This window comes from Schistosoma haematobium, chromosome 2 (genome assembly GCF_000699445.3).
Source record: "Schistosoma haematobium chromosome 2, whole genome shotgun sequence".
Taxonomy (NCBI): domain Eukaryota; kingdom Metazoa; phylum Platyhelminthes; class Trematoda; order Strigeidida; family Schistosomatidae; genus Schistosoma; species Schistosoma haematobium.
In genome coordinates this window covers 20,745,426-20,889,604 of record NC_067197.1, presented here as the reverse complement: position 1 = coordinate 20,889,604, position 144,179 = coordinate 20,745,426, and the positions used below count along the sequence as shown (strand labels likewise).

The 144,179-nt window shown below is 35.2% G+C and overlaps 4 protein-coding genes across 8 annotated transcripts; 2 read left to right on the top strand and 2 right to left on the bottom strand.

Moving 5' to 3' along the window:
• Positions 1-17,770: 17,770 nt before the first annotated feature.
• MS3_00006435 (uncharacterized protein) lies at positions 17,771-23,216 on the top strand (the record flags this gene model as incomplete). The annotated part of the gene is made up of 3 exons (XM_012941361.3): positions 17,771-20,770; positions 22,498-22,744; positions 22,879-23,216. The coding sequence occupies exons 1-3, from the start codon at positions 20,354-20,356 to the stop codon at positions 23,214-23,216; spliced, it is 1,002 nt and encodes a 333-aa protein (XP_012796815.2). The 5' UTR covers positions 17,771-20,353.
• PUS7_1 (multisubstrate pseudouridine synthase 7) lies at positions 22,776-39,598 on the bottom strand. 2 transcript variants are annotated; one of them, XM_051214581.1, is made up of 17 exons: positions 39,357-39,598; positions 39,217-39,316; positions 36,027-36,182; positions 35,902-35,989; positions 35,777-35,869; positions 35,610-35,742; positions 35,438-35,567; positions 35,323-35,400; positions 35,160-35,288; positions 34,987-35,115; positions 32,701-32,762; positions 32,519-32,664; positions 29,661-29,829; positions 28,992-29,174; positions 27,703-27,772; positions 26,871-27,070; positions 22,776-24,474 (listed from the first exon to the last, which is right to left on the bottom strand). In XM_051214581.1, exons 3-17 carry the CDS (start codon positions 36,167-36,169, stop codon positions 24,371-24,373), a joined length of 1,857 nt encoding a protein of 618 aa, XP_051067767.1. In that variant the 5' UTR covers positions 36,170-36,182; positions 39,217-39,316; positions 39,357-39,598; the 3' UTR covers positions 22,776-24,370. The 2 variants fall into 2 exon arrangements, with proteins under 2 accessions (XP_051067767.1, XP_051067766.1); XM_051214580.1 differs by having other exon boundaries at positions 22,776-32,664.
• Positions 39,599-91,653: 52,055 nt separating this feature from the next.
• On the bottom strand, positions 91,654-115,857 carry MARK2_1 (Map microtubule affinity-regulating kinase). Of its 2 annotated transcripts, XM_051214579.1 has the most exons (13): positions 115,769-115,857; positions 110,823-111,175; positions 110,670-110,784; positions 109,576-109,838; positions 109,244-109,465; positions 108,868-109,121; positions 107,629-107,930; positions 107,034-107,501; positions 105,501-105,792; positions 101,855-102,118; positions 101,555-101,614; positions 96,426-96,788; positions 91,654-95,432 (listed from the first exon to the last, which is right to left on the bottom strand). In XM_051214579.1, exons 2-13 carry the CDS (start codon positions 111,126-111,128, stop codon positions 94,841-94,843), a joined length of 3,501 nt encoding a protein of 1,166 aa, XP_051067765.1. In that variant the 5' UTR covers positions 111,129-111,175; positions 115,769-115,857; the 3' UTR covers positions 91,654-94,840. The 2 variants fall into 2 exon arrangements, with proteins under 2 accessions (XP_051067765.1, XP_051067764.1); XM_051214578.1 differs by lacking the exon at positions 101,555-101,614 and having other exon boundaries at positions 107,034-107,930; positions 109,576-110,784; positions 110,823-111,110.
• On the top strand, positions 114,481-142,792 carry IARS2_1 (Isoleucine--tRNA ligase, mitochondrial; the record flags this gene model as incomplete). 3 transcript variants are annotated; one of them, XM_035732257.1, is made up of 18 exons in its annotated part: positions 114,481-114,533; positions 115,041-115,071; positions 120,620-120,883; positions 120,918-121,080; positions 121,124-121,270; positions 121,311-121,398; positions 121,896-122,014; positions 122,055-122,224; positions 122,389-122,479; positions 123,089-123,234; positions 124,093-124,253; positions 125,245-125,347; positions 125,889-125,979; positions 126,568-126,700; positions 128,091-128,298; positions 129,906-130,219; positions 134,266-134,725; positions 135,111-135,398. In XM_035732257.1, the coding sequence occupies 18 exons, from the start codon at positions 114,481-114,483 to the stop codon at positions 135,396-135,398; spliced, it is 3,030 nt and encodes a 1,009-aa protein (XP_035588176.1). The 3 variants fall into 3 exon arrangements, with proteins under 3 accessions (XP_035588176.1, XP_051067763.1, XP_051067762.1); XM_051214577.1 differs by lacking the exons at positions 114,481-114,533; positions 115,041-115,071 and adding an exon at positions 115,972-116,034 and having other exon boundaries at positions 120,431-120,883; positions 120,918-121,270; positions 135,111-135,787; XM_051214576.1 differs by lacking the exons at positions 114,481-114,533; positions 115,041-115,071 and adding an exon at positions 131,641-131,828 and having other exon boundaries at positions 115,972-120,883; positions 120,918-121,270; positions 122,055-124,253; positions 126,568-126,953; positions 135,111-142,792.
• Positions 142,793-144,179: the final 1,387 nt, after the last annotated feature.

The window sequence follows — 144,179 nt, the reverse complement described above, 5'->3', positions numbered from 1 at the left end:
ACGACATTCCGAAAACCGCTATCATAACTCCTCTCGGACTTTACGAATTTTTGCGAATGCCCTCCGGTCTAAGAAACGCTGCACAAACCTTCCAAAGGATTATAGACGACGTTTTTCGAGGTCTCAACTTCGTACATGCGTATGCTGACGACTGTTTAATAGCAATTCCGAACAGAGAATCGCATCTGCAGCATCTGGATCTTGTCTTCGACCAACTACAAAAGCATGGCATTACTGTAAACATTCAGAACTGACTCATTAGACTTCCTAGGACATACTATAAATGCTCAAGGCATTCGGCCCCTTAGAACCAAATTGGCGGCCATTCCGGATTACCCAGAACCGACCACGATCAAGCAACTACGAACGTTTAATGGCCTGGTAAGTTTCTATAGACGATTCATACCGAAATGCGCGTTACTCATGGAACCTCTTACCGACCAACTTCGTGGAAATGCAAAATCTATCAAGTTGGTTGACATCGCACAGAAAGCATTCTCCACAGTTAAGGAACTTATCGCTAAAGCAACAATGCTTGCCCATCAGGACACTGAAGCACCCATTAGCATCGTAGTAGACGCATCCGACTCAGCAGTCAGAGGAGTCTTACAACAATGTGTTAACAACTCCTGGCAACCCTTGGCATTTTTCTCTAGACAGTTGCTAGACACCGAATCGAGGTACAGCACATTCGGTAGGGAACTCCTAGCTATGTATTGTGCTGTGCGGCATTTCCAACACTACATCGGTGGCCATGAATTCACCCTTTTACTGACCATAAGCCTCTTACTATCTAGTTAAGCTCCTCTTCAGACAAGTACTCACCACGTGAGTCTCGACAACTGGACTACATTTCGCAGTTTACTTCAGATATTCAACACATTTCTGGAGCAAACAATGTAGCCTCAGACGCGTTGTCTCGAATAACATCCTTGAATAGTTTCCAAGGAATCGACCTTCTAAATCTCGCCGAGCTTCAAAAAGAAGACACTGATCTTCAGCACGAGTTATCGTCTACAACCCTTAAACTACGCATCAAACAGATGGGAACAGGTAAGGAAACCTTACTGTGTGACAGATCTACAGGTAGGGATCGCACAATCGTGCCGAAACATTATCGACGCAGTGTCTTCAATACATTGCACAAACTTTCTCATCCAGGCGTTCGTGCAACCATCAAGCTTATAGCAGAACGGTTTAGCTGGCCTGGTATGAATAAAGACGTGAGGGAGTGGGCACGCTCCTGTGTAAGCTGCCAAAAATCTAAGGTTATCAGACACAATAAATGTCCCTTACACTCATCTGAAACTCCCGATGCTCATTTCGACCATGTTCATTTGGATTTGGTAGGACCTTTACCAGATTCAAATGGATACTCTTATCTCTTAACCTGCGTAGACCGTTTCGCTCGATGGCCAGAAGCAGTACCTATTAGGACATCACTGCTGAAACAGTGGCCCGCATCTTCGTAGAACGATGGGTAGTTAACTTCGGCTGCCCTTCAACGATCACTACAGACCGCGGACGTCAGTTTTGAATCTGAAATTTTCCGTCGTCTGACCACACTTTTAGGAACCACTCGCTTCCGAACGACTGCCTACCACCCACAAGCAAACGGGTTGGTAGAACGTTTTCACCGACAACTGAAAGCTTCACTATCAGCTGCGAACGTTTCACAGTGGACCGACGCTCTTCCACTCGTCTTACTAGGTATTCGCAATGCAGTGAAAGCTGACATTGGATACACTGCGGCTCAACTCGTTTATGGAATGACCCTTCGACTTCCAGGAGAATTCGTGGATCCTTCATCCTCTTCAATGAGTATGGATCTAACCTACTACACGAACAGGCTTACACACGCAATGCGTTCATTTAAACCTGCTTCCACTCGACCACAATCAACCGATGTTTTCGTTCAACCTGACTTACGATATAGTACACACGTTTTCGTTCGTCGAGACTCACATCGACGACCATTCGAATCAGCATACGAAGGACCTTTCAAAGTTCTTCAACGTGAATCTAAGTACTATATAGTCGATAAGAACGGAACCAGCGATAACATCAGCATCGATCACCTCAAAGCTGCGTATTTAGAAGGAAATCATACTCACGTCGGTTTTCCTTCGATAAAATATCACGACACGACTCCTACACTTATAATATTTCAACCGACAGCCAACACTTACGATGATACTTCGGCTGTATCAGAAAATAAACTTAAAACAACGCGTTCTGGAAGAAGAGTAAGATTTCTACAACATTTGAACGGTCATTTCACGTAAGATACTAGTTAGCATTTTATATCGTCTCGATTTTCCTTTGTATTATATATAATTAAAAAACAATTTTAATATGCTTATATATTTATATTTTTATTTCAAAAAAAGCAGAACAAAAAAGCCATATTATAAAAATCTTATTTTCACGCTATTACGTGTGCACGAGTTTTCTTCATTTTTTCTCCCGCTTTTTGTTTTTACAGGCGTACATTCGCATTTCGACATGCACTTACATTTTTTTCTTTTCCAGAACGGCTGGAAAATTACGATGAAGTTTACGAGGAACCGAAATTTTCATCGTACTTTTTTTTACTATATTGTACTTCATGGTTCCTTATAGTGAGGAAAGACGACCAGACGCTGCTAAACCTAGCGAGCTATCAGAAGAGTGTTTAACGATGACAAACTCGTTGGGTTTAAACTTTTGTCTGGCCACGTCTTAGAGTCATCACTACCGCATTAGAGGGGAGTGATCTGTAGCGGTAAATAAATCTCCAAAATAAATAGCTCTGTAAGTTTTCGACATTGGATACTGACCACATTAGCTTTGATGGATTCACCTAGTTGAATGCGCTCGGTCATGCATCCGCACCAGATCACGAGTGGGAACGCCGTGCTCAACAACCCCTGCAATCGCTAGCCAGATTAGATCAGACGATCCTCGATATATTGATAGCCTTGTAGCGTGGCGTCGAGTTGAGGTTAACTATGAACACCGCTACAAAGAAACACGTGCCAAATGAATCAGAAGGCGAAGGCCGAACGTAACCAAATAGATTCATAAAATCCCCGAGAAGTCAAATATCAGAAGGCAGTTAATGGACCAAGTCGAGATATATTCGCTGGCGATCTCGTGGCATCGAAAGGATACCGAGATCGTGCCAGGATACAAGCTTGGTTACAGAACGTAACCGAATTCGCGCGAAGTCAATCAAAGTGTAAGTATAAGAGTGGAAGCACGAAATAGCTGTCATTAGCACAGTCAAACAAAAGCACATTAAAACAAACACTGGTACAGTTGGTTATGATAATAATTGTTTTTATTAAACCAGTCGTGTTCTCGTGATAAATGTGAGTCACTACAGCCTATCAAATATATCTTCGAACCTCCTCACCTCTGTCTTTTGACTTCACTTGGCGGGTTCGCTTCATATTACGTTTTATTGGTTAAAGCGTTGTCAGACTCCGAATACCTGTGGAATCTTCATAATAAGCAGCGGCCTCAAAAATACGAGCAACTGTAAGGCTGTTGCTTCTGCAAAAGGCTATAGGGTATTATGGGCTGTTCGTAGGTCTTTTCAATAGTTGTCAGACATTCCATCTAGAGAGAGGGCGTTCCAAGAAAGTTCAAAAACCGAGATCAAATCGTCTACATTTGGGCTTTCACACCGAGTAGTGATTTAGTGAAATTCCCTACCGGAAAACTTAATACCAACACCTTTTGATATATTCAAAACGATCTTGAGCCTCTACAGTGTTACAAACTGCAAGACTTAATATAGGTCAACAGACCTCATCCTTATTAATGAAGAATGAAGTTATGTTTGTGAAGCTCTGATAGGATATGGCTCGTTCTTCTAAATTAGCGGTAATGACAGAAAATCCTGATACATTAGATTTTTTAATCGAAAGGCTAATAGCTGCATGAACTCTGTGCCACATCTTTGTTAGCTGATGACGAGTATTATTGTTTAAAGTAACTTGTCTCCATTGGCGCCGCCATTTAAAATCATGTCAAGAGGTGTTAGCCGGTTTCATAGTTCACGTTCTCCTGTTAGGAGGTAGGATTTATAGTCTTTCTTTAGTTTTCAGTGTGTCTAGATGGTCGTCTTTTAGTCAGAATCCCAAACGTGGGAAATTAGAAATGGACATGGATTTTGCTGCACCTGACTGGAAATCCTCAGAACTTCCGAAGTTTGAAAAGAAATTTTACCAAGAACACCCGTTGTCAGCCTCTAGATCTGAGGCAGAAGTAGAGGCATTCCGTAAAAAGTATAAGATGTCACTTTCTGGGAGGGATGTCCCTCGTCCTGTACTATCGTTCAATGAATTGAATGTTCCTGACTACATACTTAGTGTAATTGCCAAGAATGGTTGGCAGCTCCCCACTCCAATCCAGTCTCAAGGTTGGCCTATGGCACTTTCTGGTCGTGATGTAGTTGGGATCGCCCAAACGGGTTCAGGGAAAACAGCGTCATTTCTGCTCCCAGCTGTCATCCATATTATGGCACAACCGCGATTGCTGCGCAATGAAGGTCCAATATGTTTAATTCTTGTCCCCACTCGGGAACTTGCACAACAAGTTCTTACTGTAGCAAAAGAATTTGCGGAAGCTGCCAGCTTACGTGCGATGTGTTTTTATGGTGGCTCTGCAAAAGGCACTCAGCTTCGTGAAATGCAAAAAGGTGGTGAAATATGTATCGCAACTCCTGGTCGGCTCATTGATTTTATTCGGGTTCAGAGGTATGCCAAGTTTTCAAGTCCTAACCCGCTTTTAGAAATCTCTTGTCTAGAGTAACTTACTTAGTACTAGACGAGGCAGACAGGATGTTGGATATGGGCTTTGAGCCTCAGATTCGTAAGATCATAGGCCACACACGTCCTGACCGCCAAACCCTCATGTGGTCTGCAACATGGCCAAGAGAGGTGCAAACGCTGGCCAGAGAATTCCTCACTGATTATATCCAAGTAAATATTGGGTCAGTATCGCTTCACGCCAACCCAAACATCACTCAAATAGTTGAAATAATGGATGATTGGAGTAAAGAACAACGTCTGATTGAACTTTTGACGAGTTTTGGACGAGCACGTACACTAGTATTCGTTGAGACGAAAAGGCGGACGGATCAGCTCACAAATTCACTTAGGCGTCGTGGATTTTATGTGGAAGCGATGCACGGCGGAAAGCAGCAAAGAGATAGGGAGCTCACTCTTGCAAGTAGGTAAATTCATTGTATGATATTGTGTCCATAGACTTTAAAAGCGGAAGGATGAATATATTGGTGGCCACAGATGTTGCTTCCCGTGGTCTTGGTAAGTTCAGTACAAATCTAGCTAAGCTCTTAAGCTGTATCAAAATCAGACGGCTAAGTCAATTTTCTTTCTGCCATAGATATTGACAATATAGAGTACGTGGTGAACTTTGATTTTCCGAACCAGACTGAAGATTACATTCATCGCATAGGACGAACTGCGCGTAGTGATAAAACGGGAACCGCATTCACTTTTTTCACACACAAGAACGTAAGACAAGCTCGTGATTTGATTGACATACTGGACGAAGCCAATCAAGAGATAAGCGCAGAGCTCATCCAGCTGGCTGGGATGTCCAATTACCTCCGAAAGTCTAATACGCTCAAAAAAAGTGAGTTTTGCCTCGTTCTTATATCACTAGTAGGTTATTGATTGTTCAATATTAGTCAATAGAACCACAAAAAACATCCAGACATTCGATGCATTTACCTGACTGTCTGCTTATCTCTAGTCATTATAGTTTAGTGCTCAGACGTCCAGTTGGTCAGTCATTGATCTGTTATATCACGTAGTTGTGAGCAAAACCCTTTGGGAATGCTCCTCCAACTTGAGCACTGCGGGCTGACTCAGGGTGTATATTTGCACTGATGGCCCGTAAGTTCCCTTTATTAGCTATCTTGATGTCTTTGAGTTAACGCGGTAAGCGACACAATATCAGTGTATTTAGATGCTTCGTGATATTAGCAACGTTTTCCTAGCATCTGTTTTAATGTTATTCTCCTTTTTCAGTACCTATGTATTGAGTGAGTCACTCCAGTTTTTATTACGGTGACTCCCAGACTTACATTTCATACTGATCTGGGTGGCAGTTGTGTTACTGGGTGTAGTTTACTAGGTTAGTGTAAAGGTATTATCGCGTTTGTATTTAATTTTTACTATTTGTATTTTTGTCGACTATTTTGATTGCTAATTTTTGACAAGTGGTTGTTTCTAGTCGAGTGTTTCTCTTGTACTTGTTACTGATTATCATGATGGGAAACGAGTACATTTCTATTAACTTGAAATCCGGGATGCTGTTGGTAATACTAGCGCAATGAAGGAATGCTTTGTACACCCAGAAGCCACTGACGAACTGCCTTTTGCCTTAAGGAGATAACAGTTAATTTGCCATCACTAACAGTAGTTTGGTATCCGAAATCCTCAGGTTATGTAACAGAATTAATGCGTTTGCTTTTCCTACCAATCAGTACACTTCAATAACTCGTTTTTTTGTTTTTGCTATACAGTGTACTTGGTAAAGAACTTAACAGACAGAGATCTGATCATTCAGATTTGCGCAGTTATTTGTCTGTCAAAAAGCTAAACGTATGAAAACCTAGCATTAGTTCGATTAAAAAATAAAAGCGCACTAAAGTTGTATAATTTTAGCCGATTGTCGTGTAATTTGTAGTTTTTCAATGGTCTGCACCGAAAGCCGATGCAGATTTAATCTGTAGATACTTTTTTAACGAATCGTAAATTCGAAACAACCTTATCTTCTATAGATCCATCAGCCTTCCAACAAAAGCCACCTGGTCGTATCACTGGCTTTGGGAATTCATCTTCAAGCTTCCCAACACAAGATATTAGAACTGTCAACTCTGGAATTTCATATCAAAATGGTTCGTCTGCTATGAATAAAGTTAATTCAGCTGCCGAGAATTCTCACTTGCCAACTGGCCAGTTTCTCACAACGTTCAAATCTGCTACTAGCGACCAGTCCATTAGTGGTCGCAAACCCACTCTTAGTAGTCAGACAGCTACTTATGGAGGATTACCACAACCTATTCCTGTAAATGACACTCAGATTAAAGCTAGCTTTCCGAAGACTAATGTGCCTAGCTGTGTAAATCTCTCAATAAATGAGACAGGGAAATGGGATAGGCATGTCAGCGCAGAGAAAGTTAGTTCTATATTAACTGCACCGATTCCTGTCATTCAAAATTCAAATACAGTAACTGAAGCAAGTGAACAACAGTGGTCCACTAACCAATGGGGGACCGACAAAAATCAGGTCCATACTCATTGGAATCCATCAGTTCCTGACATTTTGTCAGCCAGTGGTTCGTTTGCTCAGCGTTCTGCTGGTCAAAATCCTAAACGGCCGACGCTCATGGATCCATCTGCATCTCATATCAGTTTAGTAAATCCCAGCAATGATATATCTCTACCAGGTATTAGACCTCGAGGTACCATGAACCAATTGAATGGGCCTTCGACAAATGTTGCCCAATATGTACAGCCATGGTCAGGTTTTGTTTCAAATCCCTATTCATATGCTGTGCCACTCCCTACTGCTACTGACATACCAGCCACACCTAATTGGGGTTCTGGATGGGCTCCAAGCTTTCACGGAGGTTATTAAATAACAATGTTTACCATTTCCTTATGTTTCCAAATTTATCAAGCTAAAAATCTTTCTTAAGAGGCTGTCGACTTTCTTATTCGGCAACCTCTAACAATATTGTTTTCTTTTCCGCATTCGTACTAAAGCAGTACGAATAAAAATGTAGCTTTCATTGAAGCCAAGAAAGCGTTATCAGTAATTTTACAGTTTTGATTTTTTTAGTAATTAGTGTGCAATATATTAACTGGTTTAGATAATATGAACCTATGGAGTCTTGCAAAGTCCTACTTTTATTTTAGCATCCCTGTAAGTTACTTTCACGGTATCAAATATTTTCGTTAAAATGGCCACCAATTGTCCGAGTACTGTTTTACTTGTCTCAGTACCTCAGATTATATCCGATTTCGTAATGACATTCAGATTAAACTCACGTTTCATCAATTCAGAAAAGACATCGTCTAAAGTTAAATGGAACATGAATAATGATTTATGTACGCTACTGAAATCTTTGTTCTCTAGTCAAACTAGTAAATTGTAACCAATCGCCTATGTGATCCAGCTATATACTGCTTTTAGTTTGGTAATTTATAAAAGGTTTCTCGCATGTATCAACCCAGGGTCATTTTCACTTCATGTTGCTTCTATTTTGGTAAATCCGAGAACTTATGTCGCTCAATATAATTTTCTCAAATCTCAAGCCTCTGTTCATTATGTTGCTTCTAATTTAGTACCCATTAAGGTTTCACTGATCCATCTTATTCCTGACTCTAATTTTTAGAAGCACTAGCAAAATTATATGACTTGGTTTGTGATACTGTTTGTCTTGGTACCTGAGTTATTACCCGCTAATTAGTCGATACAGTTTATTTTGAGATTTGAATGTTCAGATTAGACTGCAGTGTTCCATGGATTTAAGTTAATGGAGTATCATATTCGTTCTGTGAACCCAGTGTTACATTATTTCTGAGTACCCATTAGAGCATACTCTATGGTTGAATTATGAATATGGTTACTGTAGCACGTGTTCAGCCTTTGTTTGGGATCATTCATACAAAGAAAAATCAGATTACGTCGATGTATATAGTGTAGAAGGTGGCGAATAAGAAGTTAGTTTCCAGTTTTTGTGATTTTTCGCCGGTTTGCCATTGATTAAAGTGTCTTGGTTCACTGACTTTTCTCATTGTTTACAGCATAGAACAGATTACTTTTTATCCATTCTATGTTCGTAATATTGATAATTTGATCTGAATGTGTCTGTCAGATAGTGTCACATTTAGTGAAGAAACCACAAGTCTTTCCTGCGTATGTTATTGACAAAGTAAGATTTGTAGTAGCCAGTTAGTATTTGCCATTCCTTACCACGTTCGTGATTACACAAGGCTAACAAAACAGCAATTGTGCAAATTTGATTTAAATGTCATCGTAAGAATTAGTTCATTTTAGTGTTTTATTGTGGTCTAGTGAATGTTTATTTAGATTAAAGCTTTAAAACATTTACTCATCCTATTAAGGTATCCTAATAAAGTGGTCAAGTGTCTATGGAAAGGTAGGCGTTGGAATGAATTATCTTTATTTAATTTTGAAGTCGTTAATATCAAATCTACACATTTTGTGGGAGTGTGGACCCAGCTTCCTTTCACTTCCTAGCAGTCGGTAGTTTTTCAAATTAATGCCATGTCTCAATCTGATCATCATACTTCAACTAGGAGAGCACACTAGATGTGGTGACATATCTGAGTCACTTTAGTCACCGAAGGTTTATAAATTCACTCACTGATTTATGTGCTTCGTACTATACTATTCGACGGACACTAAGTAATTTAAACATAGTGTTTCTCAAATACTATCGAGTTTCTATAATTTGCTCATGACTTATTCGTAAAGCAGAATAAGGGAGGGTTATCCTTACAAGCATATTTCCGAGCAATCTGAGTTCGCAAACGTTCTAATCAACTTGGTGGCAGCATTGAAGTTTTATAGAACTATTTGAATGTGGTAAAGTACTTTAGTTGTGTTGGTTATGATTCGCGATGATTACATTTGTATTTTAAAATTCCGATTACATGTAAAAATCACGAAATATTGCTTTACTCGACATTATTTAACCCTTCAGTACTGTGAGAATGTCACTGTAAAAGATGTGTCGAAGTAATGTTTCGCTCCTGATGTGTGTGGGAGTGTCAGTTCGTACTCAGGCCTCCTTAGTCAATAGTAATTTAGTTTGTAAAGCGCTCTGAATTTTGATTTTCCAATTGTTTATGTTAGTATCTAAGGTTCTCATGCAACATAGTTCTATAGTGGTATAGAAATAAACAAATACGACCTACTGGTTGCGTGTTTTAGACCAAAACGAGTGTTGATTTTCATGAGTGGTTCGTTGATTTGTAACTAACTTCTACACTGGGAGTGACTACCGTTGTAATGGTTCAGTAAATGGTCTCTATCTTTACAGTCTACGATGGATGTCAACAGTTATTTCAGACATGTTTTTGGTCCAAGTATTGTGTAAGAGGTCAGCAATTAAATCTCAGTGAATTGCTATATTACGAATAAAGTGTTTAAAAGAGCGTTCTCAATTTTTTCAAGCTGTTTAGGTTTTCATCGGGAAAGGGGTTGAGTTTAAGATTGTTGTAAAAGTAAAGTTAGTGTCCTTGATGATTTGTTACCAGTCTTTGAGGTTGGTAACTTCAGACCTTCAACAGCACTCAAGATGGAGTTTGGTAAAAATCGTCAAGAGCACATTTAAAATTAGCGTCGCTCATGGATTCCCCGATATTCAGTAAAAACATGTATAAAAACTATCAATATGAAGATTTGAAGTTTAAAAGTTCCTAGTAAGGGACAGTCGTTCTCAATGACTACGTCCAAGGTGTGTCATTCGTAAATTTGACAGGTCAAGAAGATAAACTGTAAGGCTTCAAGTTAAGATCATGCAAATAAAAATATAAATAGGAAAAATGCTATGACCTTCCAAATTTACGTATAACACATTTCTACAACACTTAAGTCGTAATCAATTTATTAGTTCATTCTTTTAACGTATGACGTTTAGTTCACTTAACTTGTTTTAGCCATTATGATACAACACTTACGCCTGTTACTCCTCGTGAAGGAGCATAGGCCGCTCACCAGCATTCTCCATCCAACCCTGTCCTGGGCAATCCTTTCTAGCTCCGTCCAGTTGTAATTCATCCTTTTCATATCTGCTTCTATTATCCGACGCAATGTGTTCTTTGGCCTCCCTCTTTTTCGCTTCCCTTCAGGATTCCAAGTTAGGGCTTGCCTCGTGATGCAGTTTGACGATTTGCGTAATGTATGTCCTATCCATTTCCATCGTCTTTTCCTAATTTCTTCTTCAGCTGGAAGTTGGTTTGTTCTCTCCCACAGAATGCTATTGCTGATGGTATCCGGCCAATGGATGTTGAGTATCTTGCGTAGACAGCTATTTATAAATACTTGTACTTTCTTGATTGTGGTTGTTGTAGTTCTCCAAGTTTCGGCTCCATACAGTAGAACTGCCTTGAGATACAACACTGACGGATTTATAATTGTAGGACATGATCACGGTTTTACTAAACGGTTATTCACTTAAGTGTTCTTTGTTTCCGGGTTTTTTGTGGGGATTTTCAAACAAATGGAATCTTTGGCGCTGACAATACCACAAATTCGGAGAAGACAAACAAGGTTAGGTGTTCCAGGAAGATATCAAATCTTCACTTTGCACAAAATTTGAAGTCAATACAATAAACCTCCTCAATTGTGTTGTTCATCAGGACTGCTACAAAAAACTTCACGAATTCCCTTAATCGACCGGTCATGTAGATACGTTTGCTTCATTTGCATATAATTACTTGTCTTATTTAGTGCAAAGTTAGTAGACGAATGATGCATTACCAACATTAGTTCCTTCAAAATATGACTACAAACACCTGTTTACCGTGGATTGCTGATACCCTTCCAATGCACTAAAATGTTATGACTTTGTTTTATCAATGGTTTACTTCTGTAGAGTTAGTACCCTAAATTCAAGATATTTCCCACTAGGTTCGGAAATTACTGCCAAGTTGAGTTAACTAGCTTTCAGTTCTTGTTCGCCTAGCAAATTGCTTTTAATTGTTAAGTTTTGAACTGATACATTGTACAATGTTCCACAATTTGGCCTTGTCAATCTATTTCTCATTTTTAATGACATTCTTACTGGTAGGGAAGCTCGGAACAAGAATTTGGTGACGTATCAGTTTCAAAACAACACGATGGTGTTCTAGTGTCATACAGGACCTAACACCGCAAATTTGGAGTGTGGTTGTGAGTCGTCGTTGGTAACAAGGTGTTTGCTACTTCTATGAGCAGTATACTTAATCTTTCAGAAGTATGAAGAAGTTTCACTGGTACTTCGACAAAACCGGATATTAATTTGACGTTAAAATAATAGAGAAATGTAAAGAATATGTGTTTCGAAAGCAAGTTTGTAGCCCTTCTAACTAAGAGTGATATGTCTTTTGATGCTATAAATAAGAACTTAGGAGCGAGCTTGTAGAAGTACTTGTTGAGGCTATGTAATGTGCTCTATGTTTATTATCCAATGCTATCTCCGTAGTAAACAGGTTTAAAGCGACAACCAAAATAAATGATCATATTTAGAATATTATTAGGTGCACCGAGTCATTCGGTCCATAATTAAATACAAGTTAAATTTCTGAAGTTTTTATGGGTTGATAAATTTGTTGAATATATTGTGAATATATTAGTAGCAGCCAAACGATATGTTGGTAATGGATAAACACACACCTTGTTATGTAAACGTGACTATTTTTGTCTCGGTTCAGAATTTTCTTTGCTATTATCCATTTTGTTTATGCATCGGTCTAAATTTTTTTTCATCGCCAAGTATTATGTAAGCCTATTTAGTAAAAATTAAGTAGAAATGTCTTAATTTATTTCCTTTGCTTATCTGCTTTTTAGTTGTACAGTTTTCCGGGCTTATGTCTTTCTTGACAGTGAAATGTAATGCAATATTCGACAATTATGCTTTCTGTAGTCTGAAATATTAATACCAATACTGGAAATACCGGACCTATATACATATCTTATTCATTTAGTATAATACTAGACTGTTATCACTCTGCTGTTTGTTTTGGTTGAAGTTGAACATTAAAACCGTTGAGTGTGCTGGCTGAGTGGTCTAGAGGTCAAGCGTTCGCGCGAGATTGAAGGTCCTAGATCCGGATCCTGTGTGTGGGGTCCTGGATGTGCACTGTTGAGAAGTATCATACTAGGACGGAACAGCCGTCTCATACTCTCAGGTTTTCAATGGTGGTCTAACATTAATCGGTCCATGATTTCAATGTTTGTTTCCCATTGTCTCAATATCTAATTTCGGCAGTCATACAAGATTTTTGCTAAATACCTAAAAAAGCTATCTGTGCAGATTTGAAGATAACAATTGTATTATCTTTGGAAAAATTAGTCTCTTGCTTATATGGTATGCTACTTAGTTCCCATACACTTAGTACGAATTCTCTTACATTGTCTACTGCTAAGAAATTACGGTTTATTGCTTAATTAAAGCGACTCTTCTATTCACAACTTGTAAATATAATCGTTATTCGGCGATGGTAATAAATCGTTTATGATTGTACGTTTAGCTTTTCAGAATACATCCCATTTTGTGGAAGCATTTTCGTGTCGGTCTCTTTTATTCACTATATTTAACTAATCTGACATGTCCTTTCGGTTTATTCACGTTTTCATTCCCTGCTTTCGCAGCCGCCATTTAGCTTTTTGATCTTGAAATATGTATTTCAAAAATTGTTTTAACTTATAATTATTAGTATTATAGGTTTATGCGACAATGTTGATTGGACTGTACATCTTGACGATGTACACAGGCAAAATATGTCAATACGACAACTGGTGTATCTCCAAATTTTTGGAATTCCTAAACTCAAAATCATTTGTCATCTACAAACATATTTCTATTTGAAAGATTTATGAGTATCACGGAAAACTATTTGTTCTTGCTTGTTTATCTCGCAAAAACTTAAAACATAACAAACGTAACTAACTACCACCAGGAACAATCGTTTTACTATTTTGATTGATGCTTCTGACTTACTTACGCCTGTTACTCCCAATGGAGCATAGGCCGCTGACCAGCATTCTCCAACCCACTCTGTCCTGGGCCTTTTTTCTAGTTCCATCCAATTCTTGTTCATTTTTCTCATATCTATTTCCATTTCTCGGCGTAATGTGTTCTTTGGTCTTCCTCTTTTCCATTGGCCTTGAGGATTCCATGTGAGGGCTTGTCTTGTAACGCAGTCGGGTGCTTTCCTCAATGTGTGTCCTATCCACTTCCAGCGCTTCTTCCTGATTTCTTCCTCCGCTGGGATCTGGTTTGTTCTCTCCCACAGTACGTTGTTGCTAATAGTGTCCGACCAACGGATCCGAAGTATTTTGCGTAGACAACTGTTAATAAACACCTGTATTTTCTGGATGATGGCTTTCGTAGTTCTCCAGGTTTCTGCCCCATACAGTAGAACTGTATTGACAATTCTGACTTTGGTGTTAGTTGACATTTGCTTTGAGTTCCAGATGTCCCTCAGTTGTAAATATGCTGCTCTTGCTTTGCCGATCCGCGCCTTCACATCTGTATCAGATCCACCCTGTTCATCAATGATGCTGCCCAAATGCGTAAAGGTTTTTACATCTTCCAAATCTTCTCCGTCAATTGTGATTGGATTGGTGCATTCTGTGTTGTATCGGAGAATCCTGCTTTTCCCTTTGTGTATATTGAGACCTACTGCTGCTGAGGCTGCTGCCACACTTCGTCTTCTGCATGTTGTTGCGTTTGGGATAGAAGGGCCAGATCATCTGCGAAGTCTAGATCATCCAACTGCATCCTAGATGTCCATTGTATCCCGTGCTTCCCTTCAGACGTTGACGTCTTCATGATCCAGTCGATCACCAGGAGAAAGAGTGAGAGTAAGCAACCTTGCCTAACACCGGTCTTCACTTCGAATGACTTTGTCAACTGTCCTCCATGCACGATTTTGCAATGTAATCCATCATATGAACTCTGGATGATATTGACTATCTTCTGAGGCACGCCGTAGTGTCGAAGAAGTTTCCATAGTGTTGTTCTGTTCACGCTATCCAATGCCTTTTCGTAGTCAATGAAGTTGATGTAGAGTGATGAATTCCATTCAATTGATTGTTCCACAATGATCCGTCGAGTTGCGATTTGGTCTGTACACGATCTATCCTTACGGAATCCTGCCTGTTGGTCACGAAGTTGGGCATATACGCAGTCCTTCATCCTGTTTAACAATACCCTGTTGAAGACTTTTCCCGGTATTGAGAGAAGAGTGATGCCCCTGTAGTTATCACACTTGCTGAGATTGCCTTTCTTTGGTATTTTGATCAAAAGTTCTTCTTTCCAGTCTTTTGGTGCTTGTTCCTCATCCCAAATCTTATTGAAGAGAATGTGGAGTATCCTTGCAGTTACCGCTACGTCTGCTTTAAGTGCCTCTGCTGGAGTGTTGTCTGGTCCTGCTGCTTTTCCACTCTTGATTTGTCTGATGGCCATGTTGATTTCTTCAATTGTTGGTGGGCCAACATTGATTGGGAGGTCCGTGGGTGCTGCTTCGATGTTGCGTGGGTCCAGTGGAGCTGGTCGATCCAAGAGTTCTTTGAAGTGTTCTACCCACCTGTTTCGTTGCTCTTCAATGTTGGTGATTACCTCGCCTTCCTTGCTTTTCACTGGTCGTTCTGGTTTGCGGCGATTTCCAGAGAGTTTCTTTGTCGTGTCATTTAGTTGTCTCATGTTTCCTTCTCTTGCAGCCTATTCTGCCGTCGTTGCTAAATCTTCCACATATTTACGTTTGTCAGTTCTGATGCTCCTCTTCACTTGCTTGTTTACTTCTGTGTAATCAGCTTGTGCCTTGGCTTTTTGTGTTTTTGTTCGGCTGGTATTGATGGCTACCTTCTTGTTCCTCCTTTCTTGAATCTTATCCAGTGTATCAACAGTGATCCATTCCTTGTGGTGGTGCTTCTTGTAACCCAGGACCTCATGACATGTTGAAGTGATTGCCTCTTTGATCCCCTTCCAGTTGCTCTACACAGTAGTTCCTTCTCCATTGAGTAGATCATGAAAGGCCTGGAACTTGTTGCTGAGGTCTATCTTGAATTTGTTGAGTTTGTTAGCATCCTGAAGAAAGGCCGTATTGAACTTTTGTGATATTGTCCGCCCCATTGTCCAGTGCTTCTTGAGTTTCAATTTCATCTTGGCGACCAGCAAGTGATGATCTGATGCTATATCAGCTCCTCTCTTGGTTCTCACGTCCTCTCTAGTCCTCCTGAACGTTTTGTTGATGCAAATATGGTCGATTTGGTTTTGTGTAGTATGATCCGGTGAAGTCCATGTGGTTTTTGTTATGTTTGAAACTTCACGAGTTCATTTAAACTGCGAACGAGAACAATACTCAGTGACCTAACTATTGACGCGTCCCAGCCCCGCTATCTAGAAGAAGAAGTCCAGGCTTGGTATGGAATATATATTCCGCAACAGCCAGAAGCGAGCGAGCAAGCACAATTTAAAACATATGAGTTTGGAGATCTATCGTCCCCAACAGTTTTGTATATGCGTTTATGTGGGAATATGGTGCCGCCTATGACCAGTTTATTCAAGGCACATAGGTTTGCAAATCTCTCACCATTTTCGTTCCTTTCTCCCAGTCCGTGTCGTCCCATGATGTCTTCATATCCAGTGTTGTCCGTTCCAACCTTGGCATTGAAATCTCCCATCAGAATGGTCAGGTCCTTTGTTGGGCACTTCTCGACTATTGACTGCAGCCTATTGTAGAATTGATCTTTAGCGTCTTCATTGTAGTCGTTGGCAGGCGCATAGCATTGGATGATGTTCACTGAAATGCCCTCTTTCTTTGTTTTGAACGAGGCTTTGATGGTCCTTGGTCCATGAGATTCCCATCCTATAAGCGCATTTTGCGCTTGTTTGGACAGCATCAATGCAACTCCCTGTGTATGTGGGGCATTTTCTTCTTCTTGGCCGGAGTATAACAGGAGCTCTCCTGTAGTTAGTCGTTGTTGTCCAACTTGTGTCCAATGTGTTTCACTGATCCCAAGTACCTCTAGGTTGTATCTTCTCATTTCTGCAGCAATTTGGAAGGCTCTCCCGGTGTCCCGCATTGTACGAACATTCCATGTACCTAAATAAATGGTCGCTCTAGTTGTCAGAAGGGGCATCGGCCTCGTAACTTCCGAAGGAATTCGGCTCTCATCATGAGGCGTCATAGTTCTTCTAAATGAAGACCTTCTGATTCCCAGGGCAGAGTTTAAAAGGTTTGAATAATTTTTTCTGGTTAGCGTTTTTTAGCGAGTTAGTTTTCTACGGGATGGGGACGCTAACCCCATGCCCAACCCTCCTCCTTTATCCGGGCTTGGGACCGGCAGTAGCCCCCGGAGAGACTCCAGGCGGAGTTTGATGCTTCTTAACATAAATATTTTTCTCAATGAAATTTGGTTTGAATTAAGATCAATTGCAGCTTTACGGAATATCAGTGTATGATAGTTAAATGGATTTTTCACTCAGAATTTTAGTGTTATATGTATATATATTGGAGTGTGGTGTTTAGCGAAACATGTATCTTTTATTCACAATGCTAAATACGACTGACTCAGTCGATCGAGGGGTCTCATGACAGTGCTTGTCATCACATAGTGGATCACGAAATGCGTAAACATTCTGTGTAAAAATTTATGAGCAACTTTCATGATTATTGTCATCTTCTGCCGCTGTTATTCAAGGACACCTACTTCATTTTTACTTGAGTACGTTAGACGATCCTCTATAAGTTCATTTTACTGTCCCAGAATACCCAAATAACATAGTTCTGTTCGATGAAGATGCTGACCAAATACTGTCTTGTTATCTTGAACCACTGTAAAAAGCTTATTTGGGATGTTGCTGCTCTCCTTCTAAATACAAACTTGTTTGAGGAGTGGTCTGCGTGTACTTCGAGATAACGGTCAAAGTTGTTATTGTGTTGACCACATCTCTTATCTTGGACTTTTTATTAACCTGGATGAGTTAGTGTCTATCGAGATTGCAACAAGAATTTGGGAAACTCTCTCGACTCCGATGCATTGCTCGCGTATAGTGAAGCAATGCAGAGATGCAATTTATGGTCCTAGATAACATGGCGAATCGGTTGATGTGACTGAAGCGGGTGGGAAGTATGTTGCGTATTCCAAACTACCACCCACTACGGTGCCTAACGTCTAGAGTAGGGATCTGTTAGAAAAAAATTAAGTAGAGAATCCAAGATTCGCATTAGTCTATGTAATCATAGACTGAGTATTAGTAGGTAAAGACTACCTGTAATTGATAATACGTTAGTTAATACTTCCATTAATTTCATAACAGCTTGGGCCAATAAATATTTGTGCTAGACTGAGTTAATTTTGACCATTACTCAAGAAAAAAACATCCCAATTATTCTTGCTCGTTTTCAGTAGTTTTATGATATTGACCCACTGTTTAACCTGCTATTTATCTAACCGACCAAATTATCGATTCTTACTTAGTATTAATCACCGTGTAAATATTCAATAGGTCTGTGAATCATGAATGCAGAAAATGCTTTTGCAATACTCGTATTTTTCGGGAGCATATTGATGGTGCTTCAAAATTATTACTCCTAGGCACTTTCCAACAAAGAGAACCAGATTCTAAATATGATAAGTTCAAAAGTAATATATAAGGATCAAAGGTGTGTGTAGTGTAATCAAAACTCCCTTCTGAGTTTTGACGTTAAACAATATTTATTGGAAAAATCATTTGTATTCAATTTAGATTTTAAAAAAACATTTGTGCGGAAAGTTTATTTTCAAAATGGTTGATCTGCTATTATTATTGCCTGATCAGAAAATATATCTACCTCCTTCCTTCGTTCAGAATTGAAGTATGAAATCGTTCTAGGGATCCTATCCATTGATTATAGCCAAAATACAAACACACATTTTCAAAGGAGTGTAACAGTGGTTCTCAAGGTAATAACATTCAAGTTCTCTGAACATAATGATTTTCACACCTCATACAAATTGACAAGCGTAATCCCGTGAAGTAGTAAATACTGTGGTGCTACATTTTATCATTGCCAAATAAATGGTAAATCGAGAATTGGAAATATCGAGGTTGTATGTTCATGTTACAGGATTTTCAAGTAAGACTAGGGTACATGCTGCATTTATAACTAATTGCCATGATTCTGTGTTAACATTTGAATTGTCATTATGATGATACCCTTTAATTCTATTCGGGTCACCAGAAATTATCACTCACTTTCACGCTCAGGGGTGCCTAAAGCTGAGGAGATAAACTTATTTGTTATTTGTTTGGTTTTCGGTACATGCATTAACTATCTGTATGTAGATTTTTCTATGTACAGATAATTTCTACATTTTGTAAATAGCTGTTAATGCTATTCTCAATAATGATTGTCATAGAACCTGGCATAGTTGTTTTGGCCCCCCAAATGCCCCAGGAGTGAAGAGTCAGTTCTCCCGCAGAAACGCCTTCATATGATCGCGCGTATACAACCGCTGTCAGGGAAGTTCTACTCACTGCTTTCTCGCTACATTACAGTTGTTTAGAAGATTGAGAGGACGAGAAGCAAATCTCCAGCGCTTTAACCGGGTTGGTGGATCCGGTGAACTCACCTAGGGGAGTTGGAAAATTCTGATTCTAAATCAGTGGTGAGGGAACAAATGGAGTATGAACCTAGTGTTGATGACCGGCTACCATGGGACTGCATCTCCTCACGTTGCTCCACTTCCTTGTGGACTAGACCTTCGTAGAGTGACCACCTACTTTAGTTTGGATAACCGTGCAGTATGCCAGCCTTCATACAAATCGAGTGGTTTATTTGGTGCCACCTTTACCAATGTTTAAGTGCTTAAATAAATAAATGAAATAGGCTTTCTCTTTACCAATATGGTAAGGTTATAGGTTGGTTGTTATTTCAAGTCAATGTCGTTTTTACGGAAAAGCTATGAAAGTTTTTTTGTTCCTTTCGAATGATATAGAAATCTTTCCACTTTTTCATCAACGATCACTGCATTATACATAGAAAATATTTCCAATTTGACTTTCACTCTGACTTATCGTGATGTTGGTTGAACTAATGTCAAAGTAACTAACTTGAGGATTTCTCGGAAACGTTTTGTCAATCTATTACATCGATGACTGACCTGTTATTTATTTTTAAGTTTTGTGCATTTATCTAAACTAGTTCTTGTGATCGAAGATCACAACTGTAAAACTGTTGTTGGTGCTTATTTTCTGCTGACCAAATAAATAAATTTGGTTAAGTAAGTTATCGTGTATAATATCTTTGTGTTGTTCTATCTCAACCCTGATGCATAAAATACGTACTTACTATTTGCTCGTCAAACCAACATAGTGGTCACTCACTAGCGTTCTCTACAATAATAGGTTTGTCATTTGCTTGTTTTATGCTAATTAACATAATTCTGCATTTTAATTTGCAAATACGAATTTATAATTATGGAATACTTATAACTAACCAATCAAATTTTCTTTAATGTTTATTTGTGCCGTAACAATTTCGTTATAGTTTTATTAACATTTTCTTGTCTCAGTTTCACAGATTCATATCTGTATATCACTTGTGTCATGATGAAAATAACACAAGCATCACTAATTGTTATATACTTAATTCATTTACTCTTTACTGAAAGCCTACTGCGAACTGAACAACCAGAAGGTTATCGCATAGAACGGGTTGGATTACATGGAAGAAGAGTCAACTTTACATGGTACAGGAATGTAACAATCCAGAGCTGGGTTCAGGCAGCTGACAAGTGCTCTTTCTTAAATAGCCTGCTTCCTAAAGTTACTGACATGCGTTATTTCTACAAAACATTACAGTCGGATGATGTTATTTCACCAATAAGTAAAACGTCTGAGAATAAAACTCACAGCGGTGTCGTCTTTTACCTTGGAGATGTTCTAGAAGCTACAATGGACTATCCTAATATCGAAAGTGGCGAAAGAATGTGTCTGACAATTGAAAAAGTTCCGGGATCTCAGGTAAATCATAATCTTTTCTCTTAACTAATACTAAGAATATTCTCATGCGTAGTGAATTCAGCATTTTTTCATTACCTCAAGACTTATCATGTTATTCTTATTATAATCCGTTTTCACTCCTTCATAATTGATTTTAACAACGGAACTCCCAATGTATGTTTCCCATCTCCAGCCATTGGTAAACCAGTGCAGCTTAGCACAATTGTTACTGAATTTACGAACTGATACTACATTTCTATTTAGCCTCCTAACCTTTTTACAACTTGCTCTTACACCATCTATCATCGCACATCGAGGTAAGCAATGGTTAGACGTACTTAGTACAGATTTCAACCACTTTATCCGATGGAAATTCCCTACATCACCAGTCGATTCGCCATGCCTACCTAGTAATCCATTGCTAAGCTCAGCACTGGGGCATTCAGTGGTTCCAACATGCACATGTGGCTGTATACTAGGGACTTACGAATATCCATTTTTCGTAATGACTATGAATTAGAAAAAGCAGAGTGCTGCGCAGTATAGCTGTTCTCTGGATGCGAGACGGAAATCTTGTTCACACTAAAGGAGATGTAGGTTGGTAATGGCGGACCGGGTGTGCTAAGTTCGCGTCGAGATTTCGTCAAACAATCAGCTTCCAAAATTAAGCAGAATACACATTTTACTTCACTCCCTATAATTAATTCAAAGGTTGATGCAGGTTCTGTGTCAACATTTTGTATTTTGATGGAGAAAACGCATCCCAAATCTTTTCGGATTGTTTTAAACAGTCAAACTGGACTATCATCGATGTATTCCAAAAGAACAAGAAAATATCCTGGTAGAAGGTCGATTCCTGATAAATCAGACGATAAGAGCAGTATCTCTAAAGGTATGTCAACAACAAAGTTAGATAAAAATGAATGAAGCAGAAAACCCTAATAAACATCACTTGAAGTCATCAATCCCGATGACGGTTCAATATAAGCTCTGAATTGACCAATTGTGTTTGAGTAAAGAGTCTATACAAAGGTAATGTAATTGTTTCTATGCATTTCATCAACAGACATCGCCATGAAACGCTTTCTTATGGCCAAGAACAACGATAAGCTAGCAAAATACGAATATCTGATCTACATACCTACGTGCTGGTCTGAAACCAGTCTGGCTTTCTGGAGCTAACTCATCGCAATCCCTAATTAAGCGTCGGATAATTAGTAAGATTGGTCTTTTAGTCATATTATCACTCAAACTGATTCCTCTGTGGTTGTCACAAGAGGATTTCCGTCATTTCTTATAAACTGAAACAATCAGCGATTTAACCTAGTCACTAAATTGCATTTAATTTCGAAACTGTAGCTAATATCTCAGTCAATCTAACCACTAAAACTGGATCACCACAGGGTGATCATACTGATTATGAAAGAATTTCCCGGAATGCTTTTACTGTCATTTGACTTGACATTTGTTTGCACGAAGCTTCCGAAACGTATCGATCTCGTTCTCAGAAACACATACTTTCCTAGGACAGTTTTGTTCTATAATGTCGAGAAATTTATTGGTACATCTCTTCAATCAAGATTATTATCACAAACGAAATTTATGAAGAATGTGTGGTGAATTTTTTGTGGAATATAAGCAGCTACCTGGTCTGTATAACAGCAACCATATTTGTTACATATATTTCAATTGCATAATGATTATGATTTGAAGAGTTTGAGTAACTTTTTAACCCTTTCTTTTTTCAGTTACATCTAGCCGAATCATCTGCAGTGAAAAGTTGCTTAACTCATGCTAACCTACTTGTATGTAAATCCGAAGTGGACAGTAGTAGCGTGACAAATTACGATGATGATTCGTACCCACATATGTGTAATTTTGCGGACGATAAATGGTTTGGTCCATTGCCAAAATGGATTCTTGATTTAAAGCAAAAAGCTGAATTCAGACAAGATCATATATGCCTAACAAAACTTTTATTCTGTATTACAGCAGGTAAGTAAGCCTAATACCAACATATAGTTATTGAATGTTAGATCTTTGCTATGAACTCTAATACGTAAATTTTTTACAACAGTAGTTCAATCATCATGGTTCGTGTTTTACATTTAAATTTCTTATTCATGTAGTATGTTCTGGGCTAATCGTCGTCCTTTTCCTTACAAGTACAATAATTTTGGCTGTTCGGTACAAATGCCTAGTTCTAAAAATGAAAAGAAAACAGACTGGAACGGATGGAACCAACGTCTGGGCACAAAATTCAGAAATATCACAATGTCTTTTAGGTGAAACAGATGGAAGATTAGATATTCTAGCTGATTCAGCGTTTCGTCGTGATCCTAGTGGTTTCACAAAAGGAAGTTATAAAGAAGCACTAGTCAATAGCGGATATCAAAGAATTTCAAATGGACGAATTAAAGGCCTCCATACGTCGGGTAAACCTCGATCTGGAAGAATAACATGTTAGTGTACTAAACAGATATCAAGTGCTTTTAAACCTGAATGGATGAAACACTGTATAGTTGTTTATACCAAATTAAATTTTGATAAAATATTTATTCTTTTATAAGCGCTTGTACATATGGTTGTCCTGGCTATAATAAATCACCGAATAGGCCAAATGTGAGCCAAAAGTATTTAAAATTTCATACACCGTGTGTTGTAAGGTGCAAATTAATTGGGACGCACTCATTAGTCAAAAACAATTTGGCGCAAGGTGAAATAAATTTGACGGTTTTACAAAATTCTTGGTGATAATTGTAAGGTGATGATGAAACTAAAACATATTTCTGATTCGCAGACTGTGCTTTCTGAGCTGCATCGTTTAACTATTAACGCAGTACCTACATAACAGTAAAGGTTGATTCAACGAAGTATCACTACCAAAAAGATAAGCTTGTATTTCGCACCACAAATTCCCTTCAGAAATTAACTACCGATTTTCATAACTTACGCTTGTTACCCCTCGTGTAGGAACATAATACGCCCATCAGTATTCTCCATCGAACTCTGTTTTGGGCTATTCATCCTTTTGGTGCCTGCTTCCAATTCCCGACGTAGTGCTCTTCGGCCTTTTTCTCTTCCGTTTCTCTTGTATCGTGATGCAGTTTATGTATGTCCTACCCACCTCCAGCGTCTTTGCCTAATTTTCTATTCAGTTGGAAGTTTTGTTCTCTCCCACATGTTGTTGCTGACTTATCATAAACAGTTTCATAATTAGTACAAAGCTAGTGTGCAAACAGGAGAGTTATTAGTATATCACGCATTTAGTAGATGGAGAGTTTCGCCGACACGACACTCAACTTGTGAGCTTTCATCATTACTTTCATGTCTTGGGTTTTCAGGCCAGTAGGCGAAGGACTACGTAATTCTTAATAAGACACAGATAAAAAACAATGTCATAAAAAATTCCTACTCTTCTTCAATAGAATAATAACTTATGTCTGATTAATTTTCCTTGTTTTTAATTGACTCAAAGTGGTAAATTCTGTTTGGATAATTGTCCCAAGTAGAATATATATAGATCATATTAATTGAGAACTGTTAACAATAAGGGAAAGTACACATTTAACGGGGTGCGGTTTAGGTAACCAAGTTTCAGAAAGGAATATTCATAAAATGCTATTTCTTCTCTATAACAGTTTTCGTTAATTCGCGTATTGCCATTGTAGCGTAACTGGATTTCGGTAAATTGAACGTTAAGACGATAGCCTGCTGTTTTCCATCTAAAATAAATAGGATTTCATGAATACAGTGAGAACATCACTTCTTATACGTAGATATAAAATTAACATAAAATGTCTACAGAAACGTTATTAATAATAACCTGCACACACCTTTAAGAGACATTTTTACAAGAATTGCCATCGTCCTTAGATGTTGCTTCGAGAATGGATCAACTTATGTTAAGCGCGAGTAAGTTATGAATAAGTAGACGGCCTAACTCCAGGTTTTTAGATATTCGTTGCTAACTAGGATATGAAACAGATTTCTGGAATTTGCAGCCCAACGGTAAATCATGCGCATTTTCACGGGTTTCCTAAATGGATAATGGTAAATCTAAAGAATAATGTGGAGCATTATCAAGCTGAGACACATTGTTTATTTTGTGATACTGCACATTTGATGACAAGAAACCTCTCTTTTAAATTTATTTGGATAATCTTACTAAAAACTAGTTGCTTAACAAGCACATTAATAGCGAATAGTAAACATAAGGGATATTTCATTGTAAGATCTATCTCACGCTGAATAGTTTAATTCTTTAATAGCGTAATAACTAGCTATTAAGAGAAATAATACACAAATTCTCAACTACCTGAAATGTAGCATTATACAGTCTGCGAATGAATCTTGAGATGAGCGATATCTATTGAATGAGGGCTAATGGTGCCACCACTTTGGTGTCTAAAACCCAATGGGAGAAGTAAGATTCGAAACCATGAAAGTTGTGTAAGCGTAAATCAGTTACAGATGTAATACTGTGTTTTAAACATCCAGTTAAGAGTGGAAATAAACTGGATAAGTACGACACAACCCGCATATCAATTATTTGTAATTTTCGTTTTTGTTCATCTACGAAATACTTCGTTAGTAAACACCTTTAAATCAGAAGTTGGGGCCGCACAAAATGCACTGTTGATACAGTTACGCACAATATGACTGAAGATTAACAGTGAAATAAATATGTCGGCATAGACATACTATCTTTTACATTTTTAAGCGTACATTTCATTATTTATTTATTTATTTGAACACACAAATATTGGTACGAGAGGGCGCCAAATATATATATACGCCACACAAAACAATGAGAATGGGACGAAAGAAAAAAGAAGGTAAGGAGCGTAAAATAAAAAAAGAACAATAACGGACAGATTAGTATAAGGTAGTGTGATAATAATAATAATGAGCGAAACGGTAAGATACAACCAAAAGAAATCTTCCCGTTAAGGGAGATACAACCACTTTTTATGAAGAAAGTAAAAGAAGGTTACAGCAGGATCGCCACTGGTTTCTATCCTGAGCCATATCTGTTAATGTCTCTAGCCACTGTGTTGCATCATCTCTAGGACCCCAACCAGGGGGGCGTGAAGGGCCGACAGAAGCAAGACATTTGCAGCTTTCTTTCACACCACGACACCATGTCATACACTGACTACCTCTCCGCTTTTTCCAACCAGTCCCAGCCTCGGCAAATAATGCACGACGTGGAATTCTCTGGGACGACACTCGGAGAACATGTCCAAGCCACCGAAGTCGATGTTTCAAGATGGTGACACCAACCGCAGGATTAGAATCCTTCCAGTCTTGTAGAAGTACTTTGCACTTCGAAGGTGCAAAGCACATACCGTACCTACGGTCATCGATTGCCAACTGATTAAGTGCGGATTGCATAGCTTGGGCATTATCGCACAGTAAAACAATATCATCCGTATATTCAAGGCCGACAAGTCTTTCTCCAGACAACAGATCCAAACCACCATTACTTACATTCATCAGAGCTGTTTCCAGAATGTCATCGATGGCAAAGTTGAAGAGGAATGGTGAGATTGGGCAAACCTGTCCAACCTCACTGCTTGAATGGAACAATGGAGAGAGGTGGTTGTATGCCCTCACTCTGCCTGAGGTGTTTGTATATAGGGCTTTTAGGATGTTAATAAACTTCTCAGGCACACTCTTCTTCAATAGACAATCCTAGAGAACAGTCCTATCCAACGAATCGAAGGCAGCCCTGATGTCAAGAAACACTACGATTGTTGGCCTTTGATAAGTATGGCGGTGTTCTAACATTTGGTGGAGCGTGAAGATATGATCAATACATCCTCGATCGGAATGAAAATCAGCGTGCTCCTCTCGAGTCAATCTTTCTCGGGTTTTGAACAACCTGCGAAGTATGGCGGAAGCCAATAGTTTGGACGCAATCGGAAGTAGACTTATCCGCCGATAGTTGTTACAGGAACGACGTGAACCCTTTTTAAAGTAAGTGTGTAGGTAAGTAAAGTAAGTAAGTTTTGAACAACCTACGAAGTATGACGGAAGTCAAAGGCATTTCATATAACATGAGATATTGATAAAATGCATACGAATGAAAGTATTGAAAGAAATTTGGTTTAATTACCTTTATCTAAGCAGATATCATTATTTTGTGTCTCATTTTGTGAAGCAGGAGTTAAAATACTACTTGTAATTGTACCATTTAGTAACTGAAGATCAGACTTCACTAGAGGTATATCAGGGTTTGAATATTCATGAAATTCGTATTTAACGTTTTCCGGGACAACAATTAATTTCCGATAAGAACCAGGGAGTGCAAAATCTCTACAACAACAATGAAATTTCGCTAAAATACAGATTCTACATGTACATTGAGATGGAAGTAAAAAAAATTGACAGATGGAGCGGTCATTGCCAATAAATCGCAAATCATTATGGGGATCGAACTTTGGGTCCAACAAACCTGTCTTAGATTTGCTTTGACTGAATAATTATGAATGGTATAAAAAATTTAAAGCTTATTGCTATGCTGGAAAAAGAGGAAAACGAAGACATCACAGTTGCTAACATCCCCCCCCATTGTTTGCACTCCGACGAAATTAGAGACGATGGCATTAGTATTCATCCATCTCATAAATGATAGGTGAGTAAAATAGTTGCTGCAACTGAGTGGGTAGAAAACTTTTGATTCACATATATACGATATTCATTTGGTTTAATAAATAGTTGAGTGTGTTTAATCTTCATTATGTGTTATCACTTCAATGGTCTAGTTCGGAGATTTAATCTGTGGAACTTAAGATTACAAATACAATGACTTAAAAAGGGTTATACGAAATTAGAAAGGAGTATGTTATTGTGAGGACATCTCACTGATAATAATTATTTAATATCTAGTGTAAAAAGTATACAAAAATCAGGATTACACGAAAAAAATATTAGAGAATTAGACTTACTTAACTGAATGACTGAAATCTTTGACTGTCAAACAATCTTCTTTTAGTAATTCGGTATACCAATCAGCGCCTAAATCAATTATTGTGAATAAGCAAATAGTAATTGTATAATGATCGTGTAGAATTTGTACTTATATGAGAAAGCAATAAAGGTTTTAGTTGAATTACTTTATGTAATTCAAGAGTTGAAAGGAGTACCAAGGCAAAATTAAGCTTTTCTAAGTCTAAAAAATGTTTGGATCGAGAGGAGGGTATTGAATTTGCTATCACGTGTTCAGAGGAAGTTGTCGATTGAGTAGGTAAGTATAAAATAAGTTATTTTTTATATCGGTTACTAGCCTGACGGATACATCACTTTAAAATGAGCTACTGAGACAAGAAACTTATCAGATAACTCTTTCTCACTTGGTTCATTAATCGACATTGAAATAAAGAAATAAATTGACCACCAAAGATAAATCAGAAATACGGAAACTTACAGAACTTTATTTGGTGAAATGTTTTTATCATTATGACTGTCTGTCATACATTGATCATATTCCATCACGTTTCACTCAAAGGTCTTGTATTGAACTACATTTAAGGTAACGTAGTATCACCTATTTTTAACATGACGAAAACCCTTACGAATAAAAATTATACTTGTTTACCAAGTTAGTGCCTGTCTGAATTCAGTAGCTTAAAGAATAACGGGTTAGTATTCTAAAAGTCCTTCACTGGGCTTGAGTCTTAGCATTAACAGGTGCATCCAGATGACTAGTCCTAGATGGGGCAGGACGTACGTCCTGGATTCCACTGCTAACTACAAAGCGAGTATAATAATGTCAGGTTACATGCTGAAATCTCCCTATCATTTCCACAAGTTTGTATGTGCTCTTGTCCTTAAGTACCGCTAACTCAACGGATGAAGGACAACAAACAACGGACCCCACAAGAACAAAAAGCTTTAGAGCAACTCAGAACTAGAAAAGATATTGTCATAGTTCCAGCGGACAAAGAACGCACCATAGTGATTATGGACAAAAAAGAACACATCAAGAAAGCTGAGGAACTACTTGAGGAATCTTGACAACAGCCATCTCTATTATTCTCCAACAAAGGACAAGAACTATGTGTTTAAGCATATACACATCAAGGAGACTCAAATTTTGTAAGTAGTTCATTTTTAATGTCACATGTACTCGAATCATGTATTGGGCTTGATATAAAGGAATATTAGATCTAATATTCAAGCAAATATGTAAATGCAGAGTTGTACAATATAAAAAACAGATAAAAACTTCATTTACTATTATTTTTAGGATATTGTACAGCGTAACCAGGAACAGGAAGTACAACTGAATTTAAAGGGATTTTTTCATTTTCTCCAACTACTAGTGGATGTATGAATGATAATTTAGATGATGGGAGAGAATTCGCCGATGATATTGAGGAGTTGTCTGTTTCTAACACAGATTCGTCGAAGTTAATATCTAAAATGAAAATGTACCAAATATTGATTTATTTAGTATTTAAAAGAAATTTATTGAGGCATACAAATTTATTATTGCAACTAATTTACTAACTACTGGATTCGGTAGTTGATTATGAGCTACACTCTTTATGTATGAAGTCATCATAAGGATGACAGACATTTATTATTGCAATGTACATATCTTTGGTTGAAATCAATATAATCTATTATTTATCGCTGTTGACGGCGTCGAATAATCGCCTATAATAGATTGGTTGAATTTAAGAAATGAACGACTGAGTAGATAGTAATAAGGTTTTAGTAAAAGTTTAACTGTAGGAAAAGTGGGTAATATACATAGTAGATAAGTTCCAAACTAAATAATTATCATGCGCAAGTTGGTTTTCAAAATTGATTTCTTAACTGATATCTATGCATGATGAACACTGACCTTAAATAAATAGCTTCTAAAAATAAATATGTTATATGTTGACAAACAACATACCATCTTCATAATTATCTGTAGTTATTACATTCTGATCATTATAATAAAGATCACCAGGCTTAGCGAAAAAGTCACCAGGATTCTGACGAGTCATACGTAGACTTGCCACATGGTTCCATAAGAAAGATTGATAACTATGTACATAGAGTTGGCGAAGGTTTCGAGGAAGCTAAAAGTGGTTATTTTTCCGAGGAAGAATAAATATATGAAAGATGTATAGTAATTTATGATTAAAATTCATGAAGAATAGAAATTAAATTCATTATTTAGTCTTTTAATCCACAGATGTACACGAACCCATGTCTCCGAAAGTATTCCATATGACTTAGCCAACAAAGTATGTTTATTTCAATATTCTTTGGATAACTCTGCCAAGCTAATTATAGAACAGAACGTAAATGATGTGATTACTGTATGCTAAAAGTTATTTACAGTTGGCTTTAAAATGAAAGATACAGTTTAACAACAATAATAATTGGATTTTAATAAATTAAGTTAGGTTGTCGATCTCATCCATACATTTTATGTAAGACCTTAAATCAAAACAGAATAAGATATAGTATAGGCATTAATAATTAGATATCACATTTAATAATAATAATATAACTCATTTGTCAGATACAGATTTATGGACGAAGCTTTTGACTATACTACACAAAGGCTATGGTGATTACTATTGACGAAAATGTGCTCGCTCTGCACGCAATCAGTATTCACAATTATTTGGTTACACACAAATTTACTTTATACCGCGTCCTCTTTGTATTCCTCACTTTACGTGCATGTTTATTTTTTAACTAACTCAACAACTCGCCTCCATTGAAAGCTATATCCTGTCAAAATGGTCTCAAGTCGTTGAATGATCGAATTAATGAATGGTGCCACCAAATATGACAGATTTTGTAGTGCTAGCCGGAGATTTAATTACACGCTTCAGGAGTCTAGGCACAGAGGGGAGTCGCTTGGGCGACCAGTGAGGACCCGATGGTCGCATTTCAGATGATAATGACTATTTCTTACAACTTTGTGAAGATCACAACTTACTTTAAACCAATACCGACTTCCGGTACCGTCATCTCCAATTTGCTTAATGGAGTCCTCCTTCTGAAGACTAGGTGTAGCGAAGCCGCAAGCTATATGGTCAGCTATTTTAGAGGATCATGAAAACACAACCAACACTTGCCTACACTTATCGGGGGATTGGTAGATATCATTGAACCTAAATGAGTTTGATACTTGGTTGCAACGGAAGGGCTAAATGTTCGTTTTTTGTCCTTACACTCGCAAAAAACACCCCTTCCTAGTGAACGAAGTTAATAGAATGTCCCTAGTAGAGGCTTTAAATATAAGGGTGCATGAGAGTGTTCTGGAGGGAGAATGGATTCTCTTCACTTTCAACTATACCAGGGCATTTAAGGAATCAAGACTTCCAATCAAACTGTTGCGTAAAGCAGTATATAATGAATTTCGAAATGTATTCTTGTCTGTACTTCTTCCTACTTATAAAATTACACACTGGTTTTTGTATCTTTATACAGTAATATTATTTGTACCACACCATTCAGTGCGATCAATATTTCCCATGATATTACGTTGTGTTTCAACAAAAGAAATATCAAGATGGCAAAAGTTCTAGGTCACGGTCTAGTATAACTGGTGTTTACAATACTGTGAACAATGTGTACTATTATTATCGCCACTCCAACAATTACATTTTTAGCACCTTTTATATGCGTATATGCAAATAGAAAGAAAAACTTATTTGTTTCGCAAATTTAATACAAACTTTTTTGACTAATAGATTAAAACGTCATTAAAGTGTTGTGCGGTATGGACACTAATTAAGAAACAATTCATTTATTAGTATAAAAATCAAAATAGAGTAAAAAGATTAACTGATTACTACTAATTGATAGAATAGAATCAACTTTTCCTGAAACTTATTACATGATTGACTAAATGTAACTTATTTGCTAAGTAGAGGTGTACGAACTCTGAGTTGAGCAATATCCTGGTTGTGGCACTAATCGGTTACAACAGAAGAATTAGGTGGAGATAATCCTTGTTTACCCAAACAAATCACAACTTTAAGTAGAGTTACTATATTGAATGAGTATGCTATAGGAAGTAGTGCAGATAAATGGAAAACTTTAATTTAGATTGTCAGTTAACCTAAATCTTGCTACAAAATGTTAGTTGCTTGTGGTATTGACGGATAGAAAAGTCTTCCTGTATTATGCTAAATAATGAACCATTAGAATTTCCTTTCAGTGATTTGGTTTTCGTTATTTTGGAAACAAACAAGTTATAACGTTTTTAATGTAGAATCAAAGACCTACAGCAATTAAAACCTAATACATTTTAATTCTGTGGTTTTGTGTTTTTCAATCTTTCAGTCCAAACTGGATTAAAATAATTGCACATAAATGTGGCCTCATCAGAACAATTTTATGGATCCCTCATAAAATAATTTGATCCGTTTTTATAGGACGATAGAAAAGTGTGAAAGCTGTATTTTAAGGTCTTTCAGCATGAGACTACTTAGATGAGTGCTATATTGCACTACAAATTTATATGGAGGCTATACGTCGAACTAACTTCTTAATATTATGAGATAAACACATTCGGTGTTAATCTGTAGTTAGAAAATCTAGACTAGAAATAAATTTTAGTGGTAAAAGGGGTGACAGTGTTTAAAGAATTAGAATCTCAATCTAATACTGAAAGCCACATATCCTGGGACATAAATAACTGTTTATAAGATTAGTAGGTAATTGATTTTATAATTTAGCATAGATAAACAAAAGATCATAGTTTGATTAAAAAGTATCATTTAACTGTGTTCTACATAGACATACCATTTGGATGGCATCCAAAGTTTTGCCATACTTCGCAATACCTAACAGTAAAGTTTTTTCTATACCCAATGGACAATCGTCAGCACAACCCTTTGCATCACCGGATTGTAAGAATTTTTCTTTAACTTTTCTAAGAAAAGGTAAATCTAACATAATATTATGTAAAGTATAGCATACACTACCTGCATAAGTTGGTTTCAAGATAAGGTCAATAGCGTCTGCCCATTTCGAACGAATAAGATATCTAATAAATAAGGATTGTAACAATAATAATAATAGGAATAATTATTTATAAGCATATCATGTAAAATAATGAAGATGAATGCATAATTAAAGAAGAGAAAAAGTGTCCTGCGAGAGAGTGCAAACTATGATAAAGGGGAAGGGATAAAATTGGGACTAAGAATGAAAGAGTACTAATGTGGCCCAAGTTTGAATGAACTTTTTTGTACATATAAGTTAGGCTTCTTGAAATCGATTCCAATTGCTTCAGCTATACGGAGTAATTACTATTTTGAGCCGTTTAATAAATTACCAGGAACTTGATGTATAACTGAGAAAGCATTTTCAATCCTGATGTTACGCATACAATCAATTAGGCGAGAAATGATACTATCAATAAATTTTGTAACGCCTTTTCCTAATCATGACTGTACGTGTTTACGATCGCTTAGGGACCGATGCTATTAGCCTCACAGGGACAGTTAAATTGATAGGCGGGTATCGTATCCTTAATTTGCTGGGTTAGTATTGGCTTCGTTGGGAAAGTTACGTGTAATTCGGAGGTACTAACATATCGAATAACCAGATGCATTTAAACAACTTATAGAACCTTACTCGCTATATTACCTATGTAAGTGTAGAGTTTTCTTCTCAACTTTGGAAGTTCATGTCTTTCTTTTGGGTTCTGTAATGTATTTCCTTATGAAACTACTAAAGTATCCATTTTTTAGTAGCGACAACATTAGTTTGTCTAATTCCTCGTTTATATTATCCTCAGAGTAGTTTTTGAATTTTGCGACTTCGAGATTTAAATAGATTGATTTTATGATGCAAGGATGTGAATCTGTGGAAGTGAATATGTTGTTCCAAGATCTTTTTCTAAAAACATTTCTTTGCACCGAACTGTTAGTCATCTCTATTCAATTCAGTTACCTCTGTTACCAAGTATTCTACAGACGCTAATCCACTTAACTGATCCCGAAATCAGAACACAGCTAGGACAGGAACGTAATAATATTCTAAAGCAAACCAAACTGAATGGAGATAAATTACAGTAAGAAAAATATTGGTATATTTGTTACTGATACATAAGAATATTCTAGTCTTTTCCATTTATCTAGTGGTGCTGATCGACTAAAAATGGTCCAGCCAGCGTGCTCCAACATAATACTGAGTGGAACATGCTCTGAACCAATTTGTATCCTTTTAATACGAACCATTCAACCTTTGAGAGAGAAGGATGTCAAAAAATTCTACCTAATTATGGCACTTCACATGTGGAACTAATCTAAGGGTGTGCATTATTAAATGTTTCTAACAGTTTTCGTGAGTTGACCGTCTTATCACATATAATTAGCTTGTCATCTACGGCAGTAGCATTCTACTTCATTATGATTATCATGTAGTGGTCCATTTTTCAGTCCGATTAGAAAAATATAGGCGAATATTGGACCTAGGGGAGATCTCGTTGCTACTCCATCTATCTGTTTAGGGTCCGTTATTAAACAAAATGGATATTCGTTGTGCATTATAGCAGAAGTTTCTTCACATTATATTTGTATCGGCATCATTTTGAATTACTGGTAGATTAAATTATAATTGCTACTTAATCTCTTGATATCTACCATTCATATGCGTCGAAGAACAGTTAAACATTCTTTTTATATTTATGCCCGAAATTCACTAACATTACATAAAATAATAATTGCTTAACAGTGCAATTAATCGAATCTATTAAACATAAGAGATTGCGAAATGTTTCGCTAATTACCGCCATTAAACTTGGTGGCTATCTTATAGCCCTAAAAATGACAAAAGTTTGCGGTTATAATGGAACAAAAACTGACTACTGTCCAAAATCTTAAAATCACTGAGGATTTTTTATTTCACATCTTAGTTTACAAAAAAAGACAAATTATTGCGTGGCTAACGGCTAAGTCATTTTGGTTGCTATTCAGACGAGGACTGTCAGGGAAGTTAACAAGTCAATAAAGTTCACGTTACCAGTTACTGTTGAATAATCTTGTACCATTTCCCATCAACTACTAATGTTGGTGTTCAAATTGTGGACTTCTGATGTTATATATATATATATATATATATATATATATATATATATATATATATATATATATATATATATATATTTGAACGGCTGATTAATAACATTAGGTCTCAGAGAAATTTGGATAGAATTAAGTTAACAAATAGATATTTATGAGACAGAATGATTAGATATATCATACTTTCCAATTTCGAAACTTTTGGATTTGGAAGAATGTCCAAATCTTTGAAGACCGTAATAGTTCACAAAACCAGTGTTTTTCCAAGTCCCGACTGAAGTTTCAACGACGGATCTTGGTGCACACACCGATCTATAGACGAAAAAGCAATATTGCTGTGAAGTTGATAAACTAACCTTAGCACAACTACAAACTGATTTCCATCTAAATCTCCGAGAAACAGAGGAGAAGAAACGTATGAAAAATTGCCTAAACGTAAGCCATGAAGCCGTGCATTCAGCAATGATAGTGTTTTCGAATTTATACTATATGAAAATTGGTTATTTGAATAAATTTTACCCTTTCGCTGTAACAAATTGTGTGGTAATTGCTCGACGATCTTTCGTACCAGCAAATGAAAATATACTGGGTCCAACACTTTAAAATCAAAAGGGAGTAATAAGATAAAACATACTGTAGGAAACGACTGAGAACTTGGATAGCACTAAGTGTGTCTTTACCCTCCTTGTAAAGTACAAAATGGCAGTATGGTGCACTTTTAGACATACCATTGGCTTTTCTTTTAGAATGTCGTGAACCTTTGGCTGAAAACGATATCAATAATAATTGTGATTTTAGAAACTAACCTTCAGGATGGTCTTTTCGATGTACAACAATTATATTTTCATTGCCGTCTTTTGATGTCGTGCTTTCAAGTGATGGGAATAATGCACGTATTGCTTGGTGGATCTGTGTTCTGTCTGCTTTATAATCTGGGGCCTGATTTTTTAATGGTCTCAAATAACTGAGGTACTTTAATTTTTAATACTTCACTATCACCACGGCTCAAATTTTGAAGTCCAGACAAATGAACTTCAAGTTTCTTTTCCATATTAAAATCATAAGCCTAGTATATAAATAAGTGTTTCTAAAAGTTACTTCAGGAGTAGGATCCGGAATTGGTGCTAAATCAGTAAGCTTTGCATAATTTTGACCTCTAAATTCACGGACAATGAAGTCTTCCCATCTGTATGAATATATGTAGTGTTTAAAATCAAACATACCTATTTTTCAACGTTGCGTCAAAACCTTGAACTAAAGGTTGTACGAACGTAGTGATTCCAACTTCTCTGGGTTGAAGGATATCCACTTCATTGTCAGCATTATCAGTTTCCAGAGAACATAATTTAGGGCGCTTGGAGTCCATGAGTAGATCAAATCTAAAATAACAGCTTTAGTAATTAATGTTTTACAAAATAAGATTACAATAGTTGAGGAAAATATTTAAAATCTGTTTGAGTTTTATGAACATGTTGTTGATGAAGAGTTTGAAACTAAACACCAACATTGATTATCTAGTGGAGCGATTCGCTGACATTTTATTAAAACACGACTATATGTAAAACGTTTGATACATCTTAAGTTTTATAGAAAGACACACTATGAATAACTTGGAATATTCAGATTACATTGTTCTCCTGAATGAAATTAGTAAATCAGTCACACGCAGCGAAAAACCTGCCACATATGTGCATCGACTAAATTAGCCACCCCATATTAGCACTGTTAGGTGAGTTTATCAAGACAAGTCTTGGCACAGTAGTAGTACCAGCGACAGTATTGGAAAAAAGCTAGACATAAACGATGTTATTTGAAAACAATCAATTCGTGGAACGATAAGCTGACGAGTCATTTAAAACTCAGAATCTGAGGGAACAAAAAGAGTGAATATATCTGGGCCACTGTGACAGATTCTGAGTCATGTCTTCCAAAGTTTCTAAGAAATGGTTACGATAATAACGCATACGTCAACCGCGTAGCCTGGAATTACCAGCATTGCTACATACAACAGCTAATGACTTCATAGGCTAGCTATATATCTTTGTTTGGCCATCTCCAGTCTTGTCCCAACCTAGACCAACAGGCTTAGCACATCAAGGTAGGAAGTGGTTGATCAGACGCAATACATGTCTCAACAACCTCTGCATATAAGATTAAGTACTTTATCCATCAATTTCTCATTTTTACCCCAATACATTGCGGCTAATCTCGACACTGTTCACTCCATAGTCCCAATGTACCCCAACGATGCTTTGAAGGCACTAGTGATCTAATGCTAGTAATCCACGAATATCTTTTATTCTTAAAGGTCACGTCTCAAAGCCACAAGGTGGAATCGAGCAAACTGCTGAGCAGTAAACTCGTCTTTTAGTTGGTAGACGAACATCTCTACATCACAAGTGACAGAGGTTGGCAAAAATCGATTAAAGTTTCGTCAAACATCAATCTACTATGGATGATAAGACTTGCAATACAAATCAATTGATTAATGTACTCAAATACTCTGATCCCTATCATAAGTCTAAGCACTGTCGCAGGCAACTTCTTAAGCAACATTTTTTATTTAGCAAGAGAGAAACAAACCTCAAGCCTGTTTGTGTTGTTCCCCTAGGTGATAAGAAGACCAGTTTATATAAGGGTCTCCAACTAATAGAACTATGTCATCTGCATATATTTCCTGATAGATCGATCCCTGAAAAGCATTATCGGATGTGAATGCTGATCAAACAGTTTTCGAATACGAAACTAAATTTGTCTGTAGCGATGTGGTACGAGATCAGTCTCGTTAAAGGCACGGATACGTTATCGTTAAAGACAACGAGGATCTCACAACTATATAGGCTTTTATTTATCTCATTTTATTTAGTTATTTTATTCCAAATCCGTCTACATGAATTTTTATCTAGCAGTAACTAGCAGCTTGGAACATGAAAGTAACGTATTTATGATATACAGTTGTAAAAATAAAACGTTTGGTTTGCTAGTAGTTTTTGAATAAACAAGTCATTAATAAGCAGACAAGAATTCATGATGAGACTATAATATATGGGCGAACTTTGTGCGACGCTAAACTGACCTTGAGTGTCCACCTAATATTTGGGACCGAATGAGTGTTATAAACCTGTGTGAGGAATTAGATGGTTAAGGCTAGGAATTAGATTTAGGGTTTACATCATGAACTGACATAAGCTAAATGCTAAAACTCTATTTAGTTAAATGGATGAGTGAATTTTGTGCCAAAATCCAAGACCTGTTTTCTTATACCTGATTGGTTAGTACACAATTTATAGTCTCGCCAAATTCATAGTTAGGTACGTTGAACAAATTACTTAATTCACAACCACAACACTACTGCGAAGCCAAACAGTGCATAAAAGCGAACCAAATCATGCCTTATTGCAAACAAATCCGTAGACGCTGAAGATTTGATCACAAGCCCTCTGATTCTTATTTAAATTCACTGGCATAATCGTAGATTAAGTTACTTTATACCTTGATTACATTTCCAACTGTTTATGATCTAGAATGAAGCCAACGCACTGTCCGATATATAGCACTACACAACGAAAATGCTTATGCAACAAATGAATAACTGACTCTAGTACTTAATGACTTGACAGTGAGAAAACTCTACAGTCCACATAATAGTGTTGTGGTTGTAGCGATCGAAACTATTACGTGAAGTGAAATGCATTTCTCACAATATTGTTTCCTCACACGATGTCTATGCAGAGTAACGACATCTGTACTGCGTCAAGAGTATTCATCCACATATTAAAAGGATTTTCAGTAAATTGTATGTGAATAGTAAATAAATGTACCAACTACTTTGAAGAACAAGTTCGTTGTTAACTTCTGAAATGAACCAGTTAAACACTTAGTAAGCGGTTAGTTATTTATGATGTGTCATGAAGTGACCTCACGAATTGAGGTAAGGTTCTCAATGTACTAGGAGAACAGCTGTAAGTCGAGGTAACAAGACATTTTTGTAGCTGAACTCTTGAAGTTACCAGACATAGTAGAGGTTAAATATATGACAACGCAATTTATATGACGTGTGCATTTTTTGAAAATTTTACTAGGCTTATAGTGCTTTGTGTTAGCAAACGAAATTTACAGCTGGGAATACTGATTAAACTAACTTGGTACATATTAACATGCTGCATACAAACAATAGCTACATACAAACAAACGCCAGTGCAACAAAAACCAAGAATCATGCAGGCTGAATTCGCTAGTGTTCTAACCATTTTAATCAAGTAGTCCTTTCACAAAAATTTTTGAGTGGAATTGTATTTATACAGTTTTTCCAGACAACTATCCTAAGGCCTCTTTGTTTATTTACTCAATGCAAATTAACATGATTGAATGCTGACAGTTCATTTCTCTTTGAAGACCTATGTAAACACTTACAAACAGATAAATTTGTCTTCAGTCGGTCCGTTTACTGCTATTAGAGGGGCTATCACTTGTGTTAGTTATAATTGCCCAAGGACAGTAAAAGCTTCAAAATCTAGTGAAATGTAGTACTAGATTAATATAATATAATTTACAATTCTTTACGCATTCTTAAGTGCTAGACATATTATTTCCGAATACCAGAAGCACGCCGGAACGTACCGACTTACAAAAATAAACCGCGCAACCAAATCCTAAGTTCAGTTTCAGTTTGGAAACGACAGGAGGCTTGATGGGCTGTGTTAGTCCTGACAATGATAATCTCTCAGTTGATCCGACTTTCTTTTGAAAGAGTCGACGAGTGGAGCCTCGAATCACGTGCTGAGGTGATGAATCCCGCTCATTGATGATTCGAAGGGAAAGTCGATGGTCAACTGACAAGTAATTTGTCCTGGGTTTGTGAACATTTTGGAGTGTCCTCGTAAATTCTCTGTTTTGGAAAACAGGAAAAATGAGGGAATATCACGCACAAATTTATCACTAAGCAATTTGAAAACTGTAATCAAGTCGCCTCTAGTTCTTCGATATGACAAAGGGAATAGGTTTAACTTGACTATTCGAGCATCATACAGAAGCCTCGCTATTCCGAGAATCAGCTTAGTTGCTGCACCCTGAACCTTTTCCAGAAGCTCACTGTCTTTTTCTAAGCAGGGGCTGGTCGCTTGTATTCAGTACTCAAGTTTAGGACGTACGAACACTGTGTACAAAGTCAAACACGTTTTAGCGTCGACATGACTAAAAGCCCTACTTATTGACCATAACGTTCTAAAACCTCTGGCGGCTATTGCACGGCAGTGTGCAGTAGTCTTTAAGTCTTGACTAACGATAACTCCTAAGTCATTATATGTCTGGACAACAGGTAGCTCAGTGTTATTCATCGTGTATGTATCTGTACCTTGACGACCGATATGCATCATAACACACTTGGAAGTATTTATCGGTAAATGTCAGGTTTTAGATCACTCAGATAATTTCTTCATTTCATTTTGGAGTTCTAAGCTATCACCCTTACATCGTATCGTCCTCCATTTCTTGACATCGTCAGCATATTGCAGGACCGATGATGATAGGAGACGAGGAAGGTCATTCACATATAAGAGGAATAACACTGGTCCCAAGACTGTACCCTGAGGCACCCCACCAAGCACAGTTTCCCAGCTAGATAACTTTGAGTGCACCCGTACTCTTTGTTGGCACCCAACTAGGAAGTCTTTTATCCACATTAATAGATTGCCTCCAATTCCGACATTTATTAGCTTATATAACAGCCGGTTGTGCGGAACTTCGTCGAAAGCTTTGCTGAAATCGATGAAGGCTACGTCTACAGGTAACTTTTGGTCCTTAAGAACGCATCAGCTTTCACGAGCCACTAATTAGTTAGTGAGATAAGAATAACCTATTCTAAAACCATGCTGCTTCTCTGAAAGGATCCGGTCTTAAACATCTCCTTCCGAATAATCTTTTCTAAGATTTTAACAACTACACTAGTTAGGCTAACAGGTCGGTAATTCTCAGGCTTATTTTTCAAACCTGTTTTGAAGGCAGGACTTACTATGGCGTTTTTCCAGTCTTTTGGTAAACAACCCTGGATTACGGATAGATTGAAGCATATACTTAAAGGGTTCGTAAAGAAGTTAGATAATTCCTTTAGTATCGTGAGATGCAATTCATTGGTGTCCATCGATTTACCTAAGTCAAGCTTATTTAGCAGACCAAAGACACGCAGTCCAGTGTATGTGGGGGGATTTTTATGCACTGACGGGAAGAGTGCTTCTATGGTATATACATTGCTTAAGTAGTTCGAGAACACTTGAGCCTTACCAAAGTCGTCCTCCATTAATGATGCGGCATTACTGTCTCCCCATAGTGCAGGAATATTTCCCCTTCTTTTTATCCTTTGGTTTATATAGGAATACAAGCGTTTAGGACATTCTATGGATTTCTTAACAATTTTTTCTTCGTACAGCTTTCTAGACTTACGGAGGGTCGAGGCACAGGTATTCCGAACTCTTCGATACTGAGATTTTGTCTCATCAGTCCTCAGTAACCTAAACCTGTTCCACATTTTTCTTCTCTTACGGAGAAGGATGGAGACATCCCTACTGAACCATGGTGGAGAGTTTCTCGGTCCTCTCGGTATAGCCCAAGGGATGTGGGGTGCGGCGACTAACGCGTGCTCGTGATTGACAGTTATATGGAAGTCAAAAGCCAAAAGTGCGTGATCAATTTTACCTAGAGGTGGCATGTAATCAAGGTTTGCGACGTCATCCTCATAGTGAGACAATATAGGATCTAGTAAGGATGATTCAAAGTCCGGGTCGAACCCAGTAGCTTCTTTCACATGTGAAAGAAGCGACTAGGTACGACAAGTTAATGGCAAGTTAATGTAGGTCCTCCGTCTCTTTACGAAGTTGAAAAAGCCATAGGAAATCTGAAACGAGGGAGAGCGGCAGGCCCTGACAGGTTTACTCCTGAGATTTTTAAGGATGGTGGTCCAGTATTAGCAGTGAGATTAACTGAGGTCTTAGGCAGAATTTGGGAACCGGACGCAATCCCACCCGACTGGTCTCAATCACTGATTGTGCCAGTCTATAAGAAAGGAAAATAGTCCCCTTGTGACAATCACAGAGGAATCAGTTTGAATAATATAGTGTCTAAAATATTAGCTTCAATAATACTCCGACGCCTAACTAAAGCTCGTGAAGAGCAGACTAGAGAAAATCAGGATGGTTTTCGACCTGGACGTGGTTATATAGATCAGATATTCACACTACGTCAGGTTCTAGAACACAGACACACATTGAGACACCCCACAATGGTAGTATTTCTTGACCTCAAGGCAGCATTTGACTCTGTTGATCGTGAGGTTCTATGGCTGTGTTTGTCACTGAAAGGAGTACCAAAGAAGTACATTAACCTTATAAAGGCTCTCTACTCGAACACAACTGGTAGAGTGAGAGCTTATGGAGAACTGTCATCACAATGGATTACCTCAAGTGGTGTTCGTCAGGGCTGTCCACTCTCTCCATTCTTGTCCAACTTTGTCGTCGACGTACTTTTGGAGATAACACTTTCCTCGTCTAGATTTCCAGGGGTTGAACTTCTACCGGGAGGTTCACTTTTTGAATTAGAATATGGTGATGACGTAGTTTTATTTGGTGAAGACGCTGACAAAATGCAGAGTCTTATGACCACTCTAAGCAACAATGCAAGCATGTTCGAAATATTGCTCGTATATCCTGGGACCATCAAGTAACTAATCTAGTTGTTAGGGAACGGGTACTAGGTAAAGATGGCAAATCGACTGATGAAGTAGTGAAACTTCATCAGGTGAGATGGCTGGGACACGTGTTACGTATGCACAACCACCGACTGCCTCGACGTGCTATGTTCAGTGGTATAGGAGTAGGTTGGAAGAAAGCTAGGGGCGGCCAAACCAAAACATGGCACAAGTCCATGAAGTCACTGATAAGTGAACTGAGCCATGTTGATAGGTGTAGACTACCTGGTTGGGGATCGCGAGATGATAGCAACCGATGGTTAGAGACCTTGAATGACATGGCTCAAAATCGTTTGGGATGACGCAGGTGCATCCTCTCTTTGTGTTCTCCCAAATTTTGATCTCCTTATTCCTCATTGTCCCTTTTTTTTCTCTTCCCAAATTTATTTCACTGGATTATACTCTTTAAATAACATCTCCAAACCCTAATCTTTCCGATTACTGCTGATACTCTTACTACCTCTACCACTATGGAATTTGAATCGACAACTGCGTCTCTGTGCTAATGTGGTATGGCAACTCGAACTGATGTACGTACGTACGAAATTCTACGTTATTACTGACTGATTTACCATCATTCCCTAATACCATGCGTCTAACCTCACTATTACTTACGCGGTGATTCCAGCAGATGCGAGCAATATTCCTAAGGGATCTGTGGTCAAATTACACATAAAAGTTTGTTATTCCTAGTGAAACTGATGTAAATAATTCAGCTATGCAGTAAATTCGCTAATTGTTTACTGCTCCATTGTCTAATAATCCAATGATGTAACTTTAATTGTAGTATTTTTTAACTAAAATACAACTCAAATCCTACACTAAACTGCTAACAAAGCTTATTTTTTAAAATAAAAATACTTATAAAACTGTTGTTGGTTATGTCCATAACTAACCAATCAAATCGTTGCTTAAGCTCCCACCAAGTCAATCTGATCTGATGGGTCTATAGACTATCCCTGTTGTATGTAACCTGCCAACTGAAAGATATTATTATCCTGTTATATTAGTGACTCATAATTCTTATTCATTTCTATAAGACACGCAATACTGATCAGTATGTTTGTGCGTTCCACTCAATGACTATAAATCTTTAAACTATTCCACTAATCTAGTTCTTATTTTTAAGTTTAGAAACAGATAAAGTTTAAAGCTAAGTTGTCCTTGGTCTGACTATAGCTCTCATGTAGACTCTGTGGTCGCCAGTATCACGTTTACAGTTCTAGAACATCTGTAGGACAAATTAAATCCTACAACTGTTACTGACGTAAAGGTACATAAATTAACTTTCATCAAAAATGTTAACATTCTTGTAATCAGTAGAATAATTTATCTAGATTATTATGTACGTACGTACGAAGTTCTACGTTGTTATTGACTGACTGACTCTTTCGCACGTTGCACTAGGGCACATTAGACAACCACATCAACTAGTTCCTGCTCGAAGGAATTTTTTGACGATTCAGTTCGCAAATTTTCCCAGTCTACCATAGGTGCATTAAAGTCTTTTAGGGTCAGACATCGATCACTTTGTGACCAGGTATTGAGACTGCTTAGCAGGACCTCATTCACCTCACAGCTTGGACTGCGACAGACCAAACCAATCAGCAGCTCTTGTCCCTTGCATTTCAAGAGGCAACTAACTAATTCATACGTCCCGCTCTCATGGGATACACTGTCGATAATGGCAAATGGGATAGCATTCCTAATGAATAGAGCTATTCCCCCTCCTTTACGCTTTTGTATTCTGTCGACCCTTACTAATGTAAAACACTCGAAATCAAGTTCCATACTATCTATAGACTGTGTCAGCCAGGTTTTTGTGGCTGCGGTTATGTCTGGCTTCGTAGAGTCAATCTGTGCACCTAGTTCCGATCGCTTATTGAGTAAGCTTCGGGAATTAGTGTAACAGATCCGAAGCCTATTTAAGTGGCTTCGTGCTTCACCCAGAGTGGCTTCGGCATCATTCTCTGTCGAAGCCTTACAACCCGAAAATTTACAATTTTTATGTCTTTTTCTCCAGCGTCTAACCTAAGTTGCAGTTCTTTTTCGACTTCCCGTCTTTTTACACGGTCTGCCAACGGTAAGTCCTTACGGATAAAAACTCCTGAACACTTTAGTTTATGTTCGTTCTGTAAAATTAAGTCGCGTTCATTCGAAGATTTGAATACTACTTTAAGCAGTCTGGATCGTTTAGGCCTCAAGTTCGCTTGACTATCTAGTCTGTACACCTTTAGCAAGGTGACTCCAGGGATATTTTCAGGCATAAGTTGATTAAGTAGCTGTTTTATCAGCATAATGTCATGCTCAAAACGAGTTTTTTGTTCGGAGCTTTCACTCTCCTTGATTCTATGAAAAATAAGTGATCTGTCACTGTGATCATCCTTCGATATTTCGACTACTTTTATGGGGGCAGGATTCCCTTTTATATCGCTATGTTGTTTCTTCCTTACAACCTGTACCAATTCGTCAACGGTGCTAGGAGAAGCAACAGCAGTTCCGTCAAACCTACTGTTGGATTCTGGAGGGATGTCGACGACCTGAGATGTCAAGTCATGTTTCCCGCCAGAGACCGATAGGGCCTTGCGATTGCGGCTTCTAGGCGTTTCCTGCTGGGTGCCGTTTGGAAGAGGAGGAACAGAAGAACCTTCTTTTATTGAGTTTTTGTTTAAGACAGACCTCTTTGGAGACTGTTTTTCCTTCTTAGATCGGTGTGAGTCACCTATTTTCGAACTCACCTGAGTCCGCTTCATATCAATTTGCGTGTCGACAGAGCAAGAGCCGTTTGATGTGTCCTGATCACGCTTGCCAAAACGCTTTTTCGCAGCATTTACCAATGAGATGGCCTCGGTTATCAAGCTGTTTGCATCCGAACAGCACTGTTGACAAAGCCAAACGCAACCCTTTTCACTGAACCTTTTGAAAGCCACATGCGTTAAATTCGTGCAAACTTCGTGGTATCAGCCTTTGCACTCATCGCACTGCACGCCGCTTTCAACGGGATAACGACAACCCGGACGTTGGCAACTGTCCAGTCATTAGAAAGGGGTACTCTTTAAAAAAAGAGCGAGATGCAATAATGCTAAAAAAATGACCTATGACCAAAAAAGTGGAAAACTGTAGATTGTTAGAACCAAAAGTATTAACAGATACAATAGAAAACAAAGTACTCAAAAGTACCGACGACAAACTATTATAGAAACAGAAACGATACTCTAGTCGAATACTTTAACTGAAATAAATTCAATTAAAGTGAAAGCAGTAGTCTTGATACGTGATAAACGATTAAAACAATAGAATTTACTCAGCAAGGAAAAATACCACTGTCATTCTAATTAGAGTGCGCGATTTCCAGAATTGTAACACTAATTGTACCTAGGCTACAGATCATAGACGGCAAGCAGTATGTCATATCGATTGAACGCTATATTAGTTTCCTAAGCTATTCTGGTACCCCGAAAGCTAGAACTGCACAGAGACTTGAACACCAGAGAGAAGACGCAAGTATGAGGGAAAATACTTTACTCCGAGGTTCCCTTTATTACAGAAAATATAGGGTTTTTATAATATATCTAAATGTCATTGGGTCGCTGGAATATTCTGGAATGCTACCAAACATAGTAGCACTGTAGCAGCCAACCAATCAGAGCTTCCGCATGTGACGTTTCACTACCTTGATATTTCTGGCCAAGACTCCAAATGAACACTGATTGGACGAAACACTTCTTAATGTTTCTTGATGCTTGCTTGTCTTTTGCAAGTGATTTCTGGATCACCCCAACACGTCCATGTAATGAAATGATTTAAGAACAACCCATAAGACCCTGGAAACGACAGACGTGGAATTACTCGTGGTTTCGAAGTCGTTGCTTATTACGACTCCTAGGTCTTTATAGTCCATTAATTTAAGTAACACAACATCATAGTTACTTATTTGCATCACCATACTCTTGTTATAGTTAACTTATAATGGCCACTTATTAATCCATTCAACCAATGAATTTAGCTCTTCCTATAATATTAATCTATCTGACACCATTTATGGGTCCCCAAATCTTTGTATCATCTGCAAGGAGTAGGACAGATGAATTGCTACGATTGGCAAGTCATTTGCGTAAGGTTGATAAAAGAGGGCGGAGAACAGTTTCTTGAAGAACTCCACTTTTTACAGATTCCCAGGTTTAAAGAGCCCTGATTTTAAAGAAAGTAAAGAAGAAAATAAGTGAATAGAAATAAAGAAGACGCGAAATGTGCAAACGGTTTGATAAATGTGTTTGTGAACACGGAACAAGAAAAAAAGACTATGTACGTATCGTCAAATTAGTTAAAAAAATAAAATAGAAAATAATTAAGAAAAAATAACCCTAAGGTATGACGCTAGAATAAATGTTTGTGCAGTCATAGTTTGGAGTGATGCTATGAAAGTCTCAATTAAGTAAAAAGGATAACGAAATATCAGTATGCGCGAGTCATACATGCATAGTGAAGATAAAACGAGTCTAAGAAGTTAATTTAAATGTAACACAAGTTATTGTCTTAATGGCAGACTTCGTATTCTTGAGAATAATATTTATTTAGAAAGAAAAAGGAGAGAGAAAAGAAGTGGACACCTAGTGAAAAGGTTCAATTGTGATAATAATAATAATAATAATTGTGTAATGAGTATCAACCTCTGAAGTAAACCAACAATTTAGAAAAATAAAATAAATCCTTTAGTGCACTCGGATAATTACATGTGGATTTATGTAATAGTATACAAAGTGAAACCAGATATCAGTATAAACATTTGTGCAATAATAATTAAGAATAATGCTATGAAAGTCACAATTAATTTCAGAGGACAATCAAATATAAATTTCTATGTGTTATATTTATGTGGTGATGATAAAATGAATCTGAGAAGTTAATCTACTTAAGTGTACCGTGAGATAATTTGTTTTTAGTTATAGACTTTGGATGTTTAGGAATAATACATGTTTAGAAGGATAAGAAGAGATGGAAAGAATATCTTATGTGTCGAGGGACCAATAATGATATTATTAACAGTAATAATTATAGATGCGAACATAAGCAGACTTCATATATTAAGATGAACAGAAAGAAAATAAAGTAAAATAGACTTTAAAAGTTTCCAAGGTTACATTTTGCTTTTCGGTCAATTAGATGGATGACGAACCTTATTGGTATAAATCATTATTAAATACATTTATATTAAATAGGTGGCACAACCCACTTTTGGAAAGAAAATCATCAAGGAGACTTCTGAACCGGGTTGTAGTTTCATTGCAACGGAGATTCATTGGCAGTCTGTTCCACATGGTTGAGTAGCGAATAACAAAAATCTTCTGGCATAAGTTTGTGTAGGTTCTTAGGATCGCTAGAAGACTTTCCTTATTGTGTAGATTGTGGAATGATATCATAGAATGTCAAGGGGTGGATACCGAAGAGTAGGAAATTCCGTTGATAAGTCGGTAGGTAAAGAGAAGGTTTAATCTGATACATCTGATCTAGAGAGGTTCTAATTTGAGTTGTTGACATCTTTGGTGATAGTCTATGTTGTCAGAATACCCCAAAACAGCTTTGGTGAACCTTCTCTGAACACATTCAGTTTTAATCAGATCATTATTCCTACAATTAATACAAACTAAAATATCATATTCAAGATTGGGTAAGATACATTTTCTGTATAATAACAATGTCGATTCGATATTATTGAAGTTTATCATTATGAATTCACTGAGCTTTCTAGCTTTGGATACTTGAGATGTGATGTTCTCGGAAAAGTTCAAACTATTGTTATACCTCATACCTAAGTCGCGAACAGTGTTGAGAAGCTCCAGTTTATGTTTGTATTTGGCCAGATTCAGGTTGAGGCAGCGGTCAATGTGAATAAATCTACTTTTGTCAACATTATGTGACGAATTCCACGAAACAGTTCATTCGTACGACTTGTTTATTTCTTCTTGGATTACCGCTGAAATACAGCTTTCTTTCGTGGGAGAAGAGAATGAATAAACCACTTTTAGGTTATCGGTAGAAAGGAAAGGTTTACCATACTGAAAGAGGGAACACGCTTCATTAATAAAAAGGAGAAAGAGTAATGAGCCAACCACACTTCCTTGTATAACCCCACTGGTTACAATCACAGGTTGAGAATAGCAAGATCCAAAGCGAACGATTTTGCTACGTTCTGCTTAAAACGATTTTAGCCAAGATAAAAGGAGATTCTGTATGCCAAATAAAGAGTTCTAGAAGTTAGTGTGAGACACTGTCAAAAGTCTTACTAAAATCGAAGTAAAGAATTATCACTGACTGACCAACATCTCTTCTCTGAGTAATGTGATCAAAAATTCCAGATGCGATGTGAAACATGAGCGTTTAGTGACAGACCCGTGATGGGATGGACTAATCAGACTAGCCGAAAATAAAAATGGTAATAGCCGTTTCTTAATGATTTTTTCCATGATTCTTGATAGCACGGATGTCAAATTGATGGGCCTGTATTTAGCAATATCATTATGTGATCCAATTTTGGATCTAGGCGTGATAAGAGATGTTTTTCATAGAGATGGATAGGTCCTATATTCCATAGGTAGGTTGAAAAGTCTTAAACAAAATAATGGGAATTCTTTACTACCATATTTCACAAATGGTGAGAGAATCCCGCCAGATCCACCGTCATAAGACATTCTCAGGACATCTATGACCTGCGTGATGTTGGAGGGTATGAAATCAATTTTTAATAGGTGTCTAGATGTCAGCATTCGAAATGTAATGATAGAGCTTTCAGTTCCAGTTTTGTTGCATTGCGAGAAGTGCCTGCTGAATTGTTTGCAAACAATATCAGGGTCGTCAGCAATGCTTCCGTTAACTATGAAGAATTTAGTCGTGCCAAGGGATTTCGACTTCACACGTGATTTTAAAAAGCCAAAGTATTGATAATTCTGGGCTTTTATTACGTAATGCTTTATTTTGTATATTCATAAAATACTTGCGCCCAGATGAAGTATTTCTGTCGATTAAGTTTAGTCTACTCTGAAGTGCATGCACGTCACTGTGCTCGTAGTAGCGGTGTTTTAATTTCCTCAGCTTTCTTTTAAAAGTTTTAAAAGTATTCTGGCCCCTATTAGCGTTATAAGCCACACGGCCAATAACTGGAACAGTGCATTCAAGGCAGTATATCAGGTTGAGGTATAGATTGGAAAGCGCAATTTCAAGGTAAAAACTGAATGACAGTTTCATTCCGTTTCCAGGTTTGTTGATCAAAATGTTTGCTCTGGTACATCCCTGAAGCTTTCGAGTTCAATTGTATGGCGTTTAAAGAGTGAATAATACTCAATACAATTCTATGGTCACTCATAAAAAACTCATAACTGGTATGGACTGAGATAGAGTCTATGTTGATTGTGAACATTAAATCAAGTGTATTATTGCCCCTGGTTGGTTTTCGGACCTGTTGAACCCATCCACAAATTTCTAATGTTTCAACTAGCTTGTTATATCGACCTGGTAACAGAGTCGAACCCCATGTGATTTTTGGCGGATTAAAATCACCTCCGATGATTTTAAAAGTATGCGGTTGGTGCGAAGCAATAGAAAAGATGTTTGTTAGTAATCTGTCAAACTTAGTATCCGCATGAGGTGGTCTGTATCTGCATCCCACCTGTAGATAATTTTGAGATCCACAGTTTACAGTAACCCAAGTGGAGTCGTCTATAGCACCAAGAGATTTACCCTCAAATTTGCACGCCTGAATGTCTGAACGGACATAGATAATTATGCCGCATCCTAATCCATAACATCTATCGGTTCTAAAGAAAACGTAGTTATCTAGGAGTGATAGAATATAAATGAACTGCACCACGTCTCCATAATAAGTACAATGGTTGGATTTACAAGAAATAAAAGGGTTTTAATATGAATAACTTTACTGGACAGAGAGCGGGAATTGGATGAAAGAATGAGAAACTCAGTCATCACAGTGAATCAGGTTAGAGTATAAATCGCAATTGGTAGTTCCATGAATACTCGTACGATTGGCTAAGGTAAGAGTTGTGTTGTGAGGGGAAATAGATTCAACCACTTTGTCATCATTTAAAATATATTTGCAGCTGCCGGCAGAAAAGCCGGCGGAATTACAAAAAAAGTCTTCTCATTGCTATTGGATATAACATCTGATAAAGGCATAGTGTACATATTGGGAGCCGGACCAAGAAAGCTTTCAGGTCTATGTGTGCGACCATGTAGCCATTTACAATCCAGATTACTATTTATACCTGACGTATAGGTAACATGTTCCAGACGTTTATTTCCAAGGTTTGTGGTTAATTTCGGCTTCTTCATAATTTGGGGAGAATCGTGAGCTGTTAAAATACTTGCGATGGTTTGCGAGGTTCGAATATATCGACGTTATGCGTGTGGTCAGTCATATAAATGTTATGATTAGTTTTCCTGTTATCCGTTGCACAGTTACTGTAACTGGGTGTTGCACTAACAAGGATTTGGACTGTGTTATCCCATTCGTCATTAGCACAACTACTTCGGGTTGAATCTAGGTCGACATTCTTAAGAGGATGGACACCACCTACATCGGGATTACTTTCTTCTGGGTTTTGAACTTTATGAGATTCAGTAGAGTTTTTCGGTGGCGGCAAAGTTGTTAAGCTAGACGTCCTCTTAGAATCGGACTTAACTTTACAACCATTAGGATTATGATGCGTTTGGGAGTTTGACGTTGGTGGTCTGTAGCTATCTCTTCCTGCTTTTCGCTGGCATGGTGTTCTATCTGGAAGAATCTTAATATCCCTGAAAATCTGTTTTTGTCTCAATGAATTGGAGGAACTTAAAAACTCCCTGGCGTCTACAGATGAGGTGAATTTGAACAAGATCGATGTGTGCATACCAGGGTGACTTCTTTGTAATCTTTTGCATACACATGGTGCGTGTGTCATATTGCTGGCTCTAAGAAGGCCAGATTTGATATTTTTAAGGGCATGTGTATCCGGTATATTAAACACAATCGCGTTGCTAGATCGTCATATTCTTTCAAATACCTCTGGTGCAACACGATCTAGGGAATTATTTATGTCGTTCATTTGATCTATAGTCTCTGTGAGGTTGGGGGTTGATGAGATACCTAAGCGGATTGAGAATGTTTATGTCTACTTGCAACTTTTTTATAGCATCCATATGGTTGCAGGTGCGATCATCATCACTGTTTACCAATAGATTCTTCAACATGTCTGGAATGGAGACAACTGGTAAAAGCTTGTCTGCTTCCGGATGAACAGAGTAGCTCGCCTCGTTGAAACTGCCGGAAATCGTATCAGTAGTAGTGTTAGATTGTGTCGTTTTCCTACGTTTGGCTGGACGCCTAGAAGCAGGGGTCTTCATTTTCCTTTGCGGCGTGATAAGAAATTGACGTATAGCAGATGGGTTGAACAAAATGTTGGAAATAGAAATGGGTGGAAAAATCAATTCCGAGGGCCTAAGTTAGTCTAGAAATCAAAACCTGTTTTAACCAAGAGTGAATGTATCGTGAGGATTAGTGAATGTGTCAAAAATAATAGATGAGGATGGCAGGAAGACAGTAGTGGAGATGTAGTATTTATGTCAGTATCTGTTTGGAGGTAAAATAGAACATAAAAGAGCACGTTGTGTAAATTGTAACATATATATTACACGAAAGATAGCCTTATATGATAAAGTAGTTTAGAAATGTCGATAATTAGTAGCAAACAATCAAAGTGAGTACGGTATGTGATACATATATAAACTGAAAGTCCGCATTAATAAAAATTGAGAGGTGCAGAGATAAGTAGTTTAAAAGATTATTACCGTTTAAGATTATTATGTTACTTTATGAACAAATATATGAAACAGCTTATTGTATAAAAATACTGTCAAAAAAATATGACAGACTCACCAAATTGGACAGGTAATATCGGAAATTAAATGAGTTATGGTGTAGCGTGGCGTCGGGTCGAGATTAACTATGAACACCGCTACAGAGAAACACGTGCCAAACAAATCCATGAAATCCCCCGGAAGCCAAATATCAGAAGGCAGTTAATGGACCAAGTCGAGATATATTTGCTGGCGATCTCGTGGTATCGAAAGGATACCGAGATCGTGCCAGGATACAAGCTTGGTTACAGAACGTAACCGAATTCGCGCGAGACCACAGTCAAAGTGTAAGAATAATAATGGAAGCATAATATAGCTGCCATTAGCGCAGTTAAACAAAGAGCACATTAAACAAGCACAGGTACAGTTGGTTATAATAATAATAATAATTGTTTTCATCAAACCACTCGTGTTCTCGTGATAAAAGTGAGTCACTACAATAGTATCCAAATACGATTTAAATGACAGTTCATAAGATAATGAGTACAGTGCCTTAACACACACGATTATATATATTTCTTGACATTAGGTAGAGGTCTGAAAAGATCCTGTAAATACCTAAAGCACGTGGATTATAGCATCCAAACACGATATAACTATATATTTCTTAAGGAATAGAATACGGAAATGAACTTCAATTCTTCGTCGAATATGATCATATATGGTCTTAAAAATGGCAGAGCATGGTTTGATCGTATAGCCAAAATGAATATATGTAATTATATGATTATGAACTATTGTATGAATATAATCATAAATACCATGAACAAGTTAAACCCAGATCTTATCATATGGCATGAAATTCACAGTTTATATGTTAATAGTTCGGAATTGAGTTATTTTCCATGATTCCAAAAAATAATCCATCCAGCTCTGCGAGAATCCTAGAAAAAAGAAAACTGAAGGCCTCGGCCTGAAAGTAACATCCAGTCCACAGTACGTCCGTAGCGTACTCTCTCGTTCCATGGTGACAATCAGCAGTGTGACGTCTAGTACTTCTGAGGATTACACTTGGGCCATGAGAAGAGCGAAATACTCGACACAAAAAGCAAGCGGTTTCATAGAGTGATCATGATTACATGCTAAGTTATACCACTTAGATTCATTGTTTCCGTGTTTGTCATTACTGCCCTTCCCTTCGTGTTAAATACTGAATGTGAATTTTCTCAGTTTTCTTATTTTCAGCTTCAAGGATCGTGTAGTTAGAATCTATACCACTACTCTCCGACCAATTATTCGGTATTGACTGAAATCTGAATGTCCATCTGCTTGAATATGTTGACGAGGCACGTATGACTGACCCCATTGAAAGTCATAGAAAGATCGAGGTGTATTACATCCACCTTACCCATGTTACCGAGTGTGGTTGTTCGTCTATTCAGCGCGGTCAAAATATTAGTGAAGACGGAGCGACACTTACTGAAGCCGTGCTATTGGTGTGAAAACAAACTAACACACGTTGAGCAGTATAGCATCAGTTCAATTTTCTATGCAGTCAGGATAGTAGACATAATCCAGTGATATGGGATGGCATGACGGGATTGGCCAAGCCATAAGATCTTATGCTGAAATAGCATCAGCGTTTATACTGACTCATTATAACGTGATAGTCAGCAGAATGATTTCCAGGAACCATCAGAGGATACGATTGAGATGGTAAAATAATAACATTTATTGGTGAGATCAGGTCAAATCGTATGACTACACTTGAGCGGACCAGACACGGTGTCTCGAATAAGTGTTTCCGCGTGTTCGACAGCTAACGTAAGTCTTCTTGGTAATTTTGTTTGCTCCAGTGATCGTGTAGTTGGGAATCAGTATCACTACATTAATGTCCTGCCAAAATCAATTCAAGGTTGATTTGAAACCAAATTGACCAGAGTTAACATACCTAGACGGCTACCAAAAGACTTATAAGAATCCTTTGGGTATTGACAAACTAGAAAGTAGATCAAAAACGATGTAGTAGCAACTGATCAGGAACTCTATGGGGTAGTTCCTAAATGTCTGATTTCATCTCCAAGTCCCTCAGTGAAAATCCATGTACGGATCATTTGAGACTATTTTTTAATAAGTCACAGAATTAATGACTTTTGGGGGTATCGAAGGAAGTGTTATTGAGTTGGCATCCTTTGACAGTTGGGTTGGTATGAGCCTTTTTCACTTATCTGGAACCACTCTTCAGTTCAGAGAATAAATAAACAACCGGTCCTTTGTTTATTCCGAAGACTTGACTTACAATAAATCATGAAATTTGAGAAATACAGTTTTCTACCCGTTAGGGTATGATAAAAAATTATTTATTATAGAGTTCACAATCTTTACAGTAACCTATTAAGTTCTCGTAGTTATACAGCTCGACAGTGTTCGGTAGATCCTTCGTACTAAAAGTCATGTAATGAGTAATTTAGAACAAGGTTCACAACATATGTTCCCTAGAATTAACATTATCATGAAGCTAGTTACCACTCGTTGTGTTCCTTGGTGGTAATCGTGATAAGCAACAATTGTAGTAGACATGACCTACTTTTCAAGGCAGGAAATTCCTTAGTATGATTGAGATAGTCTTTGTCTGATTCTTAATAAGTCAAGAATATAAGCTATCCCCAAAATATCAAGAGTCCGTAAAAATAACTCCCATTTCACTGTTTAGTATTACACCAGACCGTTTAGCAGCCCTGACAAGAGGGCTCAATAAATATAGTTAGTAACTCCTTCCGTTATGAGGATCCAAAGTTCGAACTTTCGCATCAGTTTGACTTGACATTTTAAGTAAAGTGCATCCTATCCACTTCAACTATTTCTTAAAATTCCTCGTCAACTGCCAGACGGTTTGTTCTTTAACACAGTCGATTATTGTTATTGGTGTCAAAGCAATGGGCCCGCAGTATTGTGGTCAAACGGCTATTTATAAATATCTGTACATTTTTATCGGTTGCTACGGTAGCTCTCCGAGTTTCATTTTCGTATAATACAACATTTTTGATGCTAGTGCAGAAAAAATTGACTTCGTTGAATGGCTGTTCTTCGTGCTACAAGATATAATGTATTTGTAGGAATGTTTCTTTGTTTTGCCAAGTTGTTCATTTAAATCAGCATCAGATCCTCTTCTTTTATCAGTCATGCCACCCAGGCGTGTGAAGAATTCCATTCTCTACAGAGACTTGCCTTCAAGTGGCATTCAATTGGTGCTCGATATATTGTACTACAGAGCCTTATATTTCCCTTGTAAATGCTGAGGTTTACTGATTTGGTAGCCGTCGAAACGCTGCCAGTCTTCACCAGCACATGTTTTTGTGCATGAGCACACAAGGCGCATCAATGTAGAACTACAAAGGCGTAAAAAGTATATGTGTGCTGAAGGTCACAAATTCCAGTGAGAATATTACAGTTATTATGAGCGTAAAAAATGATACAATAGTCGCATGCTGTCCGAGTTATTAAGGTCTTTTTAAAAGCTAGGATGAAGCATGTGAATGTGTATTGGTACTAGACACCACGATGGTACTTGTGTTGATTTCCTCGGTAAATGCACCAATAAATGCGAGTTGCTTTCCACATCACTGCAATTTAATTGAATACCAGAAAATCCTAGTAGTCAAATTGATATTCCAATTCAGAATTCCTGAAATGGTGACATAAAACTCGATTTGTGTTTTTAAACGTGTTACATTTGTAGTTCGTAATAAGTGTGGAATAGTGTACAAAGAAATCGTCATTTAGTATAAATACCACTCTGAATAGAAAAATCTTACATTATTTCTTTTTGACATCATATTTTATACAATAAAACACAAATTCAGAGAACTTGTCTATACAGCTTTACCAGTAGAGCTAAGGCAACTATGTTTCATGTAAACGTCTTACAATAAACCATTAACGAAATTAACAACTATTTAGTGATTAAACATTTTGAATAAATTGTTACTTGAAAATATATTAGTCGCCAATGGTTTCCAAACTCAGATTATTATATCGATCGGACTACAATCAGTAACCATAAGCCTTTCCGCAGGGCTCAGACAAAGATCTAGTAACTTCATGAACTGATATCACATCTCTGTTAGTCCGAATGTAGTATTTTTTGAAGCCTACTTTTGTATTTACCGCTTCACTGACCGATTTTCCATCAGTATCTAGTATCTTAATAAATACATTACTTAATTACTCGGCATTCAGTGTTTCTTGTTCATGAAATAAAATATTATGCAACAGGAAATACTGCGTTACTTTATTCGTGAAATCATCCTTTTTACAATAGAATGTGAAGAGAAACAAATAGTCCATTGATTGTATTAAAACTCTTCTTTACATTTTAAGCTTTGTTCTTCCGTTATTCGAAAAAAATTATTATTCTACAAACACTGATTTTTTAGTAAATCCATACTAAGCTTAAAATCAGACACTGAATTTCATTTGTAGCAGACAAATAAGCCCTCTACATCAAAATTAATAATCAAAATGAAAAAAAAGGAACATAGGGCAATACAAAGTAGTAAATATCAAACCGAATAACCTTCCCTCTCTATAACATAAATACAAGCATATAGGAAAAAGGAAGTATGAAATAAGGTAAACAGTATCATTGATCTGTTGTAGACAGTAACAGACCATCATATATTCGACTACACTTCAAATAATTATTAATAGATAGTTACCAAAAAAATGGATTCAGTTAAAGATGAATTAAGTATCTTTTTTTAAAAAAAAAAGATAAAAAGATAAATAAATAGATACTTAAGTTTGTCAATAAAAAAATTCATTTCAATCTACATATTTAACATAGTTTTATTTGGATAAATAAGGTTAAAAAAAAAATAAAGGTCAACTGAAAATAGTGTCAATAAAATGACAGAATCACATGATATTTATTTTGTAATATTCTATTTTTAAAAAAAATGATAATTTAGAATTAAACGGTTTTTATTGTCCTCATAAATAAGATAATAATTTTTTTTACAGCTAGGTAAAAAATAAGGTTTAAATCTCATTACTGGTATTGTTCCAAGACAAAGGTATTCCATGATGATAGAAAGATGTGGATGAAATTAGTAATAGAATAAATGAATATGAGCATATTTGTCTATTATAAATATAAATTATAGGTGTGAGTAAGTAGTAAGAGACAATTGAGTAGTATGAAAATTTTCTATTTATCATTTATCAATACGATTAACTCAATAAGTTAGGATATATTAAGATAAATTTAGAACTTTTGAAAACTTCTGCTTGTTCAAGTTTTTATCAATAGTTATACAATACAAGTTATTCATTATCCAGTATTTCATCAACTAACATTATTTTATAATGAAAAGTATCTTCTTATCACATCACTATTAACTCTTGTTCCATCCACATAGCTGACATAAAAGTTGGTCGACAGTAGTTGAATGAATCTATATTTTTTCAAAGTAAACAACTGATGATGACTTAAATTTTATATGGACTTTGCTATGTCTTATATTTATCTATGGTAAAACACTAAAATGAAAATAAAGAGGCTAATAATTTGATTTGAATTTACTGACATTCAAATAATCACAATCTTTTGAATACAAATAAAATTTTCTGAAAATTGTGAGGTGTGTGTATGAAAAGTTTTGAACAAGAGTTTAAAAGAATTTCATTTATATTACTGTCCTGTTGGCAACCTAATCTATGTGAAATATAAATTCACTTGATATTGTTTCTTTGAATCTTCCCATTATTGATTAGGACCGTAATTGATCAGTCTCTTATTGGCATCTGTTCATAATGTGCGTATTACCTCGATATAGCCTTAATTCACAAGCATTATATACAAAGATGGATAGTGGCTAGCAGTGGAATCTAGGACACGCGATTCGTCCTGTTTGGGACTCGTCAGCTAGATGTACCTGCACCTCAGAGTTGGTGTTCAATTTGGGGCTCGAACTCAGTACCGTTCGCTTTAAACGCCATCCCGTTATCCACTTAGCTACTGAATCCTGATAGCCACTTGCTTGTGCAATGGGGTGAAGTTTAAATTCACTTGGTATTGTTAGTTTGGATCTTCCCATTATATATATATATTCATTTCAGTACAAAGATCGTTTCATTTAATCCGCTTTCTTTTCATTAAGAGGATATTTGTGTTATTTTATACAATGTTAACAAATAAGAAAACTATCAGTTATGATTGTGAAATAGACAATACACGTGGCAATAAACCAGCGGAAAACTCAATAAAAATGTTGAAGTAAAGACATAAATATAATTCACATATAGTTATCAGTAATGAAAACAAACAATGAACACTTATTTAGTTAAGAGAATGATTCTAGCATGTATACTGTCAAACGATCTAGAACACAAATATGATAATTAGAAGTATTTGAATTAATGTGTTAACTAAGAATTCAAAGAGTAGTGAAATTTAAAATAGGTAGAACTAGATGAGCACGATTGGACGTATAATGTTTGCAATTCATAATCAATGCATAATCAGCTACAAAGGAATAATCAGTTAGTACAAATACCACACCTAACAAATAAATATTTTTCTCAACCAAAGTTTATTTATTGATGCTCTTTACAAAAGAAAAAAAACGTACAAACATCTAAAAACATGCTTCACTCAATATAATAATAGATTTAAGATTGCTTAAGTTTTTCAAAAGATTTTTGCATTAAAAGTTTAACTTAAGATTATAATAATAATGGGAATCGTATGATATTAAATGAAATCCAATAGATGGTCATGAATGATTTAACATTCAGTTAAGATTATTTTAATCACAACCTAGAATCTAATTCAAGCAACTGACTTGATGAATAGATATATGTAGTGGATTTATTACAAAATTAAGAAAAATAGAGATGGATGTCTGGTCATATTAATCATAATACTTTAAAAACAGCAAAAAAATCTTATTTGTGATACAAGAAGCGAAAATACTGATTATGTAATGTTTATTTATTTAATAGAGATTAACAACTGAAGCATATTGACAAGGAGTATGTCATGTTAATTATGATTCCTAAAGTCTAACTCATATTTGTTAAATCGTAGAAGTATCGATTAGAGAATGGATAGCTGTGTAAACTTGAATCTAATCGATTAATATCAAGAGTATTCCATTGAAGAATTTTGTTAAAGAACATAGACAAGCAGTATCTTCTAGATTCTAAACTCCGAGTTATAGTCGAATATTAACTTAACAAAAATGTAATATACAGACTCATGTTATTTATCATAAACGAATGTAATCATTCAGTCATACCTCACGTACAGTTCTGGATAAGTATGGATTAACCTAAGTTGTCAACATAGCAACATAAAATCAACAAAATGATTAAGAAAAAGGTCAGAACAATATTGATCACAATAATGATCAGAATGATTAAACATTGAAGATATAGTTTGAAGAAGAACAAAAACAATAGAACAAACATAGTAGGTAAATTAATACTTTCTTATTATGATTTTAATCGGTTCATATCTGTCAAATAATAAGTTTTTAGACATGATATTCCTCAGGTTTTGTATGATACGGGTATTTTTTATTAAATAATTTGTTCAATTATTTCCAATTCAATATTTTTATCAGATTCATATTTTTAATTTCTTGTTATTTTTAACCAAATAATTTTGAATTTTGCTTAGTTTAAAAAAATAAATTTTCTTTAACTATTTTGTCAGCAATATCTTGTTTGCCTTCCTTTTCGAATTCATTGGACTCAAGTAACCGTGATCATTAGCTTGATAAATAAACAGTATTCACTAATCAATCTCAATATTTTTTATTCAGCCTAAGATTTCAACGAGCTTATTAAAAAGTGTCTTTAACTTGAGCACTAACGAAGTTGTAATTTCATAGGCAATATGTTATAACTCAAAGGGCTGCCGATTATAGGACACTGACTCATCGATCGGATCAAGGGATTCAGAATCTCTATAGACTATTCTGGTCCGTTGTCCCCGACTCAGCTAACGCGATCAAGAAGTCTGGGTGAGGCGTAGAAAGTGTATTCTACAGGCAAACAACAGACATCAGGTCTGGTCAGATCAATCAAGCACACAAGTCAAGCGTATTTATACAAATATTTACAATCGATATTGTCATGGTAAAATGTTTTTAAACATTAATCAATAAGTTCATCAATTGACCCCCATACAAATATTTCAACATTTAATCGATAAGTTGATCGATAAGATGAAATTACAGAATATGAGTTTTGGGGATCTATCGTCCCCAACACAATATCAGTTTCACATAGAGATACAAAATAATCTCGAAGAAAAAGATTAATGCTTCCAAAAGTATAAAGGAACAGTGTTTGAAATCACTGTGGCGTGTGCTACTGATGTCGACAGATATAAATAGTATGTATCACTAACCGAAAGTGGGATGTCTGTCATCAGAAGGTTGAGATAATCAAAGAGAAGAGAATGAGAGTAGACAGTGACTGGTATGGAAACGAAGGAACAACAAATTGTGAGAAAACTGATGGATACTTTCAACCGAAGTATTTACTGTATGTTTCTCAGATTCCACTGGAATATTCTGTAATGTTGTATTAAGATGCATTTGGTTGTCCACATTTATGTGTTCTCGTTTACTACATCACTAGTATATAAGTAAATGTATGATGTCTATTTACTTAATGGTCTGTACTTATTTCAGTAGCATACAAATTTCAATGAATCTTTCGAGAACTACAACAAGCATCATCAAAAACGTACAAATATCTATAAACTATTGTTTATGCAAGGTACTCAATATCAGTTGGCTGGATACCATCAGCAACAGCCTACAGTGGGAGAGAACGAATCCACTTCCAGCTGAAGAGGAAATTAGGAAAAGACGTTGGAAATCACTAAACTGCATCAAGAAGCAAGAGCTAACTGAGAATCCGGAAGCGAAACAATACCAATCCTAAAATGTCTAAAACTTTGACAAGAAAAACAAGAACTAAAATTCAAAATACTCAGTATGAAATTATATTATATTTTTATGATGGGCTTCAACATGACATAAAATATTTAGTTTTACAGCTAAGAGATTGATTATCTACCATAGAAATCATACAACTAAGAATCAAGTATTACAGTTTGTGTTGCAAATAAATTCTATTCTGCTGGAGTTTTGTTCTCTGAGCTGGATGGTTTAGTCGTGGAGCTTTCACCGTTCTTCTGGACGACCTCATCAGCACAAACTTCAGATAGAAGTGAAGTGTTCGAATTTCTCCATATGTGTTTCACAGCTTGTTCGAACACTTCACTTCTATCTGAAGTTTATACTGATGATGTCGTTCAGAAGAACGATGAAAGCTCCACAATCAAACCATCCAGCCCAGAGAATAAAACTCCACCAAAATCATCTACCTGAGCTACAAATCTTCTCCACCATCTCAATAAATTCTATACTATTTAGAAATAATTATAAGTTGAAAGTTTTAAACTAAATAATCAATATAAGTTCCTGTTGTGGATGAAATACACTACTTTGAAATATGAGAAAAAAATCTGATGAAAGCAATATGATTCACACGTGATCATATTTCGAACACAAAATGTGTTAAATATCAAATGAACAAAATATAACTATATTATTAATATCTACAAAAATGTTAAAAATTTGATATAAAATAATGAAAGCAACTATCTATTTATTTATGGATTAATTTTTGCCAAAAAAAAAAAATAAAGATCGAATGAACCATTCACAAATCGAAAAAGAAAATCAATATATTCACTTACGTTAAAATGATAAAAAAAAAACAACACAGAAAGTGTGAACTATTCCAAACCTTAGGTAAGATTAATTTTAGTTAATTTGAAAATTGAACAGTTGTTAAGTGAAAAAAAGCAAGTAACTCATTGATAGTTTTAGGAAATAGTTAATATCTGGATTAAGTTCATTTTGATTTATTTCTTTTATGATGTGTAAATTTAATGTATTTGCATTCCATTATTAATGTATTCCTGATTATAATGAAGTTCGAAACTCTTCAGTATAATTACTGTGAGATTACTTGTTATATTGACAAATTACCATGATCACTTGTTGTAAAACAAACGTTAGTTAGTAAACGTAGCCATCATGTTCCAGTTGATTGTTGAAAACACCATAAGGATCAACATTATTCTGATAATCTTCGTCTTCATATTACATTATCGAAATTAATTAAAGGGACTAATTGCTTTAAATATTATGTTATCGTTTATTAATTTTTAACATACTCAAGGTAGAATGAAAACAAGTAAATTTTATTGTTTTAACGAACCTTACAAATTTTCTCTATTTCAACTCTGTCTAGCCTTGAATGACAGTTGAAAAGAAAGATTATTGTAATCTTTTAAATGTAAAAGGGCGTGGTTGGTTATTGTTTTACTTACCAAGGAAAAGTTATTTAAGTGAAAACGTTACTAATATTAGTTTAGTGAAAGGCAAGAGGAAATAATCAATTTTAATCCTTTATAAAATGTTACTTAATCGGTTCCTCTGTAATGTCTTGTTCACAGATTTATTAGATCCAAGAAAAACATGTATGTCAATACACCACTTATGTGAAAATATTTTTCATCAATAATCTAAGTCAGTTAAATAAGTATGTTAAAAATAAATAACTAATGAACGTTTGATGTAATACTCATAATGATTCCAGTTCGATAATTTGAAGGGTTTCAGAGTAACACGACCATTTTTTTATATTACTTAATTTTCTGCGATTATCTAAAGTTATGTTAAATTTTAGTAAGAAGTTTCGGCATACTGAGATGTTACGTTCTGTAAACCCAATTAAAAATTTCTTTCCTAGGAACGGTTATTATCAATTCCTAGCTATGTAACATGAAAGACTGACGACGAGGAAAAAAATGTGATGGTCAGTTCAGACCAATATTAAGTTGTTTACCAAAGTTAGATTTTACCTGAAGTTAGTCTGTTTCTAAAGCTATCAATGATGACGTGTGAAAGAAGCACATAATGTTATCCACTTGACCACTTTAACACAGTGTCACGGTGATTTTAAAGATAGATTGTCAGATTAACAGTAAACAGGTTTTTACTTCAAAAATCAATTAAGTTTCGAATTCCACTCAAAATCAATCCTTAATCTTATATATCACGAGAGTTTACCAATTAAATCAACCATCTAAAAACGAGATAAAGCAAACACCATCATTTTCGGCTCAAGTTTTCAAAATGTAGGGTTTAAAACTTTTTTGAAATCACGTTTTAAATACGCTTGTTAGATTCCAAAAGAAGAATACATCAGAAAACATAGCATTATCTAGATAATAGACAATACTGTGGAGTGATGCAATTCAACTATAAAATAAGCCGTTAAAGGACTTATAAATTACATTCTTCGATGACTGTTGGAAACTGTTAGAACTATTTGTAGGTAAATGTTGTTCTACTCATGAATAATACAACTATAGTTTAACATATCACTTCTTCTGTTAAGTGTTAATTCATTTACTATTTTAATAACAGTAACTGTTTTATTCAATATCCTATTTTTGATTACAGTAAGTGAACTATCAGCGCGAATAAACATTATCGTAACAAATTCCCTTTTAATATCCACTTAATTTTAGTATTTAGAATGTGCATAATTTTAGTGAGTGATTAATGCAATTATTCTACATTCCAAATGTTTTATTTGTTTCAGTCTGTCATAATATCATAATACAGTTCTATACTGCTGACTTTAAATTAAAAATTCTGAGTACTGTGTCTTTTTGAAGTTGTACTATTTGATCATACTCTTTCAAAATGATAGTAATAAAAAGATGATTTTAACAGTGATTAATTGCCCGCAATTCTCATCCCCAAACGTTTTTGACTGGCTTCATTCGTATGTCATTTGTTTTCATCACATACTATATTTAATCCATTAATTTGAAAACTATTGATTCTCGTTTCCTCAAAAAGCACATCGGAAGGAAAATATACCAAGTAATATGATGGTTTGGTTTGAATTTAGCTGTAATTATCTTCACAATACATTGTGAAGATTTATCAGAACTCTTGAATATGGTGAGCTATTAGTAGGCATAACTAATCAGTTAAAATAAATCAAAATCAGGTAAGTTTCTTGTATTATTCTCAGACTTGAAAAACATGTGACCCGGAAGTGTGAGCAGACCTCTATCTAGACATTTATTTGTGATGAGCTACCAGCCAAACAAAACACATATATCCTCTTTACAAAACTCAACCTGACAACCGGTTCAGCCTTGTTTCTATTAAAAAGTATATCATATTTTGATACAAAATATTATTTTCCGATCATTCATATTAAATTATTTAGTTCATTTAAACTAAGTGATCCTGAATATAATTAGCAAACGTGATAAGTTTGTTTGTAAGCGAGGTTTCTGTTTACAATTGTATTTCAAATTGAATATATCAGTGCTTCATAAGCAAATATGGATGGTGACTAGGAGTGGAATCCAGGACGCACGTTTCGTCCTATTCGGGACTCGTCATTTATTATACCTGAATCTCGAAGTTGATGTTCATTCCGGGACTAAGCGGATAATGCAATAGCACTTGAAGCGAACGGTACTGGGTTTGAGTCCCTGGGTGAACATCAACTCTGGGATTCAGGCATAATAGCTGACGAGTCCTAGATAGGGCGAAACGTAAGTCCTGTATTCCATTCCTAGCCATTATCCATTTTTGCCTATAATGCTTGTGACTTGAGACAGTATCGAGGCAATCCGCACAAGATGCCCATATGCCAAGAATAGACTGACCAACTACAGTCCTAAATATTAACGGGAGGATTCAACCAAGCAATACAAAATCGATATCAATTCTTTGTTACAATGTAAAACTTACAGCTTACTAGTAAGAAACTATTTATCAATCAAGTAAACTGTTGAAGGGAAACTTTTAATAAAATAAAATATTATTCTAAATGCCAAATAACTGTCGAAGTAGGAAACAAAAAGCAATATAGATCTATGTACAAAAAAGAATTATTTTATAGCGAATTATTTGATTCGTCAGTATTAACGTTGATCTAATAATGTATTAATATGAATGATTACACGAACAATGGTCAAAATACATTTTTTCAAAGTTTCAGATAGATTTTATGATTTCTCTTGGATATCAAGACTTTTCCCTAGTATGCTTATTCAAAATGAATACCTGTTAAATGGAACATACAGTCATAGTTTTTATTAACTTTGTAAATATTGAGATTAGATTCGTCAGCCTGAATGAAATTCGGTTTATCAAATACTAAACTTTCCTCTTTTAAGCAACCGATGAAGTATTAGTATATGCGAATCAGTAGTCAGGAAATAACGAATCTCTATTCCACTCTACTATTATTAACAAACTTTCTCTATTATGATGGACAGTAATTGCACTAGATCTGGTTACTTACATCAGTCATATTGAAGAGGATTTAAGCATGGTTGAACTTTCGAAACTAGCCTACCGTAAGTTCTAGTTTATATTTTTATTGCATGATTATAAGACGCTTAGATTACTGTGTTTTTATTTCTCCTAATTACCAGGTTCCGTTTAACTCAAACAATTGTTATACGTGTTATTGCTCAAGATTTATCACTTATTACTTATTTCCCTATTACACCATTTACTAATTATGATTCAGTAGTGTATAAATTGCGATTTTTTATTTGTATTGGTGTGTGGTCATGTTATGACGAGATGAAAGGTCAAAATTTGATTGATTTATTCATTATGATTTTTATTCAACATTAATTTCGTTTAATTAAATTTGATGATCACTCAGTACAATATTTGTTTCGTCTTCCCCTATAACATTTTATTCTGTATAACATTTGATATTCTTGTATGAAATATTATTCATATATGTTATTTATTCTGATTATTAATCAAAAATGGGTGTACAACTCAATATATAAATGAGTGTATTTCCGGCTAGACTGGTCGGGATCGCTCGTGGTTCTGGATACCTGCGGAGTATACTTCCTCGTTTCAAACTTCGACTTCTCAATCTAGTTAGCGGGGCTGGGACTCATCATAGAGTTTTAGTTCCGTTCGCAGACTAGGTGAACTCGTAATCGCTTCAAACATAGCAAGTCAGGTGTTTAAGGTAATATTATTGTATGAGTTTTGAGTCATTAAATCAAAAAGTACGATAGGTAATATATCTGCTTGGTAAATTTATCTTCTGACTGGACACTGGGTTGGAAGAGGTTAAAAAACCACTAGGTGTTAGAGTTTTTGTCATTGTTCGTTGATAAAATAGGTCATCGTACTACAGGTATAAAGCTAATTATTGAATAATCGAACTAGATATTACAACTGCTGCCCTGATAAACGACCCGTTTACATGGGTCCTGATACAACTCAGGAGTCCATTCTTTCTAGAGATACAACAATGTCATAAACAAAGTATGTCACAAAAAACCAATCGTTAGCATCCTTTACTGTAAATCTAAAGTGTCTGGTTGCATATTGAAGGTGGTACTATAATATTTAAGTTAAAAACTGTTCTTACAACTAAAGAGTGGGAATTCAGTGTTTTGTCAATGAAATTGGATATCTAGACTATCTGTATATTCGAACATGGTCTCTGCTCTGTATTTGGAGCATGTGAAATTTGGTTCATAATAATTAATAACAGATGGTAAATTCGTCCTAAAGAAAATTTACGTAATATTGTAAACCAAACTTTTTCTTGAATAAAGAACAGAAAAATTTATATTGACTATATATTGAGATCTTCTTTGTCTTTACTTTTCCCAAACCAATTTTTATGCATATTAAAGATTTTATGTGTTCATAATCGAGATTGATTTTGTCTAACATAGTTAATACTAAATTACCTAATTATTTAGTAAGCTTTGGTTTATTTCATGACATTTGATCGGGTTTGTATAATCAAATCATGAGAACGTCGAATAAAACCAATTAGCTAGAGTATCGATTATTTCTCCATCCATTATGTAGTGCTTTGGTTTCACTAAGTGGTGATTACTTTTCAATATAGATTATAACTCATAAATTTTAAAATTATTTGACTTTTTATACGTAGACAGTATGATATTGATTCTGGAAATCTACTGATAACTTAATCCAGATCTTTGGCGAGAATGGGTTATTACTTAAAAGAATTTATGATTTCCTTTTGTTCATATTAAGGACTAAGATCGATCTGTCTCTGATGGTATATGAAGTCCTTGAGGGGACGCTTCAATATTTCCTAAATATTGGTTAGCATTTCCTGATCCCAGAGCCAACCACAAGGAAATACTAACTTTTACGAATAACAAAAAATATCATCATCGTCGAACAAGTTGGAGCCTGTCATGAGTTGGTAACTCAGTGAACAATTCATTTGTACTTAAAGCAACAGGTACTGAATTCAAGTCTAAGTGTCAACATCAACAATTTATGAAATTAAACCTATTTGACAAGTCCCTTGTAGAGCATGCTGTGTCTGAGTAGATTTTAGTAAGAGAAAATCACTTGTTGAGTTTATCCTGGAGATACGATTGGAATGAAATTTCAGGACATAGAGTCTTCTTATTAAGATGTTTGTATCATTTTAGAAACAGGCAGTTGAAAAAGGCTTGTTCTTAATCCTCGCAAATACATGGAAATCAATATCGTGTTTAAGCTTGTGTATACATTCCAAAGTTATTCCCTGAACGATTGTACATAATTCGGCTTAAGCATAAGGAGTGAAGTTATAGGAAGAATAATTAGGTTTTGCGGTAATACACTGAAAGTATACATAAATATGGAAGAAACTTTTAGACAAGCGTACTTTGTACAAACGATAAATCTCCACATGGATCTTCATAGTATTTGTCAGAAAAAGTACATTTATTACTCAAATCCTATCAACTCTAAGTCTATTTGTTTGAGATCAACTCAAAAGTCTCTTGCTCTTCGATTTCTTTTAAAGGAGTTTCTAAAGATTACTACCATTTGAAAGATAATAACCAATTATCGGTAATATCAGACTTCTTTGATTTTAATTATTTATCTTGTATCCCTTCTATTCAGCAATTTCTTGATAAGAAGAATAAAATTGTAGGTTACTAATTCATTAATCTAGTTGCTTTATAGATTTAAGAGACCCCATTTAGTGATATTTTTAGTTTATTTTGTAAATTTTAGATGGCATTTTTAACCTTTAAAATATTGCTGTTTCTGAGTTAATATCAACTAGCATTAAGTTCTGAATCATAGAACGTCACTTTCTTTGGTCTAGATATCACAGAACATATATAAGTGGTAGAAAAATGCGTTATAAGTTCCACAACTAGCTACAGATAGTATGTGATGAAAAGCACATTTCTATTAATAAAAACATAAACCTCCAGTACTTTTTGAAGTTTAATAGTTTCTTTTCTATCAATGTATAGATGGATTTTCCTGACTGATGGTTTTTTCTTCTTCATATCTATGAAAGATTCATTGACTTCTATTCCTGAGTTTCTAAAGATGTCATTTATTTTAAATTGTTAAAATCTGTATAAAATCTTCAAATCAAAATTGAGTTTTTCAAAGCTTCTTAACCTTCTCTACGACAAAACCTGTGAAATTCTGACATGATTGCTTGGGGGATCATATCTTTTATTTTTAGTCTGTTTACTGTTGTTGATACTAGTATTTTTTTTATTATTTTCACCTCATCGATTCCCTTCTTATTTGATGTGTAGTATGGAGAGTGACCAGTTGTTATTTGTCCAAGGATTTCGTTTGTTCATAACTGATTGTGAGATATAGAGTTGAAATTTAGCAGTTATATTTCTTCAGCTCAGTTCATTTAATGATATTATCATATTCACTACTTTTAAGTTATTTAGAGCTAATTAAATTTCATATACTTTAACAATGCTTTTAGGAGTATGTAAAATGTTTTGTCTATTATTTATCTGAGTAAATTTTGCTATAAAGTTTATTTTCGGGAGGTGTTAGAATGTCATACTTCTCTTTGCATCGTTTACTGTAGTAAACATAGTAAATATTCTTAGCTGCTAGATAATGGCTTGAGTTACGAGCAAATTTAATGGTTCGAATTCACAGCCTCGTTACCTAAAATTCGTCTATTAAATCGCTATAACTAAAGTCGACATTTTCAGGTCAATAGTTCACTAGTGATGAGACGGATGTAGTTTGCTTGTTTTATTTACTTCCAAAAACTGTACTTCATTGTTCAATATAAACTATGAATGAATAGCAATGAATAACTCACTACAATCCCAGATAATGTAGTTTAGTAATTAATATTCCATCTCTTTATACCTGATATGAAGTTTCACAAGCTACGAATTCTACAGTGGATTTTCAATCACGTAACCTAGTTAATGTTAATTAACTTACTTTAGTAAGTTTTAACCAAGCATACTCACTAAGAAAACTGAAATACCCTACATGATAGTCAGTAGCAATGTTAGCAAAAGTATATCATGTCAGTGATCAACAAAAGTAGACAGGTATCTAAGCAAACAACAACGAGCTGTCACATTTATCTGCTCTCAGAATTAGTGTAAAGGTAATTAATTCTACCTAGAAGTCGCTTGTAACCATAACTTGAGTTCATGGCTATCCAGGGGATGTTTTTCAGCTTTTATTTATCTTCCAAATATTTGAGTTTAAAAACGATAAATTTGGAAAAGGTGATTATTTGTAAATAATTAGTCTTACCGTTGTTTTCAGTTCAACAATAAAGATCTCTGGTAACTATTATTTCAAATTCAATCTAATAAAACGTTTTTTTCTTCTTGGGTTGTTCTTATATGTAAGGATCTTCAAAATATGCTAGTTACACAATCATATGTAATTATAATAATATGCTTATAATATTCCAGTGGGTAGGAAATTGAGCATTTGATGTTCTGCCTGCGGGTTTACAATTTATTTTAAACTATATAGTTAAATACTGGTGAAAGTTCTTACTACCAATAACATCTTAATAAGATCACAAGTCAAATTTTTGAGAGGAAAAATCACTTAAAGAAAAAAGATTTAATAACAAATCGTGCATAAAATTTACTCATGACTAAAGGTACTAGTGATTTTAATGAAGGTTTCTGTCGTAAGGTCCAACAAAAAATGTTATCCGTGGAAAGCAATATTATGGGATAACGAAGATAATTTCAGCAAGTTATGGCGTTTTGTTAAATAGGTTGAAGATGTTGGACTTGTTTACAGAGGTTGAACAACATAAAGACAATATGGATAGAGCCGAGTTATTTGATATTATTGAATGATGATTTAAGAGATTCAAGGCGTTGATAATGAAAACTCGATTGGTGTTTCTAGCTTGCTTAGAAGATAGATGCGAAAGCTTTTTGACACACCTGAAGTAGGAAGTGAATAGGTGTTTTCTTCTATTGAACGCAGAGAGTGTGGCAAAAAGTTGCTTTTATTGAACAAAGTTTGTAATAACAAATCTTTCCAATGTATGGGGTATTTTTACACTGATGTTTCCTCTTCCAAAATACGAGGGAAATTAAACAATCATCAGTGAGGAATATTTAACACAAGCCTGTGTTCGTTCTAATATATATTTCTCTCATTGTAAAACCTCAAGGATTATGTCTACCGGTAAGTACCTTTCAAGCAGATCATTGTGAAGCCGTGATCACTTTGTTAACTTGTCAGATGGTATCGATAAACATTACTAAATAATTTTGTTAAAGAGCATATAATTGAAAAAAGTGAGTTACCAGAAATACAAAGTACTTAAACATCTAATAAACTACTCAGAAATTTAAATCATACGTTATTATCATATGCTGTTCTCTTCATCAGAAATAAATAAATACATCACTCTTTGTATTATTTTTGTTGTGAAAGAGTAAAACGATGCATTTGATATTCAGACTTATCTCAAATTGTAAAATGAGAATTACACAATTATAATTGATAATGATACCAAGGCAAACGATTTTAAGTCCCCTAGCTAGTCAAATTTTGGATGAATTTATAAGAACAGGGTAATGCCGCACATTTTTACAATGTCAATAATAGGTATTCATGTTCAAAATCATATAAAAACCTATGGAAGACTTTAAATTATTCTCTGTGTATCAACTTCCTTGTAGTACCGATCCAATTTTGAAAAAACTTGTGCAATCTACTAATCTATGGCACATCAGCTAGATTTTTATTGAGTGGCTAGTTGTCTTCGTGCCCTATTCAATCCCATGTTAGTTAAAGACTACTAAATCTTACTAGTCTAATGTCATTTGATAAAGTAAAGGAGGTTCGTTCTTACCTCAGATTTAATAATAACTATGATTCCAAGAGTTAATTCATCGTCACAGTTAATGAATCGGATTATAGTGTTTATCTGTGATCCTTCACAAGTTGACTGATAATTCTCAGGAAACTGTTTTTTAGGCTCCCCATATACTTAGATATGTTAGCAATAATTTTAGTCTTGCGACGTTTAGACTCATATCTATAGTCACAACCTTTTATAAGATGAATTACAGAAAATTTACTATTCAAGCTGTTTGGGTTGGAGAAACACATATCAGTCCATACAGCATAAGGCTACCATACTGCTCCAACATATAGCTACAAAATAATTTATCAGTTTGAATGGGTCATACTGATGGATTACTACGGTTCATAGGTAGAAAATTCCTCCAAGTGGAGGTATAATAATGATAACAATAATACTATCGTTATTAATATTATCAGAACTTAAGGTTCAAAATAGTATGATGTAGTGCAGTAAAACGTTATTAATTACGGCCGAAATGGTAAAACCAGAATCATCAGACAAAGAAAAACTTACGCTCAATCTGTCAAAAAATAAACCACCCGCGAATTTCGTATTCTGATGTATAACATCTTAAAGACAGATTGAATCTGATACAGAAGTCTCTGAAATACAGTGATAATGAAATTGAGTGGTCTAGTAAATGCATGTAATTTCTAAAAAAATCTTGAGATATGACAAATAGACTAGGTTTAGGAATTTACTTATTGGTGATTGAAATCGAGCTAAATATTAGACAGTGAACACTTTAGGGAAGGAAAAAATGTTTGTGAAATAGTTTTTACCAAACGATTGACAGTGGAACATATTTGTGAAACATCTGACACCTGAGCCAACATCCTCAATGTCTAGGAAGATTCAATATTATCTTATTTCAATACTGTCCGTCTTTCTAACCAAGGGTTGAACCAATGGATTAACATTTAAAAATTGTATAAAATTTTATTTATTTATTTATTGATTTGAACACATAAATATTGGTACAGGGGGGCACCAGATATATATGCGCCACACAATAACAATGAGAATGGGAAGAGAAAAAGAATGTAAGGTACGTATAAGAAATAAAGAGAACAATAACGACCACAGATTATGGTATGGAAAAGCAATAATAATAATAATGGGCGAAACGGAAAGGTACATCCAGAAGAAATCTTTCAGTTAAGGAAGATACAACCACTTTTTATGAAGAAAGTAAAAGAAGGTTACAGCAGGATCGCCATTGGCTTCTATTCTGAGCCATATCTGATAATGTCTCTAGCCACTGTGTTGCACCATTTCTCGGACCCCAACCAGGGAGTCGTGAAGGACCGACAGAAGCCAGACATTTGCAGCTTTCTTTCACACCACGACACCATGTCATACACTGACTACCTCTCCGCTTTTTCCAACCAGTCCCAGCCTCGGCAAATAATGCACGACGTGGAATTCTCTGGGACGACATTCGGAGAACATGTCCAAGCCACCGAAGTCGATGTTTCAAGATGGTGACACCAACTGCATTGCCGTCTCCGCGTCCGAACACACGATGCCGAATCTCTGCATTACTAACATGGTGTTGCCACTGGATGTCAGCAATCCTTCGGAGACAACGATGATCAAACACAGAGAGTCGTCTAACATCCTCAACTCGGAGAGGCCAGGTTTCACAAGCATAGAACATTACTGCTCTCACCGACGCATTGTAGATCCGACCTTTTACGGCCAGACTGACATCACGAAGGCGCCAAAGATGGCCTAAATTGGCATAAGCCGCTCTGGCTTTCATTATACGTGTATTGATCTCATCACTCACGCCACCACCAGCACTTATACAGCTACCTAGATACACGAACTTTTCGGCTACTTCAATCTGCTCACCATCCAGGGTGAGTACAGGATTAGAATCCTTCCAGTCTTGTAGAAGTACTTTGCACTTCGAAGGTGCAAAGCACATACCGTACCTACGGTCATCGATTGCCAACTGATTAAGTGCGGATTGCATAGCTTGGGCATTATCGCACAGTAAAACAATATCATCCGTATATTCAAGGCCGACAAGTCTTTCTCCAGACAACAGATCCAAACCACCATTACTTACATTCATCAGAGCTGTTTCCAGAATGTCATCGATGGCAAAGTTGAAGAGGAATGGTGAGATTGGGCAAACCTGTCCAACCTCACTGCTTGAATGGAACAATGGAGAGAGGTGGTTGTATGCCCTCACTCTGCCTGAGGTGTTTGTATATAGGGCTTTTAGGATGTTAATAAACTTCTCAGGCACACTCTTCTTCAATAGACAATCCTAGAGAACAGTCCTATCCAACGAATCGAAGGCAGCCCTGATGTCAAGAAACACTACGATTGTTGGCCTTTGATAAGTATGGCGGTGTTCTAACATTTGGTGGAGCGTGAAGATATGATCAATACATCCTCGATCGGAATGAAAATCAGCGTGCTCCTCTCGAGTCAATCTTTCTCGGGTTTTGAACAACCTGCGAAGTATGGCGGAAGCCAATAGTTTGGACGCAATCGGAAGTAGAATTATCCTCCGATAGTTGTTACGAAAACGACGTGAACCCTTTTTAAAGATAGGGACAACTATCGACTAACTAAATGACGTTGGTACACTCTGTAGTTCCCAGACCTTTGTAAACAACGTCGTCAGTTCCTCAGTCAGAAAGTCACCACCATCTTTACAAAGAGCCGGAGGTAAGTCATCTGGGCCAGGTGATTTGTAGCGCTTCAAGAGTTGGAGTCTGATCGATGTTGCCTGAGCGACAGGCCAGTTGAACTGCCCTTCGAAGAATTCTGCCCATCGCCCAAGATGTCGATGGATGTTAGTGAATGGCATCCCGTCATCCCCGCAGATTGTTTCGCTCACACCAGACTTCTTGCTGCCAGTGGCTCGGATGGGTTGGAAGAGCTTTCGGTAGTTACCAGATGCAGCTGCTGCTTCCAGTTCATTAGCACGCTCCGACTACCGGGCTTCTCGGTCCTTACGCAAGCTTTACTCGATTTCATTACGTAACAGCTTTCGTTTGTCGTCAAACTCACGGTCACCCGGAGTAGACCGTAATCTAGAGGTTTTTTAACCAGTTCCGGTTCGTAAACTGTAAACCTAGTCTTTCATGCTTGTCTTATTCTCACTTACTCAATCATACAAGTGTAGTATGCAGTTAAGCAAAATTTAAGGTTGTAGCAGACATTCTTGATAGTATATGGATGTTCTGAATAGGTTGAGGCGAAGTGGCATAAAATAGACCAGTAACGTTTTTCAGTGGTTAGAAATAATCTTCAAACCGTGAAAGGTAAGTAACACTTCAGATGATTCAAATGCATGTCAATCTGGGAGAAAAATTGAGATTACTGATAGTTTATTCTAACTTTTAAATACAAGTTATGCAGCCGTTTGGCTTTTAGGCAGCTTAACTTAGTTGAAATTCAAGCTTATTCAAAAGAATGTAATTAGTATCGAGGATTAAAAAGATCGACCGTATGGTGACCAATTTGTGCATATTTTAGGCAACAGCTAAGCAAATAAATGAGGAGTAAAATCTATTAAATGGGTAAACTTGGAGAGAGTAAAGTATCCAAGCAAAATATCACGAGAAACAGACAAAAAGCCCGCTGAGTAGTATACAAAATGCTACATACCTTGACACCACTTTCAGAATTACAAACATATACAAAAGAATTTGTATGAAGTCGATCTTACAACCGATGGCATATAAGAAGGGTAATCTGGTAAATGATTATCGGGGTTTAACTGAAATTATCATTTTAATATTCATTCTTGTATACATATTCCAGTAAACAAAGCTATTCTATGTATCACAATCGATTCTTACTAATCATCCATTTCCTTAACATAGTACTTTATTTGTCAATATGGAAACATCAAACTTTTCAATTTAAATTTATGATTAGTTGTAAATCCTATTGTTGAGTGCTTTCTTTATCACATGGGAGTTGATACTGATCTAAACAATGTGGGGTATATCACTCCTGTTACTAAATATTTCAGATTGTCGTATCCAACCACGTGAAATTAAAGCAATATTTCCCCATTCTATCAGAAGAACTTGCTTACAGATAGACAAAATTATAATCAAAAAATTTCGATACTTGCGAAACAACTTCGCCCACATTAAAATGATATCATAGTATGACAAAGAATATAGACGAATAATAATAAAAAAAATAGTTTTTCAATCTGTAATAATCAAAGAAAATAATCTATGATGTATAGCTATTTTTTTTTACCTGAGAGAGCTAAAATCATGATGAAATTGTATTTGTTGTGAATGAGAATCACCTACATACAATTGTAACATGTGAATGATAAATTAGATATAGTGACCATTACATTTGTTAAGTTGAAAGAAATACCTATTACTTAAAGGCAGTTCTCACTTGTAAAGAATTGAATAATAATTTAAAAATAAGTGGTAAACTGTAAACTTTAAGAAAGAATATCGATATTGGTCGATTATAATTTCACCTATTTCTCGGATAAACTATTTAAAAACCATTGTTTCTACCCATTTATATGTTTTGTAATGGATGTGTTGTTCATCATCAATAAAAAATTATGATACATTCTAATGGTTGAAAATTACTATAAGAAAGTACGTTCATTTAATTCATTACGTTCTATACTTTTGTTAAATTTGGAAAGATTGTTTAATTTGAACCAACCTAATTACCATTGACGACTGGGGAGAACTAGACATTTATCTTTGTTCAACTTGAAGATATCATACACACTTCGATTACATGAGATTCTAAGTTTGATCTCTGATGTGGTTATCAATGAGCATTGATGGAAAGTCCAAAACTGGGACAAAGCATCTATCCAGTGTCCAACGCTTATCAACTTGTTGTCAGTCAGTAACGTTATTCTTTTTTTGAGATATACTGGGATAAGCATAATCAGATTTTGACTTTGACATATTAAAAACGTGTTAATTTGAATGGGCAGATATATCTAAGTTTGTTGATTTTATTATATGAAATCAGATTCAGACCATCATACCATCGATTACAAGCATAGTGAGTGCTTTGCCAGTTAAGTAGCAAGTACTAACATATAGCCGAATGTCATTGTCAGTCGAATCAAAAATTATTTGTAGTTATTTGAGCAACTAGTCATATTGCTTAGCGATTAAACTGTTAGTAATAAAAATAAACCTTTCTGTGTGACTGTCCATGATTTGATAGCCAACTAATAAAAATATTTCAATTGATATAAATAAACTATTGGCAAACGAAATTGTGATAGATTATAAAAAAAATCCACTAAATTCTCCTTGCTTAATCTCGAATTTTCAATAAATTGCAACTAGATACAAAATAAGTAAACATAATCATAAAAGTGACACGTTTCAGATCAAATAAGGTACAACGTTTATCATTTTTATGGTGGTTAAAGTAATTAGTAGTTTTGAATAATTTCTCTATCATATTTGCTTTGAGAAAATCGATTACAAACTTTTATCTTTATGAGGCTAAGCATAATAATAAAATCTAGACATGGTGTTAGTAAGAGGGGTTATAAAAGTTAGAAGCCTAAACTTAAGTAGAAATCATAAAATTGCAAATGGTGAAATATATGTTTATCTCATCTTGATATTTTTACTGTAGCCAATAAAATTGGTATTTGTCGTATATATTCTCAAATGCTTGTTTACTATCTATCTATCTATCTATCTATCTATCTATCTATCTATCTATCTATCTATCTATCTATCTATCTATCTATCTATCTATCTATCTATCTATCTATCTATCTATCTATCTATCTATCTATCTATCTATCTATCTATCTATCTATCTATCTATCTATCTATCTATCTATCTATCTATCTATCTATCTATCTATCTATCTATCTATCTATCTATCTATCTATCTATCTATCTATCTATCTATCTATCTATCTATCTATCTATCTATCTATCTATCTATCTATCTATCTATCTATCTATCTATCTATCTATCTATCTATCTATCTATCTATCTATCTATCTATCTATCTATCTATCTATCTATCTATCTATCTATCTATCTATCTATCTATCTATCTATCTATCTATCTATCTATCTATCTATCTATCTATCTATCTATCTATCTATCTATCTATCTATCTATCTATCTATCTATCTATCTATCTATCTATCTATCTATCTATCTATCTATCTATCTATCTATCTATCTATCTATCTATCTATCTATCTATCTATCTATCTATCTATCTATCTATCTATCTATCTATCTATCTATCTATCTATCTATCTATCTATCTATCTATCTATCTATCTATCTATCTATCTATCTATCTATCTATCTATCTATCTATCTATCTATCTATCTATCTATCTATCTATCTATCTATCTATCTATCTATCTATCTATCTATCTATCTATCTATCTATCTATCTATCTATCTATCTATCTATCTATCTATCTATCTATCTATCTATCTATCTATCTATCTATCTATCTATCTATCTATCTATCTATCTATCTATCTATCTATCTATCTATCTATCTATCTATCTATCTATCTATCTATCTATCTATCTATCTATCTATCTATCTATCTATCTATCTATCTATCTATCTATCTATCTATCTATCTATCTATCTATCTATCTATCTATCTATCTATCTATCTATCTATCTATCTATCTACCCATCTCTCTCTCTCTCTCTCTCTCTCTCTATATATATATATATATATATATATATATATATATATGCGCGATCGATCAATGCACAAAATCATGCTACATATATAATTTGGCATTTAATGAAATCGAGACACCAATAATACTATTTGATTGTAATGCATAACACAACTATTAATTTGAAAATAATTCACAACAAAAAAATCAATACATCACTAACTAATGCCGATAAATTTGAACAAATAATAATTGAATGTATTTATAGACTTAAAGCAGAATAAGCTTATATTTAACCACTTGAAACATGAAATTCACTTAAGTGATTAACACAAATATAATATTTGTGAAATTATTATTATTATTATTATTAGAAACTGAAATAAACTAAAGAATGAAATTGTTCAATGTGAAGAAAACTAAAGGTGAAATGAATAAATAAACCAGAATAATAATTATTATTATTATGTGATAATTAAGTAAGTTATTGGTGATAATGATTACGATCATCCTAAAAAGAACTTTCAATTGCCACATATTTTGTATAACCACCTATAATTTCTTAATTAGGCAGCTCATTAAGATGCATAAGCAGGTAGTGTTACTGAAAATTAAACGAATATCTTTCAACTAAATATAATTTGAATAGGATGGATAAAATATAAATCCGGTCAAAACTAAGATGTCATTAGTCATCAATCCAAACTATTAATTGTACACATAAACAGAGCACAAATCATATTATGTGCCAAAAAGGACTGGTAATTTAATGTAAGAATAAAAATGTAATGTAGTTAAAGACTTTCAAAGAGATATACGGTTATTCATATAGATTTGAATGTGATTTGACCAGAATGTCAAATAAAATAATGAAAATAAACAATACTTCATAGGTATTTTTGAGTTTCTATCTTTTGGAAATAAAAATAAGGTGCTTCACTTTATCTAACCTAAGTGTTCGCTTCTTAATTCGTGATTTATTATTTATTAAGTCAAAGCTTTTCGTTAGAGCCGACTTATATCAGCATTATATAACATGTTTACACTTGGTTATGGATATTATTACCATAATAATGACTACGCTAGATTTAGAAGTTACGATCGACGTTGACATGCGACGGCGATCCTTTTCATAAAGTAATAATTCTTGTACAAAGATTTCAGTAATTTACAATTGATGTTGATTCATCAGTTTTCTTTATCTTACATTTTTGGCCTTTCTGCGCTACATGTTATGTATCACGAAGTAGCATAAACAGTTAGACTAATAAAGGGGAAAATTCTTAGATAACACAAAAATTCAAATGAAGTGAAAACAATATAAACGATAATTAACACTTCTCAGTGAAAAATATTTTATAATTTTGAAAAAAAGTTAGGAATAATAAATAAAAGAAAGCATTTATGTACCTGGAATATATAGTAAAAATGGGGTTGGACAATATTAAAGATATAGGAATCTAACAGACTGCTTATATACAAATAATTATGGACTGTAAAGTAGGTATAGTTAAAGACTTCGAGTTCAGTATTTCATTGGAACTGTAGTTGAATAGAACAGCAAATAATTAAAGAGACATCGTAATTTAGTTATTAATAGCTTCTAGTAGTTCTCTTGGTATGGAAATGGATCAAATCCGAAGAAATTGATGGTTTATTATTTCTCTCGTTTACGTGAGATGTATGGTTTATTTAAAAAGTATTTGTGCCTGGGAAATTCGATTTTGAAATTTCAGATTCAGATTTGTGTAGTAAGGACAGAAGGCCTACGGCATATGTTATTCCTTTTCTAGTATGCTACTGTGAGTATCCAGTCTTCTCTTGAAAGAGTCAATTGAAGGTGCGGACACCACTGCTTCAGGCAGCAGGTTCCAAGTATTGATGACGCGGTGTGAAAACCTGTATGCCACGGGTATTTTGTTCGTTCTTGGCTTTTCTACCCGCCTGCTATGTCCTCTAAGGTGTCCCGATCTAGTGGGAAGAAAGAGAGAGAATAAGTTAGGTCCGAAATCATTTCTCAGTATTCTGTACATCAAAATTAGATCTCCTCTTAGTCTGCAATAGGACAGAGTAAAGAGGTCCAGGTTTTCAAGCCGCTCTTTGTATGTTAAACCCCGGAGTTCCGGAATTGCACGGATAGCTGCCCTCTGTACTTTTTCTAGTATGTCCGAGTCACATTTTAAACAGGGGCTTGCAGCATGAACGCAGTTCTCTAGCTTAGTTCTCACTAAGGATGTGTATACTGTGGTGAACATGGTAGTATCTAACTTAGTGAATGTCCTTTTTAAAGCCCAGAGGGTTCGAAACCCCTTGGCTGCGACCTCCCGTCAATGGACCGTCGTCTTAAGATCATTACTCACTGTCATCCCTAGATCCTTATGAGACCGGACTACGGGTAATGACACATCCCCTATGTTGTAATTATTAACCTTTGAATCCCCCAAGTGCATGTAGACACACTTTTCCGCGTTGATAGGCATCAGCCACTCTTTAGACCAGTTTATCATATTATTTAAGTCTGCCTGAAGAGTAAATGCGTCTTTGTCTCCAGTTATTACTCGCCAAATTTTTACATCGTCAGCGTATAATAACATTGGAAACTGTACTATACTTGTAAGATCATTAACGTACATTATAAAAAGTAAAGGACCTAGGACGGAACCTTGGGGTACTCCACTAAGTACTGGTCTCCAGATGGAGCACTTGGAATTAATTCTTTAATCCATTTTAAAAGAGGTCCGGCAATACCAAGGTTTTCCAACTTCAATAGCAGTCTATTAGTTAATTACAACACTGGTGAGGCTTACGGGTCTGCAATTCGATGGAACTTATCGTGGACCTGTTTTATGTATGGGAGTGACGATTGCGTCCTTCCAGTCCATAGGTAACACACCTTGGCCAAGTGACATACTGAATATCATAGTCAGTGGGGCCGCGATATATTGGGCAATATGTCTCAAGATTTTGGGGTGTAGTTCATCTGGTCCTGTTGACTTCTCCATGTTTAGGGTGCTAAGAGCTTTAAGCACATCGTTTTGGTCGAAGTCCACGGTGAGCAGCTGGTTTGTTGACTCTATATTTGGGTCTGGTTCTTTCTCTAGAGGAGGTTTCTGAGTGAAAACTGCCCCAAATAGTCAGCCATAGCCTCTTCTTTTTCTTGATCTTGCTCTATCATTTTAGATTCACTTCCTACTTTAATTAGGTTGGGGATCCAGTGATGCATCCTTGTTCTGTAGTATATGAACGAGAATATTCTCTTGGGCTGCTTGAGTACAGATTGTGCCAGCTGCATTTCATATTTTCTTTGAGCTTCCCGAATGTTTGTTATACACTCGTTTCTTATCGATCTGTAGCGTTCCATCGTACCTGCTGTGCCAAGACAGATGGCAACGTCCCAACATTTCTTCTTTTGTCTTAGTAACCATCCAATATCCCGGCTTATCCAGGGATGTCCGTGCTTCTTTTTCTTTGGGACAGTCCAGGGTATGTATGGTTGAAATACCTGATTGTATAACTGCCTGAATAGAGTCCATGCCTCTTGTACTGATGCCTTTGAGTCAATTTCCCAGTTTTCAGCCGATGCTGCGGAGTTAATTGCCTGCATATCTGCCTTCCATATGTTGGGACTGGCCGGCGCAACTGTTTGACAGGAAATCTCAGCCATGAATTTGAATAAGATGACTGCATGGTCACTTCTCCCAAGTGGTGGGAGAAAAGTCATTTGACCAACGTCATCACCGTATGTGAAGACTAAATCTAAAAGAGAGGAGGAGTTTCTTAAGTCGTATCTTGTGGGATCTCTAGTGTGTTGGAATAATGCTAATCCAATCGAGGTTTCTAACAGTTTGCAGTCGAATGACGATATCGATGACCCTACTTCTAAGTTAACCCAGTTTATATGTGGTGCATTGAAGTCGCCTACTACAAGGCTTTTACCGTTGTTACACCAGGACTTAAGTTTACTTAGGATAAAATCATCTGCTACACATTCTGGACTGCGATATACTACAACTAATTCAATATCTTGCCGTCTACGTTTCAGCTTACATCTCACCAGTTCACATGTCCCTGAAACATGTGCTACTGTCTCAGCTAATCTTATGGTTAGGGTACTTTTCGTGTACACAATAACCCCGCCTCCCCTTCGGTTTAATCTATCAGCCCTACTGGTTATGAAACCAGTCAACTGGATTTCACTATCTGATACTTCTGACGTCAACCAAGTTTCCGAGACAGTAATAACGTCCGGTTTTTCTTTATCCACCACTGACTTGAGCACCGCCATTTTATTTAGTAGGCTGCAAGCATTTGTGTAGCATACCTTTAAGTCTATGGAGAGCTTTCCCTTGCTACCCAGGGTGGCTTGGGGATCGTTTCGCTCCGAACTTTTACAATTTGAAAACCCTTAAGAACGAGGTTTCTTTCACCGTTTTGGCGGCGTTCATTTATTTCCGCTTCTGCAGCTCGTCTCTTAATACGATCTGCTAGGCTGAGATCCTCACGGACATATATTCCGGATCCTATCAGTTTACGTGAATTACTTAAAATCGGGTTCCTTTCTTCCACCGTGTTGAATGTAACCTTCAAGGGGCGGTTTTTCGGAGGACATTCGGAATCCACCTTTTTTCCTATTCTATAAAGCTTACAAGTACTGACTCCTGAAACTGTATCTGGGAGTATTTTACTTAATGATGTCTTAATATGATTGAGATCGTGTTCAAATCTCGCCTTTGGTTCTTTATCTGAAGATTCTCTTACCTTCTGAAAAATGACTGATCTCAGAGAGATCTGCCTTGTCACGCAGTGAGGATTTTTCTTCTGATAGCATCCCTTCCAATGCCTTGCTGACCAGCTGCGTTTTGCCCACAGCCTTTTTATTCTCATTTCTTTTTCTCCTTACTGAAGTCCATTTGTCACCAGTCAGGACAGCCACACCTGGACTACGTGGAACGGTAACAGTTTTATCCGGATCTTTTATTTCAACTAGAGGTGTATGACTGCCGATGTCAATATCAAGCGGCACTTCATTCCTCGTTAATGTCAACGGAAATTTCACGTTCCCGTCAACCACAGTCAGGTGTTTAACGGGTCCAGTAGCAGCACTTACTACACTGACACATTCTTCTCCGTCAGTGATCTTGTTACCATTGCTTCCGCCATCGTTTTTCTTACAGGCCAAAGCCAATAGGCCCATAGCCTCCTGAATTAGTACCTTTTTATCCGTACAGCAGAACATACAAAGCCAATGCGAGTTAGGCTTCGAGCACCTTTTGTAAGCCGTCGGACTTAGGCGTGTACATATTTTGTGGTACCACATTTTACAATCGTCACATTGCATTCCCTCCTCCACGGGGAACAAACAATTTGGTTGCCCACATTTGTGAGTCTTACCAACCATTGTAATTCGATTTAAAAGGTTTAAAAACACAAAATGATCACAATGTGAACACAAGTAAAAAAAGGTACCCAGGACAAAATTTAACAAAAAATTTCAAACTTTAACCAAAGTACTTTTAGTTAAAGTAGACCAAGAATGCTTTTTGGTGCAATAAGTACTGAACGATTAGATAGCCAATGATAGTAGAAACTTCGGCCTCATTGAAACTATACTTTACAATGTGAGGTCACTTACACACATACGTACAAACCCATACATGTATACATTTTCTCCATAACTAGGTTCTATAAATAAAAAGATAGCAGAACGTGTGAAAGTATTGATTTATGTTATGCAGTTTTAAAATGCTTTCATGCTTTATTGTTCCCCAAATTTAGGTTTTATATGGGCGGAGTTTCTAGTATTAGTTCAAATGTCACATAAGAACAATGAAAAGCGAACAAGTATGTAAATATATTCATGACCATATCGGTTAGGAAATTATTATTTTACAGATGTTTCGAATATTCTCGGTTACACTTGTGAATACCTAAAGTGAATAGTGGAAAACCTAATCTCTGAAGTGAGGTTAGTTCAGCAGAGGCAAAGATGTGCTATGGTGATTGTTACTTAGTATGAAGCCTATATCTTTCCGATTTCCTTTATTTCTATTTAAACTGAGTCTATAGATCAAGTAAAATAATTAGAGGAGTTACTGTTGCGGAATTTCATCGTACAGCTGTAATCATTGAGTACATACTTCTATATAACAATCGAATTGCTTTTAGTTGTTATAAGCTCATTATTCGAAACAGTAAAAGTCAACTAACACATTGGAATATACTAGTGTGAACTATTCTGCCCAGTCACCCGAATGGAGCTAAGTACACAAATTGTACCTTACGCGTGCCTGAAAAATGTGTTCGTGCCAATATGTAGACTGTTTGGTTAAAATAAAACAAGAAAAAAACGATGTATGACTACGATACAGATTATTTTATCAAATAGGATCATCAGCTCCCTTTTGAAAAATTTCCACACTTCTATTTAAAGTTTGTCTAAGCTATTTGAAACAAGTAAAAATAAATCATTTTGTGTAATTGGTAAATTATTAGCAATTAACAAAATCAGATTAATATTTACTGTCCGAAAATGTACATATATAAATTCCTTCATTATTTTAGATCTGAAAAATGTTCATTATAATTTCTATTATAATTTAATTTCACAGGTTGAAATCATGAGTCAATTGAAGCTAGACCACCATGGAAAACCTGGGGTGCGGGGTCGTGGATGCGCACTGCTGAGGAGTCCCATACTAGGACGAAATGGCCGTCCACTGCTTCCAAGTTTCCCATGATGGTCTAGCTTCAATTGACTCATGATTTCAACCTGTGAAATTTCTAAAAATCTCCACAAAACCCATTCCTATAATTTAATTATTTGTTAATTACATGAATGTCTTCTCGTAAATCAAAAGTTTATTTACATTACCTTATGAACTGTAAGCATTTTACTAAAAAATCTCATACTTTTCAATAATTATTTTACGAACGTATAAGGCATATAGAGATGAGTTTGTTTAGAGGATAATGTTTCTTTATTGTATTGTTTCGATTTATTTTTTTCTATAGTTGATGGAACTGCATAATTAACTATTAAGAAGTTGAGAGATTTGATATACAGTAAGCTGTCAGAGGTTATATTATATAGTAGTTAGAATATATCGATTAAAAAAATAATCACACAATTTTTCAATAATACCAAGTAAAATTATCTTTTACATAAAACCGATGGATTAATTATGCTTGAAATGAACTGTAATATTAATAATAATAATAATAATAATAATAATAATAATAATAATAATAATGGTGAAATAAACAATTAAACTACGAAAATTGAACTTGTGATAACAGTCAGTCCTTTTAGTGTAACTGATCAACAGTTACAGGAAAAATTCATGTTACATAACAGGAAGTGGTCAGCTAAATGTAATTACCTTATTGTATGATATGTTGGTAGAGTAATTGGTTGAATAAGTTTAGTGAAACTGATGGTAATAGTATGTGCAGCAGCTTAAGGTATGGTTAAAACCATTCTATTCACTTGTTAATTAAAAATACAGAAGTTCCCATGAAACTGTGACATTCGTACAAATGCCAGTAGCTGTAGTAAAAATTAAAAAAAAAATCGAAGTGAAGATTTCCCGAGTCTTGAGAAGATTTGATTGAAACAAGAATTGCGAGTTCTGTGCTGTTTTCTATCACAACGAACAGTGATAATCAGATCACTTATTGCTACCATCACTACCAAATAATGGTTACAGAAAGTCAAAAAGTAGCCAGATCAAGACATCACAGTTGATATCCATGGAAGTTTAAATCATTTATTGTTTCGTAAAGAAATTTATTCACTATATACTTGGATTCGATCTGAATTAATGGAAAAATTTGTTAAGATTTCAAAGATTTCTGTCTGCTTAGTCTTTGTTAAGCGATATTCTTTATTGAGTGTAAGTAATTTTGTTCAATTTCGAATAGAAATTTATTATCATCAATAATATGCTAAAACGGTATGTAAAAACAGGAAATTACAAGTGATTGGTGATTGAGTAGTAACTAATATTTGTCTAGTCTTTCGCGATGATTGAATTCTATCGATGAAATCGCAATGTAACCACTAGTCTAAATGACTCTTAATCGCGTGGATTGCGTTTATATGTTAAGTGGTTGGGATTAGTCTTCAAAACACCCTACTAACCTATATTTCATAGCAGTTGTTATTCGTCAACAAGGTTTACGTGGGACTGATGTTTCCTATGAGATTCGAACTCGCATCACAAAGCTTCAGAGTTGGCCTGTAATTCATTTCCTGTAAGACTGAAATAATTACAACTGATTGACCACTGAGATGGTGGAGAAGATTTGTAGCTCAGGTGGATGATGTTCGCCTACACGAACATCAATTAGCAGTCAAACGCCATGATATCTCCTCACTTATATCAATACACGTGGACAGCTGCGGACACTCATTCGTTTGGAAAAATGTGGAAATCTTAGACAGAGGAAACTCCAAAAACACCAGAGAATTTTTAGAAGACTGGCACTCAGGTTAATCAGCAATCAACAAGCATATTGAAATCAGTCCAATTTACCAACCAATCAGGAAAATCATGCACAAATGTGTGAACAAAAATCAAACCAATGGGAGACACAACCAAAACAAAGAAGTAAACAATGACAAATTTAAAGTCAATAAGAACCAATCAACATCGAGGTGTACAGAACAAGCTGTGAAACACATATGGAGAAATTCGAACACTTCTCTTCTATCTGAAGTTTGTGCTGATGATGTCGTTCAGAAGAACGATGAAAGCTCCACGACCAAACCATCCAGCTCAGAGAACGAAACTCCACCAAGATTGACCACTGAGTAGTAACTAATATATTATTTGTTTGGGTCTTAGTATTGATTGAATTTATTGATCACAGTTTGCTCTTGACTATTTTTAGTCACTTAAAGTCTAAATATAGGTATAATGTGTGTATATGTATGCATTAAAAAATATGATTTACTCTCGTAAATAAATAGGACAGGGAAAGTAATTACCGTCTGATCTTAATCAAAGTTGAAAGAAATAGGGAAAAAAGGTATGGTATTCATTGAATACAATGCTGAATGACAAACCCTATTTGCTCACTGGTACTTATTGATTTTCAATATTTTATTTATTAGTGTATCAGAAAATCGATTTGGTTTCTTATTATCAATCGATAAAAATCAGAATAAGTAACATCATTTATAATACTTTTGTGACTGTTTTATCAAATGATGCATTTAATTACTTTAATATTTAAAAAAATGAGAGGAACTATTTCAAGAACTGAACACATTATTGTGAATCATTTTTAACTCATTAACCACAGGTAACGTGCATATATGTCATGTATTTGTAAAACTGAAAAGAAAATGTCATTCAAGTTTATTTAGTTAGAAACGTTTGTTTACATGTATTCAATGAAAAAGAAAAAAAACCGAGACAACAATAAATACTTTGATCACGTTATCAAAATTGTATTACTATTGTAGAATGAAAATGAAACAATGTTGAAATCAATCCAACATACTGGAAATAATGTGTACATAACATTAATATAATTAATAAAGTTGATCATAATTAACGAAGGAATTTGAAACGTCTTATTGATTATTTTGGATAATAAAAAGAGAAGAAAGTAGATGCTATTGATTACCATTAAATGGCACCAGACGAATTAGTATGAATGAATCACTACAACTAGCTGCTTTGTTGTGAACAATTAACCATGTGGATAATAGTGAATTAACATGATTGGAGGTAACTGGTAGGAATTATTAGATATGTTTTGGGTTATATAAGACTTTGGATTTGAATTTACAACATTGGTCACTATCGTTCATTGACCGATTAGTGCAGTCAATCCAGTCTTACGGGTCATTCATACCTGAAATAACTGAATGGGAATGTCGATGATTAATTCACTAGGTGATCTGGTTTTAAATATGTGGGACGGTGAAAAGTCTAGGTCCAGGGATTCCAAATGACTGACTTTATATGTCTAAAATCAAAGTACATGGAATCACTTAGCTTGCTAGCTACATTGTAGAGATATTTTCTACAGCTTAACTGAAATGGAATTCATATGTGACATTTAAGTACTGTAAAAGTACAAGTAAATATTAATTTAAAATTGCAACTGAGTGATCAACAAAAATCTAGTCAGTTTTGATTTGCCTTGATTCTAACTACAAATTCTAAAGCTTTCTTCAGTGTAGAAAATATTTTGTAATGTTATTTAATGAACTAGTTATTAGACTCTGAATTATGTGGTACTTTATGTGTACTTCTGTTTAGGTTAAATAAAGATGTAAACTTCATCAACGTAAACACAGATTTTCATAATCAAAATGGAACGGCTTAAACTATGAAATGGATGTAGTTTTTCTGTGATTAATAACGTTTTGGTAAAGTAATTTCATAGATAAAAATCTAAAATATAACAACTGAGCAAATCTCTCTGGTTTTCACAAGCTTTCCAAATGATATCACTATTTGATGAAAACAATCTAGATGGTTGGAACGTAATCAATGAATTATTAAATCAAATGCATCACACATTAAGGTCATATCTAATTGGACTGGAGGTTTAGGGTTCAGTTACAAAAACTACTATTAGTAGAAACTATAGTAGACTAAACCAAATACTTCATTCATTCTAATTATTTGTCTTGCAATGAAAGCCAATTGCCGAATCATAAATAATCATCCAACTAAAAAGGAGTGGGAGCAATTTAAATTAAAGTTAGGGATTATCAATCTCGTAAAAAATGTCGAAATTTAGTTTGGGAAAATATGAACACAGCGAAATCGGTTTCGAACTCTGAAGTGGATGGTTGAACTATTACTGCACAACTTTCAGCATCATGAAATTTATTTTTTCGACAAGGCTGTAAATCAATTAACTTAATCTATTCTTAAAATATATGCCAGTATTTTCTCTGTAAAATACCTGGATATTCGTGATCATATTCGGAGAGTAGAGCGAAATTTTCAGACGCTCAGTCGGTGACAAATATGATAATGGAGGAATAGTTATATACTTTAGAACTATGGAAAACTGACTTTTATTTGGTACGTTATTCCGTTGCTGATACATAACATAGAGTTTTTAAAAGACTCAAGTAAAGACATGAAGATTTGCAAGTTTGAATTAAGTTTCTAATTTCTAGACTTTTATCAGCGGTGACTACTTTTACTCACATGCTTTATAGTAATTTATGGTAAATGCAGCCGACAACCTAGGTATTAACAATATTCGCACAGTAATTTACGAGCCGTACATTTGAAGATGTGAATGGATTCTAGGTGAATTAACTGCTAAATAACTTAAAATTGTTTATAATAGTGGAACAAGTTGACTAACGCTGTCTGGGAATATTTTATATCACCTAATAGTCTATTGAATGAACACATGCATATACACGATTAACTTAGTAAATACGAAGAATACTACTTCAGTATGTCACCTTATCTGTGTTATTGACATACTATTCTTAATTACGCGATTGATCAAGTACAGATTACGAACGGGTGATTTAACATCAAAAATTAGTAATTTAACGTCAGCTTATTGAAATGAAATACAAACGGTTTAAAGTCATCACTATGAAATTCCAATAAAGATGCAGAAATCCGGTTTTTGTTTAGATAGTTTATATCAACAAGATTTTACCAACAACGGAATATGATCTTCCTGTAACAAAAATTTGTTCTTTGTGATCAGAAGGATCACTGTAACGGATAAAGGCAATCGAACAAAATACAACAATGATACACATTATTTTGCGTAATCACCTTGTCAGCATTTAATTAGGAGGAATACATACATTTTCGTAATACATTAATAAGGTATATTCGTTTAAGTATACTGTGACATCCATATGAATGAAAGATATATTTCTAGCCATCATGCAACTTGACCATGTTTTTCCCACTCAGCTAAAATCAACGTTAGATGGATACAATAAGCAAGAGACGACCGATTAGTTTAAACTCACTCAATAGGATAAATAAAAAAGACTAATGACCAGAAGACACGAAGAAGACTTGTGTCGCTACTACAGAACTTAGACGTCACAAGTTCCACCTTGGATAGGTTTTTGACTTAAGCGATTAGTGTCACCTGGGTCTGGATAGGAATTTTAAAGTGTATGCGAAGATAAATGCTGTTATTCTATCAGATTTTCTTTTGTATTCTGTGAATAGATATTGTTTAACGAACAAGATGGTTGGTTTTCCAATAAATATTTAAAATGTTTCGTCGCGAAATAACATCAACTGAGTGACTGCATAGACGAATGTTGTGCTGAAGTTATTCTATTACTCAGAGGGAAAATATCCATTAATAAATTCCCCTACCTACATCATTTTGATATCGTGGGAATTCTCGGTGATAAATCTAGTCTTTCATTTCTTTTTACATACGTATATCTGGGTTCTGTAAATTGTTTACATATTGGAACTTTTATTCTCAACTATATTTCGTTGGGAATGTGAGGTTAGTAGAAAAATATGAATTTTATATGCAGTATGTTTTTTATACTGGGATTACTATGTATATATAAAAACGATCCTAAAGTTAGAATGATCGAAAAATTAACATCTGTTAGCTGTCGTACCTGGGCAATGGACAGTATCTACTAACTGCACTGAGATAGTTGACTGACAGGCTACAGTCGTCCATAAGGTTAGGTAAGAAAATCAAACAAATCAGTAGTTTGAAATCAAACGCGAAATATTAGTTGGATAAAGCAAAAACGTCTTGGAAAGTGCGCTATTTTATTTACGTAGATGAACTGTTATTCCTAAGTTAAATGTAGAAAACGAACATAAATTCCATTGGAAAATGACACTATTCGACCTTTTTTTAAAGAAATCCAAAAAAGCAATACCTCATTTCCTTTAGTTTAAGTTGTTTTATGTGATCCTACTTTACAACCTTATACAGTTTTATGGTGGAAAAAAGTAGAATTATGAAGTCAGAAAGGAGCTGAACTTGCAATAAACATCTAGTGTTATTAACCTATATTAGAAAGACGTTATTTGGATTTTAAAATAATAGCAATCGAAATACAGTTTCATAAAGTTTTCCGTGAATGGAATTAACTTTGCACTTGGATGAATTACGTCAAACAGTTGTAGGAAACAAATTTTCCTAGACTACTGAATTTGCAGCCATAGCTTATAACCCGTTTTTATTTGATCCTCCGAATCATAATTTACTTGTTTGGAACGATTAGAATGGTGAATTCTTCTTGCTAATTATCACACAAAACTCCCAAGATTTTGTAAACTTACGTTATACTGAAAACTGATAAAAAAATATACACTGTAAGTAGAATATAGGTGACTTCAATATCAAGAATACCTCATGATACCTAATACGAAAAACAAATGTTATATAAACAGAAGCTACATGACTCATCTATACTTTGCATTAGGGTGTAGAATGTCGTTTTAAGCAGTGTATGATCGAAATTTCTCTTCGTCAAAGCATTTGTTCTATGATTGAAGGGATGATAAATTCTGAGTTAGAAAGACCTATCATAACGGATATAGGGATTGGTAGGTCATATCTGGGACATCATAAATGATGTCGGTAATTCTAAATGTCATCAAGAATTTGATTTACATATTTGGACTACTGGTTTCAAGAAATACTTCTGATAGTTAGCTTATTGAATAACTATTTTCTTTTTAGCTGTCAAATGGACTAAGCTTAGAATTGTCTTTTTTAAAATTGCCCTATAAGTTATAATAAGCTCATCTTTGCTGTGCAATGGTTACTTCAGTGAAAGTTGGATCACCATCATTGATCGCCTTTTAATAACCGCATAAAGATAGCTTAAGTTGTCAAAAGTAGAGACGCCACCTAAAGTTTCACTATTATGCTAGTAATTTATTCACTTATTAATAAGACATTAAGCGTACTTTTGAGTTAGTAGCGTCCAAAACCGTAATAAAAACGGGATGGTCAATATCGTCATCATCAACACGACTATAAAAATGAGCAGGTACAACTCAGTGAACTACTAACAAAAAAAATAAAATATGAAAAAAGTCGATTTGCTAAACACTAGTTTCATTTGTCTGTAGTGGGAATTCTACACAGTCGAGTGCATTGAAATGATCACGTGGCTGTAGAATCTCAATAAATACGTTAGGATATATATATATATAAGGTTAGACAGATGATTCATACACATATACGTACGTTTGCATGTGTGTAAAGTCAATGTAGCCTTTAAAAGAAGGTGTACAAGATGAAGTTGGAAAAACAACTCCTTTGAACTAAATGAGGGACACAAACGATTTAAGAGAGACGAAAGATAGTGAATAAGCGAACATTTGGATGTAACAATTTAAATGTATGCATGATATAGAAGAGATAATCTATTACGTATAGAAGTTTTTCATAATGTTAATCATAAGTAAATGAAACCGATTTTTCTCCTTACCAAGGTATAATGAATTTTGCACACAATTTGTAGGGGGTACATTTAATTAAGGAAAAGCAAAATAGAAATGGTGAAACATAGCAGTACGAAGATTAAAGAAGGCAAGCTACTTTTTATCCTTTTCGCAAAAAGTCACCGGCGAAAACCCATTATTATTTGTATCATCCGCCATAAGAACAGTTAGCGCAATAAGTTTTACCGTAAGTTACTAATATACACAGATACACGAGATAACAAACAGTGCAGGTGAGAAAAGTGTATAACCACGTATGAAATAAATCACACCACATTATGGAACTAGGTTTCATGGCAGAAAAGATAACTCATAATTTTGTAAAAGAGAACAGTAACAATATCACAAAGTAACTTCCGCATGAATTTAAAATAATTGTCAATACTTCAGAAAATTAAAATATCTTTTAAACTGCATTGGATAACGAAATAAAGGTGAAACCTGCATTAGAATAAACATCTAGGACAGAACGTATTCAAAGAATTAAATGGAATCACCCTATCACAAATCGAAAACATACATAATAATATAAAGAAAAAACGAGGCGAACAAAAGATGAAAGAAGGAAGTTAACAAAATATAAACATTGAAACAAATTTTTGTGTGTATAGGGTTTGTACATTTGGGAAAACGCACTTGAAAGGAAGAGTATATGTTAGAGTTCAAATAGATTGAAATGTGTTTAGTTACTTAGTCATGTGTATTATTATTAATACTATTATTAACAGCGAGATTCAGAAACAATAAGAACAGACCATCATTAATAATAACAATAATTAAGGATGTTACTAATTGAACGCAATAAATCTATTCACAGAATATATACGACATTGAATATTAGTGAGGAATATGGTAAACTAAACGAAAGAACCAAGAAGAAAAATCAATTTGGAACAGAATGCAAATATCTAGTAATTACACTGATATCATTCCCGAAGGCAAAAATGAAACATTTGATACGGGACTTACACAATCGTTTTATATGGCTTCCTTAGGAATTATCAACGGTGTACACAGGCGATGGCGCATGCATTGTAAAAGGCAAAAAAGTAATAATTTTAGTTACTGTGCATTCTTAGATCCACTTGTAGAAAGGAACAGAGCATCAATAGGAAAGGCTTATATTGTATTTTATTGTGAAGTATTGAAAGTGTAGAGATAGACGACCCTCAGGAGAAAATAGTGTTATGAGGATGATAACAGACTGAAAAAATAAAATTGACAAATTGCTACTTTTCAAATAAGGTGGCACGACTGCACGATAAATGAGAAGAAAAGATGTAGTGAGATTAACAGAAGAGATCATTTTGAAGGAATGAAAAACAATACTATACGAATACATAGGTACTACACTAAAGACTAAGAAATAACTTACATAAATTTCCATAGCTCAATTTGGTAGACAAAATTAACGAACAAAAATGAAACACCCGGGACAGTTAGAAATACAAAAATACATATAAGTGAAACAGGGGTGGTCATAATCTACTTAAATGACATAAACAAGTGTGCTTAGATATTTCATTAGAGATGTTAACAGAAAAGTGCAGATAAGGAATCCTGAGGACATTATCAGAAGTCTAAGAACGAATGATGCTGTTGAGTGGAGTGAATATATAGGAAATAATAAAGAAAGAATTGGAAAGTACAAACATGTCTGAATAAAATTTGGTCGGAAATAACCACTACAATACAAATTGGACAATGTAGAGGATCTGACAGAAAAGATTTACACACATGTAAAGTGATCATTAGGCCTGTACAAATGCGTATATGTGAAACGCATACAGACAAAGAACACACTTGAAATCACGAAAAACATGTCATTGTGGGCTGTATCGAAACAAAGATATTATGACCCAGCATAGTATTTTGAAAAAAAAAAAACGAGAGGTACTGCATAAAAACTATACCGTTGAGCATGTATTAATATTATCCAAGATCTTTCACAGTCATAGTTGTAATCTGGCACTTCAAGTATACAGAAAAGTAAATAACTTCATTTGAAGTGGGATATAAAACAGATCAGTATGCAAACGAAAGTGTTATTGATTAAAGTTTGAGGTCATTAGCGATCTGGGAAGCGATGCTTTTAAATCCAATAGAAGTTCCTGAAATTCTTTTAAAGCGAACTCCATTTAGAGACAAACGAGGAAGTTTACAAACTTCCATTTCCCACTGAACATTCGCATCTGTGCTTGGATCTCCATGCTCACATATGAGAAGGTATCTTTCACGTTGATCATATTCGCAATTATTGGCTGTGAGGACCTTCTTGATTTCTTTAATCATGTTATCCGGGCACATGCTACTGGTTGTTTTCATAGACCAAGTGAAACGTAAACTTCGTGGTTTCGTTTGATCATTAACATTATCGTCAGTATGAGGAACAGTTTGATTCCCGCCTTGAGGAACAGGAGAACCAGCAGAGCTTCCTCCAGGTGTTAACTGACTAACAGGTTCGGTGTATGCGCCATGTACACTGGAGTCAGAAAAAACTGAATCTCCAGGTAGATAACCTGATCCCGAGCTGGTTGTGGAAGCCCCAATATTAGAATCCGCCGTTGAGAATGGAACATGTGAAATATCAGTGCCACCAGTAAGTGCCTGAGACATATTGCCCATTGCACCACTATTAGGTCCACTAAAAAGCAAAAACGGCATTATGAGACTTATTAAACCATAAATTATGAAAATAAGACAAGCACAGTACTTATTTCATCACTGAAAAGTAATGAAAGCACAAAATTCAAGTAACGTTTTACCCGATTTAGAATCTAAAAAGACCTGTCATCTAACAGTTTTAAGCACACAAATCAAATTATTAAGAGCCGAGTTCTAAGGCTAGTAAAATTTAGCTGTTCTATTAAGGAAGGAGACTACATGACCCGAATTATCCAACGTTTCTAGCCCGACTTTGACCGTGTCTACCAATCCATCAGTCGAAAGATATTTCATTTTAGAAACGATGATTTTCGATTCGGATGTTTAGTGAGTTGTAATTGTCAGTCTTTCTTAAATCAAATTACTATGTCTGATAGATGAAATAATTTCTTCGGTAAGGTAATCATATAGTTCCAAAATTCTAAAATGAAGCCATGGAAAACTTGTACAACCAAGGTTGTACAAGTTTATTTACAACTTCAAGGTGGAAGGTAATCAGTAGATACACATATCTAGATGAAAGGAAGAAATGTTCACATCTTGACACTAAGAAATGTGAAAAACTTACAATAAAGTATTCTAATTACTCTGTGCTAGTGTCGATTGAACAGCTATAGAATTGAGGTAACAGACTTGCGAGGTATTGGTACTATGACGCTGCCATACTGAGGCAATGGATTAAAGTTAGGTGAGGTGATCAATAAGTCATCAGTTTACTACTCATTATTGTATAGTTGAGGATGAAAACTGTTTAATGTCACTAGAAGGTAACCAAGAGGTAGGAGTGACTGAAGAAACTGATGCGAAATTAACTCTAATCCTTACAATCGTTTACAGGTGGAATATGTAAGTTTTCAAGACATTAAAATTTATATCATACTGTAAGATTATTATGTACTAAATACCCGGAAAAACAGCTAGTAATTTTAAACGACATGATTCAGCAGGATAAAATGAATGGAGAACACCTTACCGTCGACCGATTTTGGAAGTAAGTGCCTTGAAGAAGGTAAGACCAGTGCCAGAAGGAGTTAAGTGAGTCATACCACTACTATTTGTAGCCCCAGCACCAGCAAGTGAAACATTAATACAACGAGCAGCGACTGTGTTGTTAGAATTTTGATTATTTGTATCGAAATCAAAGTCTATGTTTGGTGAATTTGTTGAATGAATAGTTCTACGTTCTGGTGTAAGCCTAGGGAAAGGTGTAGTCTCTAAGATAGTTCCTATACCATTGTTAAATCCAGAAGACGTGTTATTATTGGTATTTGTAACTACACGACGTGCGGCAACAGAGGTAGCGTTACAACCCGCCTGGTTAGTTGACGTACCCACTCTGGAACAGAATTAAAAATTTGTTTTCATTAAAGGGTACATAGTAGATTAGGAAATCAAATATATAATTTGGAAAGGTAGTATTGAACTACATTACTAATGTGTTAAGAATCGGACATTGATAAAACGAAAACATTTGCACATTGAATAAAAATCCGTTATCCCTGGAAAATGTCAAGTAAGAATTTTTTAAATCTAGTTATCATCTAGCCATATAAATCAGAAACGTGCAAATACATAAACACAAAACTGACCTAAATAGAAAATAAAATCAACCTCATTGTTTGAATGAACTGAAATAAATCAGATTATCACTAAGATCACGCACAAAAAGGACAACAAGCCATTGTATATAAAGAAGAACTGATAGTAAAAACAAACTGGAAAAAGTTGTTTTATGATAAACTTAATATTCCGCGTTTATAAGTACTCAAACATGTACCTTAAAACATCGAATAACTCAATGTCATTTCTTACTCTAATAAAATAATAGTCGTTAGGTTCGTCTAAATTATGTGAAGTCGGCACATACAGAGTAAATGAGTTTAAGGTACAGCAATTTAAAATGAAGAGTTAACAATTAAAATAATGATTGATATGAATGAAGTTAAGTAGTTACCATTCAAAAGAAAAGTCAAAGTTTAATGATTTCTACGCGGGAGTTTGATACTTAAATGATAATAATTAACGGAATAGCAAATACATTCAAACAAATCGATAACAATGAGATATCTGATTATCTTATCGTATCGTTAGCACGTGGAGACGATACAATTTTTAATGTTATGCTTCCTTCCCTTTATTTTATCACTAAAAGACTTATAATACCTGTGTTACTGCAGTTTTATAAATAACATTGTTTTCTTTTGATGAGATATATGTAGACATACTTTCCAGTCATAATCATAACAGACGTGTAAGTGTTCCTCATAATTTTCTTTTCTTTTTAACATTTTGGTAGCAATAAATAAAAAAATAGTACACAAAATTAAATTAAAACTAATATATCATAACTGTGTATTGATTACTAATGTATATATATATATAAACGAACATAAATTAATGGGCGAAAAAACACCAGTGCAAAAAATAAAATGAGGGCGAAAGACTCTAGATGTTTTGAATCCAATAAAATATAGAATAATCGAAAGTTAGTGCTATTTATTTTGAGAATACAACATCTGATTGATATCAATTTGTGATGAAGTCTTCTGTAACTATCACAAATAGTAAAGCTGTAATTAACTATAAGAATCAATCATAATGAAAGTTGCTTTGGACCATGGTTTATCAGTAGGAGTAGAACAATTTATAAATCGCCACAATAAAAAAACGTGAACACATACAACCTCACTTAACTATCACAATTAGATTATGATGACTGGTGATAAATAAAAACTGATCCTACGCAAAAAAACAATGATCAATGCACAAACCAATCTCTATTTACCAAAAGAATTATACATAGCAGCAGTAACATCACCGACGAGTTTCATGGGCTGAAACTAAACAATTATGGTTTAACGCATGACAAGAATCGTGTAGTTCGCAACAAAACTCATTTTAGATTGATTAATTATCAGTCAGCCGTAAGAGTGATTACAAAGTAGTAGTCTGTTTACAATTATTAACAACTATAAATGATTGTTTTATTTGAAGAACAATTACATATGGGCGACAACTTAAATAAACAACTTGTAAACCCAATGAAAACAATTTTTCAACACTCAAATATGATACAGATCAAAAGAAGTAGAAAGTGAATGAAAAGTACTGAATTTCCCTGTAGCAATCTGATAGACCATAAACATGGTAGACAATAACGACCATTTTTTAATGTAATATCAACGAAAGACATTAAAAATAATAAGCTAGTTGAATTTTTGTGTGTAATGGATTTTTCAATAGCTTAAAATATTACATGAATCAGTCTCTGTAGAAATGAAACTTATAGAACTAAAATTCGTGAACGCCGTTTTGAAAAGCAAGACAATATGAATAATTTCCGACGCAAGTGTCGAAATAATTGGTAAATATTACCAGAAACCAACAAGATAAAACAGAGAACCTCCAATCATAGTGAATTGGTTTACGTTTACATTGTCTCTAATAATATCTAGGAAACAGAGAGAAGTGGAAAAATATTGGAGGGTAGAAAGACGAACTAATGAACACATAAATACAACTACAGTTAATGATCAACACGCTTGAATTATGAATCAGTCCCTAATTTGACCGAGTAATACTTCACAAATACTTATAATTGAATGTCATAAGCCCTGTCCTCTATTCGTTTTCCATTGAGTTTTAAGTGGAAAATTGTCTAAAACGAACTTCACAGAGTTGCTAAGTTAATAACATAATATACTTTAATAATGTAATAGACAAGTTTCAAACGACACTATGAAGCAACAAAAATAATAAAAAAACGATAAAAGTGAGTAATCGAAGTATATATAAGCATAGAAAAATGAAATGTTAAATATTTACGGTTACTACGGAGCTTTGAAAAGTTTTTATCCATGGTGCTAAGGGTATTCAACCGAAGTTAGAAAGCGAACAAGTAGCCTCATAAACACGAACACACCATTATGCATCAAAACGTAAGCGGGAGTTGTTGAGATGGATTCATTACCTTTTCCTAATAAATCTAAAGCTATAATAATGAAAGCTGCTCACATAAATTTGTCAAAAACAATAACAAAAAGACAAAAAAACCTTAGACTTTGAAAATGTACACAAGACGGTTACTAGTTTTGTTGCGGCTCGGAATACATAGTTCCGAAGTTGGATATCGCAAGTAGATTTTTAGCAGGCTTTGGGAATTGATGATAGTTTTCGGAAACCTGTTTTAGAGCCTCTTCGAAATGGGGGTTATGGCTCTTTAGATAAAAAAAGGATAGTAATTTTTCAGCATTATTCGCTACACTCGAGTCAGTTTCAGTAACTGACCATGGAAGATGGAAAAACAGTACAACATGTTGTCTTTAGTGATTGATTAAGAGGTTATCGATAAGTCATCAAAACCTTTGTCAAATATACATAACAGTTTCGAGCTTCCAACCAAAATAAAGTATTTTGAAAATAAGCACGAAATTATTTTAGAACTTATAAAAGAATGATAAAGTAAGATTACTCGAACAATCGGGAGAAAAGTAGTGGGGAATTTGTTGTTGCAAGCTAATTATGTGGTATCAAGAATGATCATTGTAAATTCATATTTATAAATGAAAGGATATTTCATGTAAAATACAGCTAATTTAGCTATTTATGTAGTAGTATCTACACTGACATTTTGTTGTTGAACATATAAATTAGATAAACACTTTACCAGAATCAATTTTACATATGAGAATACTAGATAGTGTTCCATTTTAAATACCCTAGAAATAAACTTATCAAATTGCCAGTACGCACTCGGTACAAAAGTGAGTTGAGTACGACTGGTATCAGGAAGTAAGCTTCTATAAGTTAGGATAAAAGGGATCAATTTTCGCAATAATCGTAAAGAGACAAGATCAAATTAACTATTGATAAACAGGTGTTTCTTTGTTGTTTTCAGACGGAAATCCTCTAACGATAATCAATTCATTTACCAAAAAAATTATCCAAGGAAGTGTGACTGCAGCTAATTAACATAGTAGAGGACTAATTAGAGACAATATTGTCAAAAATACCGAATAAACTTAGCTATGATGCAGAAAAATGTAAAGAAAGTAGTATGATTGATGAGACTGAAGGATATAACCAGTCTTCGTGAAAATCTAAAGTTTACAAAAACATAATGAATCAATGCGACTACACTAGTTACAATCCATGCACCGGACTCAATCAAGAATACGAGAATGAAGTCAACTAGTATTATCTTATACATGAACATATTCATGTATACAAGAGCGAGTGCCTGGATTTCCAACTAACCGAATAAATCATATATGGTTTACAAGTCAATAATTAACAAGTGAGAGCTGACAGTGATATTTCACACATAGAATATGTAATCGCAACTATGATAAAGTTGAACTATTCAATTATAGTCTTACTGCTATTTTGCTTTAAGGTAAAAATACTATTTTCAAATAACTGCTTTCAATTTTTGTTAATTTCTCCTCGCTGTATGTAGTGTGGCAACTTGGACTAATATAATCTTGTACCAAGTTGTACGTATTTTATAATAACTGTAAAACCTAACTTGCACGTTAGAGAGGTGAATACTATAGAACTGCATCAGACCATATACAGTAACTATACAAGAATCAAAGTATCTGATAATGTAATAAACTAGAAAGTCTCAAATACAATAAAAGTTTGTTTTACTAATTTCGGTAGATCTGTTTAATTCATTTATTACACCTAATAAAAAGTTCACGAATAAATTAGTTAACGTGAAAAGAGAAAGATATAAAATGAATATTTATATCAAACGAAATCCGACCACAACGTAACATGTAAAATGTGCATCAAAACCCAGGTAAACCGAAATGAGGTGAAGGAGGTTAAAGCAAGACAAGAAAACGCAATATATGATTATCAATTATATGTAAAACGGTGAAGTAAATATTTATAGATGGACAAAAATAAAATTATATATATATATATATATATATATATATATATATATATATATATATATATACACCAAAATGATATAAATATTTTTATCGCAACAAATAACGATACAAAAGGCAAGAACATTAGTTTTTTTTTAACAAAACATAAACATTGTGAGTTAATTGGACTAGTGTTACAACATTGAGATACTCCTACCTAAGGGAACTATACGCTAAATCGTTGCGATTGAAAGATGTTACAGCATAATCGTTGACTCTGCAATACAAAACCATCATTATGAAAAGAAGAAAATTCAGTTTGCATCAATAACCATAATACAAAATAATTAGGAAAGAAATATGTCATTAATTGTAGCGGAGAGGAACTTTCGACCAATAAGTCGGTAGGACACTTAATCTACAGATATCGAAAAGTTAAGAGAAACACTGATAAGCATTTTCAGATTATTACATTTTAAGTAAACCTCGTTCTGATGAAAAAAGAATAATTACATACCCGCTTCGACCGACAATATTGGCACAAGGTTGATTACGATGTAATTCTCCAGCTCCAACTACATCACTTCCACGTGTGGAAGAAGCACATTGATTTGATGAAGTTCCATTACCACTAGTACCAGGACCTGCAGTATTCAACGTTGCAGATCTTTCCAATAATAAACCTGCATGATAAGCACCACCAGTACCACTAGATATATTGGCACCATGATGTACTTTGTTAGTACGCGTAGTCATAGGAACAAGTGCAGGAGTAACATGGCTGAAAGTTCACAAAACAACGTGGTCCACAAAAAATTTATTACAGTAGAAATTGTCCAAAAGAATGAGTATTGAATTTTATAATTTCAACAAATAAATTGATAATTTACAAATGAACTATATGCTGAGTGAAAATCAAGTGGACATTATCCTTGAAAAGGATAAATTTCCCTGACATTCAAGACATCCGTTGCTCATATCAAGTAAAACAATATACATTTTAAACTTTTAGATGATTGCTTAATATGAGTGGAATCAAATAATACTTCAATTACGATAAGTCGTTACTTGTGTGATGTGCAACTCGTATGTGGACAGATATAAGTAGTATGTAGCAGGAATAGGAAGTGGAATGCCTAGCAGCAGAAGATTAAAATAAAGAGAAGAGGAAGGGAAACAAAGAGCAATTTGATTAACAATTGAATTGGAAGAATGATGGACTATGTAAAGGACAACTGAAGGAAGATATCTAAATGACTTATTTAATGTATGATTTTCAAATTATACAAAGGCACCGTTTAATTTTGTATAAACCAATATATTGGTTTACCATACCTGAGTTTTCCTCCACTACATTTGGAGCTTTGAATTGAGTGAGTCTAGATCGAAAAGGAAAAACTATTTCATTGTGAATTATATATTAAAATAGGCAGTGATTATAAACATAAGTTAGTTTCAAGTACCTTTGTACACGCACGAATTCTGCAGTAAAAACGACGAACATATGTGAAAAGACGAGGACGAGTCTCAGATGCAATCAGTGGGGCAGAAATATGTAATATACAGTCTACTCCGAGTGTACAGAAGTGTAATTTCTTTAAACTAAGTCCATCATGTCATCAATTAGTGCACGGGAGTGTTTTTCATACTATTAAGATCACTATATGAAGTAGACGTATTTGCTCAATAAGCACTAAATATTGGTAATATTGTGCCATAACTTTAAAATGCTTATTACAGGTTAAAATATTTGCTTTTAGTATGGGGTTGTAGAGATTGTTGAATTTCATTGAAATCATGAACTGATCAACGGTCGACCACCATTGAAAACCTAGGGACACTGAACGTCTGTTTCATCCTAGTATGGGACTTCTCAGAAGTGGGAAACCATGATCCTGGAACCGGGAAGCAAGCCCGGGAACTTCGATTGCACGCGCGAACGCTTAGCCACTAGACCACTGACCGGCATCCAATGGTTTTGATGTCTAATATTAATCAATTCAATACATCGCATGACCATCTTTCATTGTCATAGGTGACTAACTGCCTCAAACCCGACACGGAGTCTCCGTTACGGGGTAGTGGGCGAAGATTCTTAATGAGTCCCATACTAGGACGAAACAGCCATCCAGTGCTTCCGGGTATTCAATGGTGGTCTAACTTAGATTGGTTCATGGTTTCAATATAGCGGTGTATTATATCCCGATGGGAATAATGAATAATAACTATTGGGATCTATTTCTGGACAATTACTAAACGTATATTTTTATCGTATAATTGTTAAATGACTAAACTATTCATATTCGTGTTTCTCTTATCATAAGCTTTATAATGACCTATGGACTATTATTATACCCAGTCTATCAATTACTATCTCCCTTATTCACAGCCACATTTGGCTAAATCTTGTACAAATGTTGTTTCCTATTTTATGTTACGATGTGGTCTGTCTGGTTGGTATATAAACCCAGTATGTTCGAAACAAGTGATTCATATCGCAGAGGTTAAGATTAGTGTTCTGGACTCAACTGGCTGGGTTAGGCGGTAAGCAGGACCGATAAGGACTCTAGACTGCTTGTACGGGTTTTATGCGTCATTGGTCCGATCGATAACTCACTGTTCTCTAACAGGGGGCATCATCACGTTATACATTAATAAGGACACAGGGCACAAGTTATAACACGGTGTACATCTAAGACCGCATAAGGAGAATAGCCAAGTTCATTATACAGGTAACTTTACAGGAACAATCACAACCAAACACAGATATTAATGAGGTAACATTGGGTAAATAATACTTAAAATAAAGTAGCAGAGCTATTTTCAGTGGGTCCAATCATGTATGCAGTTTTAGAGAAAATACAGCTAATTAGGGAAATGTTTTATATATTTCAAGCTACAACGAAGGCCAAAATATTAGATTTAATCTTCATTACGGGTAATTTTTAGGCGTTCGCGAAAATAAAGATTGCGATGATGACCAGCAAATAAACACAAGACTCACGTAGAACAGTTGTTTTAAGTTAATATAATTTATGGATTGTGTAAAATAAACGCAGCTGTTCGGATTTGACATCTGCTCATATTCCCCCCCCCCATAAAATTATCGAACGCTTGTGAAAAGCAGCACTAATCTGATTTTAATTAAAGCATTATTAATATAAATGGTGTAAAACTATGAGAGTTGCATGCATTTACTCTGAAACCTTCATGTTGCTTCAAACTTCATTTCTTATTACTTGGCTCTTCTATTTAGTGGCGAGTTGTTAGTAATATACATGAAATGTGTATACTATGAACAGTATATATATATATATATATATATATATATATATATATATATATATAACTAAATTTTGTTCTCCATAAAATAAATATGTGCATATATGTAACAAAAATGTGCGCCAGCCTCCAGATTTACGTAAAGTATAACGCAACGCAAGAATTATAAAAGATAATGACCTTACAAATTATACACATCATCACATGACAACAAAATCACACACAAATACAATTAGCATGAAAAATCCTCTCGTTTGATCGATTATCACTAACATTACCATCATAATATAATACACTAAACACATCAATCAAATCAATATTAAGTTTTAAAGAAGTCTAAAATATTTCTATATTATTAAAAAATGTACTTGAGCACCTTTTTTCAGTGATATTCTGCACATACCTAAGTTTGTTGTTGGTAATGCCAAACGTTGATATGTTGAAAGGAAGCACACATTTACTGAATAGTGTAAGTTTTTTTGTTTGAGAAAGAGTAGTAAGAAATTCATACAATAATCAATGGTGATTGAACAGAATTGTCGGTAATAACACAGACTTGGTTGATCCCAGTTATTTTTAACTAACTACATGAGTATTTTGAGAGGCAAGAACTTGGGAAAACAGAAGAAAAGTTTACATTTCCCTATTCAATTCAGTAATTACGCCTAAATATATATACTGAATGTGTGCGAACGATTGAGACTGACTTCAAGCGATTAATTCTTAAAGCTAATAGTGATATCTTAAGGAGTCCAATTAGGAAGTATATTTTTGCTCCATTAAATACAAAAATACACTGAAAAGTAAGCGCTGTTGCTTGAAACCAAATTAATTTATTCAAGTGAAAAAATGTAGAATTGGATAATTTATTTACAACTAACCTTCGAATTTCATGAGATGGTAATCTTCCAGCACCATTGGTTGTAACTTGATTGTTACCACTTCCGCTTGATGACCCAGATGTAGATTTATCAGACGAAGGCGATAAAGCAGATCCGCTAGAAAGACCAGTGATACCAGAAAGAGCGACTGAGTTCCTAGGATTAGCATTATCAAATACACATGTATTGCGTCCACTTGCATTTGTATTGATCGGTTGGCGCCTAACAGAATGTTGTTGATCTCCAGATGTTGGGGTTGTTGTCCCATAATTCATAGTATGAGTACGGCGTGCTTTGTGAGCAGAAAACAAATTACATGAGAATTGGGGTATGAGAAAAAATAATATAACTATAAAATAAAATCACAACATACTAAGAACATTTGAACCTTACTCTTGGCCATCTGAACTAAAATAATGACAATAAAGATTATACAACGAAACAACCTCATTTAACTCTACGTTTTCTTATAGGTTATAACTAGTCTACAATAATAGGAACTACTATATATCATAAGTAAATAAATAGCATGCCTTAAATATTGTCATAGTCGAAAATGCAGAACCCACTAACGAGAAAAAACTATAGGAATCAATATTTCGGTAAAATAATTAAAACATATGGTTACATGTGATAGGAGGGACAGTTCTAAATAAGAGAAAAAAGGAAGAAAATGAAGGGACTTGTTCATAATAGGTACATAGTTGTAACAATAACCGTGAAATTGGTGAGATGACAATCACTATATTAAACGAAAAGATATGGTGGAAGCTTTATGCTTTGAACTGTTTTAACAGTCAAAAAACTGGAAAATTATGGTCAGGTATGATTGTCTTACATTCAATTTGTCATTTGTATAGACGAGAGTAAGTAAACAGAAACAACAGTAAGGGAAAATGATTGATACTGTGTAGCGCGTAACTGGGACTCCACGATAAGTGAATGAGATTGAAATATTTACTATTCCAGTCATTCTCAACTTTAAAAAAAAGTGCTGTCAACTTCATTTTCCCATTTATTGAATGTACATTTTAAAAAACCACAGAAAGAAGTGAGTGAGCTTATAGACGTTACGGGATTCGAGTTATAAGTTAGAAGTTTAGAGGTATAAGCTTCACAAAACACAGGAACACTGTACGTATAATGGTAACAAATTTACATTAGGCTTACAACATTCTTACATAAAAGGAGTGAATATAATTGACTAAAATCCGATGAAGTTGGACATAATCAGGAGCAAAAGGGAAAGAAAACCTACCAGTGAGGAAAAAATGACAAATTACTGGAATAAAAGTGGTGATTGAAGTAGAGTCAAGATACAAGAAGCTTAAAAATCACTACCCTGAAACATACAGGTTTAGTCAACTTAAAAAATTATTTGTATCCCTATTGTTATTGAAATGAAAACTTCGTATAGTATCAGGAGAGTAACAAGCACCACTAAATAATGTAGCAACATTTGAAAAGGACAACATAAAAAAGGGATGGACATTAAACACGAAGCTTAAACAGAAAAGAACTAAATAATATTACCCATAGCTGAGTTGGAGTTTGGTGATGATTTCGTGTTTGCACCCAGAGCTTGTGAAGTGATAGGAATGGGTTTTCTCTGGCCGGCAGTAGTTGGACGAACTGTGCTGGTACCTGCATCAATACTTGTTCGTTGGCCTGGAACATTTGGATAAGCTGTAAGCCCACCCCCACCAACAACTGGAGTGGCCATTTCATCAGTAAAGCCTCGTAATCGTGCCAAAATCCGGCTAGATTCTTCTCTACCAGGACGATCTGAAGCACGAACAAGGTCATTCCGCATCAACTTAATTGATTCAACATTACTAGAAGGACATGATGCTTCAATTGCATTAAGGGCTGTATTGTAATTCACGTTCGCGTTTCCACTTGAAGATGAATATGTATTTGTAGATGCCAAACTGACATGTGAAATGGGAGTTATTGTACTGGTACCTGTAGTTCCTGAACTTTCCGACCCAGAAGTGCAAGCTGACAAAGAGATAAAGGAAGTAGATAATAATCGTATGCTAACAATACGTCGATGGTCTATATTCTGCAGAATTATAAACAGCAATAATGTATTAAATAAATCTAATAAAACTGAAAATATAATTACATGAAGGAGTGATTATATTCACAGCTGGCTTGTTATTGGCACCATTATTGACTACCGTTACTGTACTAGGTGGTGTTGTACTTGTAGAACGAGTGGCACTTCCAGAATTGACCGTAAATTTGGAGCTTGAATGTGCGTTTTGATTTATTGGTCCAGTATCAGCATTTGTAGGTAAAACAGACAACGTATCGTCTGGGCAAATATTTGAGGTATGTTCCACACTCGCACAATTAACACCACCAGTTGAGATTAGTGGACTAGCTGCAGGATTTGATGTAGCAGAAAGTAAATGAGTACTTTGCCTGAAAGGTGAATGAAATTAATTATTAGTTGGAAAACGCTTAACAACAATAACACATAGTTGGCTGCATATTTATCATTCACAATTTACTTTAATAGTAGTTAAAAACAAACCAACTTTAGATAAAGTAATATCTTCAATTATAGTTTATTGACAATGAACTTCCGTCGCTTTAATTATTTATAAAAGCTTCCATTCTTAGTGACTACTTAAAGAAAAATTTATTCTAGTCAGGCAATAAGAGATAGTTGTTGATGTGAGCATAATATTTATCCAATTTACCATAACGAATGACAAAAATGCTTTATAATCCAGAAAAGTAGAATAAAAAAGATAACTGTTATGTGACCAATCGGAGTACATTTTTGAATCATACCAGATCAGATATCAACAAGCATTACTTATTTCTTTTATTCTTATTACAACATTTGTCCATTTTGTGAAGCACCTCTTAAAGAATTAAGAATGAATGAGTCGGATTAACTGTAGAGTTAAGCTACGTGTAGCTTTCAGTTAGTTACATTGCATAAGACTTACAAAAACGATTGTACTACAATTATATTCTAGATCAACTAATCTATATTATGATGCAATTGTTTTGACGTGAACACAAAAAATTTGTGTTTTCGCATAATTGTTGAACACAAGTGACTTAGACAAGCCTCGTACACTGTACAGAAGAAAATAGCTTGGAATAATTGGTTTGCTGGATCTTCGTCTGTGTTCAGACCAAATAGTTGAAGTTTAGTTAGTGTAGTTCTATGTGCTAGGTCAAATGATGGCTAACTATTGGTACCCTAGGGAGCTCTGGAAACCTTGACATATATAGTCAGCAAAGAACCTCGAACATCATTAAATTGTTTGAAAAGAACAATCAGGTTGTCAAAACTAAGTTGTTAATTGTAAATTTCATAAATAACTACTAATGGTAGATTTACCTTAAAGAAAGACTTGAACCATCACGTGAACTTGTATCAAGTGAAGAACGTCTTCTATCAAGGAGGAGATAAGTAGCCATTATGTCGTCAAAGTTTCCTTGAGTTAAAGACTTCTCTATTTCGTCACGACTGAAGCCCATATTGACCATAATCTCAATACGTACAGGATCAGTATAATCTGGTTCGGGTTCTATGTACGGTGACAATACATTATCTTCATAACCAGTATTCATCCAACGATCTTTCATCACCATCTAATTTATTGGTAAAATGTAAATATAGGACGTTTACAATTCCTCAAATACTTCATAAATAATAGTTTAATAGAACCAAATTATGACTCATTAAGTCATGCACAGTGATTAAAGTAACTGACCTCTAAAGTGTATCGTTTACTTGGATTAAGGACCAACATTTTCTTCAACAAACTTTCGCAGTCTGTTGACATGTAGAACGGGATGCGATACTTGCCACGTAGAACACGTTCACGCAATTCTCTAAGTGTCTGACCATCGAAAGGAAGGGACCCACTGACTAATGTGTACAAAATAACACCCAACGACCACACATCAACTTCGGGACCATCATATTTCTTACCCTAAATAGTAGTTTTGTGGAAAAAAGGATGAGAAATTTATGTTATTGTACAAGAGTAAGCAAAAACTTTCCAGTGACAACAAAATCTGAAGAATATCACGTCAAACGTACTTGGAATAGTTCTGGGGCTGCATAAGGAGGACTTCCACAAAAAGTATCTAATTTCGTGCCTGGACTAAATTCATTAGAAAAGCCAAAATCAGCCAGTTTTATGTTCATATCGGCATCAAGAAGGAGATTTTCGGCTTTTAAATCTCTGTGAATAATATGTTTTTGATGACAGTACTGAACAGCAGAAACAATTTGACGGAATTTAGCCCGTGCTTCTTTTTCTTTCATTCTTCCATGAGCAACCAAATAATCAAAAACCTCACCTAAAAAACGAATGCGAAAAAACGAAGCAATGATAGGTGGTGTGCTAAAAGGTTAGAGAAGACTGTTTCTTAGATGAATGTAAGTATCGAGAGACTTCTATTTGTTACTTATTATCCAGCAAGTTGGTGGGAGAATTGTTTATGGTTATTCTTAGATATTCGGGAAACTAGCCGATCATTGCTTTAGATGAGGAAGCCGGAGTGATTGGTAACAAAAATATGGTAAAGTTTCGTTATTCATAATCTATTTATTTAACAACGTTAACTAAAAGGATTCTGATACAGCCAAAATCATATAGGAAAATCAGAAATAAGTACGGAATAATAGAACTGCTTCGTAATTTTAGTAGTATGCAGAATCTTCAACTCTAAGTAGTATAAATATTCAACAATCAAAATATAATAATGTAAACTAATAGTTTCTATCTAATAAGCCGACATTTGTATATAAATGACGAAACAGAATACCAAGTCAGAAATCGGTAAAATGTGTTAAATTGGTTGTGGTCGTGAAACCAACGTTTGTCTTACCATAAATGGAATAGAAAAATAACGATAATTCGGACCGAATTAATAAACCCTCAAAATGTAGTACATGGTTCGATTACAACCACAACATAGAGTTAAATACCATCTTCAAGCGGGTAAAATTACGTCTATAAATGAATCGTCGAATACGTTATTGTAGTAAATCGTCTCAAGCAAATTAGTTCGTAAAATAAGTAAATAGGCCAAGCAATCACAAAACTTATGACTAAATAAGTGTATAAATGTAGTATGATGAGAGGGGTATTTTTATATAACCTAGAGGAAAAGTAATTAAAAACTTACCACCACTGGCATATTCCATTACCAAATATAAAATCTTATCGTTGTCAATAATTTCAAATAGTTTTACGATGTTTGGATGGTCCAGCAATTTCATCAGTCTAACTTCTCGGAAAAGCTAATTTATTGAATGAAACTGAAAGGATAAACAATTACCTTTTGACGGCTTGAAGGACTTAACTGGGTTTTATCAATAATTTTGATAGCGACTTGTTGTCCCGTAATAACATGACTCGCTAATTTGACTTTGGCGAAATTCCCCTTGCCTATAGTTCGTATAAACCTGTATTTTCCAACATGTGGTTGGTCGTCAATCACTCTCCAACGTAAAGGTCGATTAGGTTCTTGGATATTTCCATTATGTTGTTGATCTGACCTGGAAGGTGGACGAGCAGCCACTGGAGCCAGAGCAGCAGTGGCCATCGATCCAACGCCAGAATGAATCTGTGCAGAAGAGATCATGCAGTACACATAACATATAACATGAACTGGAGACAAAAATATGTAGCCTATGATAGAGAAATGAGTAACGTAAATGAGTTGTAGTAATATCTTAAAAAGAATCTATTCTCAATAAATTCCTAATTATATATATATATATATATATATATATATATATATATATATATATATATATATATATATATATATATATATATATATATATATATATATATATATATATTAGTTGAGCTGATACCAGCTGTGACTTTCGTTTGAATGCTATCACAACAATTAAAAAAACCTAATGAAAGCATCAGTGACTAAAAATAAGTCTGTTATACGAGCTGGATAAATACATAAATTACCATACAAATAAGCACCATCGAACTTCAAAAATGAGCATGTATGGTTGCTTACTTGTTGCAGTGTTCTTCAGACAACAAACAGCTTGGCTTAACAACTAGCAATTATGAAGCATGAGAAACAAGCAAGCTAAGTAAATGCTATGAGAAATTTCAAATGATTCATAGCGAATCAAAAGTGATTTTAAGAGCTGTATGTTAATTAGTGGCTGATCACAGTTTCAAACAGTAAAAAGGCGTATTTTATAATTCTAACAGTGAACAGGCTTTAACAATGTAATGATGGTATGTATGACGAAACATAGAACAAAGAATTTTAATTAAATCAAAGTGGTGAAAATACGTAAAAATTTAGACAGCTACTTTAAGTGAAAAATTACAAAAACCACTCAAACAGTGAGCGTAGTTTAGAAAACAGAAGCACATAACACCAAAGCTTTACCTTAGAAAAACAGGAATACTTTGGTACTTTAGTACGTCAAAAAGATTTGGTATTTTTCCAAAATCATCAGAGTTGATAACAAGATGTAAACTAAAGCCAAATAATTGTGAACAATGGGTAGGCCTATATCTAGAATACAATTTGAGTGATACATGTTAGTTTTTGATCAACTATTTCTGTTGTTGCAATAAACTAACGAGTACAACAATTATACAGCTAGCCGTATGTCAGTCAGTCAGCTACAACGTAGGACCAGGTACATATATGCATCGACCCAAGTTGCCATACCTCATTAACACAACAAGATGAACACCGGAGTCATAAAAGTAGTTAATTCAGACGTGGTAATATATAAAAGAAAGATTGCATATAATGATATAGTACAGGATGAAAGAAAAAGTTCGTAGAAAGAAAGATGAAGCGATTTTAATCTCTTAGTTTAAGGGAAGACGGAGAGTGTATACACCGATGCCATTGTGATCGATTCTGAGCCGTACATATTTTTAATGGTATAGTGCTTTTGAGTCATTTGGATTAAACACTGAAAAGACCGTGGTTAATAAATCTGGATAGGTAGAAAGACTGAACAATCTATGATATGGGACAGAAATGTATCACTTCCGTCGTAATTAAAAGATGCAAAAATCTTAAGAGCTGATAAAAATGTGTATTCGTTCAAATTCCTAGATCTTTTTGTTATGATATAGAAGGATTATTAACAAAGCGGAAAAGAAAAAGAGTGAAAATTATCATAATGCTAACAAAAATGGAAAATCAAGACAAAAGAAACGAATGAGATATCGTGCCAACTAGCATAATGAGACGGTATGAGTGCTGGCTAAGTATGTGTGAATAATATGCCAACCACTTTTACTACAAATGGTTCGGAAATCTACAAAACAATTTACCAAATTTATCTGGTACTATACAACTAACGTCAGTGTTATTAACTGAATGGCTTCAACGTTTCAAAAGCAACTATAATCAAATATTTGGAACTTGAAAGTTTGTTGTTTGAAACTAGTCATATAATACAGTGAACTATTCTTTGGTAGTGTAACTAATTTGTAGAGAATAGATTGTGACACTCAAAGAGCAAAACTTCCTGAGAAGGATAACGACACCATCGAGGTGCTCAGAAACAACGATCAAGAAAGGTTTAGGATAGAAGATAACGGGTATTTGTCCTTAAACTACTAAACCATCGCTTTGACGTAGACAAAACGAATAGCGAGATTTGAAAACGTTTAGGTGCATTTTACATTTATTACAATGTGCCATTACCACCAGCTCGTGAAAAATGAAGTAGTTGATGCATGTTTTAGGGTCCTCTTTCAACGGGGCGTTACACATTAGATTTTGTATGAACAGATCAACATTTTAATGGTTACAGGCGGTTCGTATTGATTCTATCGATCAGCAGTAAGAAAGACTTGATGTGCATAACATTGATCACTACTCAGTGACCAGTCAGTTGTAGGTATATCTCAACCCTACGGGCGGTCATTTATGGCCTGAACAACCCGGTATTAACGTTTCTAACTGTAAACCTGGAATACGGAAGGCCAAATCTGTTGAGGGGTATTAATTCCTTCAAGTTTACAAGTACATTTTTCTAACGAGTTTTAAGTAGTGCGAAACCTATGTCGAGGGCTCCCTGTAAATTACCGTCAACCACCATCTTACAAGCCTTCGCTATACACAGATTTCGTTAGTAACACCAGCGCGAACACTTACACCTATACAAAGATATATGAAATGGTCGTGGGTTGATATCAGAGTTATTATCTTGCTATACTCTAAAGAATCATTCAAATTAAGGAAATCGCTGTAAACTGAATTCATTAGCAATAATAATGGTAACCAACATATGCAAAAGTTTGTATACAAACTGAAGAAAAACCACTTCAATAGTATTAAAGCTAAGAATTTGGGAATAGGCATCTTCCTAAACTACTTTGGAAAGATCTATAAAAAACCACGCTTTGTGGAGTATCTACTACTTCGCGATGTAATAGTACGGTTCCAAAACAATATAAAGTATACACTCATACATTACGGTATCAGCTACACAATTTAGGGGCTGATGATATTAGGTAGTAGCCAAGACTGGAGCACATGTAATGTCATTTCACTTGAAAACTAGCATTTAGACTAATGATTTGATACAACTTTTTTTAGATGTTTGACTAGAATAGATGTGACAAGTATACAACACTGTAAAATGGGACAAGAATTAGAATGCATTATAAACCAGAGAAATCAGGCCTTACTCGTCTAGTCATTGAGTGAGATTTGGTTTAGTTCGCACACACTGCGCGAGGTTGGGTTATGATATGTGAAAATTTTAACCGATGCACACTTGTGCCGGGTTCTAAGTTGTTAATTATTAGTTGAGAGAATGTTACAGACCACACTAGTGTTAGGTTATAGTTAAATGTTATCGGATAACCGAAAAATGTTCAAATAGTTTTAAATCTTAATTACCGTCACAAATGTGGAAGCACTATGGATTCACACCATATAAATCAAGAAAATATTAGTTCGAGTATACAGAGATAAATCGATGGTTGTGCACAGATTTATGTATCAGAATGCAATTAAATTCCGTAAACTGAGGTAAGAAGACCATGATTTGAAGCAGTGATTTTCATTTTCTGTCTATATTTCGTTCAGTAGCCCTATTTCGTCTTTACTGATAACATTTATACAAATAAGTGCAACGATGTAAAATAGCAATTTTACCAACGTCTGTTTGTATTGAATTGGATAAAAGCATAGACCGTATTTGTACAAATGATACTATTGATAGAAATTTTGGTGGAAAATGAGTACTTCTTTGAATCTATAAAAAGCATAGTGTGTTGGGACTTTACACGTTTCCTATGTCACCCTACTATTTAGAGATAACTTTTATTAACTGACCCGCAACATCAAGAGAATTTTGGAGTATGAGATTGGTGGGGTAAAATCTATCAGGACATGTAAACGCTTGGTGTAGCCAAATATGATGACTACTTATAGGAACAAAGCTAGCAAAATCCAAGCTGAGGAAATAAGTTATTTAAGAGCTACGTAACACGATGACCACTGGGCAATTATTCACCTTGTATTCAACCAAATTAGAGCAGTCTTGAATCCTGATTCATCTACTTCGGTATGTGAAGCTTAGAAGCATAACTAGTCCTCATAATAAACGTGGTAAAAAGCCATGTATATATACATTCGCTTTATCATAGCAAATTGTCAAGCTGAAACGCAGACGCCAAAGTCGATAAAGAAACTTGAAGAATGTTTGTATTATTGGAAGTTAATGTCAAAATATGACTGGAAGTTGGTAGCAAAAATGTCACCAGTTACTGGTATATTGGGACGATAAGAACCTGTATATATCGAGCGAGGAATGTTCAGTGGAGAATGGCATCAATGAGGCTAAAGAATGGAGATTTAGTTTGCACAAGAAGCTAACAAAAATCAGATCTCACTAATCTGGTAGATGTGAACGTTCCGCCACTTTTGGTTACAGGTATTCAAGACTATTCAAGGATCTTAAAAAACTAAGAAATCCATAATTAGTTTATGAGCACTCACAAGATTCTTAACGGGATGAAACTGAAAAAACCGTAAGATGTCCTAACAATTTAATCGCGGAAACAGGAAAAGACATGGGTTTTCTGAATATACAGATGTCAGTTTGTAAAGGCAAATGACAATCTACAAAATCGCAACCATCTACCATCGAGTCCACAAGTAAGACATCATATTTTACTTAGTCGAAACGCTAGAAACGAAAATATTATCTGAGACACTATAGGTAAAGGCTTTGCGCAAAAAAAATAGCTTAGGTAGGTTACCTTCAGCAAATAGTTTTGATTCACGAGAAATCAAAGCGGAAAACCAACTCCAGTTGACACATATCGTCCTAGAACGAGGCAGACATTACAAGTACCTCAAAATTCAGATAAACTAAATTTCGATTATTTAAATACAATGAAGTCCAAAAACGTTTGAACCAATTTATTAGAAAACGCACTTGTTTTAATATGTAGAAAGTAGAACCGGTTAATCAAATTTGACGCCACTTATTGGTTGCAGGCTTCAGTGTTGTACGCCTAACTGGGTAATTGCGCATTGCTTTATTAACCAGTGTCATGTACTGCTTAACTTTGAATCATCTTTTTTTATCAGGAAACTGTCTTCGTATTCCTAGAAAAATTAACGGACTTGACATTTTTGTATAGCCAAACGATAAACGGACGATCCCCGAGCTCCTAATTGTGGGGAAAATTTCACCCATTTTGGGGAAGCTGCTATTGTAAACTTTGAGGAAATGGCCCCAAAATTTACTTTTAACCTTAGTGAGGGTCATTTGACCTTGGGGATTTGCCCGAAATTCCCCGGAATTGCCCCAAAGTTCTCAAAACTTTGGTGTAGTTCATTCGACTTTGTGGGTTTCCCTAAACTCGGGAGATTGAGTCTGGCTAGATTCGGTCAATCTTGAATCTCGCTCAAACAGTACTCACTATTTTGTCATGTCTGTTGTATGATAACTAGCTTTTCATTTCGTTCGTGGCAGTGGTAGTTGCCAATCGGTATTTTCTTTATGTTGACCTTAACCATTCCATCTACTCATTTTTCATCTTGGTAAGAGAAATGGCAGTAAACTAATGTGGCCTGTTACCTACTCCGGTTTGGACACCCGGTCATATCCCAGCCCTAGCGCAAATCGAATAGTTTATGTGGCGCATATCTATTTGGTGCGTCGTATCATCCCTGTGTTTTAATCGATAAATCGTCAGCGTATGACTAAACCGATGATAGGAGACTGTGACGGTCATTTATATTCAAGAGGAATAACACTAGCCGCAAAACTGTGCCTTAAAGCACTCGACTAAACACAGTTTTCCAGCTGGACGACGAGTTCACCCATACTCTTTGTTGACGCCCACCTAGGAAGTCCTTTATCCACATGAACAAATTGCCACAAACCCCCATATTACTTAACGTATATAACAGCCGGTTGTTAGGGATGTTGTCAAAAGTTTTGTTGGAGTCAATGCAGGTTACATCTATAGATAACTTTTTGTCTTTAATAGCGCACCAACTTTCACGAGCCACTTATAAGTTAGCAAAATAGGAATAATCTGTTCTAAAGCCATGCTGCTTTTTAGAAAGAATCCTGTTTTCGTCTAGGTCCTTAAACAACTTCTGAATAATCTTTTCTAAAATCTTAACGACCACGCTGGGCCGATAGTCTCCCGGTTTGTTTCGTACCTGTTTTTAAGACAGGACTATGGAGTTCTTCCAGTCTTAAAGATAGATTAAAGAATATTCTTAAGGGATTTGCTACGAAATGTACTAATTCTTTTAGTAACCTAGGATACACTTCATCGGGTCATATAGATTTGCCTATATCAAGCTCATTTAGCAGACCAAAGTCATCGAGTTCTCAAACGGTCACAGTGCCCAGTGTGTGTAGGGAGGTTTGTATGAACTGAAGGGGAGCATGTCTCTACGGTATATACACTTCTGAAGTAATTTGAGAATACCTGAGCTTTACCATATTCGTCCTCAACCAATGGTGCAGTACTACTGTCTCCCGATATTGCTGAAATATTTCGTCTCTTATTCCTTTGTTTTATCTACAAGTTTAAGGTATTTGGTGGATTCCTTAACAAGTTTTTCTTCTGAGATAGTAGAAGAGGTTTGTAACTCAAGTGGATGATTTTGATGCAGTTTTGTTCTCTGAAGTTTTCTCTTTTACCTGAAGTTTGTGATGATAATGTTCATAACGATTGAAGCTCCACGACCATACTATCCAGCTCAGAGGAAGAAAACTCAGTTTTTCTTCGTACAGCATTCTAGACCTCGTTCATATTTCTTTATATCTTTCCTTCTGCCAGTTAATTTTTCTCCCTGTACTATATCCTTACGCACAATCTTTCGGTGGCCATCTTGTTGTGCTAATGAGGTGTGGCAACTTGGTCCTACGTTGTGGCTGGCTGACTGAATCGGTCAATGAGGATAGTTCGGAGTCTAGATCATACCTCGTCGCTTCTTTTACATGTTGCATTAGGGCACATGTGATAACCGCATCAACTAGTTTCTGTCCGAAGGAATTTTCTCACAGTTCCGTTCTCAGATTCTTCCAATCTAACGTAGATACGTTAAAGTCTCCTAAGATTAAACACCAACCACTTTGTGACCATGTGTTGAAACCATCTAACAAAACCTCATTTACCTCACAGTTTGGGCTGTAGTATACCAAGCCAATCAGCAGCTTTCTTCAAAGGACAACAAATTAACTCACACGTCCCACTTCCATGGGATCAGTTTTCAATAACGGTAAATGGAATGGTATTTTTAATGAATCCTAATCAATCCTTTACACTTCTTGATTCTGTCGTCTCTTACTAATGTGAAACCTTCAAAATCAAGCTCCGTGCTGTCCATAAACTGAATAAGTCAAGTGTTTGTGACTGCGACTACGGGCGGCTTGGTAGGGTCTATCTGTACACCTAGCTCTGATCGCTTATTGAGCAAGCTCTGGGCATTCGTGTAACGGGTTCGAGGACCATTTAAATGGCTTCGTACTTCACCCAAAGTGGCTTTGGCATCATTCCCTGTCGAAGCCTCACAACCCGAAAACTTACAATTTTTAGGTCGTTCTCGCCAGCATCTAACCTTAGTTTTAGTTCTTTTTTAGCTTCTCGTTTTTTTATACGGTCTGCAAGCGGCAACTCTTTACGGACAAAAAGTCCTTACCCATTTATCGCGTGCTCATTCTGTAGTATTAAGTCTCTTTCATTTAGAGATTTAAATACTACTTTTAACAACCTGGTGTGATTCTGTTTCAAGTCCTTTTGGCTACCCAGTTTGTAAACCTTTAGCAAGGTGACTGCAGGGATATCCTGAGGCATTAGCTGGTCTAGTAGCTCTTTTATCGACTCAATGTCATGCTCAATACTTCTGAGGTTTTAGCTTTCACTCCTTGACTCTATGAAAGGCAACTACTCTGTCACTAAGATCTGTTTTCAATTTTCAGGTCCTCAAATGTCCTAGTACGGTCAGGAATGGGGAGACTCAGCCCTCCTTCTTGAAATGCTCTCACATGGCCACGTGCATACAATCACTGCCTGGAAAGTCCTACTCACTGCCTTCTTGCGCCAGGGGTGTTATTTACGAAATTGAGGAGACAAAAAGCGAATGTCCGGTGCTTTAACCGGGTTGGTGGACACGGAGAGTCCACCTAGGGGATATGGAAAACCCTGATTCCAAAACAATGGTGCATATGGGCTCCAGCATCTAGAAGGAACAAATGGCATATGAACCAATCGTTGGTCACCGGCTACCATGGGACTGCATCTTCTGACGTTGCTCCACTGCCTTGTCGATCAGACTTCCAGATCGAAGGCTCCGGGTGTGGTTCCCTAAGAGAACTACCTGCCCCGGCTTGGCCACCCGGTCGGTATCCCAGCCCTCACACAAATCGACTAATTTATTTGGCGCCTATCTATATGGTGCCTCCTTGTACCAATGTTTATGTGTTTAAATAAATAAAATCTCAGCTACTTTTTGGGGAACACACTTTTCTTTAGTAACATTTCATCTAGTTCACAAAATTCCAACCAGATATTTGCTCTTTTTATATTATTTAAATAGGCTTATGTATAATTATTAGAATAAGGTCCGTCTTATCTTACTCAACTTGGCTATAACGTCTACATCTACATTTTAATTTGAATATAGGATTCAATAATTTTGTCTATTATTGTTTTCTAATTCGTTAGGCAAAACGCCTAATATATAAAAATTAAATCACTAGGTTATTTCGAAGTACTTGAATCGAGTAGAATAGTTGGGTGTAAGACGTTTTTATATTTCTCAAAGTTTTCTTGTGCTTTCTTTACTGCCTTTGGTTACAAAACCAGTCAAACTTCTTCATTTGGTATCAATAAAAGGTTTTCTGTATTGATAATCGTCTGTATAGTTATATGTAATAATAGTGCACTGAGCTGCTGCCCAGGTTTTGTAACAATTACACGACAGGATAGATTGCATTGCTCTCAGTATAAAGCTCATAGCTGCAGTTGGTTTACACCAACTTTATTGCATATGATCGGTTAACATATACATAATATAAGTATATAATATGTACATGAAACCTCAATTAAAATGTTTACTCTTGATTGACGAACCTCCGGTGTTAGATAATTACAATTAATCATTTAAACCACGTGTATGGAAGACGAGTATTCTTTCCAATAAATTCTTTTCAGACTCCACAGTTATTTCAAATTGATAATCTGAAAGTGGTCAGATTTAAGGCAAGTTTTTCGTGTAAAATTATAGCATGTTAATTTAGGATTGCTTGTAAAATAACAAAAATTTTAGTGTTAGGATGACTAATCTGAAGTATAGACTTGACTTTTCTAGTTTTTTTTTTAGATAGTTTTAGTGTTACTGACTTATTATGAGACTGTTTTTTTGTAAAAATTTCATTCTTTACGACTCAGAATAATCAAATTCAATGCTCATACACAAAACATTGAGATTATTCCATTGCACTAAGTGTTTCACTCGTCGAAAGAGTGTATATACTACGACGCTAAATAATCCGAGATTCCAGTTTACCATACATTCGAAACCCATTGAATCGGTAGCTATTAATGTACGTTGTCTCTTTAAAATGATGTTTCTCCAAGACTAAGTGGAATCAATTTTATAATCATCAACTGAAAAATGCTGCTCAGCATAAATTTATTCTTCACGATGGTCCACCTTATGCCAATGGTGAGTTGCATGCTGGGCATGCACTGAATAAAGTACTAAAAGATGTCCTTCTTCGCCTCAAACTTCTTTCTGGTCACTCGGTTGAGTATATTCCTGGTTGGGATTGTCACGGTTTACCAATCGAACTCAAGGCCGTAGAAAATCTAAACATATCATCTCCAGAGGAAACGCGAATGGTAAGTGTCTCGGTTATTTCTAAAACTTTACTAGTTAGCTTCACTACTAGCCGAGAAGTTTGTTAGAACCCAAAAAAAATCTTTTCAAGATTGGGGTATTATAGGATCATGGACTGGATGCTATTCTACAATGGATAAATGTTTTGAGGCCGTTGAACTTAAAGCATTTTCAGATTTACATTCCAAGGCACTTCATCGTTTGTGCAATTAACGTTTTTTCATAGGGTTTTATTTTTCGAGGGTCCCTACCTGTCTATTGGTCCACATGTACAAAGTCTGCTATAGCTGAATCAGAGCTGGAATATAATCTTGAACATAAAAGTTGCTCCGTTTATCTGAAAGTCATTTTAACGAAATATAACAACCGTCTAAGAAAATATGTTAGCAGTAAGTAGATCTTGTTTCTGATGACTTATTTATCGTTAAGAGGATTCTAATCTGTATGCTGTAATTTGGACCACCAATCCATGGACTATATTTTCTAACGAAGCTATAGCATATGACTTAAATGCTACGTAAGTTCATAATGTTGGTGTCCTATTTTTGTTGATTTAAGTGAAATTCATGTACTAAGTTGCAAAACACAGCTCAGCCTGGTACAAATTGGTCTGCCCATGTTGTCATACTACATCACGGCAAAATAAAACTAACAAGACATATAACAAAGAACGTCAAAATGATTGTATCAATTATAGTGAAAAAGAAATAATTATTGCAAAGCAATATTTAAGCTCAAAACTTAAGGGACTATAATTAGTGGATGCATATGAACTGTTACCCATCGTTTACAACCGCAAACCATGGACTGACTCTGACCAGATATTTAATTGAACATTCATTGGCTTCATGTACTGATAGTATGGTCTTTGTTTGACCACCTAGTCTTCTTAGTCCAACTACGTGTTTAGAGAAAATTTATGATATCCGAATTTCCAAATGCTAATAGAACAACGTTTAAATATGCTCATCCATTAACAGTACTGACAGTTGGTTTTTGTTACAATTTCCCTAGTTACGTTCTTCTACGATGTCAAGCGTCACGGGAGGTCTATTTAGTCAGCAAGAATTTCTCGGATCACTTGATATCTCTTTTACCGGGAGCAGGATTACACAAAGTTGATGAACTAATAGGTAATCAAGCAGTACAACTTAAAATATACTTATATTTTAGGTAATGACCTTCATGGTTGTTTTTATTACCATCCAACCCGTGTTTCCTGTGAAGTGCCGTTTTTGCCTAGCTCTCATGTTTGTGAGTCTGTCGGTACTGGTTTGGTTCATATAGCTCCTTGTCATGGGAAGGAGGACTTCGAATTGGCAAAAAAATATGATTTACCATTGGTATGTTCACTGCCATAAACTTTCCTTTTTTAGTAAAATTTAAAAAGCTGTGCACAATAAGTTTTTACTAATTTATCGGCTTACAAAACTAGATGGGTTACATTATCAGCACTTTTGAATTTTTCTACTGAACTTCTATCGATTAAAGGAATTTTTCTATCTAGAACTTGTTTGTCGATGAATCTGGTTGTTTCACTCAGGAAATCGGTTCGGGATTGGCGGGTCTCAGCGTGTTGGATGAAGGGAATGCTTCAGGTATGCTTCTCTCTACATAGTGTTTTTCTTTCATTTACAATTTGGCTTCGTTATCAGGTGACTAACTTCGGGACCCGGAAACGTCCCTTTTATTCGAGGCGTACCCACTGTATGCGTTCTTAGTCCATTGACTCTTGGAGTGTCTCCTAACCTGTAAACCTAATGCCAACCACAAAGTCATCAGTTCTACTGTAGAGCCATGAAAGTTATCTCTTTCATTGGTTACTAATAGAATTTTTTATTTACTAATGTTTAATGTGATATTTTTCGTACATTTAAAGTTTTAAGAAATTTACTAATCTTTATTGCAACCCAGTTTTACCGAATTCATCGGAGACGGTTTTAGGTAATACATTTTAAGCTGATTGTCAATGTTTTCATTTATGACTAAGTTGTGCTTTAAAATACCAAGTTTAAACTTTGTCAAGCAACATCATTTGTCGTTCAACATGGTTTACAGATTATTATAATTTTCTACACAAATCGACTACATTGCACTAACTTTTTAAAATCGGAATCGTCATATCTTACCACAGCATCTTTACAAGCTGCTTTTTAGTCCTTTAAGGTTTATTCCATTGTCACACGTTTCATATTGTTTACATTTAGTAATGAAATTACTTGAACCAATCACTATACACAAAGAAGTTATATCTCACAGCTATCCTTACGATTGGCGTACGCAGAAGCCTGTTGTTATCCGACTCTCAAATCAGTGGTTTGTTGATACAGAAAAGATATCGCATTTTGCTTTGGTAAGTATAGTCAACGGTTTACTCAAAACAGTTATTCGTCACTATTTTAGCCTGATACTCTGTGGTATTACTGGATGATCACTGTTGTAATTGGGAAAATATTTCATTGAAAAAGTATTGGAAGATCGCAGGCTTTTACTAGTGAAGTAATTCGTTTCGAACAATAAATGTAAATATTTTCTAAATGCGGACCACTAAGAAACCAAAACTTCCTCTTCCCACCACCATTCCAGGTTAGTCTGAAGACAGCAGACATTTCTTGAGGATAAAATTTTTTAGATGCACAAGAAAATGAAAGCCCGGCCATTTACCGTTTACTATCAGATTAGGGAATCACAACTGTGATAAGTAAAAAAAAATCAATTAAGTTTGGCCATATCTTAGGTGGTGAAAACCAGTGGCACATAATGTAAAGATATTTAGCGAAAGAGAACTTGGTTCAAAATATTTTTAACAAGCTGAAGGGATTCTTGGAGGATTAATTACCCCTAACGTAGAAAGATAAAATGTTTATCGACTACATCTTAGTGTTTATTCGCCCTTGAACTTTTAATATATACATTTTTGAAAAAGTACGTTAGGACCATTATACCAGTTGGTTGTTCTATCTTTATTTTGGTTAACATAACTATTCAAAGCTGTCATAACCATCAAACGTACTTAAAAACGTCTGAATGGGTAGGAATACCCGTACTCATTAGTGCCTTCAAATACGCTACTAGAAAAGCTCATCCAAATATTTTATTATGAAATGACTATTACTGTTTCCAGACCTTGTTTCAAAACATCTTATTCTATTCTCTTTTAGTGTGGTGCATTCTAGTTCTCAATGATATTTTATGTACTCTTTTTGTATAGGAAGAATATAAAAAAGTTAATGTTATTCCTGCTTCTCATAAGCATTCTATGCTTCCATTCATATCTCAAAGACCAAATTGGTGTATATCACGTCAACGAGCTTGGGGTGTTCCAATTCCCGTACTTTTCAGAAGAAGTGACAATTCCCCAATCGTAGATTAGTATGTACCTATATATATATAACATTGATAATTACTGCTAATAATCAATAAATATGCACACAAACGAAAATTCGAATCTATTATTATTGCTTCTATTTTAATATTATCATTACTTTAAAGTAGGAACTGATCAACCAGTCTCTGATATCACTGTTACCTTCACATTTAACTACCTGCTAACTTTGTTACAGCATAATGCATAGTACAGTATAATAACCAAATATCACTTCTTCTTACAGTGAGAATATTATTTCTAAGCTTTGTCTTTAAACATTATCTTTTTGTTCTATATGTGACGATAATGTGTTGTGTATTGTATGAGTCGTTTACATTTTAAACTGTTATGAAATTAGTTAAAAGTATAAAAGAATAATAACATTTAGAGATTTATAGAGAAATGTTAAAAGATAAGACTCGAATGGAACCATGTTATTAATGTCGATGTAAGTCATATCACTTCACATTTTCAATTATCGTATCCCGTTCTCTCAGTTACGCATCTTGAAGACCCACATTCACGACTGTCATCTTCTAGTAGCTTCAATCAGTGAGACATTCAGTTTTGACCTTCTAGTTACGTTCTTCTACATCCATACTTTTATACTAACCAATATTTCACGTTTAGATATTTCTAAATGTCTAGTACGTGTCCCAACTACTTTCTTCAAACTATCCATACAACTTTTTATAGATTCACGAAATCCTATAAGTTGAGAAAGCTGACTAAATTAAGGTGAACTAAAAGTATTCGCTATTCAATGCCCTTGCTTGTAAATGACCAAAATAACACTACTTCGTTACCTAGAATATCAGTTGCATGCTCAGAATATTTGTAAGATTACGTTTTCCTTCAGGATTTTCCGTTTTATATTTACTTTGATGAGCTCTTGTTGTAATGCATCCTTTATATTGACTGTATGTTTATCGTTTCAACAATGTTTTGACATTTTTCTAATGTCTTAAAATGTTTGCATGATTTTGTCATTTTCAGTGATTTAATTGACCATATTAGTAGCCGTGTGGCCTCCGAAGGTAGTGATTTTTGGTTTACCGAAACATGTGATCGACTTATCCCTGAAATATTTTGGAAAAAGGTTAGAGGTTTCTCTTTTCACTCATATATAATAGTTTTCTGATTTCTGCATATCACTATCGTGTGTAGAGTTCTATCAACAGATCTCATTAAAGTTAGTGTTTTTTCTGTATAGCTAATGCTTTTATGACTAATAGAATTAGGAAATTTGAATAATTTCTTTCCTACTATTAAGTCTGTAACCCAAATAAAATGAGCATGTGTGTAAATTACACTGATTACGAGGTTAGGAGGTTATGTAATTAATTGGATGAATAGATTCCCACTTTTAGGTTTTTGTCTATTCAAAATTAAACGAGAATACTTATGTCGCTTGATCTATTTTTCTGTGAGTATTTTTACTTTAATTTTTTGACTTTATATGCTGAAAATGTTTTGCATTATTAAGAATTCCGATTAGTTATCAATTATTTTGTTAGTTCATCACGAATAAAGCTGGCTTTAAATGTGTGTAAAGTATTTTATTTAATTATACAGCTATTCGTTTATGTATTTCACTTTACCAACATTTGTTTGCTTGTTTTTTTCCTCCCTACTTTTAGTGGTCTCTTGCAAGTCACGACGTATATAAAAGTACAGAAGTATTTGATGTTTGGTTCGATAGTGGTCTTTCATGGTTGTGTGTTATAAATAGTATGTTTCTATGTTTTACGAAGTGTATAATAGTCAGTTTAGTAAATTTCTGTAGTAGTTTATACTTATAAACGCACCATGAAGTAATAAATTCAATAATTATATTGAACATGATCAACACGTTACTAAACTTTTTCTTATCTCACTGGCATCAGTTGGTAGTGTAGTGAACAAAAACTCAAGTACGATAAATCAATTTATTGGTTTATACAAAATTAAACGGTGCTTCTTTAAAATTTGAAAATCGTACATTGAATACATCGCTTGGATATCTTCCGTCACTTATCCTTTACATAGTCCATCATTCTTCCAATTCAATTGTTAATCAAATTGCTCTTTGTTTCTCTTCCTCTTCTCTTTATTTTAATCTTCTGCTGCTAGGCATTCCACTTTCTATTTCTGCTACATACTACTTATATCTGTCCACATAAGCAGCGCACAACACATTGTGACCGTTACTGTTCACACAGTTCATTTTGAAATAAAAGTAAGATTATATACTCGCCAATGATTGTGATTTATCTCATTGTATTGTTGAAATGTGCTTAGTAAGTATTTTGTTTTCTTTCTTTTATCACTTCATTGTAGGCAGTAATTATTCACGCTTACCTTGTTCAAATCTTGTTGCAGATACGTATTTGGAAGGTCATGATCAATTTCGTGGTTGGTTTTCAGCTTCACTTTTACTTAGCATTGCACTTACTGGACGTGCACCTTTTAAGTAATTATATAATCAAATGTTTAAATTCTTCTTACATGTATGTTTGGATTTGTCTTTCATTTATCTGTACTTCGAACTTCAGTTCACTAGATTAGACTACCATAATTCTAATTTGTTTTTTGGAATGGATAATGTAAAAGGATTACAGGCTTTACATCAATTATCGCCTCCGAGTTGTTGCTTGTGGTCTATTGACTACCTTACAACAGTTTCCAAGTTTTGCTTTCGACTTTAAATGGAACTATGTTGGTTGGTAAGCTACGAATATAATTATTTAGCACATATATAATTACTGCCTTCACCGACCATGTTCTGGCTGAAACATTTTAAACCAATAAAATACCAAACTTATCAGACCGAGATTGCACTTCAAATTATTAACTGTTTCATCTTAATTGTATAAGGAAGTGACTTTCAGAATACTGAAATTTGTATTCCGGATTTATTATTTATTTTAACACATAGATATTGGTACAAGGAGGCACCAAATACATATGCGCCACATAAATCTCATTCGATATGTGTGAGGGCTGTGGTACTGCCCGGGTGCCCAAACCAAAGCAGGTGGTTTCCTTAGGGGGCCACTCCCCGGGCCTTCGACCTGAAAGTCTGATCCACAAGGCAGTAGAGCATCGTAAGGAGATGCAGTCCCATGGAAGCCGGTGACCAACAATTGGTTCATACGCCATTTGTTCCCGCAGGATACTGGAGCCCATGTGCACCATTGGTTTGGAATCCGGTTAAAGCGCCGGACATTCGCTTTTCGTCCTCCCATTTTCGTAAACAACACCGCCACGAGAAGGCAGTGAGTAGGACTTCCCTGGCAGAGGCTATATACGCGTTGCCATGTGAGAACATTTCGAGAGGGAGAGCGGACTCTCCCCACTCTTGACCGTACCAGGGCATTTGGGGGCTGTATTCCGGATGTGTAGTCATATATCCTACCAAGGACTTGGGGTTGACTTTTAAAATCCGTGTAAGTCATGAACACTGCATATTTGCAGTCTTTAGAAATATTATACGTACTGAAATTTGAATTCATGTAAATTAAAATCATTTGCAAGTTATTGGAATTCCTAGTACGTTTTAGCTTCCGTCGAATAATGTAACCAAGTACTTAGATTTGGTTAGTTTACTATTTATAAAAACTCACTTTGAAATCTTGACTAAGTTTCATTGATGACGGTAACTGAATTGAGATTCTTATCAATAAAAGTAAATAAAACATTCGAACTGGAATGTATGCATTATCACAAATACCAATATTAATGTGTTAGTCGTTTAAAAGTTTTATAGAAACTAATTACTTTGTAGTTAAAATCACATATTGCTTTTCTCCGTATTCTTATGTGATTTTCTAACTCTCAGATTTGACTTGATTTGATTTTAGAAATCTTGTAATACATGGTTTTGCTGCAGATTCGTGTGGTCGTAAAATGTCGAAATCTTTAGGAAATGGTATTACTCCAAAAGAAATAATTTCTAGTCAAAATGGATGTGTTGATATAATGCGTCGATGGGCATGTTTTTCTGGTTTAGATCCTATATGTCATTTAGGTTCTAAGGAAATCAATCAAAATGCTGCTAGTTATAAATCTGTAAGCAAAAGAACAATCTTTTTTTATTGTTCATGACTTTCATAAAATGAAAATTTTGTGTAATACACGTCTAAATTATTTTTTTGTTGGTTGTGTTACATTTCGCTTGGTCTTTTTTTTTTCAGTGTTTGACCACAAAATTACCCATTGAGCAAATTTTGACATGTAATACCATTTATATGCTGATTAACTTTGTTGAAGTTTATTCTAGGTGTAAAACAACTAATGGAACTTTATTTAGATTAATAGTTCATAAATGTATAGGGTTTTGAGTTTGAATTCCATCCTCATCGTATGATAATATGAAATGTACTTTTAATTGACTTGTTTTTAATCGAAAAAAGTATTTCTCAATAAAATTTCTAGTTTACCAATATCTTAGTTGCATGATGGAGCAGTAGCTTAGCATTCGACTTCCAAACACATCGTCTCCGACTCGAGTCTTGTTCTGCCTACTTCAATCTAAGCATTCAAGTAGTGTTTACTGGTCCTCATACATAGGATTTGCTCAAACCCAAGTTCAGGAATCTACGCTTGACAAATGGGTTACGTCATAATAGTTGCGTAAACGATACGTTTATCAGAACACATCTGGTAGAATGTGCTTTTGATAACCACTTCGATAATCTGTGTTCATGTTTTTTCCCTCTAACATTGGGTACCTCAGCTATTCATGTTTATTGTTAAACTTTTTACATATATAAATCTTATCGGTAGGTGTTTACTGAAAATAATCTACATGATATACTTCCAGTTTCATTTTTTGGCACATTTTTTACCATCATTTTCAAATTATATCCTTACTGCATAACGTTCTCACTGACTATCTTGGTTTGTAATGCTATTCACGTCCTAAAAGCATCATAACTGTAATCTGATTACATTATTTTATCTATTTCCTAATGGGTGAATTACTTTTTGCACTTTATTTCCAATACACGATCTATAAGGATAGCCATTACTTAGAGCTAAAGTTACTTTAGCGGTTCAGTTAAATGGGGAATTTTTCATACTCTTTATTCTTTCAAATAATGACAACAATATGCATAAAATGGCCACTATATCTTACAGTTGTATTCACTCCCCATATCTTAAAACGTTTATTTCATCCTCTTTATAGTATGGATGAGATGATTTTCGCGTTCTGTATCATTTTCCAGTGGACCACCTTTATCTTGATGTTTGACTTGTATTTTCCCTTGCTTTTGTACTATATGGAAATCATCAAACTCCTTCGAGAAAACATGATTCCCCTAATTCTATTAAAAAAATTCTCAGAAAAGGGTTATCATTACTCCTAATTATCGTTCTGATATTTACACCTTGTAATGCTATCTTTGAGTGGAGCCTTGTATGACTTTTAACTAGTGGGTTGGGGGGCTGTGTCCCGTACTACTCATTTAGGTTTGGACACCATGTTAATATCACTAGCCCTAACATATAAAGTGTCTCAGAGCCAGGTACACGGATCTGTATTCTAAAAATCCGTTGCGTCATATGTCAACGCTACCCAACTTGCTCACATTATCGAAAGAATGCGTCAATGTTTTTTTTCAGTCGATTCAATATGTTATAGCCTTTGTTCAATTGACATTTCCATCTTATAGCTACGCAACAGTCTACGCTTTATGACTGGAAATTTATACGACTTTTGTCCAGTTACCCAGCTAAATTATAATGAAAAATCAAATTATTCATTGTCTAAATTAACTTTGGACATGGCAAACAATGTTAGTGAAAATAATTGCAATTCTTTTTGTCTTACTGCATTGGATAAAGCTGTTCTCTATTCGCTTTCAACTATTATTTCAAATTCATTGAATACCTACTATCCACAATTTCGATATAATACAATTCTAGCTGAAATTGATCAATTTCTATCGTATTTATCATCTGTATATATAACTTCAGTTAAAGACAGGTAACTGCATTTCTGTTTTTTTGTTTTGTATTCTGTCTTGATTTCTGTGTTCCATTTATCTTCGGTTTCTAATAATAGCCAATATAAATCGGCAGCTCGTGTGTGCTTTTTTTCTTAATGTAAAATTAATGTACATTACTTAGTATTGCATAACTTTCAAAGAAATAGTCGATTTTCATCTCTCAGACAGCGTCAGATGTTTTAAATGTACATAAAATTGAGTAGTGATTTCTACTCAATGTTAATGCGCATTTTAACCATCTCATCGTAAGATGATGAACGTTTTTGAACAATCACAGCATTTAACGTCATAAGTGTTTACTTCCCTAATTTACTCACTAAATTGTGCATAGTAGACACTTTATGATGGGTAGCCAAACCAATTTCCTTTCACCGGTATTGTGTTTCGTGTGTACGAATAATATAATATGAGGGAACATTATCATTAATAAAAAGTGTTAAATCGTTAATCCGTGAGATTCATATTTTTACTTTGAATTCTAATTCTTATTACTGCTTGATCTAAATATTCCTAAAGGATATCAGACTAACAGACGAGTCAATCACTTTTTTACTGTACTTTAGTGTTTAAAACGGTATATTGTCAATAGTATTTTTGTTTGATATTATACGCAGTTTTAAAGTAGTTTCTGTCTTGTGATATTGTGGTGTGTGCTGTTGATGTCGACAGATATCAGTAGTGTTTATCATCAATCGAAAGTGAGATGCCTGGAGGCACAGGGTTGAGAAGTTTGAAGAGAAATGAACGAGAACAGAGAGTGATTGGTATGAAAATGAAAGAACAATAAAGCCTGAGACAATTAATCATAAATACTTGTTCATCGGTTGTAATGTGTATGTATTATATCATTTCGAGCACGTTCGTTGCAACTAATCGTGATATTCTGTAAAGATTATGAATCACTTACCAGCTGCAGAACTAAAGAATGGGTTTTCTGAAAACGGGCTTGGTATCCTCAAAAACTTTTCTTAGGACGTTGACATATTCATATTTTAGTTTTATTGAACTAATCTGCTTAGCAGTTCCATCCGTTCAGCATTATGAGTGTGAAACGTGGCTATTGAGGAAAGGATATATCCGTACTTGCTTACACCTGTTACCCCTCGTGAAGGAGCAAAGGCCGCCACCAACATTCTCCATCGAACTCTCTCCCGCGCTGTTAGCGGAACATAGACTGGATTAAAGCATGCTCAATGCACTATTGCTTTGGTGCACGCTGATTGGCTAATTCTTGCCCAATCAGCGTTAGCCAATACTTTGTGAACACTAGAAATCTCATGTGAAAAACTATAAATATACTAACGTTTTCTCTATTGTGCTGCTTACTTGCTTCTTACTTGCATCTAACCTTGTTATTTGGAATATAATCTCTTTCCTGTTCAACCGTGTTCTGATTTAGGAACCGGTCGGGTGATTTGGTGTCCGAGAATACTAAGCAATAGGAATAGCTCAGTCATACCGTAACAAAGAGATTACAACACGCGCAAAGCTCTCCAGTTGCTACTCATCCTTTGGATGTTCGCTTCCATATCCCGACGTAGTGTGTTCTTCAGCCTTCCTCTTTTTCGCTTCCCTTAAGGATTCCAGGTTAGCTCTTGCTTCGTGATGCAGTTTGATTATCTCCTTAATGTATGTCCGACCCACTTCCAAAGTCTTGACCGTTGTTTTGTCTTCCATGTGTTCTTCGATTGTAGGAATGCTGCCCTTCTTTGCCAACCCATAAATTTACACCAGCATCTGATCCTCCTTTTTCATCGATGCTGCTGCTCAGATACGTGGAAGATTCCACCTCTTCCAGAGCTTCTCCATCAAATGTGATTAGATTGATGTTCTTTGTGTTAAATTTGAGGATCTTGCTTTTACCCTTGTGTATGTTGAGGCCTAGTGATGCAGAGGCTGCTGCTACACTGACTGTGATTTGTTGTTGTGTATGGGATAGAAGGGCCAGGTGATCTGTGAAGTCCGAATCTTCTAGTGGATTCCGAGTTGTCTATTGTATTCTGTGCTTCCCTGAGATGTCGAGGTCTTCATAATCCAGTCAACCACCAGGAGAAAGAGAAAGAGGGAAGAGTAGGGAGTGTTGTCTGACTTCGGTCCCTATTTGGAATGCATCTGTCCTCGATGCACGACTTCTCAGTGTAGTCCGTCGTATGAATTTCGCATGATGATGCAGTTTGTTCAGTTGTCCATTGCTTATTTAGCTTTAGCTTCATCTTGGCAACCATCAGGTGGTGATCTGAAGCTATGTCATCTCCTCTCCTGGTTCTCACATCTTCCATTGACCTTCTGAATTTTTGGTGACGCAAATATGATCGATGTGATCCTGTGTGGTGTGATCCGGTGAGACCCGTGTAGCTTTGTGTATTCGTTTGTGTTGAAATATTGTTCTGTCTATAACCAATTTGTTGAATGCACATAGATTTGCAAATCTCTCACCATTCTCGTTCGTTTTGCCCAGTTAGTCCATGTCGTCACATGATATCTTAATAACCGCTATTGTTCATTCCGACTTTGGCGTTTGGGTCTTCCATCATTATGGTTAGGTCCTTGCCTGAGCACTTCACTATGATCGATTGTTGGTTGTATAACATTGGATAACACTCATTGTAATTCCCTCGTTCTTTGTTTCGAATGATACTTTGATGATCCTGGGTTCATGAGATTCCCATTCTATAAGCGCTTTGCGTGTTTGTTTGGACGGCATCAGATCAACTCCCTGTGTGTTTGTGTGTGTGTGTGTGTGTGTGTGTGTGTGTGTGGAGCATTTACTTGTTTGTGACCAGAATACAATAGCATCTCTCCCGAATTTACTCTTTTCTGTTCAATTTGGATCCAATAGTTTCTACATATTGGGAGAATCGCCAAGTTGCATCTCCTCATTTCGGTTGCTGTTTGACTGGTGCTCCCGATCTCTCAAATTGTTCGAACATTCCGTGCACCTATAATAATGGTTGCTGTGGTTGTTAGAAGTATCGATCTCGTGACTTCCTTAGGATCTCGGCTTTCATCGTGAAGCGTCATAATTCTTCCTTGTACTCGGAGGGCACAGTGTAAATTGTTTGATTTGTTTATTCTGGTTAATGTTTCTTTAGCGATGTATTTTCCTGCGGGATGGGGTTGTCGACCACATGTCCAACCCTCCTCGTTTACCCGTGCTTGAGACTGACAGTCACTCTAGGAGAGTCACAGGTGGAATTCATTTGGTAAGATTTAAGCTTATAATAAATGGAATATACAATAAGAATATATATTATTATAATCCATAAATAAATCCTAGCGGTTACTATTCACTTATTGTTCTTCTGTATATAATATTCTAGACCCACTGGGTTTATTATCGTTGTTTTGCTGTTCCTATTGTGCATGTAAATATAGAGAGAGATTGGTAGTGAATGTTATATTGGCAGCCAAATTATCTACAATAGAAGGAATAACTTATTTATTTATTCATTGCTTCACGCTACATAACAATGACTGTTAGTTCTCGACGAGACTGATCTTCAGTTTTTCCCCATTTCATCACCTTTTGTTTATTTCGTTATACTACTTATTATTATTCAGTAGCTGGCGTCGTTTTAAATCATTATGAGGAAATAGCTCATAACTTTTCTTCCTTGGTGCATCTTGTTAAACTTCTAACTTTGATTATTGTAATGCAACTTCTTAAAATTTAAAGCAGCTAGTCCTTTTTATGGATTTTGATCGAATAATGAGATGACGTGCAAATACCAAGCTTCTGAGTTCCTCATAATTACTTTACTCCACTTTTTTATGTTTCCTCGAATTTATCTTGTATGCCTAATCTCTTTTATTACCACTGATATGTTTGCCACCTCTACTATCCTTGAATTTGGCGTTCCATTTTTTTATCTTTGTGTTTTTAGGGTATGGTAACTTGAACCGATTTACATACATACCATTATTACTAAAAATAGTCAATTATCTTTTCCTTTATTTCTGCTTTAGTGATTATTTCTTTGTTTTATAGATTATTACCATTTCTCTTGTTATTTGTTTGTTGTAGATTATACTTCAATAGTCCAGATGATCCATCGCGACGTAATACACAGACGGTGTTTTGGTTAACTGTTGAATGTGTAAAAGCTCTTTTAGCACCAATTTTACCTTATTTAATGGAAGAAGTGGAGTCGGTAACTTGGAATCTTTTGTCATCTCAATTAAATGACTTTAATCAGTCCACAACTCTTCTGGAACGTTATTCATCTTTATCCTTGCATAATTATTGTTCTGTAGACAAGTCTAGACCGTGTTCAGATTGGACGTTATGCTTATCGGCTATGAACCGGTGGGATAAGTTTAAAAATTATTCAAATTACGTAAATACTGCTTCTTCATTGTTTCATTCTTTAACCAATTCACTGCCAAAAGGTGATGAACATATACCTTCTACTAGTCCCTTGTCAAGTGCTAATGTACATATCACTATACCAACAAAAAGTCAAGAAGTATATCACATGTTAAAAGTATGTATTTTTGTCAATGAATTTACCTATGTATATCCTTTCCAATAAATTATTAAATACTTGTTAATCAGGCTTGATTGTTTTTGAGTCTAAATAACCTTCAGATGTTAGATCAAATGCTTCACCAATGTCTTAATTAGTCGGGATCCAATGATCAATAAACTATTGTATAGATATGGGTTTTCTAAACCAATATCTAAGTAACTTCTCATTATTCCCTACTTCTAGGGAACCAGGGACCCAGCGGCTATAGGGTTCAAAACCTTATCCACTTACGCTTAGAGAGTGGCTTGTACTGAAGTACGTTGTGCTTCAGTTAGTTGTGATTATGCTTTCTTGGTGAACCGATTCTTAATAGTTCTTATAATCGCTTTCTATTTTTCAGGCTCTTCATCCGTTGGAATCATGTGTTTCTGTATCATCAGATTTGTGCTATATACTTCGGGCATCTTCAATTTCGTGGTCATGTGGTTCATACGAAGATAAAGTTACTGACACAGTAGGATATTATCATTTCAATTTAAACGATATGCAAGTGTCAGTAACATTTCCTTTGGGAAATCAGACAGTCAAATGTCAGCGTTGTAATAGGCACACGAATAACAATTTTAAAGATAACTTATGTCCCCGTTGTATACAGGTATTAGATGGTTCTTCATTTGCAAAACATTAGTCAATTCCTTGTAAATTACTTGCTTTTTTAGTTGTATTACAAAAATAAGATAAATAGTCTTGCTTATTTTGTTTCATTTGAAATATCTTGTTTTCTATTTAAAACTCAGACTAATTGATACGTTGGCTAGTTTATCATTTAAATGTAAATACTTCGTTGTTCATAGTTGAATATTTAAATTCATCAGAATATGTGACATTTTGAATCCCAGTTTATAAACCTAGATTCAGCTAACTGAAATTATAAGCAGTTTGTAGTCTTAATGTTTAAACAATCTCATTCGTTTAAATGTTTTCATCCTTTTTTTGACTATACACTTACAAGATTTTTTCCACGCCTTTGTGATAAACTGTTGAGTGTATGATATTATACGTCAGTGGATATTATGAATAGCATTGTTTGTCATAATTTCAATTGACGATAGTTTCACCCGGGAATAACTCAAATTATTTTTCAACCTGTTTGTCAGTTAATTTAATTAGCGTATATATTTCCAACAAAACACACTATTTATTCACTGGCAGAGAAAAATAAAAAAAGTGAATTCGATAATTGACTAAAAAGCATGCATATCCACAAGAATAAACCTCTTATTATTAAGTGTTATATCTGATGATAGTACCAGCGAAAAACTGTGTTTGGCATTTTTATTTACAAAAGATATCTCAGTAACACTTCTTTCTTCCACATGAATATCTTTAGGATATCAGTCTATAGGTTAGAAAAGCGTTCGATCTCCAACAAAATGAGCTCGGTCGATGATAGAGCTATGAGGGTGAATGTCACTTCCCTGTTTCCCACACCATGGAAGGATATTTCTTCAGGAACCTAAAAAAGAAGTTAAATTAGTGGTCTTAGCGACCTGGGAGCGTGACTAAATAGTCCAAGCAACAATTATTTGAGGTCGGTCGATCACGGCCTTTTTATGGGAAGTTTTTGATGTGTTAGCTCCGCACTTCAAAAGACCTTTCGCCTGGAGACGGAAATCCGTAGAATAAGGTGAAGTGTCACATTTTTAAGGTCAACCTTTTCTAACCGCTTTCTTCCGTTGTGAGAAAACAGCATCTCCGCAGATGCTCGTTGTTTGAGGGAAACTCCTTACTGTTGTCACAGCCTTCTGCAGTCAGCAGTACGGCTTCCTTGTCTGGTCTTAAGGTCGACTATACGTAAAATATATTTTTTACAGTTTAACCGGAAGCGGCTCACAGCTATTTTTGTGATATAGACGATATAACTCGACGAGAAATAACGCTTTCGTGGAATGAAGAAAAAGTGTAAGATAATTTTGGAACTTGGGATCTAAAGGATGATGCGTGAGTGCAGCTGCACTATTACGAACGATTTTGAAGCATGTCTCCCATCGTCTCCAACCATTAGTTACGATAATCATGTGAACCGCAAGCAAATATTTTGAATATACCAACATAGCTTAGTGCAACTGATTCTGTTTCTTTATTTGAGTACTTCTAACTTTCATACAACTTACTCTTACACCATCTGTCATTGCACATCGAGGTAGGCCGAGGTTAGACATACGTAACATACATTCCAGTCGCTTTATTCGACGGCAACTCACTGCATCACCACTCGATTTCACATGCCTATCTGGTACCCTATGGCTAACCTCAGCACAGGGCGCTCAGTGGTCTCAACATGCACAAGCAATGCTTCGAGTGCATTTGTGGTTGAATACTAGGGACTTACGAATATCGATGTAGAGAAGGAGATCCTGAACATAAATTGTTGGTCAAGGCGATAGGATTACTGCATTATGTCAAGGTCTTCACCAAATAGAACCATATCATCGTCGTATTCTAAGTCAACAAGTGAATCTATCTGTAGAATATAAATCCTTGATGCTGTAGTCACTGACTATACAAATTGGCAAAAAGGTGTGTCGGTTCAAGTTACCATCAAGTTGAATAGGCCGTACTTACAAGCAATTATACTTAATTGAGAATTCAGACGTTGTGTACAGAATGAGTTAGCAGATTTCATTGTATTGAAAAAAAAACATTTAACAATCATCTAAAACTAATTTAGGACTATATTCTTTATCTCCAGAGTACAGTTGTACTGTTAAATATGATGATTATTTCAAAAATAGGGTTCTCATGAAGCAAGTAATATCAATTGTTGTAACTAAATTATTTTTAATTTATTTGTTATATTTTACTTATGTGGGATGATTTCTATGACGTTTTTATTATAAATATTGTAATTCTATGTAGTTGAGGTTATCCAACAGACAAAATTAAAATATTTTTATTAATAGGAGGGAATCTTGTGTAAATGACGTAGTAAAGTGAGAATAACCAAATTATATTTCCATATGTTTATCTAATTAAATGTGTGTATGTCTTTTCTAAAGCGGTTGGTTATTGGATAATGCTAGATAGAAACTAAATGATTGAGGCAAGCGGTCAAACAGTATTAATCTCCGAAATTAAGGTCATTGTGTCAAATCGGAAGAAGAATATGATAATGACATTAACGAACAGTCAATTTGAATGTCAAAATGTCAACTTCAACGCAAATGTTTAATGGATTAAAGCCATAAAAATGTTATTTTACTCATAAGTTTGGATAGTTCTTACATTTGTTACACTTGGTGAACGAAAACAAACAACCTTGATGAAATTTAGTAGAGAAATCAATGCCGTAGTTGGTTAGCTGCATTTAGTTCTTCAAATAAACGATTTTTAAACATTTATTGAGCACTTCTTATTGCACTATGAGTTAACCTAGTTCTTTTCTTTACGCGATCAACTGACTTTGTGCATTCTATCTAACGGTAGCTTTCAAATATTGCCCTTAACGTCAGATGTCATAAAAAATGATTTGATTACTTAATATTGCACAGCTACGTAGCAATGTGCCATAATCTGTCCCAAAATACTCTCAAAATTTATGTAATTGGATAAATATAGAATTTCATAGTTTAAATCACAAACTGATCTTAGATCAGCATTAAAAACCTGGAAGCACCGGACGACCGTTTGATCCCAGTATGGAACGTCTCGCTAGTGCACATTCACGACCCTGCATCCGGAAATCGAACCTAAGACCCTTTGTTTCGCGAGCATGCGCATAACATCAACGTTATGTTCTTATAGGTTGTTAATTATCACGTGATACGATCGCCAATTAGAACACCGACTTACTGACCAGATCAATGACACATAACCCATTACCAGCAGTTCAGAGTCAACTCTGATTTCTTCTTGATCCACCAAGATAGTAGCTTCTCGCCTAACCCAGCCGGTTCAGTCCAGAACACCGATATTAGCCTCCGCTGTATGAATCATGTATTTGAGATATACTGGGTTTATATACAAATAAACCAGACCAACAACATCATAAAATAGAAGATAACAATTATGCAAGATCAGGCCGGAAAGTGGCTGTGATTGTGAGATACTGTTACTAATAGATTGAGAATAACTTAAGAATGGTGAATCGTATAATAGTAGTCAGTTAGTTGAGTTACATCCGCTATCCCTCGTGAAGGAGCGAAGGCCGCCCACAAACATTCTTCATCGAACTCTCTCCCGCGCAAACCTCTCCAGTTGCTACTCATCCTTTGGATGTTCGCTTCCATATCCCGACGTAGTGTGTTCTTCAGCCTTCCTCTTTTTCGCTTCCCTTAAGGATTCCAGGTTAGCTCTTGCTTCGTGATGCAGTTTGATTATCTCCTTAATGTATGTCCGACCCACTTCCAAAGTCTTGACCGTTGTTTTGTCTTCCATGTGTTCTTCGATTGTAGGAATGCTGCCCTTCTTTGCCAACCCATAAATTTACACCAGCATCTGATCCTCCTTTTTCATCGATGCTGCTGCTCAGATACGTGGAAGATTCCACCTCTTCCAGAGCTTCTCCATCAAATGTGATTAGATTGATGTTCTTTGTGTTAAATTTGAGGATCTTGCTTTTACCCTTGTGTATGTTGAGGCCTAGTGATGCAGAGGCTGCTGCTACACTGACTGTGATTTGTTGTTGTGTATGGGATAGAAGGGCCAGGTGATCTGTGAAGTCCGAATCTTCTAGTGGATTCCGAGTTGTCTATTGTATTCTGTGCTTCCCTGAGATGTCGAGGTCTTCATAATCCAGTCAACCACCAGGAGAAAGAGAAAGAGGGAAGAGTAGGGAGTGTTGTCTGACTTCGGTCCCTATTTGGAATGCATCTGTCCTCGATGCACGACTTCTCAGTGTAGTCCGTCGTATGAATTTCGCATGATGATGCAGTTTGTTCAGTTGTCCATTGCTTATTTAGCTTTAGCTTCATCTTGGCAACCATCAGGTGGTGATCTGAAGCTATGTCATCTCCTCTCCTGGTTCTCACATCTTCCATTGACCTTCTGAATTTTTTGGTGACGCAAATATGATCGATGTGATCCTGTGTGGTGTGATCCGGTGAGACCCGTGTAGCTTTGTGTATTCGTTTGTGTTGAAATATTGTTCTGTCTATAACCAATTTGTTGAATGCACATAGATTTGCAAATCTCTCACCATTCTCGTTCGTTTTGCCCAGTTAGTCCATGTCGTCACATGATATCTTAATAACCGCTATTGTTCATTCCGACTTTGGCGTTTGGGTCTTCCATCATTATGGTTAGGTCCTTGCCTGAGCACTTCACTATGATCGATTGTTGGTTGTATAACATTGGATAACACTCATTGTAATTCCCTCGTTCTTTGTTTCGAATGATACTTTGATGATCCTGGGTTCATGAGATTCCCATTCTATAAGCGCTTTGCGTGTTTGTTTGGACGGCATCAGATCAACTCCCTGTGTGTTTGTGTGTGTGTGTGTGTGTGTGTGTGTGTGGAGCATTTACTTGTTTGTGACCAGAATACAATAGCATCTCTCCCGAATTTACTCTTTTCTGTTCAATTTGGATCCAATAGTTTCTACATATTGGGAGAATCGCCAAGTTGCATCTCCTCATTTCGGTTGCTGTTTGACTGGTGCTCCCGATCTCTCAAATTGTTCGAACATTCCGTGCACCTATAATAATGGTTGCTGTGGTTGTTAGAAGTATCGATCTCGTGACTTCCTTAGGATCTCGGCTTTCATCGTGAAGCGTCATAATTCTTCCTTGTACTCGGAGGGCACAGTGTAAATTGTTTGATTTGTTTATTCTGGTTAATGTTTCTTTAGCGATGTATTTTCCTGCGGGATGGGGTTGTCGACCACATGTCCAACCCTCCTCGTTTACCCGTGCTTGAGACTGACAGTCACTCTAGGAGAGTCACAGGTGGAATTCATTTGGTAAGATTTAAGCTTATAATAAATGGAATATACAATAAGAATATATATTATTATAATCCATAAATAAATCCTAGCGGTTACTATTCACTTATTGTTCTTCTGTATATAATATTCTAGACCCACTGGGTTTATTATCGTTGTTTTGCTGTTCCTATTGTGCATGTAAATATAGAGAGAGATTGGTAGTGAATGTTATATTGGCAGCCAAATTATCTACAATAGAAGGAATAACTTATTTATTTATTCATTGCTTCACGCTACATAACAATGACTGTTAGTTCTCGACGAGACTGATCTTCAGTTTTTCCCCATTTCATCACCTTTTGTTTATTTCGTTATACTACTTATTATTATTCAGTAGCTGGCGTCGTTTTAAATCATTATGAGGAAATAGCTCATAACTTTTCTTCCTTGGTGCATCTTGTTAAACTTCTAACTTTGATTATTGTAATGCAACTTCTTAAAATTTAAAGCAGCTAGTCCTTTTTATGGATTTTGATCGAATAATGAGATGATATGCAAACTTAAGAAGTAGAAAACTATGTTCATCGTTAACAAAACATTGAATTGAAACGGCGTAGAGAATTAACATTGAGACCGATTGGTTATTCTGCATTTCAAACTTTCATTTTTGCGTATAAAAATAAGTTTTCATAATCTTGAGTTTGATTTAGGAAACTTTGTTGGAGTTTTTGATCTGGCATATTGCGAAAATTTCCTGTCCTTGCCTTCATCATATCGATGTTTTTCTCTCGTTTATTTATAAATATCAATTTATATGAATTTGGAATTTTATTTAATTGAGTTTTATTAATTTACATATAGAATGCTTGGATTAGATTGTTTCGAGATGTGTATCCCTAATTCATAACATTTTTTTCAGATCAACTGGGTCTTTTCTTTTGAACACTTCCAATTTCTGTGCATTCACTGAGCTTTCGTTTGATTTTAACATTTTCTATCTTTCTTATTCGGAGTCCTGTTCTTTCTATTTTTGTTCGCTGTTTTTTTTATTTTAGACACATCTACTAGCTGTTGACCACTTTATAACAACCATTTCAAAAAGTATTTGTCTATAGACTGTATAAAAGTAGAAATCATATCGTACAATTATGTTTGTAAGTATTCTTCAAATATTTTCTTAATAATAGTTGTGTGTTTAAGGCAACTCCCTCTTTCTGACCACAGAACATTTACAAGCAACTCGGAACTCGTGATATTATAGACAAGTGTGGTATTGTACGCCAAAAATATACCCAGATGGATTATTATGTAAGCAACACCCTACTAGATAAAATGTCAGCCTAAATAGTTTAAGGAATTAGTTAAACTTTTATTTCTATTTAGAATATTATTCATTAAATAAATAGAAACATCAAGTTATTTCAGCAAAGAAAAATGAAACTAATTCAGAAAGTTTGTCTGTATAAATCTCTTTTTAGGAATTTTCCCCAACCAAATATATTATGCATTTAAGTAGGCCAGACTTTCATTTGCATTTTCATGACCCATGTACTTAGATTTTGGCTACATACAAATGGTGGTGTTTTGAAAAAACTATATTTTATGCAAAGGGGTTAAAACGAACTCACTTTGAGAGAGATTTTTTATACGATCCTCACTCAGATTCTGTAAATGATGTACTTTGTGAAAACTTGAAATTGGAAGTGAGGAGATCGCATTTCTTTTGTTACGACATATTACTTACTAAATTGTTTGAGTTATTTTAAATCATTACCATTGCGTGTGAAATGTAAGTCATGGCCTGTCAGATTATTTAGAAATATGTATAACAGCAACCACAAGTGAAATGGTTTAAAATATTTTAGAGCCACATGGCACTTTACAGTAATTTCTTAGAAAGTCTAATTTGAAATCAAACTTAGTCTGATGTTCGAAGAAGCTAGAGGGATTTCACCTGTCATTTCTTGACGTACGACACTTAAACGTCCTCCCCAGACGCTACTTAATAATAAAGTCGCCAAATTTCATCGCATAACATTGATCTAAAGATTTTGAAGAGTTAGAATTATAGTTTGAATTCCCGACTTCTCTAGTTATTATTGACAATAATCAAACTGGTCATAATCTTCAGACGGAACCAATAAACATTCAAGCTGAAAACAGTACAGGTTAACATTTTAAGCGTATAACATTAACAGAATTATTTCCGCCTGTGAGATAAAATATGTTTCAGTCTGATAAATTTTGCCCACAAGATGTTCAGTCGCTCTTTATGTGTTAAGTTTCATTTAATGACAAACGTTCTTGTATACGAACACTGTCTTTTTTAAATGGTACTGTAATGTGTGATATATATATATTTCTTAGGTTTCTATATGTAACATTGTTGAATAAGACTATTTGTACGAAAGATACAGAAACAAACTGTATCTAGCCTTGTTTACCGAATGGTGAGATAAAGGACATACGACTTTCTTTTAGTTAAATAAAAGCATATTCCCCTTGTAGATTCCCCACATGTCCATTTAACATACCATCCAACTTATCAACTGTTTTTTTTTTAATTCAATAGTTTGCTTGGTACAAATAATACATTTCCAAGACCTACACGGTATTGAAATGGGAATCCTAGAATCATAAGGCAGGCACATTAAAAACTACTCTATCAGACTTCTTTATTAAATTGAGAATTAATCTGCAAGTGTGGTAATAGTGATGATTGAGTGCTTATCTACAGCGTAGAAAGCATGCTATTTCTGAGAGCCCTTTTCTACTTATTCACTTAAGCCTGATATCCGAACTCCATGTATCTTTTAGTCCCCTCTTATTATTATTATTTTATATTTCAAGCTAGACCTTGATTTTAGATGCATTTTACTGGTTCCCATAAAAGTTATTCTATCCACCTTCAGCATTTTTTCCTAATTTCTTCCTCAATTGATAATTATTTTTCCCTCTAACAGATTAGATTATTCCCAATGTTGTCTGGCCAGTGGATCTGGAGTGTCTTAAGTAAATAACCGTTCATAAATACCTGTACCTTTTAGATGATAGTTGTGGTCATATAGTTTTGGCATCAGTATTGTAAATTCTGACCTTGGCCTTGAGTGGTAGTTCTTTTTGTAATTAGAAATAGTAGTTAACACACGATTGCTTTTGTAACAAAGTGCACTAAACATTTTGGTCTTTTTTTAATTAATCGTCATCTTAATCTAGTGAGATTAACTGACACGCCTTTTTTTTCTAAACCTTTTAGATGTTTTACCATATTACATATTAAATTTATATCGAATATCCTAACACTATAACACCAAACAATTACAAAAACCCTGTGAAAATTTTAATTCTTAACGTCTTATACATTCCAAACAATTTATTTTTTATTGGTTACCAATTCATTTCTTACAAATGTAGCATTAGGTCAATAGGTGAAATTAATTAAACTTATCAGCTTGTATGTAGCTGAAGAGATAGCAACAAAACACAACAAATTTATTATATTCTACAAGTATTATCATTGTTATTTAGTTCAAATTCATGAAAGA

Bases quoted from the DNA above. Each gene is read 5' to 3' on its own strand.
- PUS7_1 (XM_051214581.1), bottom strand. From the start codon at position 36,169: ATGGACTCCAAGCGCCCTAAATTATGTTCTCTGGAAACTGATAATGCT. The intron at 35,568-35,609 runs GTTAGTTTCTAA...TATCGTTTTCAG, and splicing joins TCGAAAAGACCATCCTGAAG to CCAAAGGTTCACGACATTCT. The intron at 27,773-28,991 runs GTAAATGAAGTT...TAATTGATTTAG, and splicing joins ACAATATCCTAAAAATAATA to GCGCTGATTGGTATACCGAA.
- MARK2_1 (XM_051214579.1), bottom strand. From the start codon at position 111,128: ATGATCTCTTCTGCACAGATTCATTCTGGCGTTGGATCGATGGCCACT. The intron at 109,122-109,243 runs GTCAGTTACTTT...CCAATAAATTAG, and splicing joins GTAAACGATACACTTTAGAG to ATGGTGATGAAAGATCGTTG. The intron at 107,931-108,867 runs GTAAATCTACCA...TTCACCTTTCAG, and splicing joins GGTTCAAGTCTTTCTTTAAG to GCAAAGTACTCATTTACTTT.